The sequence below is a fragment of the Phyllobates terribilis genome, unplaced genomic scaffold (assembly GCF_046119375.1).
Source record: "Phyllobates terribilis strain yellow unplaced genomic scaffold, ASM4611937v1 Scaffold_3__8_contigs__length_932513732, whole genome shotgun sequence".
In the NCBI taxonomy this organism is placed as follows: domain Eukaryota; kingdom Metazoa; phylum Chordata; class Amphibia; order Anura; family Dendrobatidae; genus Phyllobates; species Phyllobates terribilis.
Genome location: NW_027362763.1, coordinates 465,746,419 through 465,890,597, shown reverse-complemented (window position 1 = coordinate 465,890,597; position 144,179 = coordinate 465,746,419). Strand labels below are relative to the sequence as shown.

The 144,179-nt window shown below is 44.4% G+C and overlaps 2 protein-coding genes across 4 annotated transcripts; one reads left to right on the top strand and one right to left on the bottom strand.

The window, feature by feature from the left end:
* Positions 1 to 38,146: 38,146 nt before the first annotated feature.
* Positions 38,147 to 85,409, top strand: BEND3 (BEN domain containing 3). Its single transcript, XM_073675792.1, has 4 exons — positions 38,147 to 38,413; positions 70,131 to 70,187; positions 73,185 to 73,378; positions 75,183 to 85,409. The coding sequence occupies exons 2-4, from the start codon at positions 70,148 to 70,150 to the stop codon at positions 77,412 to 77,414; spliced, it is 2,466 nt and encodes an 821-aa protein (XP_073531893.1). The 5' UTR covers positions 38,147 to 38,413; positions 70,131 to 70,147; the 3' UTR covers positions 77,415 to 85,409.
* MTRES1 (mitochondrial transcription rescue factor 1) lies at positions 84,450 to 115,750 on the bottom strand. Of its 3 annotated transcripts, none has more exons than XM_073675794.1 (4): positions 115,607 to 115,750; positions 100,228 to 100,692; positions 93,688 to 93,760; positions 84,450 to 91,368 (listed from the first exon to the last, which is right to left on the bottom strand). In XM_073675794.1, exons 1-4 carry the CDS (start codon positions 115,726 to 115,728, stop codon positions 91,153 to 91,155), a joined length of 876 nt encoding a protein of 291 aa, XP_073531895.1. In that variant the 5' UTR covers positions 115,729 to 115,750; the 3' UTR covers positions 84,450 to 91,152. The 3 variants fall into 3 exon arrangements, with proteins under 3 accessions (XP_073531895.1, XP_073531896.1, XP_073531894.1); XM_073675795.1 differs by having other exon boundaries at positions 115,619 to 115,743; XM_073675793.1 differs by having other exon boundaries at positions 115,583 to 115,736.
* Positions 115,751 to 144,179: the final 28,429 nt, after the last annotated feature.

Genomic DNA, 144,179 nt, shown 5'->3' with positions numbered 1-144,179 from the left:
CTGATACCTTTGATTCTAGCTGATGAACCCCTGAGATGCTACAATCAAAACGTGAGTGGGTCATATAGCATAAGTGTTTGAGAGCGGGAGGATTCAATTGAGAGTTGCTAATAGGCTGCTATGGCAGCCAGTGGACTTACAATGGCCTCTTGGCTAGTCATGTATGAAACACTGACGGGATAATACATTGCAATAAAGAAGTACCGTAATATATTTTAAAAGTGATTGCATGGTAAAGTCTCACATTGTCCCAAAAAAATAGGTTGGAGCATATATTAGAAAACAAGGCAAAACCCTTTTTTTCCCCATTAAAAACATTTTGGGATCAGTGGGGATCCCAGAGTTCGGACCCTTAGTGATTGGAAAGTTATTGTCACAATTCCACCGCTCACGGTGTCCTAAGGACGCTGTGAGTGACAGCTCAGCCACCCTATGTGATCAAGGGCATGCTGGCAGTCAAGTACTGTGAGTGACAGCCCAGTCATCAAATATGAGGCAGGGGCATGCTGGGCTGTCAATATTGTGAATGACAGCCGAGTTGTTCAATCTGGCTGGTCCTATGGGGTTTCCTCCAGGTGTGTCCCGTTCAGGGTGATTACCTGGCCATTTAGCTAGCTAGCAGTGGTTAGACCATTGCCAGTTATAGCCTTGCTCAGTGGTGTGTTAGCTCCATGTTCTAATTCTCTGTTCTTTGTTACCGGACCTTGGATTTTACTTTTGACTACTCGTTTGTATTACCTGGGAATTTTTAATTAAAGTATATTAGAAAAAAAAATAAGATTATGACATTAAATAGAGATTTAGGATTAAAATAACATTTTGATTCAGACCACCCCTTTAAGTACACCACCATGCAGTATGTGCCACCAGGAGCCCCCCTGATGCGCGTTTGGCATCAGCTTTCTCAGAAGGGGCTTCTGCAGATCACATAGTTATAAAAGTTGAAAAAAGACATAGTTCCATCAGGTTCAACCTTTCTCCATCAGTTACACATTCTCTATTGCTAGATTACTTATAACTAGTGTTGAGCGATACCTTCCGATATCAGGAAATATCAGATCGGATTGGATCGGGCCGATACCCAAAAAGTATCGGATATCGCCGATTCCGATACCGGAAACCAATGCAAGTCAATGGGACACAAATATCGGAATGAAAATAAACCCTTTCTTTCCTTGTAGGTTAATTCTACATGAAGGAAAACAACTAACAATAATGTAGAATGTATTGGGGGAGGTGGTTGCCCAAATCGATGGGAACAGTGCTCACAGTGAAACATGAAAAGCCGGCAATTCAGCAGCGGCATACACCGGTACCCGACAATTTATAACAGAAAGAATAGAGCATCACACATAGATTAGATAGATAGAAACATGTCAGTCACATATATATGAAGTACAGTGACAGTGTTGCTTACTGTACTTGTCATTTAGTGTAAAGGATTTATTAAAAAAAATATTAGTGTTTTCATGCACCGTCTCTTTAAAAAAGCCGGCCGGCAACTCAGCATCTGTACTCGACAATTTAGAATAGAAAGAATAGAGAATCACACATAGATTAGATAGATAGAAACATGTCAGTCACATATATAATAAGTACAGTGACAGTGTTGCTTACTGTACTTGTCATTTAGTGTTAAAGGATTTATTTAAAAAAATATTAGTGTTTTCATGCACCGTCTCTTTAAAAAAAGCCGGCCGGCAATTCAGCATCTGTACCCGACAATTTAGAATAGAAAGAATAGAGAATCACACATAGATTAGCTAGATAGAAACATGTCAGTCACATATATATGAAGTACAGTGACAGTGTTGGTTACTGTACTTGTCATTTAGTGTTAAAATAAAGGATTTATTTTAAAAAAAATTGGCGTGGGGATCCCCGTAATTTTAGTCTCTAGCGGAGGTTAAGCAGACAGCTGGGGCAGATGTTTGAAGCCTGTCAAGGGGGTAATACCCACGGAGCTCCCCAGGCTACTAATATCAGCCCCCAGCTGAATACCTAGCCTTTACTAGCTATTAAAATGGGGGACCCCCCCAAAAAATGACGTGGGGTCCCCCCTATTTTAATAGCTAGCAAAGGCTAGGCAGACAGCTGGGGGCTGATATTAATAGCCCAGGAAGGGTGCCATGAATATTGGCCCCCTCCCAGGCTAGAAACACCAGCCATCAGCCGCCCCAGAAATGGCGCATCCATAGGATGCGCCTATTCTGGCACTTAGCCCCGCTCTTCCCACTGCCCTGTAGCGGTGGCAGTGGGGTAATAGGGCTGGGGTTGATGTCAGCTTATAATGCCAGCTGACATCAAGCCCAGGTTAGTAATGGAGAGGCGTCTATAAGACACCCCCATTACTAACCCCATAGTCAAAGTTAAAAAAAAACACAAACACCCAGAATAAAGTCCTTTAATTGAAATAAAGACACAATTCTTTAATGTTCTAAATTAAACCATACTTACCATCACGCCCATTCCAGCTGAAGCCAACGATCTCCTGCAATAAAAGAAAAATAATAAAGCAACATCATCCTTACCTTCCCATGGTTCCCAGGACAGCTTCAGCTCTGCTACATCGAGATGACAGGCTGGACCGCAGCAGAACGCTGCCATCCAGCCTGTCATCCCGCGGACACTGAGAAGCGCAGGCATGCTTGTGCTCCTCAGTGTCTGGCTGTGACGGCATCCAGATGAGCCGACAATGAACTCAGCTCACCTCATGCACGTCACTGACAGCGTGGGAGAATTCTCCTGCGCATGCGGTGAGCGTGAGAGACTCGGGTCATCTGGATGCCGTCACAGCCTGACACTGAGGAGCGCAAGCATGCCTGCGCTTCTCAGTGTCTGCGGGATGACAGGCTGGATGGCAGCGTTCTGCAGGTCCAGCCTGTCATCTCGATGTAGCAGAGCTGAAACTGTCCTGGGAACCATGGAAAGGTAAGGATGAGGTTGGTTTATTATTTTTCTTTTATTGCAGGAGATCGCTGGCTTCATCTGGAATGGGCGTGATGGTAAGTATGGTTTAATTTAGAACAATAAAGAATTGTGTGTTTATTTCAATTAAATGACTTTATTCTGGGTGTTGTGTTTTTTTTTAAATACTTTACTAGAAATTCATGGCGGTCATGTCTAATATTGGCGTGACCCCATGAATTTCGGGCTTAGGGCCAGCTGATAATGCCAAGCTGGCCCTAACCCCTTTATTACCCAGTGAGCCACCGCACCAGGGCCCTGGATGAGTTGGGTACAGCGCCAGAAGATGGCGCTTCTATAAACGCGCCATTTTCCGGGGTGGCTGCGGACTGCAATTTGCAGCGGGTGGGGCCCAGAAAGCTTGGGCCTCCCTGCGCTGCGGATTCCAGCCCCCAGCTGCCTAGTTGTACCTGGCTGGACACAAAAATAGGGCGAAGCTCCACGTATTTTTTTTTTTAATTATTTCATGAAATTCATTAAATTAAGAAAAAAAGGGCTTCCCTATATTGTTGTGTCCGGCCAGGTACAAATAGGCAGCTGGTGGTTGGGGGCAGCCCGTTCCTGCCTGCTGTACCTGGCTGGACACAAATATAGTGCGAAGCCCCACGTCAATTTTTTTTCAATTATTTCATGAAATAATTAAAAAAAAAAAGGGCTTCCCTATATTGTTGTGTTCGGCCAGGTACAAATAGGCAGTTGGTGGTTGGGGGCAGCCCGTTCCTGCCTGCTGTACCTGGCTGGACACAAATATAGGGCGAAGCCCCACATCAATTTTTTTTAAATTATTTCATGAATTTTCTGAAATAATTAAAAAAAAATTGACGTGGGGCTTCGCACTATATTTGTGCCCAGCCAGGTACAGCAGGCAGGAACGGGCTGCCCCCAACCACCAGCTGCCTATTTGTACCTGGTTGTACACAACAATATAGGGAAGCCCTTTTTTTCTTTATTATTTCATGAAATAATTAAAAAAAAAAATACGTGGGGCTTCTCCCTATTTTTGTGTCCAGCCAGGTACAACTAGGCAGCTGGGGGATGGAATCTGCAGCGCAGGGAGGCCCAAGCTTTCTGGGGCCACCACCGCTGCAAATTGCAGTCCGCAGCCACCCCGGAAAATGGCGCGTTCATAGAAGCGCCATCTTCTGGCGCTGTACCCAACTCATCCAGTGCCCTGGTGCGGTGGCTCACTGGGTAATAAAGGGGTTAGGGCCAGCTTGGTATTATCGCTGGCCCTAAGCCTGAAATTCATGGGGTCACGCCAATATTAGACATGACCGCCATGAATTTCTAGTAAAGTATTGAAAAAAAACACAACACCCAGAATAAAGTCCTTTAATTGAAATAAACACACAATTCTTTATTGTTGTAAATTAAACCATACTTACCATCACGCCCATTCCAGCTGAAGCCAATGATCTCCTGCAATAAAAGAAAAATAATAAAAAACCAACATCATCCTTACCTTCCATGGTTCCCAGGACAGCTCCAGCTCCGCTACATCGAGATGACAGGCTGGATCGCAGCAGAAAGCTGCCATCCAGCCTGTCATCCCGCGGACACTGAGAAGCGCAGGCATGCTTGCGCTCCTCAGTGTCAGGCTGGGCTAATCATGATGGGTTGATGGTCTGGGAGGTGAGGCTGACCTGTGCGGCCATGGGAAAGTTCATGTGAGTTCATGCAGTGCAGTCAAGCATGAACTCACATGAACCCTCTGAGGGCACCGCGGCTACTTCAAATGAACAGCTGATCGGCATCACCTGATACCTCAGCTGTTCATTTGAAATAACCGGCAGGAAAGCGCAGCACAGAACGGGAAAGCCGGCGGTGAAGTCTTTTCACTGCCGGCTTCCCCGCCCGGGTCCTTCGCTCCCCGCTCCTTGCTGCTGTGCTCCCCGCCCGGTCCTAACTTACGATCGGGATGTGAGGTGGCGGGGGGAGCGCAGGATCGGGGTGAGAGGCTGCGGGGAAGCAGTATGGGGCTGTGCGATTGTTTAAAAGCCGGCGGCTTTTTACCGCCCGCCGGCTTTTAAACAATCAGGAGAATTCTTTCAAGCTGGGATGGCGTTCTGATGACAGGCTGGATCGCAGCTGAGCGCTGCCATCCAGCTTGTCATCCTTCAGAGACACTGCAGAGCGCAGGCATTATGGGAACTTCCGATTCCGGTATTCGATATTATAAAAGTATCGGAATTAAGTATCGGAATTCCGATACCGCGAATATCGGCCGATACCCGATATTTCAGTATCGGAATGCTCAACACTAGTTATAACCCACAATGTCATTTGTTGTAAGAAATGCATCTAGCCCTTTTTAAATGCTGTTATATGTGTGGCTACTCCAACTATAAATAAACTTTTAATATGTAGATGTTGGAATCTCCCTTCCTCCTTTCCTATGGCTGATGTTTCCCATGAGTGTGCTGAGACCTAAGTAGATATGTCATGTGACTAGACTCCTTGGTAGTATTAGATCTTTCATTCTCTGGCAGTTCTGTCTGGGATTTATCCACCAATATCTGGGGTTGAGTCTTAAAGGGAATTTGTGAGCAGGTTTTTGCTATGTAATCTAAATACAGCATGAGGTAGGGGTAAAACACAGATTTCAGCTCCGCCTCTCATCAAGCTTGGTGCTTTTGTTTGCTCATAATGATTGTTTTAGCACCATTAGCTTATCATTGCTGTGACTAGCTGGTCTTGTGAGCCTTAGTCCAACACGCCCCCTCTGGTGATAGGCACCTCACTGTCTATTGACATTGTATATACAGAGCCTAGTGTAGACAGGGTTAGCATTCTCAGCTCTGCTTCACTGCTAAATCTAAAAGCTTTGATTGTGTGAGAACGGCTGCACCCAGTAATTTAAGTGTTACATCGTTGGATTCAGCTTTTACTTACCTACATCAGGCTGCTTTCCGATGAGGTAGAAAAAGCCTGCTAATAAATTCCCTTTAACAGCATCCTGACTTCAAATCACAGCTACAACATAAGTAATTTTTTTTTAAAAATCTTCTCTACACAGGCCCAGATGTCCATTTGGACATCTATTCTTGGTTCTCTCTCCACTTTTGGAAGTGCATTGAGCTGTAGGTTGGATTGCTGCTAAAGGGAAAAAAAAAAACCTATTTAAATCTTCTTCCTTAGCGAGTGTGAAAGAGCTGAGTGTGACCGGAGCGTAAGTGTGTGACTTGTGATTCAGTGAAGAGGTATTTGGGAATCCTGCAGAAAATACCTGTGTGAATTGCTGTGAGTTGCTGAATTGTGAACTGCTGAGTGCTGTTCTACCTGTTTAATTTTATTGGACTTTTTAAAACCTATTTTCTCTCTACAGTTTTAGAGTCTCTTATTTTACTACCTGTGTGTTTAAGGGTTAACTACATTGCACTTAAATCCTGAGGTGTAGCTATACTATACAAGCTGTTAATTAAGGGTGAGGGTCATAATTAAGTGTTTATAAGGGGCAGCTGGTTGGGGCTTCCAGTCCTTTGGAAGTGCATTTGTGTCACCCTGGCCTGGATGCCACAAAATGTAATTAAAGCTGTGTCTGAGAGCAAGGGGGAGGTTCTCTAGTCAGGGGAACATTAGCATGCAGTACCTCCTGTCTCAGGCCAGTAGGGGGAGCAGGCTGCCCCTATAAAAGCTGGTGCTGGGGGCAGGGTTAGGGAGAACTTGAAGACCTGTCTCAGGACTGAGACTTGTCCCAGAGCAGAGCAGGGACAGACAGTTGTGTTGCACCTAAGAGGAAGTGTGGCAGGAGGAGAGCCACAAGCCAGAGACAAGAGGCGAAGTGAGCCTGTCTTGGCAGATAAAAGACTTACTTTACCAGACTTTGGTGTCTGAGGCTGGGAGGATTCTACATCCTCCAGCAGATAACCAGTCCGCAAGGGACTGTATATTCCTTAGCCTAAGAAGTCTGGAGGCCCTGCCACAACAGAAGGGACCAGCAGAGCCGTACACGGCTGGGAGCAGAAAGGAACCCACGTCGCAGGCCATACAGGCGAGAATACACGGAAAGCTCGGAAACGTGGGCTGTTACCCTATAACGAGGAGATAGCCAGAACGAGCACAGAAAGCACGGTAGGCCTACACCCTCACCCTGACCAGGGCCAATTTCCCCGTTGCTCTCAGACATCCAGGTCCCCTCCTAGCCGGGACTGTTTGTGGGTCAATTTACCTGTTCTAGTAAAGACCCTGGACTGCAACCTGTTGTCTGCGTGCTCCTTGCTCCTCCAGCACTATCAGCACTGGGACTCTCACTACCATCACTCCCAACATCCACTACACTGCCCTGGGGCCGCACTCTTCCCGTGGGGAGTCACACCATCCCAGCTGCATACATCATCAGCCCCAGTGGTCTGCCTTGCAGCGGCGGTTCCTGATGACCGCAAATCCACGGGTGGCGTAGTCGGACATAATCATCAGCACATAACGGACTACCACTGGCCTGACCACCCTGAGCCACGGAACCGGGTTGCCACTACTCCTCCCATCGTTCCTCTATTGCCCGGATCCGAGTGCCCCACGGCCCAGGGGGCGAGTCAGCTTTGGCGTAGTCGGCAGGATTTCGTGCCCGCAACCACCGGGTACTGCGTGCCTGAAAAAGACTTTTGTAACTTACCTGTGGCGAAGTTTCCCGCCGTTTGGAGTCGTTTCCCGCCATCCGGAGCCGTTTCCCGCCGTCTTCTGCCGTCTTCCCGCCATCCGCAGCTGTTTCCCGCCATCGGACACCATCTTCAGGACGCCGCGCGGGAAGAACAGGGGCGTGGACGTCAAAACCGCGCGAGATCCGAAGCTCCGCCCCACGCACCGACGCTGCGCAAGGTCCTGGAAGGGAGAGAGAGCGACGCTGACGTCATCAGGACGCGACGCCAGGTCCTTGTCCATAGCAGCAGCAGCGGAGCCGCGGCCTACAGAAGTGGATCGTCATAAGGTAGGCCACGCTTAAGTAGGGGGGAGGAAGATGTCAGACACAGAGGCGCCCACTACCACCAACGCAGCTGCAGCAGCGGTGATGCCCTTTTCCCTGCCCTACATCCCTGGAGCGGCCTGGCTGCCCAAATACTCAGGGGAGCCCCATGCCCTAACTGACTTTAAAGAAAGGCTGTACAGTTTGTTCCAGGTTTACCCCCTGACAGAGGAACAGAAGGTCAGCATATTGACAGGGCAGTTAACTGGCGCAGCCCAAAGGGAGGTAAAATCACGGCCCACTGAGGAGAAAAGGACTGTGAAGGGTATTCTGGCCCGGCTGCGGGATACCTTTGACACACGTACCTCCGCTGAAATTAAAATGAGGTTCTATGGATGTAAGCAGCGGGCACAGGACAGCATCAGAGACTATGCCCTAAACTTGCAGGAAGCCTTGAGGGCCATCAAACAAGCTGACCCTGGCAGCGTGAAGGATACGGATAAGCTACTAACAGAACAGTTTATAGAAGGTCTGCTGTCTAGCGCCCACAGGACCCAGCTGCGCCTCATGTTCTTCCAGAACCCTGACCTGACCTTTGCCCAATTCAAGGACAGGGCCATAAGGGTGCTCCGTGAACCTGCAACCAGTGGCGCTATAAACCCCCGACGTCCTGCTCTCACCTACCACCAGGAGGCAGCGCCCTCCCCTATGGATTCTGTGGGGGCTGATGCACAGGCCCTGAACCAAGTCCCGTCGAAAGATCTGCACCACCAAGTCCAGGAGCTGACCAGGAGCGTCGCGGCGTTGACCAGGACCGTCCAGGCAATACAAGTGGACCCGTCAAGACCCATCGAGCTGGCTTCAAGTCCGGAGGATGTCCCGTGGCGTCGACAGAGGAGGATCCCGTCGTTCCGAGGGAGGCCCACAGACCGCTACGCAGAGGAGGGACAGCCCATTTGCCGTCGATGCAACCAGCCCGGACACATTTCCAGGTACTGTAATTTAAACGGGTCCAACCTGGGGCAGAGGGCCAACCCCCAGGCATAAGATCACCAGGCCCTTATAATTGGTGTGATAAGTACGTTGGGGGGCGCCCGGTTTTACCCGTGGTGCTGGACGGTATCCCCATGAGCGCCTTGCTGGATACTGGGTCGCAAGTAACCACTATCCCTTATGTACTTTCTAAGCAGTATTGGACTGATGCTGATATCACACGGTATCCAGACAGTAACTTGAGCATCATCGCCAGTAATGGCTTACCCGTGCCGCAGATGGGGTTCAAGGAGATGACCATTAAAATTGGTAAAGTTGAACTGCCGGCACAGGGAGTAATTATTGTGCACATTGACCGTCGTGAAAGTCACCCTAAAATAACTGTGGGTACTAATGTAATTGAAAATTGTCTTTCAGAGGTAATTGTAATTCTACAACAGGTGGCGGTGAATGCTAGTTCCAGCCAACAGAGAGTCCTCAACAAGGAGATAAAAGCCCTGATGAGACGGCAGCAGGTAGAACTGTCTGGTGGTGAGATCGGTAGCGTAAGACTGAGTGACCCATTCCCCATTTCCATGCCTCCCAAAAGTGAAATGATGATCTGGTGTCGGACTGCAATCGGGTTGAGAGGTAGAGACTACAAAGCCATGGTAGAACCCGTGTACTCAGACAGCAGGCCCACCATTTTGACAGCCCGGGGTGTGGTTGATGTCTGTCATGGGAGGGTGCCCGTCCGCATCCTCAACATTGGGGAGAGGGAAGTACACTTACCCAGGTACGCTACACTCGCCAAACTGTTTATTGTCGAACACCAAGCTATCAGGGCCGTGGAACCCTTGCCTCCATCTCCACAGGCGGAGGGTAATGAATCCCAGAAACAAAAGGAGGACTGGTGCCAGAAACTCCACGTGGGTGCTGACTCCACTCCCCTGCCCCAAAAACAAGGAGTCTACCGGGTGGTACAGGAGTACGAGAGAGTCTTTAGTAAGCACCCGCTAGACTTCGGCAGAGTAAAAGGGATAGAACACCACATCCCCACAGGGAGCCACCCACCAATAAAAGAGAGACACAGACCTGTACCCCCTGCACATTATCAGAACGTCAAGGGCATGCTAAGAGAAATGAAGGAAGCTGGGGTCATTAGAGATAGCTGTAGCCCCTGGGCAGCCCCCTTGGTTCTGGTGAAAAAGAAGGACAGCACCATGAGAATGTGTGTGGACTATAGACAAATCAACCGTATCACCCACAAAGACGCATATCCGCTGCCTAGAATAGAGGAGTCTTTAGCCGCACTAAAATCTGCTAACTTCTTTTCTACTTTGGACCTTACTAGCGGGTACTGGCAGGTTCCTGTGGCAGAGGCTGACAAGGAGAAGACCGCCTTCACCACCCCGATGGGACTGAGCGAATTCAACTGCATGCCTTTCGGGCTCTGCAACGCACCAGGGACCTTCCAGCGGCTGATGGAATGCTGTCTAGGGCACTGAAACTTTGAGACGGTCCTCCTTTACCTGGACGACGTGATCATCTATTCAAAGACCTACGAGGACCATCTAAAGCACCTGGCCGAGGTGTTCGAAGCCCTGGCAGGCTACGGCCTGAAGGTGAAACCATCGAAGTGTCACCTGCTGAAACCGAAGGTCCAGTACCTAGGGCACGTGGTAAGTGCGGAAGGAGTAGCCCCCGACCCTGACAAGGTCACGGCAATCAAGAGCTGGCCAAGCCCCTCGAACATGAAGGAGGTGAGACAGTTTCTCGGGTTGGTAGGCTACTACCGAAGGTTCATCCCCGGGTTCACCAAGATGGCAGCTCCTATGCAGGACCTCCTGATCGGACAGTCTAAGTCCAGGAGTCAAAAGCCACCCTTCAAGTGGGATAAACAGGAAGAGGAGTCCTTCCGCCAGTTGAAGATGGCCCTCACGGGGGATGAGATCCTGGCCTACCCTGATTATGGCCAGCCTTTTATCCTTCACACAGACGCCAGTAATGTGGGACTGGGAGCCGTACTGTCCCAAAACCAACAGGGCAGAGAAAGGGTGATCGCGTACGCCAGCCGGAAGCTGAGACCCACCGAGAGGAACCCGGAGAATTACAGCTCCTTCAAGCTAGAATTCTTGGCGGTGGTGTGGGCCGTGACGGAACGCTTCAAGCATTACCTGGCCTCCGCAAAGTTCACCGTGTACACGGACAACAACCCGTTGACACACCTGGACAATGCAAGACTGGGTGCCCTAGAACAGCAGTGGATGGCCCGTCTCTCCAACTATGACTTCGTGATCAAGTAACGGGCCGGCAAAACCAATGCCAACGCTGACGCCCTATCGAGGATGCCTCACTTACCTGAAGGTGACGAAGACCCAGAAGAGCTGGAGGAGGTAGAACTCCCCGCGTTTCACCGGTATGGAGCCGCTCAATACTCCCACCGCGTGAAGGAGGAGGATCTAAGAACCGTGATGATAAATCCCCTACCTCACCACAGCTGGGCCGAGACCCAAGATAGTGACCCTGCCATCCGCCTGGTGAAAGATCTGCTGACCCAGGAAGATGCCCGCATAGATCCGGATGCTCCAGAGGAAGCCAAGCAGCTATGGAAAGAGAAGAGCAAGCTGTTCCTCTACGAAGGCAAGTTGTGCAGAAGGATTGTCAACCACCGGACGCACGAGCTGACCTGGCAAGTCGTGGTCCCAAGATGGGATGCAGCCATGGTCCTGGGGGCTTACCATGACAGAGCGGGACACTTCGGTTGGAAGAAACTGGAGTTCCTGCTAAGAAGAAGGTTCTTTTGGGTCGGCATGAGAGGAGCCGTAGAAAAATGGTGCAGAGACTGTGGCCCTTGTCACCTAAGGAGGAAGGACCGCACCAGCCAGAAGACACCCTTGAGGCCCATCGTCACCACGCAGCCTCTTGAGCTGGTAGCTCTGGACCATGTCAAATTGGCTCCCAGCCGGTCAGGATACATCTATGCCCTGACAATCGTGGACCACTATTCCTGTTTTCTAGTGGTGGTCCCGGTAAAGGACTTGACAGCCCAAACAGCGGCCAGAGCCTTCCAGCAATACTTCTGCTGTCCACACGGGTATCCGGAACAGGTCCTGACAGACCAGGGTCCAGCGTTCGAAGCTGAAATCTTCCAGGAGTTCTGCAACCTCTATGGCTGTAAGAAGATTCGGACAACGCCTTACCACCCACAAACCAACGGGATGTGTGAGAACATGAACAATATAGTTATTGATCTCCTGAAGACGTTGCCCCTGGAGGAACGCAGCCTGTGGCCAGAAAAACTGCCGGATCTGATAGACTTATACAATCATATCCCGGTGAATGCTACTAACTGCACCCCGGCTTACCTGATGCGAGCCAGACCAGGTAAGCTGCCCATAGACCTGGAGATGGGAGTCCTAACACCTGAGGACACCACCCCGGATGCAGACTGGGATACAGAAAGGCAACTGCAGTACAAGAAGGTACAGGAGAGTGTGGAGAAGAGCCTGGCCCAGGTGAGAGAGAGGCAAGAAAAACTCTTCAACCAACATGCCCCTGCTGGTCCCCTAGAACCTGGTGAGCAAGTCCTGAAGCGGAAGAGAAGGCTACATAAGTTGGACGACCAGTGGGAAAGGGAACCCTACACCGTACTGCAGTCTGATCACGACAACCCGAAGGTGTGCGTGATCACCAAGGACGGAGGAGAAACCACTAGCACCATCTCCAGAGACCACCTCAAAAGATGCCCCGAGCAACTCCGTAGTGCAGAAGAGGATCAGAGTGACCTTGAACCCGCAGAGGACAAGGAAGAAATGATCAGCACCGTTCTCGGAGAGTTCCCTCAGTCCTGGACTCGCATAAATGATGCCATAGTGGTACCCGTCCTGCATTTCCTGCAACCGGCACAGCAACAACCAACACCAGAGCCGGAAGGTGAAGAGGAACAAGCAGTTCCAGAAGCAGAAGAGCCTGTACCAGCAGCCCAGGAGAGTCAACCCTCTGCTGACAGTGAGCCTGCCGTGCCTGTGGTAAGCCAAAGGACCCGTAGACAGCTGCCTGCCCTACCTGTACACCCAGCTGGTAGCTGTACCCCTAACGCTAGTGGGGAAAGCCAAGTCAGTCCACCACCAGACAGTGGGCTACGTAGGTCAACCAGGAGCACAAAAGGGCAGATACCCGCTCGCTGGAAAATATAGAGTGCACTAAGATTGTAAATAACCCTGTTACCAACTGTTGAAATGTTTGCCTAGTTACATGCTTGTTTGGTAATTCTGTGTTTCAGTTTCTTGCAGCTACTGTAAGGACTCAAAGGTTATGGACTTTTTATAACCAGGACCTTGTATGGACTGCGTTCGGAGCCTAACCCAGGAATGAACTAAGACTGTAAAGGACTTGGGGTAGGACAGACCCCCACCTGGTTAAGGCTCCCCGTTGTGCTGGTGATATGGACACCCGGTCACAGACCACACTGTGACCTTAAGAACTCAATCTGTGCGTCGTTTGTCTATTAATGTTTTATAGTCATGTATATTATCCTTGTTTATTGTTTAGTCCCGGAGTACTAAATTTCACTAGGGGGGAATGTGTCACCCTGGCCTGGATGCCACAAAATGTAATTAAAGCTGTGTCTGAGAGCAAGGGGGAGGTTCTCTAGTCAGGGGAACATTAGCATGCAGTACCTCCTGTCTCAGGCCAGTAGGGGGAGCAGGCTGCCCCCATAAAAGCTGGTGCTGGGGGCAGGGTTAGGGAGAACTTGAAGACCTGTCTCAGGACTGAGACTTGTCCCAGAGCAGAGCAGGGACAGACAGTTGTGTTGCACCTAAGAGGAAGTGTGGCAGGAGGAGAGCCACAAGCCAGAGACAAGAGGCGAAGTGAGCCTGTCTTGGCAGATAAAAGACTTACTTTACCAGACTTTGGTGTCTGAGGCTGGGAGGATTCTACATCCTCCAGCAGATAACCAGTCCGCAAGGGACTGTATATTCCTTGGCCTAAGAAGCCTGGAGTCCCTGCCACAACAGAAGGGACCAGCAGAGCCGTACAAGGCTGGGAGCAGAAAGGAACCCACGTCGCAGGCCATACAGGCGAGAATACACGGAAAGCTCGGAAACGTGGGCTGTTACCCTATAACGAGGAGATAGCCAGAACGAGCACAGAAAGCACGGTAGGCCTACACCCTCACCCTGACGAGGGCCAATTTCCCCGTTGCTCTCAGACATCCAGGTCCCCTCCTAGCCGGGACTGTTTGTGGGTCAATTTACCTGTTCTAGTAAAGACCCTGGACTGCAACCTGTTGTCTGCGTGCTCCTTGCTCCTCCAGCACTATCAGCACTGGGACTCTCACTACCATCAATCCCAACATCCACTACACTGCCCTGGGGCCGCACTCTTCCCGTGGGGAGTCACACCATCCCAGCTGCATACATCATCAGCCCCAGCGGTCTGCCTTGCAGCGGCGGTTCCTAATGACCGCAAATCCACGGGTGGCGTAGTCGGACATAATCATCAGCACATAACGGACTACCACTGGCCTGACCACCCTGAGCCACGGAACCGGGTTGCCACTACTACTCCCATCGTTCCCCTATTGCCCGGATCCGAGTGCCCCACGGCCCAGGGGGCGAGTCACATTGAGGTGTAGTTTGTTGGATTGCTGCTAAAGGGGAAAAAAAAAAAAAAACCTGTTTAAATTTTCTTCCTTAGCGAGTGTGACCGGAGGGCAAGTGCAAACGGAAGTAAGTGTGTGACTTGTGATTCAGTAACTTTGGATTTAGGGAGTTTGGAAGGGAGGAAATTTGACTGAATTGCTGTCTGTATTTTATTAATTCTTTACATTTCTTTTTACTTAACATTTCTGTCTAGTGCAATCCCCATTAGGAAATGAGCTCCATTATTGACAATGCTATCCAGTGTACATCTTGCCACATGTATGCAATCCTTGAACAGCAGGTCGTGGGTGCATACTGCTGTGCGAGATGTGTGCACGCTGTGCGTTTGGAAGCCCAGGTACTGGATCTAAATGAGCAGCTGGCAACACTGAGATCCATAGACAATATGGAAAGGAGTCTGCTGCTCACTGGGGTAAATGTGGGAGAGGGTGGTAGTAGGGAGCTGCAGGACAGTGTGGTAACTAGCTGGGTGACAGTTAGAAGGGGATGTAGAGGGACGTGTGCCAGGGAGGCTAGTGCTGATCTGGCACACCCCAATAAGTTTGCAAAGTTGGCAGATGAGGGGGGTGTCAGTACAGGGGTAGCACTGCTGCAGCAAGGCATGTCCTCTGAAAGCCGGAGGAGTGTCAGCTCCAGTAAGGGGGGAAATAGGAGAGCAGGGCAGGCCAGGCAGGTGCTGATAGTGGAGGACTCAATTATTAGGGGAACAGATAGGGCAATCTGTCACAGAGACAGGGATCGTCGAACAATGTGCTGCCTACATGGCGCTCGAGTCCGGCATGTCACTGATCGGGTTGACAGATTACTGAGAGGGACTGGTGAGGACCCAGCGGTCATGGTGCACATTGGCACAAATGACAAAGTTAGAGGTAGGTGGAAGATCCTTAAAGATGATTTCAGGGAATTAGGCTGCAAGCTTAAAGCAAGGACCTCCAAGGTGGTATTCTCTGAAATACTGCCTGTACCACGTGCCATGCCAGAGAGGCAACGGGAGATTAGGGAGATAAATAAGTGGCTCAGGAATTGGTGTAGGAAGGAGGGGTTTGGGTTCCTAGAGAACTGGGCCGACTTCTCAGTTGGCTACAGGTTCTACGCTAGGGACGTGCTGCACCTCAATGGGGAGGGTGCAGCTGTGCTGGGGGAGAAAATGGCTAGAAGGTTGGAGGAGTGTTTAAACTAGGGATTGGGGTGGAGAAGATAGTGCCGATAGTTACCGGGCACAAATAAAGAAATTGGGGGTGGGGTTAGAAAAGCCAATATAGTAAGAAGGAATAGAGGTACAGAGAGATAAATAAAATGCATGTAGACTAATTCCAGAAGCCTCACCAACAAAATGGAGGAAATAAAATTAATTTTGTTGGAAAATTATTATGATATGGTGGGGATATCTGAGACATGGCTGGATAAGAGCCATGACTGGGCAGTTAATTTACAGGGCTATAGTCTGTTCAGAAATGACCGTACAAACAAGCAAGGGGGGTGTGTGTTTATATGTAAAATCATCCTTAAAACCCATCTTGCGTGAAAATATATGTGAATCTAATGAAAATGTAGAGTCCATGTGGGTGGAGATAAGGGGAGGAAGAAAAAATAATAAATTACTGATAGGGGTTTGTTATAAGTCTCCAAAAATAATGGACGAAGAGGAGAATATCCTCATAAAGCAAACAGATGAAACAGCGACTCAAGAAGTCATTATTATGGGGGACTTTAACTACCATGAAATACATTTGGGAACAGAAACCTGTAGTTCCAGCAAAGGTAATAGGTTTTTGACAACTATGAGAGATAATTACCTTTCACAACTGGTTCAGGACCCAACAAGAAGGGGGGCACTGCTAGACCTAATATTAACCGACAGGCCAGACCGCATATCAAATATATAAGTTGGGGGTCACTTGGGTAATAGTGATCACAAAATAATACGTTTTTATGTATCCTTTAATAAGATGTGTAGTAGAGGGGTTGCAAGGACACTAAACTTCAGGAAGGCAAATTTCCAACGGTTGAGAGATGATCTTAGTGCAATAAACTGGGACGAAATCCTGAGACATAAAACTACACAAAGCAAATGGGAGACATTTATTAGCATCCTGAATAGGACCTGTGCACAAAATATACTCTATGGGAATAAACATGCAAGAAATAGGAGGAAACCACTATAGCTAAATAGAGCTGTAAGGGGCGCAATAAGTGACAAAAAGAAAGAATTTAGAGAATTAAAACAATTAGGTAGTGATGAGGCTTTAAATAAATACAGAAAATTAAATAAATTCTGTAAAAAACAAATCAAGGCAGCAAAGATTGAGACAGAGAGACTCATTGCCAGAGAAAGTAAAAATAATCCCAAAATATTCTTTAATTACATAAATAGTAAGAAAGTAAAAAATAATAGTGTTGGCCACCTTAAAAATAGTCTGGGTGAAATGGTGGATGAGGATGAGGAAAAAGCCAAAATGCTAAATGATTTTTTTTCAACAGTATTTACACAAAAAAAACGCATGACAGAAAACATGATCAGTGATAACAAAAATTCTCAATTAAATGTCACTTGCTTAACCCAGCAGGAAGTACGGCGGCGTCTAAAAATCACTAAAGTTGACAAATCCCCAGGCCCGGATGGGATACACCAGCGAGTACTGCAGGAATTAAGTAAAGTCATAGATTGACCACTATTTTTAATCTTTAACCCCTTTAAAGCCCATGACGTATTAATACGCGTCTGTGCCCTGGGACTTAAGAGCCAGACCCGTATTAGTACGTCATCGCGATCGCGCGCACACACAAGCTGTGCGGGCGTGATCGCCGCCGGGTGTCAGCTGATTGTCACAGCTGACACCCGGTACTATGTGCAGGGAGCGGTCCTGCACCGCTCCCAGCACATTAACCCCCGCGATGCTGCGATCGAAGTCGATTGCGGCATTGCGGGGGCAAGGGGAGGTGATCGGCGATACTCACCTCCTCTTCCGGCTTCCAGCGCAGTCTGAAAAGGCTTCCCGGGTGTTGCCATGACGACCCGATGTCGTCATGACAACATCCGGGTCACCAGAGAGCAGGAAGATTGCTTGGACATGCGCAGTGCATCTCCAAGCAATCTTCACACTGTGCACTTCTGACAGCCTTCATGGCATAGGGATGGTGCTCCATTCCTGTGCCATGCAGGCGATCAGAAAAAAAAAAGTGAAAGTCCCAGAGTGGGACAAAGTAATAAAGTGTATAAACTGTGTGAAAATGGAAAAAAAAAAAAAAAAAAAAGTGCAAAAATATTATAAAAAAATAAAAAAAATAATACACCAAAAATAAAAATATAATGTACCCATCAATAAATATTATTATAAAAAAAATAAAAAAAAAACAATAAAAGTACACATATTTGGTATCGCCGCGTCCGGAACAACCTGACCTATAAAACTGTCCCACTAGTTAACCCCTTCAGTGAACACGGTTAAAAAAAAAAAAAACGAAGCAAAAAACAATGCTTTATCACCATACCGCCAAACAAAAAGTGGAATAACACGCGATCAAAAAGACGCATATAAATAAAAATTATACCGCTGAAAACGTCATCTCGTCCCGCAAAAAACAAGCCGCCATACAGCTCCATCAGCCGAAAAATAAAAAAGTTATAGCTCTCAGAATAAAGCGATACTAAAAAATATTTTTTTCTATAAAATAGCTTTTATTGTGTATAAGCGCCAAAACATAGAAAAATGATACAAATGTGGTACCGCTGTAAACGTACTGACCCGAAGAATAAAGCTACCTCATCAATTTTACCACACGCGGAACAGAATAAAAAAAAAACAAAAAAAACAATTCCTGAATTGTTGGTTTTTGTTTATTCTGCCTCCCAAAAATCGGAATAGAAAGCGATCAAAAAATGTCACGTGCCTGAAAATGGCACCAATAACAACGTCAACTCATCCCACAAAAAACGAGCCGTCACATGACTGTCTGCCAAAATCTGGAAAAATTATAGCTCTCAAAATATGGCGATGCAAAAACTAGATTTTACAAAAAATGCGTCTTTTAGTGTGTGACAGCTGTCAGTCATAAAAACCCCATATGATTCTGGCATTGCTGTAATCACATCAACCCGAAGAATAAAGTCGTCTAATCACTTATACCGCACAAGGAACGGCGTCAAAAATAAACTCTTGGGTTAGGATTGGGCTAGGGTTAGGGCTGGGTTTGGGGCTAAGGTTGTGCTGGGGCTAGGGTTGTGCTGGGGCTAGGGTTGTGCTGGGGCTAGGGTTGTGCTAGGGCTAGGGCTGGGGTTGGGATTTTTTTCAAAAGTAAGAAAAAAAGATGACGATATGGCGACTAGTGTTGAGAGCAAGTGCTCGCTACTTGAGTTTGCATCGGGTGCTCTGGTATGCATTGAGTATCGTGGGTATTTGAGTGACATGCTCGAGTCTCTGCCCCATAGGCTTCGCGGCCAAAAAACTTTACGGGGATTGCCTGCCATGCACGAGCGATCCCCGCATGTTTTTTTTTGGGTGTCTAATAACCGTGAAACATGCGGAGCAGGGACTCGAGCATGTCACTCGAGCACACGCTGTACATGGTGCATACCTGAGTACCCGATGCAAACTCAAGTAGCGAGCACTTGCGCTCAAGAATAATGACAACTTATTCAATATGATGACCTAATGTAAACAAATTCTGTGCCGTACCTCTGGGTTCAAAATGTTCACTATACACCTTAATAAAATCCTTGAGGGGTATAGTTTGGACACTTGTGGGGGAGCTCCACTGTTTAGGCACATCACGGGCTCTCCAAACGCGACATGGTGTCCGCTAACAAATTGAATGGAAAATCGGCTCAAATTGTTAGCGGACACCACATTTGCGTTTGGAAAGCCCCTCTGTGCCCAAACTTTGGAGCTCCCCCACAAGTGACCCCATTTTGGAAACTAGACCCCCCAAGGCACCTTTCTAGATGCATAGTGAGCACTTGGAACCCCCAGGTGCTTCACAAATTGATTCGTAATAATGAAAAAGTGAAAAAAAATACACTTTCATTTTTATGAATCAATTTGTGAAGCACCTGGGGTTCCAAGTGCTCACTATGAATCTAGATAGGTGCCTTGGGGGGGTCTAGTTTCCAAAATGGGGTCACTTGTGGGGGAGCTCCAATGTTTGGGCACGCAGGGACTCTCTAAATGCAACATGGTATCCGCTAACAAATTGAATGGAAAATCGGCTCAAATTGTTAGCGGACACCACATAGCGTTTGGAGAGCCCCTCTGTGCCCAAACTTTGGAGCTCCCCCACAAGTGACCCCATTTTGGAAACTAGACCCCCCAAGGCACCTATCTAGATGCATAGTGAGCACTTGGAACCCCCAGGTGCTTCACAAATTGATTCGTAATAATGAAAAAGTGAAAAAAAAAACACTTTTTCATTTTTATGAATCAATTTGTGAAGCACCTGGGGTTCCAAGTGCTCACTATGAATCTAGATAGGTGCCTTGGGGGGTCTAGTTTCCAAAATGGGGTCACTTGTGGGGGAGCTCCAATGTTTGGGCACACAGGGACTCTCCAAATGCAACATGATATCCGCTAACAAATTGTCGGCTCAAATTGTTAGCGGATATCATGTTGCATTTGGAGAGTCCCTGTGTGCCCAAACATTGGAGCTCCCCCACAAGTAAACCCATTTTGGAAATTAGACCCCCCAAGGCACCTATCTAGATGAATAGTGAGCACTTGGATCCCCAGGTGCTTCACAAATTGATTCATAAAAATGAAAAAGTGTTTTTTTTTTCACTTTTTCATTATTACGAATCAATTTGTGAAGCACCTGGGGGTTCCAAGTGCTCACTATGCATCTAGAAAGGTGCCTTGGGGGGTCTAGTTTCCAAAATGGGGTCACTTGTGGGGGAGCTCCAAAGTTTGGGCACAGAGGGGCTCTCCAAACGCAATGTGGTGTCCGCTAACAATTTGAGCCGATTTTCCATTCAATTTGTTAGCGGATACCATGTTGCATTTAGAGAGTCCCAGTGTGCCCAAACATTGGAGCTCCCCCACAAGTGACCCCATTTTGGAAACTAGACCCCCCAAGGCACCTATCTAGATTCATAGTGAGCACTTGGAACCCCTAGGTGCTTCACAAATTGATTCGTAAAAATGAAAAAGTGTTTTTTTTTTCACTTTTTCATTATTACGAATCAATTTGTGAAGCACCTGGGGGTTCCAAGTGCTCACTATGCATCTAGAAAGGTGCCTTGGGGGGTCTAGTTTCCAAAATGGGGTCACTTGTGGGGGAGCTCCAAAGTTTGGGCACAGAGGGGCTTTCCAAACGCAATGTGGTGTCCGCTAACAATTTGAGCCAATTTTCCATTCAATTTGTTAGCGGATACCATGTTGCATTTAGAGAGTCCCTGTGTGCCCAAACATTGGAGCTCCCCCACAAGTGACCCCATTTTGGAAACTAGACCCCCCAAGGCACCTATCTAGATGCATAATGAGCACTTGGAACCCCTAGGTGCTTCAGAAATTGATTCGTAAAAATGAAAAAGTGTTTTTTTTTTCACTTTTTCATTATTACGAATCAATTTGTGAAGCACCTGGGGGTTCCAAGTGCTCACTATGCATCTATAAAGGTGCCTTGGGGGGTCTAGTTTCCAAAATGGGGTCACTTGTGGGGGAGCTCCAAAGTTTGGGCACAGAGGGGCTCTCCAAACGCAATGTGGTGTCCGCTAACAATTTGAGCTGATTTTCCATTCAATTTGTTAGCGGATACCATGTTGCATTTAGAGAGTCCCTGTGTGCCCAAACATTGGAGCTCCCCCACAAGTGACCCTATTTTGGAAACTAGACCCCCCAAGGCACCTATCTAGATTCATAGTGAGCACTTGGAACCCCTAGGTGCTTCACAAATTGATTCGTAAAAATGAAAAAGTGTTTATTTTTTTCACTTTTTCATTATTACGAATCAATTTGTGAAGCACCTGGGGGTTCCAAGTGCTCACTATGCATCTAGAAAGGTGCCTTGGGGGGTCTAGTTTCCAAAATGGGGTCACTTGTGGGGGAGCTCCAAAGTTTGGGCACAGAGGGGCTTTCCAAACGCAATGTGGTGTCCGCTAACAATTTGAGCCGATTTTCCATTCAATTTGTTAGCGGATACCATGTTGCATTTAGAGAGTCCCTGTGTGCCCAAACATTGGAGCTCCCCCACAAGTGACCCCATTTTGGAAACTAGACCCCCCAAGGCACCTATCTAGATGCATAGTGAGCACTTGGAACCCCTAGGTGCTTCACAAATTGATTCGTAAAAATGAAAAAGTGTTTTATTTGTCACTTTTTCATTATTACGAATCAATTTGTGAAGCACCTGGGGGTTCCAAGTGCTCACTATGCATCTATAAAGGTGCCTTGGGGGGTCTAGTTTCCAAAATGGGGTCACTTGTGGGGGAGCTCCAATGTTTGGGCACACAGGGGCTCTCTAAACGCAACATGGTGTCCGCTAATTATTCAAGCAAATTTTACAATCAAAAAGTCAAATGGCGCTCCTTCCCTTCCGAGCCCTACAGTGCGCCCAAACAGTGTTTTTTCCCCAAATATTGGGTATCTGCGTGCCCAGGGGAAATTGCACAACAAATTTTGCGGTCCATTTTTTCTTGTTACCCCTGTGAAACTAAAAAAAATTGGGTCTAAAGTAACATTTTTGTGAAAAAAGTTAAATGTTCATTTTTTTCTTCCACATTCAAAAAATTCCTATGAAGCACCTGAAGGGTTAATAAAGTTCTTGAATGTGGTTTTGAGCACCTTGAGGGGTGCAGTTTTTAGAATGGTGTCACTTTTGGGTATTTTCTGTCACAAAGACCTCTCAAAGTGACTTCAAATGTGATGTGGTCCCTAAAAAAATGGTTTTGTAAATTTTGTTGGAAAAATGAGAAATCGCTGGTCGACTTTTAACCCTTATAGCTCCCTAACAAAAAAAAATTTTGGTTCCAAAATTGTGCTGATGTAAAGTAGACATGTGGGAAATGTTATTTATTAACTCTTTTGTGTGACATATCGCTCTGATTTCAGGGCTTAAAAATTCAAATTTTGAAAATTGCAAAATTTTCAAAATTTTCGCCAAATTTCCGTTTTTTTCACAAATAAACGCAAGTGATATCGAAGAAATTTTTCCACAATCATGAAGTACAATATGTCACGAAAAAACAATCTCAGAATCAGGGGGATCCGTTGAAGCGTTCCAGAGTAATTACCTCATAAAGTGACAGTGGTCAGAATTGTAAAAATTGGCCCGGTCATTAATGTGCAAACCACCCGCGGGGCTTAAGGGGTTAATGGGGATAAATGTAAGCTAATGCACTTCGGCAGAGGAAATAAAATGTATAATTATATGCTTAATTGTAAAACACTGGGCAAAACTGTCACTGAAAAAGACCTGGGTGTATTGGTTGAAGACAAGCTCACGTTTAGTGGCCAGTGTCAGGCAGCTGCTGCAAAGGCAAATAAAATAATGGGATGCATTAAAAGAGGCATAGATGCTCATGAGGAGAACATAATTTTACCTCTATACAAGTCATTAGTGCGACCACACTTAGAATACTGTGTACAGTTTTGGTCTCCGGTGTATAAGAAAGACATAGCTGAACTAGAGAGGGTGCAGAGAAGAGCGACCAAGGTTATTAGAGGACTGGGGGGTCTGCAATACCAAGACAGGTTATTACACTTCGGGTTATTTAGTTTGGAAAAACGAAGGCTTATGGGTGATCTTATTACTATGTACAAATATATGAGGGGACAGTACAAAGACCTTTCTACTGATCTTTTTACTCTGAGGCCAGAGACGGGGACAAGGGGCATCTTCTGCGTCTGGAGGAAAGAAGGTTTAATTATAATCACAGACGCGGATTCTTTACTGTAAGAGCAGTAAGACTATTGAACTCTCTGCTGCATGATGTTGTAATGAGTGATTCACTATTAAAATTTAAGAAGGGCATGGATGCCTTTCTTGAAAAGTATATTACAGGTTATATATACTAGATTCCTTGATAGGGCGTTGATCCAGGGAACTAGTCTGATTGCCGTATGGAGTCAGGAAGAATTTTTTTCCCCACTGTGGAGCTTAGTGTTTGCCACATGTTTTTTTTTGCCTTCCTCTGGATTAACATGTTAGGCTATGGGTTGAACTAGATGGACTTAGTCTTCCTTCAACCTTAAAAACTATGTAAATCAGTAAATTGCTCAAAATCATCACACAGAACCTGGGGCGTGTCACTTGCCTCAACTGTTTCTGTGCCATTCACGTGCAAGGCAGGGACATATGGACGCCATCCAAACCAGGTCAGTGCCCAGTAACACATTGGTAGAGAAAGTGTCTGATAGACCCACTTCAATCAATCTTTTCCCTACTCCCCAGTTCAGATACACACAGGCCATGGACACGGCAGGGCTGACTCCCCCAACTCTTTTTACAGACATGGTCTTTCCTGGTATTACATCTGCAGAGGTCACTATCTCTGAACACGCCAGGGTTACCTCTGCTCCTGTGTCTCTGAGGCCAATGGTATATGAAACAGACATGGCGCACCACACAATGCAAAGACAGTGTAAAGGGTGCTACATTATGTATGGAAACAATGATATGCAAGAACAAGAAAAAAAGGCCAATACATAAGGATGAGCACACCTAATTGAATATAAAAGCAATGTATATATATATATATATATATATACAGTCATATGAAAAAGTTTGGGCACCCCTATTAATCTTAAGCTTAATGTTTTATAAAAATTGGTGTTTTTGCAACAGCTATTTCAGTTTGATATATGTAATAACTGTTGGATACAGTAATGTTTCTGCCTTGAAATGAGGTTTATTGTACTAACAGAAAATGTGCAATCTGCATTCAAACAAAATTTGACAGGTGCATAAGTATGGGCACCTCACCAGAAAAGTGACATTAATATTTAGTAGATCCTCCTTTTGCAAAAATAACAGCCTCTAGTCGCTTCCTGTAGCTTTTAATGAGTTCCTGGATCCTGGATGAAGGTATTTTTGACCATTCCTCTTTACAAAACAATTCCAGTTCAGTTAAGTTTGATGGTCGCCGAGCATGGACAGCCCTCTTCAAATGATCCCACAGATGTTCAATGATATTCAGGTCTGGGGACTGGGATGGCCATTCCAGAACATTGTAATTGTTCCTCTGCATGAATGCCTGAGTAGATTTGGAGCGGTGTTTTGGATCATTGTCTTGCTGAAAGATCCATCCACTGCGTAACTTCAACTTTATCACTGATTCTTGAACACTATTGCCAAGAATCTGCTGATACTGAGTGGAATCCATGTGTCCCTCAACTTTAACAAGATTCCCAGTGCCGGCATTGACCACACAGCCCCAAAGCATGATGGAACCTCCACCAAATTTTACTGTGGGTAGCAAGTGTTTTTCTTGGAATGCTGTGTTTTTTTGCCACCATGCATAACGCCTTTTTGTATGACCAAACAACTCAATCTTGGTTTCATCAGTCCACAGGACCTTCTTCCAAAAAGAAATAGGCTTCTTCAAATGTGCTTTTGCATACCTCAGCCGACTCTGTTTGTGCGTACTTGCAGAAACGGCTTCTTTCGCATCACTCTCCCATACAGCTTCTCCTTGTGCAAAGTGCGTTGTATAGTTGACCGATGCACAGTGACACCATCTGCAGCAAGTTGATGCTGCAGCTCTCTGGAGGTGGTCTGAGGATTGTCCTTGACTGATCTCACCATTCTTCTTCTCTGCCTTTCTGATGTTTTTCTTGTCCTGACACTTCTGGCCTTAACAAGAACTGTCCCTATGTTCTTCCATTTCCTTACTATGTTCCTCACAGTGGAAACTGACAGGTTAAATCTCTGAGACAGCTTTTTGTACCCTTCCCCTGAACAACTATGTTGAATAAGCTTTGTTTTCAGATCATTTGACAGTTGTTTTGAGGAGCCCATGATGCCATTCTTCAGAGGAGATTCAAACAGGAGAACAACTTGCAAGTGGCCACTTTAAGTAGCTTTTCTCATGATTGCATACACCTGGCTATAAAGTTCAAAGCTCAATGAGGTTACAAAACCAAAAAAAGTGCTTTAGTAAGTCAGTAAAAAGTAGGCAGGAGTATTTAAAACAAGAAAATGATAAGGGTGCCCATACTTATGCACCGGTCAAATTTTGTTTGAATGCAGATTGCACATTTTCTGTTAGCACAATAAACCTCATTTCAAGGCAGAAACATTACTGTGTCCAACAGTTATTACATATATCAAACTGAAATAGCTGTTGCAAAAACACCAATTTTTATAAAACATTAAGCTTAAGATTAATAGGGGTGCCCAAACTTTTTCATATGACTGTATATATATATATATATATATATCTTTATTAAACACCATTAACATAGACCATAAAAACATTTAAAACCACATATCAAACATAGTAATGAACACACCTAAGTTTAAAGTAGACAAAAACACCATGGAAAGTACATGAAATAGACCTGTCAGTGTACAATTTGGACAAAAATAATCCTAGGTATTGTTATAACTCAATTCAGGTGCCCACTGAGGTAAAAAAGTCAATTACCCTATATTCATGTGCCGCGCTGCACCATTGTTCCTCTTTCTTACAGCTTATCATGGCTCATGAATGGTACATGAATATAGAATAATTGACTTATTTACCTCTGTGGGCACCTACATTGAGTTATAACAATACCTATGATTATTTTTCTCCAAATTGTACACTGGCAGGTCTATTTGGTGTACTTTGTGTATTAAGATTATTATTGTTCAAATTGTACACTGGCAGGTCTATCTCATGTACTTTCCATGTTTTTTTTGTCTAATTTAGACTCAAGGGTGTTCATTACTATGTTTGATATGTGGTTTTAAATTTTTTTTTATGTTCTATGTTAATGGTGTTTAATAAAGATATATATTGCTTTTATATGCAATTACGTGTGCTCATCCTTATGTATTGGCCTTGTTCTCTTGTTCTGAGGCCAATGGTGACATTATTGCCCAGTTATCATTATTCCTCACTTTGCTGCCAACAACATATTACACATAAGGTGAAGACCCAAACAGCTGAGTGGGCATAGTGGGGATTTTCTTCCTATCAGGACAAGTGACAATAACATTTCACATCTTATTACATGTAAAGCATCAGCGTGTTTCAACAAAAGAATGTCTGGTCCCAGGGCCCTGGAAGAAGTAGATGTGGAATGCTTTGGGGATTGAATGGCTGAAGGGTCCCCAACTGGCTTACTGTACCTGCATTCCAACTAACTCTTGTCTGCTTCCGAGCTTATGACATCTTGTTAGCAGCATAAAACTCTGCAATCTTTGCAGCCACCGTTTTTAAATAATAGAATAAAATATATTACTAAATTTTTAAATAAACTTTTTTTTATATTCGGAATGGGAAACTGTGTGTATTGGGGGGGATTTAAATTTTAGTTTTTTTTGTATCAGAAGTGCAGTAGTAAATTTACTGATCTTACATGCGAAGCATAAGGCCATGTTCACACTAGTCGTTTTTTCAGCTTTTTTATATGCGTTTTTTTATGCAAATTTTCAGCTGCGTTTTACAGTACCAGCAAAGTCTATGAGATTTCAAAAATTTCATGCACACCCATTGGTTTTTGTGACATCAGTATTTTGTGCTTTGCATGTTTTTTGCACAATAGAGCATGTCACTTCTTTCAGCATCTTTTCTGCATTTTTCACCCATTGAAAGTAATGAGTAGTGAAAAACCCACTGAAAAAACGCCTAGTGTGAACATAGCTATCAGGTTTTGCTGCGTTTTAGTGAAAAAAACAAGTACAGCAATATGTGAAACTCCTTTATTTTTGATTTTGTGATTTTACCATCTTGTCTTGGTCATGTGAGATGGCAGTTTGGATTAGGACAGTTTAATTAACCCCTTAAAGACCGAGCCACTTTGTAGGTTAATGACCAGGCCTAATTTTTGAATTCTGACCAGTGTCCCTTTATGGAGTAATAACTCTGGAACGCTTTAACGGATTCCACTGATTCTGAGATTGTTTTTTCGTGACATATTGTACTTCATGATAGTGGTAAAATTTATTCGATATGAATTGCATTTATTTATTTTTTTTAATCGGAAATTTGGCACAAATTTTGGAAACTTAGCAATTTTCAAACTTTGAGTTTTCATGCCCTTAAATCAGAGAGGTATGTCACACAAAATAGATAATAAATAACATTTACCACATGTCTACTTTACATCAGCACAATTTTGGAACCAAATGTTTTTTTTTTGCTAGGAAGTTACAAGGGTTAAAAGTTGACCTGCGATTTCTCATTTTCCAACAAAATTTACAAAACCATTTTTTTAGGGACCACATCACATTTGAAGTAACTTTGAGGGGCCTCTATGACACAAAATACCCAAAAGTGACACCATTCTAAAAACTGAACCCCTCAAGGTGCTCAAAACCACATTCCAGAAGTTTATTAACCCTTTAGGTGCTTCACAGCAATTAATGGAATGTGGAAGAAAACAATGAACATTTAACTTTTTTTAAAAAAATGTCATTTTAGACCCCAATTTTTTTTATTTTTGCAAGAGTAACAGGAAAAAATGGACCCCAAAATTTGTTGTGTAATTTCTCCAGAGCACGCCAATACCCCATATGTGGAGGAAAAACACTGTTTGGACACACGTCAGGGTTCAGAAGGGAAGGAGCAACATTTGACTTGAATGTAAAATGTGCTTGAATAATTAGCGATGCCATGTCGCGTTTGGAGAGCCCTTGATGTGCCTAAACAGTGGAAACCCCCATAAGTGACCCCATTTTGGAAACTAGACACCTCAAGGAATTTATTTAGATATGTAGTGAGCACCTTGAACCCTCATGTGCTTCACAGAAGTTTATGAGGTTGAGCCGAGAAAATAAAAAATCATATTTTTACCACAAAAATTTTTGTTTTAAGCCAAAATTTTACATTTCAGAAAGGAAAAATTAGAAAATGCACTAATTTGTTGTGCAATTTCTCCTAAACACGCCGATACCCCATATGTGGTAGAAGACTACTGTTTGGGTGCACGGCAGGGCTCAGAAGGGAAGGAGCAGCATTTGACTTTTTTGCAATGCAAAATTGGCTGGAAACGGTAGTGGACGCCATGTCATATTTGGAGAGCCCCTGATATGCGTAAACAGTGGAAACACCTCACAAGTGACCCCATTTTGGAAACTACATCCCTCAAAGATTTTATCCAGTGAGGATTTTGAACCCACATGTACTACACACAATGTGATAACATTAGGTCGTCATATAGAAATATTTAAATTCGGCTAAAACAACAGTTTTTTCACTTTATTAAGAGGTAACATGAAAAAATGGACCACTCAGTTTGTTACCGACTTTCTTCTTAGTGTGGTGATACTCCACATGTGGTCAAAAAACACTGGTTGGATAAACGGCAGGACTTGGAACGGAAGAAGCACTATTTGAATTTTGGAACACAAATTTGGCTGAAATAGAATTCTTGACATGCCAAAACAGCAGAAACTCCACAATTGACCCCATTTTCTAAACTACACCCCCTAAATTATTCATATATGAGTGTAATGAGTCTTTTGAGCCCACGTTTTGTTAAAGAATTAGTAAAGTTTGATTGAACGATCGGGCCCAAAAGGGATGGAACACCCTTTGTCTTTTAGGTCATAAAATCATATTTCTGGGGTATAATGTCCCCAGCATGACATTTCCAAGTAAATATGACTATACCGTGCTCACAGAGCATACCACATTTATTTAATTAGAGCTGGAAAAGACAGCATTGAAATGAAAGGTGACGTGTTTCAAAATGGAGGAGTGTAACACTGTTGCAAAGCTAAGCACGTTCACAGGATAAAAGAACATCCAGGGCTACTGTCACTCTTTCACAAAAAGGGACTAGTTGTACAACGTCTCTGTAGCACAATCAGTCCCTATATGAGGGACGGATGTGCCATGTAACACTGGCACACTATAGTAGGTCCCTTCCCGGCAATGTAGGAACCGCCATGTGCGCAGAACAACCCATCCTTTTACAGAGTATATGAGGAGGCAGAATGCCACAGTACATGAGGGCAGTTTTAGCACGTGTAACGGGTTTTATAATACCCAAATAAAATAATAAGAAAGCCCATTCTTTATAGACCAAGAACAGCTCGTGTACTAGCTATCCTCCATGAAAAACCACCATGACTATAACACTAAACAGTAGAAAGGTTCAGAAAGACCGCTTTATATGGCACGGCATAGTCAAACTGGTGGAAAAAAAAATCTATGGTATTTCAGTAAATTCCCCTTACAGTATTCATCTAGGGGTATAGTGAGCATTAACTTTTTATTTTTTTTTTGTACTCCAATTTATTGATGGGCGATGAAGAAATAAAAAGAATAAACAGAAAATGGCAGAAGGTGGCAAGTGTAAAAAAGAAAAAAATAAATCCACTTATTCTAGGGATGTGTGGTAGCGACGGAAACAATCCCTAATGCAGAGGCTAGTCTTATCAGGACAAGTGTCACACTGGTAAATGGATTCCCTTCTAATTCTATCTTTATAACACACCCTGAATCTCTTTTGGGGTCGGCCTTTTTTGGTTGTTGGTGGCACTTGTGAGGGAAAATGCTGCCCAGGGACAATTCTGCTGGCATCGCTAGCTGATTCTCCCCCCACCCTCCCTTGGTCTCCACATATCAAATTTTGAATTACTTTTTCTTGGAACTCAAGGTATTTTCCTTGGTTCCCAGTTTTTCGCTATACTACAAATGAATTATATAGGGCCACTTGAATAAGATGTATGGCAAGTTTTTTATACCATACGCAAGACTTGCGAACGGCGTTGTAGGGCTGCAGCATCTGGTCCGCAAGGTCCACTTCACCCATGAACTTATTGTAGTCCTGTATGCAGACGGGCTTCCGGACAGTAGAACTTGCCCTGCGTACAGAGACTTGGCTGAGTCTGTCAGCAAGTATTGATGACAGCATGAGGACATCTTTTTTGGCACAAAATTTGACAAGAAGCATGTCCTCATTACAGAGCGCCTTAATTTCGCCTTTCCTTAATTTCTGGGTGACAAGTGTCTTGGGCAGAGCTCTTAAATTCCACAGGCCACGTTTTTTTGGCAGACAGGCACCTGAACAGGGGTACACTCGTATATTAGTTATCTACATATAAGTTGTACCCCTTATCAAGAAGGGGATGAACCAGGCCCTAAATAATTTTCCCAGCTATGTTTAGGGAGGGTGGGCATTCGGGAGGAACAATCTAGCTATCTTTCCCCTCATACACCCAGCTCGAGCTCATTGAGGTTGGATAGAGGGCGTTTGTGAAAAGCAGTTTTCAGCTCTTTCCACAGATTCTCGATTGGATTCAGGTCTGGACTTTGACTTGGCCATTCTAACACCTGGATACATTTATTTTTGAACATTTCCATTGCAGATTTTGCTTTATGTTTGGGATCATTGTCTTGTTGGAAGATAAATCTCCGTCCCAGTCTCAGGTCTTTTGCAGACTCCAACAGGTTTTCTTCCAGAATGGTCCTGTATTTGGCTCCGTCCATCTTCCCATCAAATTTAACCATCTTCCCTGTCCCTGCTAAAGAAAAGCAGGCCCAAACCATGATGCTGCCACCACCACGTTTGACAGTGGGGATGGTGTTTTGAGGGTGATGAGCTGTGTTGCTTTTACGCCAAACATATCATTTTGCATTGTGGCCAAAAAGTTTGATTTTGGTTTCATCTGACCAGAGCACCTTATTCCACATGTTTGGTGTGTCTCCCAGGTGGCTTGTGGTAAACTTCAAACGAGACTTTTTATGGATATCTTTGAGAAATTACTTTCTTCTTGCCAGTCTTCCATAAAGGCCAGATTTGTGCAGTGTACAACTGATTGTTGGACTATGGACAGACTCTCCCACCTCAGCTGTAGATCTCTGCAGTTCATCCAGAGTGATCATGGGCCTCTCTGCATCTCTGATCAGTCTTCTCTTTGTTCGAGATGAAAGTTTAGAGGGTCTTAGTAGATTTGCAGTGGTCTGATAATCCTTCCATTTCAATATGATCGCTTGCACAGTGCTCCTTGAGATGTTTAAAACTTGGGAAATCTTTTTGTATCCAAATCCGGCTTTAAACTTCGCCACAATAGTATCTCGGACCTGCCTGGTGTGTTCCTTGGTTTTCATGATGCTCTCTGCACTTGAAACAGAACCCTGAGACTATCACAGAGCAGGTGCATTTATACGGAGACTTGATTACACACAGGTGGATTCTATTTATCATTACCAGTCATTTAGAACAACACTGGATCATTCAGAGATCCTCACTGAACTTCTGGAGTGAGTTTGCTGCACTGAAAGTAAAGGGGCCGAATAATATTGCACGCCCCACTTTTCAATTTTTAATTTGTTAAAAAAGTTTAAAATATCCAATAAATTTCGTACCACTTCACGATTGTGTCCCACTTGTTGTTGATTCTTCCCCAAAAAATTTGAATTTTATATCTTTATGTTTGAGGCCAGAAATGTGGCAAAAGGTAGAAAAGTTCAAGGGGGCCAAATACTTTCACAATGCACTAATATATATATATATATATATATATATATATATATATATACACAGTACAGACCAAAAGTTTGGACACACCGTCTCATTTAAAGATTTTTCTGTATTTTCATGACTATGAAAATTGTACATTCACACTGAAGGCATCAAAACTATGAATTAACACATGTGGAATTATATACTTAACAAAAAAGTGTGAAGCAACTGAAAATATATCTTATATTTAGGTTCTTCAAAGTAGCCACCTTTTGCTTTGTTGACTGCTTTGCACACTCTTGGCATTCTCTTGATGAGCTTCAAGAGGTAGTCACCGGAAATGGCTTTCACTTCACAGGTGTGCCCTGTCAGGTTTAATTAGTGGGATTTCTTGCCTTATAAATGGGGTTGGGACCATCAGTTGTGTTGTGCAGAAGTCTGGTGGATACACAGCTGATAGTCCTACTGAATAGACTGTTAGAATTTGTATTATGACAAGAAAAAAGCAGCTAAGTAAAGAATTACAAGTGGCCATCATTACTTTAAGAAATGAAGGTCAGTCAGTCCGAAAAATTGGGCAAACTTTGAAAGTGTCCCCAAGTGCAGTTGCAAAAACCATCAAGCGCTACAAAGAAACTAGCTCACATGAGGACCGCCCCAGGAAAGGAAGACCAAGAGTCACCTCTGCTTCTGAGGATAAGTTTATCCGAGTCACCAGCCTCAGAAATCGCAGGTTAACAGCAGCTCAGATTAGAGACCAGGTCAATGCCACACAGAGTTCTAGCAGCAGACACATCTCTTCAACAACTGTTAAGAGGAGACTTTGTGCAGCAGGCCTTCATGGTAAAATAGCTGCTAGGAAACCACTGCTAAGGACAGGCAACAAGAAGAAAAGACTTGTTTGGGCTAAAGAACACAAGGAATGGACATTAGACCAGTGGAAATCTGTGCTTTGGTCTGATGAGTCCAAATTTAAGATCTTTGGTTCCAACCACCATGTCTTTGTGCGACGCAGAAAAGGTGAACGAATGGACTTTACATGCCTGGTTCCCACCGTGAAGCATGGAGGAGGAGGTGTGATGGTGTGGGGGTGCTTTTCTGGTGACACTGTTGGGGATTTATTCAAAATTGAAGGCATACTGAACCAGCATGGCTACCACAGCATCTTGCAGCGGTATGCTATTCCATCCGGTTTGCGTTTAGTTGGACCATCATTTATTTTTCAACAGGACAATGACCCCAAACACACCTCCAGGCTGTGTAAGTTCTATTTGACCAAGAAGGAGAGTGATGACCTGAACCCAATCGAGATGGTTTGGGTGAGCTGGACCGCAGAGTGAAGGCAAAAGGGCCAACAAGTGCTAAGCATCTCTGGGAACTCCTTCAAGATTGTTGGAAGATCATTTCCGGTGACTACCTCTTGAAGCTCATCAAGAGAAGGCCAAGAGCGTGCAAAGCAGTCATCAAAGCAAAAGGTGGCTACTTTGAATAACCTAGAATATAAGACATATTTTCAGTTGTTTCACACTTTTTTGTTAAGTATATAATTCCACATGTGTTAATTCATAGTTTTGATGCCTTCAGTGTGAATGTACAATTTTCATAGTCATGAAAATACAGAAAAATCTTTAAATGAGGTGTGTCAAATGCCGCGATTGTGAGCGATCGCGGCATCTTGAGGGTTAATAAGCCAGGGGCAGTGCTCAGCACGTCCCTGGCTATTCCAGCATCGCCCCCGGCTATCACAGTAGCAGCTCGGCCACTTGCAGCGCCGAGCTGCTGCTCTGATCACACAGATGTCTGTGACAGCTGTCGACATGGGACTGTCACTGCCTGTTCACATGCAGTGACAGTTTAAATGCATGACGGACACTGCACGGCAAGGAGCATTAACTTACACCCGCTCATGCCTTGCAGTGTCCGTCACTGGGCGTTATGGGGTTAAATTAATGATGTGTTAAATGTAATCATTGGCTGAGCTAGGTGTGAGATTGAACAATACCTATGGCCCAAGGAGATGTGAAATTGAACAATCCCTGAGCAACTCAATGGCAGAGTATAGTGTGAAAATAATTAGTGTTCTTCAAACTCAATGCACTGCTAGTGTTAAGTAAACTATTCCTGAATAATTCACCTCCCCCCACTGTTACATTTGAAATTCTGGTTAATATGGTTTTACATATGTCTTGCATTGCGACCTGTGTTCATGCTTCTGTGGTGGAAGCAAAGCTGAACTTTGGGATCCTGGAAAACGCACCAAAACCTGTGTTTTTGACGCAGCTTCTTTCCTGGCAAGAGATCAGGTTTTGCTGCAGAAAAAACACCTAGGATGAACATCCCCTAAAGATAACAGCAATGGGGGTCTTCAGTAAGCCCTCGGCAGCCATGGTAACTCATGATTATTTTTAGGAGGTAGGGTGCAACTTTACAGGATTTTCCATTTGTTCAGCGACATTGTCTCTTATTGTTGACAGCATTGCAGGCAATCCGTGAGCTCAGGGTCTCTAAGCAGCTCGGGTAGAGCCGCTGAACTCCATTATTGGTTGCAGCGCTATCGACATTATGTCATGACTACATACAATAACAGTGGGAGCAACAGCAAAGACTCAGCACTGTAACGAGGGAGTTTGTATAAAGGAGTTATTTTTTGTAACACAAACTGCACTCAGGGAACAGGGTTTTTTCAAAACTGGAAAACCCCTTTAACTGGAATTAGCAGCATCTAAGTGTTTAAACAACAGCAATCTGGGCTTGCTCTGATCACTTCAAACCATACATGTCAAACTCTGGCCCGTGCGCCAAAACTAGCCCTCAGGGTGGTTATATTTGGCCCTCGACAACAGAACCACCACCACTATGTGGAGCCACTATTTAGTACCCATAATACTGTACGGAGGACTATGTGGGGCCCATAATTCTGTATACTGGTTGGCCTGCGACGTTGTCGAAGTTTTTCATTTTGGCCCTCTGTGTTTGACATCCCTGCATTAGACGAAAGTACCAGCTGTATAACACATCTGTCACCCACAGTGCATGGAGTAGGCTCAGCTGCTGAGCCCGTTTAAAACACCTTTACCAGACAAAGTTACATTCAAGTACATCATGCATACTGTACTTTGTAGAAGGGATTAAGCTTTGTATTGTTTTTTGTATTTCTGTTTACATCATATCAGAGCCTTCATTTAGAAGACCTCAACTTTCGCCACAGTATAAACTTTAAGGCTACATTCACTCATCCGTGTGGCAAGTCTGTGTGCTATTCAATTTTTCTTTGGACAGCACCTTAACCCATAGTTTCATTGATCCATACATTATACACTGCTCAAAAAAATAGAGGGAACACTCAAATAATACATCCTAGATCTGAATGAATGAAATATTCTCATTGAATACTTTGTCCTGTACAAAGTTGAATGTGCCGACAACAAAATCACACAAAAATCATCAATGGAAATCAAATTTATTAATCAATGGAGGCCTGGATTTGGAGTCACCCCCAAAATTAAAGTGGAAAAACACACTACAGGTGGATCCAACTTTGATGTAATGTCCTTAAAACAAGTCAAAATGAGGCTCAGTATTGTGTGTGGCCTCCACGTGCCTGTATGACCTCCCTACAATGTCTGGGCATGCTCCTGATGAGGTTGCGGATGGTCTCCTGTGGGATCTCCTCCCAGACCTGGACTAAAGCATCCGCCAACTCCTGGACAGTCTGTGGTGCAACGTGACGTTGGTGGATGGAGCGAGACATGATGTCCCAGATGTGCTCAATCGGATTCAGGTCTGGGGAACAGGCGGGCCAGTCCATAGCTTCAATGCCTTCATCTTGCAGGAATTGCTGACACACTCCAGCCACATGAGGTCTGGCATTGTCCTGCATTAGGAGGAACACAGTGCCAACCGCACCAGCATATGGTCTCACAAGGGGTCTGAGGATCTCATCTCGATACTTAATGGCAGTTAGGCTACCTCTGGCATGCACATGGAGGGCTGTGCTGCCCTCCAAAGAAATGCCACCCCACACAGTAACTGACCCACTGCCAAACCGGTCATGCTGAAGGATGTTACAGGCAGCAGATCGCTCTCCACGGCATCTCCAGACTCTGTCACATGTGCTCAGTGTGAACCTGCTTTCATCTGTGAAGAGCACAGGGCAACTTCGCCAATCCTGGAGTTCTAAGGCAAATGGCAAGCGTCCTGCATCGTGTTGGGCTGTGAGCACAACCCCCATCTGTGGACGTCGGGCCCTCATACCACCCTCATGGAGTCGGTTTCTAACCGTTTGTGCAGACACATGCACATTTGTGGCCTGCTGGAGGTCATTTTGCAGGGCTCTGGCAGTGCTCCTCCTGTTTCTCCTTGCACAAAGGCGAAGGTAGCGGTCCTGCTGCTGGGTTGTTGCCATCCTATGGCCCCCTCCATGTCTCCTGGTGTACTGGCCTGTCTCCTGGTAGTTCCTCCAGCCTCTGGACACTACGCTGACAGACACAGCAAACCTTCTTGCCACAGCTCGCATTGATGTGCCATCCTGGATGAGCTGCACTACCTGAGCAATTTCTGTGGGTTGTAGAGTCCGTCTCATGCTACCACGAGTGTGAAAGCACAACCAACATTCAAAAGTGAACAAAACATCAGCCAGAAAGCATTGGTACTGAGATGGGGTCTATGGTCCCCACTTGCAGAACCACTCCTTTATTGAGGGTGTCTTGATAATTGCCAATAATTTCCATCTATTGTCTATTCCATTTGCACAACAGCATGGGAAATTGATTGTCAATCGGTGTTGCTTCCTAAGTGGACAGTTTGATTTCACAGAAGTTTAATTCACTTGGAGTTATATTCTGTTGTTTAAGTGTTCCCTTTATTTTTTTGAGCAGTGTATATATACATATAAAATCAGATTAAGAAAATGATCTATATGAATGGCCCATGAGACTCGCAACATGTCTTATTCTCATCCGCTTTAAGGATCAGACTTTTCCATTAAAGTCTATAGGGATCATCTGTATAGAACGAATGAAATACAGAAGACATGCTTTCAGGGTTGTGGAGTCGGTAAGCCAAACCTCCGACTCCTTTCTATGACATCGACTCCACAACTCCGACTCCCTCATACATGGCTCATGTTTAAATGATAAATTTACTGTAGCAGATTCATCTCAGCTAAAAGTCTAGACCCTTAGATCAGGAATAGGACAGACATTTATAGGACATTTCATAACTTTCCCAAATTCTCATGAAAAAATATTCCCCACAAACTGCATTGAACTACTGTACCCAATTTATTATATACTTTAGGAGTTGGAGTCTGTCCATTTAATACCGACTCCGAAGCCCTGCGTGCGTTGTATTTCAGTGTTTCATCTGTGTACCATCAGTTTTTTAGTAATCCGATGCTAAGAGTCAATGGATAAATAAAAATTTAGACAGTCTATGTCCGTCAGCTTTTAAAAACAGGATGTGAAAAAACAGATGCGACACAGAGGCAATACGAATGATAGAGAAAAACTGCCCATTTTGCACAAATATAAAAAACACGGATGTGTGACTCTAGGTAAAAACTGCAGAACATTAGCCTTTCTGGAAGTTTTAGGTTTGTACTGACACATTGGGTTGTTGGATGTTGAGAAGTGGGAGCCTTGGTTTCTTGAAGGGTATGGGGTAGCTTGCCAAAATGTCTGTGGTAGACTGCACAGCTAGTCAGCTGCCAATCTCCCAACCAGCTGCATTTGCCATTGACTTATATTGTTTATAAAAAAAAGGAAAAGTAGAGTGTGGTACACAGGTACTAGGTCTCCATCCTCAGTTTAGCTACAGAGAGAGGAGAAGGCGGTCATCTAATGGACAGGGTGCCTGAGGGCGCCATGTCCTGCACCTATCCCATCCACAGAGGGGCAGAAGATGTCTGTGGGGTGGGAACGTGTGGCCATGGCTGACGGGAATAATGCGGACAGCACAACTCTGCTTCTGAGAGAAAAGTTTGCAGCGAGTCATGTGAGGGCTGCGTGTAACTACAGAGCTGCTGTTCACCCTCCAGTGGGCAAGATACGCGTGACTGTGTCCTTGAGGAGTGATTGCCCCATCCCCCGCCGTGTCTCGCCTGAGTGGACAGAGGGCAGGGGGCTGTTCCCACCGCAGCCTCGGTCTCTCTGTGTCCTTCTGCGGAAATGACACACGCGGAGTCCCGTCACGTCACGCGAGAGCGCACGGACACGCAGCACACAAAGACACGCCGGGGGGAGGCAGTGGGGAAGAACCCGACAAGAAGCTGAGGCAGCTTCCCCCCTCAGCCTGAGTCTTTATCACCGTGTCCACATCACACACGCAGCTTCACAGCTGACTGCTCTCCATGTGAGGTAAGTGGCAGCGCGACGTGAAACACGGGGGTGACGCGGCTCCACGGGTGGCTAGATGTGTACGCTGATTCTCCTAGCTACAGCCAGACGCAGAAACAAAGCAACCCAGGTAGAAAGCCACAGTGCAGCCCGCCATTGGGTGCAGGGATGAGGAGACAGCGCGTCGTGTGGAGCAGCCGCCGTCACCACCTCACACACTGCCGCTGTGACGTCACAGCCCGCGAGCCGCTGCTGTGGAAACTCCGGCACCGCCTGCTGCTCCGGAGACTTCTCATCATTAGGAACTTTTATAGTCCTGTCATTAGTGAGAGAAAGGTCTGGTCCCCTGACAGAAGATGACTTCTCTGACTCCTGGTGTGGCAAGGGTTACTCCTGAGGTACTCTGTAATGGAAACTTGTGCACGTTTTTAATATAGTTGCCCATGCTAAGAAATCCGAGCTCTCCTTTGGAACATATACCAACAGTGCTGATATTGTCACATCTGTCCCTGTCCCCCTTTCAACTTTCCTTGCTCACACCTCATGGTTCTGTTAAAAATGTTAGAATCTGCTGGGACCCGCCTTCCCTGGGTCCAATGCGGCGTCTCTGCAGCTGCAGTGGTGACATCACGACAACAGCGCTGCAGCCAATCACTGGATTCAGTGGCTTGCGTCATCTACATCGACAGATCCGCTTAGCCCAGGGATTGGCTGCAGCACTGTTGTCATGATGTCATGACTGCAGCTACAGAGACGCACTACTGGACTCAAGGAGGCTGAGAACCTGCTGATTATATAACACTTAAAGGGGATGTCCAGGACTTTAACATTGTTGACCATCAATGTCTGATCGGTGGGGGTGCGATACCTGGCACTCCCGCCAATCAGCGGTGGCCAGAGTTGCACAGCTCTTTTGATGGAATAGTGGCTGCGATCTGGTACTGCACATCCGCCCCCTATTGATTTGAATAGTGGAGGATGTGCAGTACCCAGCCACAACCACTATTCTGTCAATGGAGCTGTGCTGTGCAGTTCCCGCCGACATCAGAAACATCTGATCGGCGAGGGTGCCTAGTGTCGCACCAACACCGATTCAACATTGATGACTTATCTTTAAGATAGGCCATTAATGTTAAAGTCCCAGACAACCCCTTTATCAGAATCGTGACCTGTGAGTAAAGAAAGTTAAAAGGGGGAAAACCCCTTAGACCACGTTCCCAAGTAGAGAAAATGCTGCGTTTCCTCTACTGATTTTTTTTTGTGCTGAAAAATCTGCTGCATTTAACTGTCCAAGTAAATTTATGTGATTTCATGAAACTCCTGCTCACTGCCCATGCTGTTGAGCTGTGTGTTCTTTGTTGCATTTTTATATGTGCTTTTTATACAGTACAGGTTTAATAAAGTTAGTTTTATTCACCAAAACACCGTTTCACCAAATCGCAATAAAACGCAATGAAAAAACCCAAGTAACCTAATATACATAATAGGTGGAGAGAATTCGCAACATCAAAACCTCACCAAATGCTCATCTTGGGAATGTAGCCTAAGATAGCAAACCCACTAGCATAGAGCATTCAGTGATTGACATACCATATAAAGTATAAACCTATAAAAATGAGGAGACTGTCTAAAACATGATGCTTAAATATCAAAGGCAAGTAGTCATTGAGTAGTAAAACTTGTAATGGAACAAAAGTGACGAAAATAGTTACCCTGCAGTGGCTGCATAGGTGTGGAGAGATCACCCATAATGTGCATTTCGTGTTAGCTTTGTTAGAAGGGTTAAGGGCTTAAGCGTTGTCCGAAACCAAAAGGTGAATTTTATGCTAAATGTCGAAGTAATAAATCAAACCACTTTTCTTATGTACTTCAATGATAAATTCCCTACCGTTCCCCCTCAACAACAAATCTTCCGGTCTGTTTTTGACTTCTGATGACGTTTCGTTTGAGTATCCCAGTATGGAGGACCTCATATACTGTCTGGGGCTGCAGTCATCAGTCACATCCTGTTTCAGGGGCTGGGCTAGTCCCTGCTCTAATGAGCATGTGGCAGTTGTCAATTCCGAATATTGCATAGTATGTGCTTAATGTGCTATATTCCTTTTAACCCTGTACCAACACTTGACGTACTGGTACGTCATATGTCAGCTCCCTGCGTCTTTTCCGGCACATGACGGCTGAATTATTCATGTGCCTCTAACAGCCGTGGGTGTAGTGGAACTCTGCCCGCGAACGTTAATTTGTTAAATCCCGTGGTCAATCTTTGACAGCAGCATTTAACACGCGCCGGGGGGTGGGCACATCATTCCACTTGCCCATCAGTGCGCTTGTGACGAGATCGCGGGGTGCCGATGGTTAGCCTTCATCGTCGCAGTGGGGTGTCTGGGGCCCCCAGGAGGAGGCCAGCGTCACAGCCCATCATCTACCTCTCTCCTGCATTCATTGGAAAAGCACGCGGTGGATGCTGGGCTGTGACGCGCGGATAAACCCCACCCACAGCCCATCAATCAGGGGGTGCGCGTCACTGGGTCACGCCCGGCTGCAGACGAAACTTGAAGTGACAACACCCGATGCCAGTTCCGACTGCAGCTGGGGGTCACATGATGTCTGTGAGCGGTCAGCGATGGCGCCGCTTACAGGCAAGACTCACAGCAGAAGGTATTTACAAAAACATCTCCACAATACATTGGGGCATTTTATATAGTAGTGGACAACCTCTTTCATTCTCTTTGGGGCTTCCAGAAAAAAACAAGTGCAGCGCTCGCAGCCACTGAGGGAATTAATGCATCAGTGGTCAAGTCGCACATGCCGCTTCAGTCTAATGGGGATAAAAGCTCCACATTCTGCCGATTGGTGCGGGTCCCAGCAATCAGACCCCCACCAATCAATAAGTTATCACTTATCCTGTGAATAGGTAATTACTTGTCTTCACCAGAGAACCCCTGTAAGTGCATCTTGTTCCAAGTATTTAATAACTAATGGAAATAAAGAATCTTCTAATTAATATCAGAGAGAACAACACAATCCACTATACCAAGACCAGTAATACCACATACAAGGGAGAAATACTGCCACACCATGACTGGACTACATATTACCACCACATAGTGACAGAATAATACAACATACAAGGGAGAAATTCTGCCACAACCAATGTGACAAGACCAGATATTACCAGCATATAGCGACCAAATAATTCCACATACAAGGGAGAAATACCCCCACACCGTGACCAGGCCACATAGTGACTGAATATTACCACATACAAGGGAAAAATACTGCGATACCATGACCGGACCACATATTACCACCACATAGTGATCGAATAATACCACATACAAGGGACAAACACCAGCACAGCATGACCAGACCACATATTACCACCACATAGTGACCGCATAATATCACATACAGGTATAAATACCACAACACCATGACCAGACGACATATTACAACATAATGCTCGAATATTACAATACTGATTATTAATAAAAAACAAACACAATACTAACAACACTGTTATTAGCACCGGTTATATTATACACAGGAGCTCTGTTTATAGTATGCAATGTATAGTGTACATGTAATACAGTGAGTCAACATTGAAAATATAAACAGGAGCTCTGTATATAGTATACTGTGTATAGTGTACAGGTAATACGGAGACTCACCAGTGACATTATACACAGGAGCTCTGTATATAGTGTACAGGGATCACCAGTGACATTATACACAGGAGCTCTGTATATAGTATACAGTATCAGTGTGCTGGTTACACACTGACTTACCAGTGACGTCTCTAGGTGAAGTCCTTCATCTTTGCTTTTCTTCTTCATCTGGCACAGACCACCATCACTTCTTCCAGCCGGGACTGGTCTCAGCCGAAAATAACACACAGTTATCAATAGCTGATCGCTTCCAGAGCACATTCCCCACTTATTCCCCCGACTTGTACACTATGCCAGATGAAGAAAAAAAGCGACAGTGCCGCCCTGTACTGTGACAGGACCTCCCTTTTGTTTCCCCCATGGAAAACAGTATTCTAAAAAGTAAATTATATTACAGCAGTAATACTGTCCCCTAATTGGCCCCGTCAGTAATTATGTCCCTCACTTGCCATCATAAACTAATGTATGTTCCTCATTTTGGCCCCCATACAGTAATTATGTCCTTCAACCTGGCCCCTTTAATTAATAATGTCCCCCATCCTGGGACCATATTTTGCCCCATCTTGGGCCCCTATATTCCCCATCCTGGCCCCTATGTCCACCATCCAGGGATCCCATGTTTCCCCATCTTGGGCCCTCATGTCCCTTGCCCTGGGCCTATTTGTCCCTTGTCCTGGCCCCATGTCCCTTGTGCTGGCCCCGCATCATGCCGCATCTACAGAAAAAAAAAGATTCTTCTTACCTACCTGCGTGCGTTCCTGGAGAAGCATGGCATCCTCTTCTTTCAGATCCAGCGCGGTCGTTTTAAAATGGTCTCCAACCTATCAGAGGCCAGCAGCTAACATCAGTGCGGCATCGCCGGCTTATGAGGTCACTCATGCGCCGCCTACGACTGGAGAACTGACTTCAGCCACCAGCCTCTGATAGGTCGGCGGCCATGTTAACCACAATACATTTCAACTGAATATGCATCCTCGGACGCTCAGTTGAAACCAGCGGGCGACCTCTACATCCTTCTCGGGAGCCCGCCGAGGACCTGGGCCCACAGTAGAATCGTCCAGTGTTCCCGTGCTCCAGTCCGACCCTGGCTGACATGACAGCCGGGGGTTGCTAAAGACCCTCATGCTTGTCATTACGATCCTCCTGTGAAAGCAAGCATTTACCAGACGTTCAAAGAAGATTGGGATTTTCCCTATGCATAGACGATCATAGCTTCAAGTCCCCTAAGGAAACTTATTAAGTGCAGTAAAAAGTAAAAAAAAAAAAAATGTTTTTATGAATAACAAAAAACTAAAGTTCAAATCACCCCCTTTTGCCCCATTAAAAGTACATATATTTGCTATGGCTGCATTCGTAAAAGTTTGATCTATCAAAATGTAAAGTACATTAATCTTATCGGTAAATGGTGTAATGAGAAAAAAAAAATCAAAACTCCAGAATTTTTTTGTCTGCCGTAACATAGCAATAAAATGCAATACGAGGTGATCAAAACATCGTATCTATCCCAAAATGGTATCATTAAAATGTCTGCTCAGGACACAAAAAATAAGCCCTCACACAGCCCCATATGCCTAAAATTGAAAGTGTTATGGGTCTTTGAAAATGGCGACACAGGTTTTTTTTTTTATGAATTTGAAAAAAAAATGTAACCACTTACAAAACATGCATAGTTTTTTTTATTTTTTTTAGCACGTACTCATACTGACCTGGAGAATCATATTGCCATGTCGGTATAACTGTATAGTGAACATGGTAAATAAAACAAAAAACAATTGTGAAATTGCACTTCTTTTGTAATTTCACAAACTTTGAATTTGTTTCTCTCTTTCCAGTGCATCACATGATAAAATGAATGGTGTCATTTAAAAGTACAACTTGTCCTACAAAAACAAGTCCTCATATATCCATATTGACTTAAAAACAAAAAAGGTTGTGGTTCTTGGAAGAAGGGGAGGAAAAAAATGGAAAATGGCCTCAACATGAAGGGGTTAAAGGGACTCTTTGTCAGCACAGAAGGACTGTTCAAACAAAGTACTGTACAGACACTCAGTGCATCATGGTGGGGCCGATCTCTTAAAGAGAATCTGTCAGTAGGATCAACTTTTCTAAACAATCTATATGGGCACGCAGTTCATAGGAAGCTGAATAAAATGACACCTTGATATCTGTGATCTCGTGTCTTATTCCAGAGAAATCCACGTTTTTCTTATATGTAAATGACCTCTTCCAGGCTACGGGGTGGATGTTGCCTGGAAGACCACTCCATCTCTAGAGCTTATTTTAAATAAATGGTGGCATTACCAGTGTGAGACATGTAACTAACAGAACAGGAGAATGAAATTTGTCTTCTTGCAAACTAATTTTTTGCAGCTCTCTGAGCTCTTCTGTATTGCAACAACATTGTAACCTTGTCTGTCTGTGAGATGGAAGCTTAAGTTCTGAGAGGAACCTGCAGATGTGTTAATTATAATCACACACAGCTCTGCAGTGAGATCAGGAGAGCTGAGAGCGGCTACACATCACTCTGGTAACGCCCCCTTATATATAAAATAAGCTCTGGAGGCAGAGTTATCTACCAGGCAACATCCTCCCCAGAACATGGAAGAGGTCATTTATATAAATCGATAAAAGATGATTTCTCAACAAGTCATCTGATATGAGACATGCAGGTGGGACTTTTTCAGCTGTCTATAACCTGTATGCCCATATTAATAGTTTTGATAGGTCAAATGTGGTGACAGACTCCCTTTAAATACACCTTCCCACTTGCTTGTTTTCCATCTATCTCCTCCCTTCCCTGGTTCTATGAAGCCAGATCTGTCAATCAAATAAGGGGGAGCCGAGATAGAGGGACAACAAGCAGGTGGGAAGGTGTATTTAAATGATTAGCTCCGCCATGAAGCACCAAGTGGCGGGACTTCATTTTAACAGTCATTCTCTGACAGTCCCTTTAAATCATACTGACATTGTGCTCCATTGCCAGGTCTAAAGAGAAGTAAAGTGTCGGCACCCTGTTAGTGGCATTGAAAAGGAGAGAACGCGGCGAACAGAGTCACTGGTAACGTCCCATTTCAGGGTGGTGACGGCCATTTCAAGGATTGTGCTGGTCTCTACTCTACTTTTTTGCCTTGTCATCAATTTTGAGGGGCGTCCAATTCTAAGCAATATCACTGTTGTGCCAAATTTAAGCCACTTCTTGATGACCATCTTGACAATGTTCCATGGTATATCTAATGCTTTGGAAATATTTTTGCACCCTTCTCCTGACTGATAACTTTCAGCAATGAGATCCCTTTGCTGTGTTGTAAGCTATTTATGGACCGTGGCTTTTGTTGTAAAATGCAACAAAGAAAATCTGAAAATCCTACTAGAACAGCTAAACTTTTATATGTGGTTAATCAGAATCACTTTAAAGGTAACCTGTAATTTCCAAAATGCTATTGTCTTGCAGATATTAGGTTAATCTGCAGGTTAATGTTGGTCTAAAGATGCTCCGGCAACACACTGAAAGCATGGCTACTGGGTGGAATGAACTTTATTCTTCCCCGCAGCCTCCAGCTTTCAGCAATACTGGTGCTAACGCAGCTTCAGTCACCACTCCGTACACAGTGAGCGGCAACTGTAAGGCTATGTGCACAAGACGCGTTTTTGGTGCTTTTTTTCCGCACAGAAATGGGCCAAAAACGCATTGTAATTCTCATCCCAGCATTTCCTATGAGCATTTGGAAGATCTGTGCACATTATCAGGAATCTTCCTGACAGGATTTCATGTGTGTTTAAATATGCAGCATGTCAATTCTTTGTGCTGATTTGCCAGTGTTTTTCCTATATAATGCATTGGAAAAAACACATGGCGCATACGCAGGCAAAAAAATTAGCGGAATTTCCGCAGCACTTTTGCTGCCAAGAGGTGCAGAACCTTGCAAAAGCACTGCAGAAATTTATGCAAGCAAATATTGATCGTGCGCACATACCCTAAGCACATCCAGGCACTTGGACTGACAGCCGTCTCTGTACTGATATGCTGCAGACAGCTGTCAGTCAGTGTGCCAGGGCATACTTACAGCCACCGCTCACTGTATACTGAGCTGTGACTGAAGCTACACCAGCATGCCTTTATGAATGAAAGCCACAGGCTGCTGTAAAGAATACAGTTTATTTACCCATAATCACGATTGGATTAAAATCTCCTTTTTAGACATGTTATTATAAAGGCACAATATATAGAAACAAAACCTGGTTGTCCACTAGTGGTTCATACTCTTTGTCCTCATTTACAGTGGTGGCCAAAAGTATTGGCACGCCTGCAATTCTGTCAGATAATACTCAGTTTCTTCCTGAAAATGATTGCAATCACAAATTCTTTGGTATTATTATCTTCATTTAATTTGCTTGCAAGGAAAAAACACAAAAGAGAATGAAGCAAAAATCAAATCATTGATCATTTCACACAAAACTCCAAAAATGGGCCAGACAAAAGTATTGGCACCCTCAGCCTAATACTTGGTTGCACAACCTCTAGCCAAAATAACTGCGAACAACCGCTTCCGGTAACCATCAATGAGTTTCTTACAATGCTCTGCTGGAATTGTAGACAATTCTTCTTTGGCAAACTGCTCCAGGTCCCTGATATTTGAAGGGTGCCTTCTCCAAACTGCCATTTTGAGATCTCTCCACAGGTGTTCTATGGGATTCAGGTCTGGACTCATTGCTGGCCACCTTAGAAGTCTCCAGTGCTTTCTCTCAAACCATTTTATAGTGCTTTTGGAAGTGTGTTTTGGGTCATTGTCCTGCTGGAAGACCCATGACCTCTGAGGGAGACCCAGCTTTCTCACACTGGGCCCTACATTATGCTGCAAAATTTGTTGGTAGTCTTCAGACTTCTTAATGCCATGCACACAGTCAAGCAGTCCAGTGCCAGAGGCAGCAAAGCAACCCCAAAACATCAGGGAACCTCTGCCATGTTTGACTGTAGGGACCGTGTTCTTTTCTTTGAATGCCTCTTTTTTTTTTCCTGTACACTCTATGTTGATGCTTTTCCCAAAAAGCTCTACTTTTGTCTCATCTGACCAGAGAACATTCTTCCAAAACGTTTTAGGCTTTCTCAGGTAAGTTTTGGCAAACTACAGCCTGGCTTTTTTATGTCTCGGGGTAAGAAGTGGGGTCTTCCTGGGTATCCTACCATACAGTCCCTTTTCATTCAGACGCCGACGGATAGTACGGGTTGACACTGTTGTACCCTCGGACTGCAGGGCTGCTTGAACTTGTTTGGATGTTAGTCGAGGTTCTTTATCCACCATCCGCACAATCTTGCGTTGAAATCTCTCGTCAATTTTTCTTTTCCGTCCACATCTAGGGAGGTTAGCCACAGTGCCATGGGCTTTAAACTTCTTGATGACACTGCGCACGGAAGACACAGAAACATTCAGGTCTTTGGAGATGGACTTGTAGCATTGAGATTGCTCATGCTTCCTCACAATTTGGTTTCTCAAGTCCTCAAACAGTTCTTTGGTCTTCTTTCTTTTCTCCATGCTCAATGTGGTACACACAAGGACACAGGACAGAGGTTGAGTCAACTTTAATCCATGTTAACTGGCTGCAAGTGTGATTTAGTTATTGCCAACACCTGTTAGGTGCCACAGGTAAGTTACAGGTGCTGTTAATTACACGAATTAGAGAAAGATCACATGATTTTTCAAACAGTGCCAATACTTTTGTCCACCCCCTTTTTTAGGTTTGGTGTGGAATTATATCCAATTTGGCTTTAGGACAATTCTTTTTGTATTTTTGCATTGAAGACAAATTAAATGAAGATAATAATAACAAAGAATTTGTGATTGCAATCATTTTCAGGAAGAAACTGAGTATTATCTGACAGAATTGCAGGGGTGCCAATACTTTTGGCCACCACTGTATATTGGACTATGCCCATATATTTATAATGCTAAAAAATGATCTGCTATGGCAGATGGCAATGAGTATATAAACGGTTTTATAAACTGCAGTGGTACGCATGTGGTTTATGTCATAACTTGTGAAAAATGTAAGATGCAAGACGTTGGGTGCACCACCAGAACGCTGCGAAAATGCATCTCAGAACATGTGTATGATGCACAGAATAAAACCACACGCAGCCTCTCAGGTGCTTCCCAACATTTCTCCTATTATCACAAAGGTGATTTAAGCACCTTTAGAGAATGTGCTTTCAAAAAAGTCCCCCCACCCAAAAGGGGAGGTGATAGATCACGCATTCTAAAACCTAAGGTAGCATTGTGGATCTTAAAATAAAACACAAGAATACCAAATGGTATGAATATTAGAACAGTTGTGAATAAAAAGTATATATTAAGGCGCTGGTAGATGGGCCTATTTAGACCTGCTGCAAAAAGACAGACAACCAACCACAGGTTGACAAATTTGGATAATCCAATGTAAGAGTAAATATAAAGTGTGTCTTGCGCTGGTAAGATTAGGCCGTAGAAGTAAGATGATTAGATTAGATAAATAAATAAATATTAAGAGCATAGGTGTATTTCACATGCAATTTTTATTTTTAAAATAAGTTACATTTAAAAAAAAAAATGTAATAAGAGGATCAGGATTATAAAAAGTGATTCCTGAAGGGTAGAATAGGGCTCTATACGGGATTCTTTTTGCAGTGGGCCCGTGGATTTCTGGGCTGAATGGAGTTAAGCGTTATGGGGATAGTCCAGGGGGTTTCCTGGATTAAAGTAAAAGGGGAAAAAATTAGATTAGTGAGCGGGTTTACTCACCTATGGCCAGAAGAAATAGAGAAAGTGCAGTATACCTGGTTCAGATGTGGATCAGGGTTGGATCCGTAGCGTGAGACAATTTTGATAGTCGTGATAAATGATAGCAAATCCCAGACTGTGGACAGCTCATATGAAGAGCATGGCCTGGAAAATACTGAGTAGGGTAAGTATTTGTATAGGCTTAATTTAGTACATAGATAAATCGAAAATTGAGCACATAAATAACAATGTGAGAAAGGAGGTTCAGTTACCTGTAGGGTGTTTATATATAGATTCAGAGCTATGCAGACTTGAGGTGGTCGCTGGAGAGCTTGTTTCTGCGGTAATTATGCTCTCTTCGTGTGGCAATCGGCGTGGTATTACCTTAGTTGTAACCTAAGGACCTGCGGTGAACCCTGAAGAAAAGAACCGTAGTTCTCAAAACGCGTTGGTTTCTTGGTCTGTTCAGGCCCCCGTACCGGTACGAGTCACGTGTGTCACATCACGTGCACCTACATCACGCAGGTCCTTCTGCTCCTTTGCCAGGCGCTCACCGCAGGTCCTATCCTGCTTCCTGCACGCCGCAAACGGAGGACGCTGAGAACATAGTGGGATAACAGCTGGTCACCGGCCGGGACCCTGATCTACTCCCCTGCTCCCTCATTATCCTACCTTCCAAATGCAGTATTTTGAAGCTAAGAAGCAAGATTCAAAAGACGCCCCAATCTTGCATCGCCGAGGACACTGCACTAGAACACCTCCAGACAAACTCACAACTGTAAGTGACGGAGCAGTGCTCTGATAGTTTGTAGAACTATCCACTACACCGCACTGCATATGTATTGTCTTAACAGTAACGGATCGGCGCACTGTCACCCACAGCGCGCCAGTCACTATTAGCATCCCAGTCCGAGGACAGGTTACAACTAAGGTAATACCACGCCGATTGCCACATGAAGAGAGCATAATTACCGCAGAAACTGTATTTATTTATCTAATCATCTTACTTCTACGGCCTAATCTTACCAGCGCAAGACACACTTTATATTTATGAATATTAGAACAAATTTAATGTATATATGTTAATTTCCCGTTTGGAAACATTATCTAAATAATCATTTTAAAAAATAATTATTTTTTTTGTGTTTTATTCTAATAACCAGTTGTCCACTGATGTTATATCTTGTATAGTCGCTATATAAAACAACCCCAGTGAATGAGGGTACTATGCTATACCATGATTAAGAACATTGAGTTCGAAATGTGCAAGTTTGTGCATGTCCTGATAGACTGAAATTTTTTATAACCATCATGAATTATTTTAAATAATTTTTTAAAATAAAAGGTTGTTTTTAATTAATTGAAATTCACCCTGGAATTGTTGCTGGATACACTACTTGAAACCATATCTTGCCACGTTACCAACTAAAGCTTCACATCCTTGCACTACCGGTGGAACTGAAGGTTTTTCGGGTGAGCTGGATAAATATTTTTTTCTAGTTTATTTACCCAAGTAGTCGGGCTTTCAGTGCTGTGGCCAGGCAACTTTAGAACGCTATTAACCTGCAAGTTAATAGCGTTTGGAGACATGATGGGCTTCTTTATATGATGTTAGCTGTGTACCAACTACTATTTAACGTGAGTTTAAATGTAATTGGCTAATTCTCAACATAACCACATGCCCAATAAGAGGGTGTTCACACTTATATAACCACATTATTTTAGTTTTGTTATTTATAGATTTCAGTTTATTTCTCAATTGATTTGAAAAACTCCAATATAGGAAAATATGCAAGCCATATGAAAAATATATATATTCCTTTATTCATACGAAAATGTCAAAACAGAATATTAAAATGAGATGCAAAATTAGTGAGTATAAAGGCTCGCTCTCACTTGCAGTTAACTTGAACGAATGCAATCCAATAAAAAATCGGATTGCATTCGATCCAGTGTTAATCTATGAGTGTGTGCTCATATGCGTTTTTTTTCAGATCAGATTGCGATCGGACTGAGAAAAAATCGCAGCATGCTGTGATTGCATGCTGAATTCGGATCGCTTGCATCCATATAAGTCTATGGGTGCGTGTGAAACATCGCACTGCACTCAGATATTACCCGAGAGCAGTGCGATTCCCACCGACGCCAGCAACAGAGGAGATGGAGAGTTTAATTTCTCCTTATCCTCTGCAGCTGTGCTGCGATCCTCTCATGCGAAAGGATCGGAGCACAAAGCACTGACACTCTGCTCCTGCTGGCAGCATAGTAGGAGCCAAGTGTCATTAGCATATCGCAACCGATGCTCTCGCCTTGGATGTGATTCGCTAGTGGGACCCCAGCCTAACAGTGGGACACCTGGAAAATGTGTACCAAGAATACCATGCAGCTATTTCAAAACCCTAGCAGATGTAATATAGTAACATATCCGCAGTGTCAGATAACCAAGGATATTAGGCAAGAAGATATTACCTGTAGGATAGAACCAGGGACCCACCGCTCCCAACGCACATTTTGCAAAGAAATGCTTCATCCCTGGACAAAGCATTTCTATATTGGTATTTTTCATAGATTTGATTTATGACCCTGTTACCAGTGCTGTGGAGTCAGAATCTTTGTCCATTTTGGTGGAGTCAGTATAAAATTGACCTACTCCGACTCCTAAAATATATAATAAATTGGGTACAGTAGTTCAATGTAGTATGTACTGAATATTTCTTCATAAGAATTTAGGAAAGTTATGAAATGTTCTTTTAAATTACTGTTCTATTCCTGATATAAGGATCTAAACTTTTAATTGAGCTAAATCTGTGCTGCACTTTATGTAATTGCTCAGTAGTGAAGCTCCTCATCTACAGATCATAGAAAAAAGGCACTGGGAAGCAATGCCTGCACTTAGCTCAGAACTGCTAGAGCGAACAGGACATTTATTTATTTTTTTATTTATTTTACTCCCTTATATAATGCCATTAATTCCACAGCACTTTACAGACATTATTGGCATGGTCCCCATTGGGGCTCACAATCTAAATTCCCTTTCACTATGTCTTTGGAGTGTGGGAGGAAACCGGAGAACCCTGAGGAAACCCACGCAAACAAGGGGAGAACGTACAAACTCCTTGCAGATGCTGTCCTTGGTGGGATTTGAACCCAGGACCCCAGCGCTGCAAGGTTGCAGTGCTATCCACTGAGCCACCGTGCTGCCTGATGGCTTGATTATTTTATCATAATTGTGATGAAAAGCCTGATGTTACCATTTTACTACAGTAAATTTATCACTTAAACATGTGTCATGTATGAGGGAGTCGGAGTCAGGGAAATTTCAGAGTCGGAGGTTTGACTTACCGACTCCACTGCCCTGCCTGTTACATGGATTGTGGCTTTAGGTGTATAAATTGTTACGCTCGTGCTTTGACTGTGAAGTGCGCGCGTGGGTCATGGTCCCACTGTGCCGTGGACCGAGGAGAGCCTGGAGGGGCGTGACTAAGTGCCACACCAAGACCGACCTCAGATGCACGGCAACTGATGGTGCCACGATCCGAGGAGAGCCCCGACACAGTTCAGACTGGACTGATAGTAACGGCTTCAGGAGGGTTCAGGCCTGTGTATTCAGCCCCCAGGGTGGCAGGAACAGCTTCAGGAAGAACTGGGTCTCTGGCAAGGGGGTACTGGACCGCAGGTGCATACAGGCAGGGAACCACAGGTTCCCAGAGGACAGACAGGAGCAGGTTCACATAGAACAGACTGGGCAAGGTACAGACAAATACACACAGGACAGACAGGACCAAGGTCACACAAGACCACTACAAGGACAGGAACACACAGGACAGACAGAGCCAGACTCACACAAAGTACTTACATGAAGTAGCAAGTGTGCACGCAAATCACTAATGTTGCACAGAGGCAACAGATTAGAGATAAGTACTGGTTCAGACACTGCAGGTTTCTGAGATAAGTACAGGTTCACACACAGGAAATTTAGGAAAAGATCCAGACTTGGATACAAGCAGGTTCAGGGATAGGTCCTAATTCAGACAAGGACAGACATGGGTATGGATACTGGCCTGGATATTCAGCCCCCCCGGGGGCAGGAACAGGCAAGATAAAATACAGGTGAAGATTCAGGGTTCAGGCCTGGGTATTCAGCGCCCAGGTTGGCAAGAAACAGGACAGAACCTGGCAACTCAGTAGTTGCACAAACACACGGAAAGAGAATGTTGCTCAGGCACCTCCCAACAGGTGGAGGTGTCTTAAGTACTAAGAGCCTCCTAGCAATAAGCTGGGGACACATTAGGAATGAACACACTGTTTCTTTAAGAATTAGGAAGTTCACGCAAGGCCGCCCTAAGCATGCAGCCAGGAAACATGCACAGCAACCAGAGAACCAGGAGGTCACTGCACGCAGCAAGCAGAGGACAGGGAACTCGCTTCACGGCCTGGAGTGGTGATTCGGTGTCCCTGCATGATGCGGGATGGGAAGCCATGCAGGGACGCAGGCAGTGGTGTTACAGTCCCCCCCATCCCCTTACACCCCTTCTTCTTCAAGCCTGCAAGGATCTTCTGCAGAAGAAGTGAAGCCCAATTCTCCTCAGGATTACGTACAGTCCAGTCCATCAAGACATCCTTAGGACAGAATGAGGCGGGCGTGATACTAGGAACCTTGGATTGCCAAGTTTCCCTCTGCCCAACGAGATTGGCTACCACCATAGAAGATATGGCAACCTTGACTTCTTCTGCCTGATCGGTGGATAGTAGAGACTTGATGGTTTCTGTTATGCACACGCCCGGGCTAAGCGGCGTGTGCGTGTGATTGGTAGTGATTCCACTGGACCGTGCCGGAGAGTGAATGCCTGGAGGGGCGTGACTAAGTATTCACCCGATCCGACCAGGGTCGCACGACGGCATACGACGCCAGTGCACCAAGGAGGAACCGAGCAGAGGGACCAGGTGCTACTCCAGGACAGACCCCGGACATGGCTGTTGACCCACACAGGGGAATACAGGAACAGGCTGGTAGGCTGGCACACAGACTGGTGGGTATAGGCAGGCACGACTGGTATGCAGGCAGGCGGGTATGCAGGCAGGGGGGTAAAGGCAAGCACAGCTAGAGTGCAGACAGGGAGGCACTAGCAGGTAGGAACACAGGCGGGATAGGACCCAGTACACACCGGGACTCAGGAACAATACAGGCAGAGGGTTACAGGCAAGCACAGCTAGAGTGCAGACAAGGCTGAGCAGGGAGGACAGGGCTCTGTTCACACGGAACAGACAGGAAGGGAAAGACAGAGCCAGATACTCACACAGTACTTGCAGAGACAACAAGCAGGAGTTAGGTACGAGTTCAGACTCTGCAGAAAAAGGAAGGGAACGGACATAGAGGCAAAACAGGTAAAGGACAGGAGAGAGTTCAGACTGGAACTGAGTGTACGGAGGAGACCGACACTGCAGAGGGATACAGGAGCGGGTCTGGGAATACGGCCCCCAGAGAGGCGGAACGAACAGGCAAGGAGCGTGTTCAGACAGGACAGACCAGACGCAGGAGCGGGTCTAGGAAATCGGCCACTAGAAGGCGAGAGGAACAGGCTAGGAGCGTGTTCAGACAGGACAGACAAGAGAACACAGAAAGGAGTCAGTTCAGACACGGGAGCTGATACCGCAAAGCAGGAGACATACAGGACTCAGTTCAGACACGGGAGCTGATACCGCAAAGCAGGAGACATACAGGACTCCGTTCAGACACGGGAGCTGATACCGCAAAGCAGGAGACATACAGGACTCAGTTCAGACACGGGAGCTGATACCGCAAAGCAGGAGACATACAGGACTCCGTTCAGACACGGGAGCTGATACCGCAAAGCAGGAGACATACAGGACTCCGTTCAGACACGGGAGCTGATACCGCAAAGCAGGAGACATACAGGACACAGTTCAGACACGGGAGCTGATACCACAAAGCAGGAGACATACAGGACACAGTTCAGACACGGGAGCTGATACCGCAAAGCAGGAGACATACAGGACTCAGTTCAGACACGGGAACTGATACAAAAAGCAGGAGACAAGAGACGGGACCTGGCACCTTCAGAGTGCAAGCACACACTGAAGGAAACACTATGCTCAGGCAGGGATAGAAGGGAGCTGCTGAGCTATATACCAAGTGACAGACAGCAATAGGCTGAGGACGCACAAGGGGTGTGACCCACAGCAGGTACAAAAGGCAGGAAGTGATCGGGCGCCGCCCTTAAGCAGCAGAAACAGACACAAACAGACAGCATGGAGGGAAGCCAGAGAGACATTCTGGACAGGAGATCAAGTGCGCCCTCTTGCACAGTGGGAGATGGACCACCATGCAAGGACGCCGCCAGGTATGTTACAGTACCTCCCCCCTTACGCCCCCTCTTCTTCAGGCCTGCCAGAATCTTCCGCAGGGAATTCGAGGGCCAGTCGTTCACTGGGTTGGAGGGGGACAGAGACTTAAGGGTAATCTCTGCTTCGAGGTACATCTTGTCAAGCTCACAGGAAGAAATAGACGGGTTATCACGTACATAATGAGGAAAAGTCACTGTCTCTTTGTTATCTGGTGGTATCCCGGAGGATTCAGGAAACAACTGGAGGTCCTCCGCCGGGTCAGAAGAGTGCAGAGGCTCAGAGAAAACAACTGCTTCAGAGTACACTAGGTCGGACTCACTGGAGGAAGCAGGCGAGGTATCGGGTACCGAGTATAGGAAAGTCTCTGTCCATTCACCACCAGGTGGCACCCCGAAGGGTTCTGGAGACAGCTGGCGGTCCTCCGCCTGGTCAGAGGGGTGTAGAGACTCACGGGTAACCTCTGCTTCAGAGTACACTAGGTCGGACTCACTGGACGAAGCAAGCGAGGTATCAGATCCAGGATATAGGAAAGTCTCTGTCCATTCACCACCAGGTGGCACCCCGAAGGATTCTGAACACAACTGGAGGTCCTCCGCCTGGTCGGAGGGGTGTAGAGACTCAGGAGTAACCTCTGCTTCGGAGTACACTAGGTTGGACTCACTGGACGAAGCGAGCGAGGTATCAGGTACAGAGTATAGGAGAGTCTCTGTCCTTTCGCTACCAGGTAGCACCCCGAAGGGTTCAGGAGACAACTGGAGATCCTCCGCCTGGTCGGAGGGGTGTAGAGACTCTGAGGTAACTACCACTTTGGGGTACCCATTGTCAGGCTCACAGGACGAAGCGGACAAAGTATTGAGTACCGGGTGTAGAGAAGTCTCTCTCCATTTGTCATCGAGTGGTATCCCGGAGGGTTCAGGAGGCAACAGGGGATCCTCCGCCAGGTAGTAGAGGTGCACAGACACTGAGGTAACCACAGCTTTGGAGCATCCTTGGACATGCACACCGGTTAAAGAGAAAGAAGCATCTGATGCCGGGTGCAGGAAGTTCTCCTGTGTGGAGTCTGGATGGGCAGAAGTCTCTTCGGCCAGGAGAACTGGTGCACTACCCACGCACATTACCCATTGGGGTTTCTCCGGGATACAGGGAGATGAAGCTTCAGTAGGGACTTCAAGGTTGGGGTCAGGAGGTCTCAGGGAGGACAGACCCTGGCGTGACGGCTTGCCTCTAAGTCTAGCACGTCTGGACTGCCTCTTGAGGTTGAGAGAAGTATTCCGGAAAGCGTAGTCACCCTGTGAGGATTCTGGGTGGGCAGTAGTCTCATTGGGCTGGAGGACTATTGCGCTACCCACACACATTACCCGTCGGGGCTGCTCCGGGATATTGGGAAGTGAAGCTTCAGCAGGGGCTTCAGAGTTAGGGTCCTCGAAGACCATACGAAAGGCCACCAGGAAGGCCTGCAGGTCAAGGATGACAGGATCCCATGCTTCCCATAGGGGGGTGACCCATTTCAAGGCATCACCCGCTAGGTAGTCAATCATAAAGGCCACTTTAGCCCAATCGGAAGGAAAATAGAGAGGGTAGGCCTTAAAGTGTAGCATGCATTGCTCCACAAATGCACGACACTGTCTTGGATCCCCATAGTAACGTGGCGGATCCGCAGGAACGAGGGCTGATAGATCCATCTGGACGGGTGCGTAATTCGCCTGGAACTCAGCTAAAGGGGGAAAAAAATTTATTTATTTTATTTTAATGCATGTATTCGCTGGAAAAACTTCTCAAAGAGCGAAGGCCGTGGGGCTCAACGGGAACCATGGCCTGAGCATGCTGTTATGCACACGCCCGGGCTAAGCGGCGTGTGCGTGTGATTGGTAGTGATTCCACTGGACCGTGCCGGAGAGTGAATGCCTGGAGGGGCGTGACTAAGTATTCACCCGATCCGACCAGGGTCGCACGACGGCATACGACGCCAGTGCACCAAGGAGGAACCGAGCAGAGGGACCAGGTGCTACTCCAGGACAGACCCCGGACACGGCTGTTGACCCACACAGGGGAATACAGGAACAGGCTGGTAGGCTGGCACACAGACTGGTGGGTATAGGCAGGCACGACTGGTATGCAGGCAGGCGGGTATGCAGGCAGGGGGGTAAAGGCAAGCACAGCTAGAGTGCAGACAGGGAGGCACTAGCAGGTAGGAACACAGGCGGGATAGGACCCAGTACACACCGGGACTCAGGAACAATACAGGCAGAGGGTTACAGGCAAGCACAGCTAGAGTGCAGACAAGGCTGAGCAGGGAGGACAGGGCTCTGTTCACACGGAACAGACAGGAAGGGAAAGACAGAGCCAGATACTCACACAGTACTTGCAGAGACAACAAGCAGGAGTTAGGTACGAGTTCAGACTCTGCAGAAAAAGGAAGGGAACGGACATAGAGGCAAAACAGGTAAAGGACAGGAGAGAGTTCAGACTGGAACTGAGTGTACGGAGGAGACCGACACTGCAGAGGGATACAGGAGCGGGTCTGGGAATACGGCCCCCAGAGAGGCGGAACGAACAGGCAAGGAGCGTGTTCAGACAGGACAGACCAGACGCAGGAGCGGGTCTAGGAAATCGGCCACTAGAAGGCGAGAGGAACAGGCTAGGAGCGTGTTCAGACAGGACAGACAAGAGAACACAGAAAGGAGTCAGTTCAGACACGGGAGCTGATACCGCAAAGCAGGAGACATACAGGACTCAGTTCAGACACGGGAGCTGATACCGCAAAGCAGGACACATACAGGACTCAGTTCAGACACGGGAGCTGATACCGCAAAGCAGGAGACATACAGGACACAGTTCAGACACGGGAGCTGATACCGCAAAGCAGGAGACATACAGGACACAGTTCAGACACGGGAGCTGATACCGCAAAGCAGGAGACATACAGGACTCAGTTCAGACACGGGAACTGATACAAAAAGCAGGAGACAAGAGACGGGACCTGGCACCTTCAGAGTGCAAGCACACACTGAAGGAAACACTATGCTCAGGCAGGGATAGAAGGGAGCTGCTGAGCTATATACCAAGTGACAGACAGCAATAGGCTGAGGACGCACAAGGGGTGTGACCCACAGCAGGTACAAAAGGCAGGAAGTGATCGGGCGCCGCCCTTAAGCAGCAGAAACAGACACAAACAGACAGCATGGAGGGAAGCCAGAGAGACATTCTGGACAGGAGATCAAGTGCGCCCTCTTGCACAGTGGGAGATGGACCACCATGCAAGGACGCCGCCAGGTATGTTACAGTTTCCACCTTGACATCTTCATCAACCAGCCCCTTTTGAACTGAATGCATCCTCACAGGGTTCATCTTCCACCCTGTGTCCAAAAAAAAAGCATCCTAGAGGCGGGGAGGTTCCTGGGACAATCGTTGGAGATATGTGGAGAAATCTTCACTGCTTCCCTTTCTGTGGAGGTTGCAGCACACCTTGACTCGACGACTAGCAGACCAGTAACGACCTGACTGTTCATGGCTACAATCAAGGTCAAAGGTGGAGAAGGAATACTCTCTCCAAGGTTGGCCTCTCCTACAGACCCAAGGCTCTGGAGCACTTCTTCTTTCTCAGGACAAAGACGTGCACTGTTCTATACAACCACTGCAATCGCTGAATCCCTTGTTATATCGAAGTTCAGAGTGACGCTCAAACAGCCAAACCCGGTCGACTTGCACGGGTTCAGAGCAGGCGGCCGTCCCAGGAAGTTGGGGGAACAAGCAGGCTTTGGAAGGACAGAGCTAGGCGTGACTGTTTCCTCACATGCGTCTCTACTTCGGTCCTCTCCTGGAAGCTTGGAAGGGAAGATGTAGCAGGAAATTCATGACTTGGCTCATCGAAGATCCTTCGAAAGGCCACCAGGAAGGCCTATAGGTCTGAGGTGACAGGATCCCTTCTCTCCCACAAAGGGGGTGAGCCATGGTAGGGCATCTCCTGCTAAGTAGGACATGAGGATTCTTACTTTAACTAATAAAAATAATGAGCAAAAAATTTGTAGTGCTGCATGCACTGCTTCGCATCCCCATAATACCATGGCGGATCCTGCGGGACGGGTTCCACTCTAGGAGCGCAAGTCGCAGGTTGAATAGGCACACCCGCAGGAACCGCGACTTGGGCTAGTGCAGCAAAAGTCATACTGGCAAAACAATAGTTGATATAACTCTGAGAGCGAAGGACCAATGGGGTTCATCGGGGACAATGGCCTGAGCAAACTGTTATGCTTGTGCTCAGACTGTTTAACGCGAGCGTGGGTCGTGATCCCACTGTGCTGTGGACCGAGGAGAGCGCGTGACTAAGTGCCACACCAAGACTGACCTCAGATGCACGGAAAGTGACGGTGCCGCGATCCCAGGAGTGCCCAGGGGGGCGAGACCTGGTGCTACTTCGGAGTAGACCTCGGCCACACGGCAGCTGACTATCAATGAGGTATGCAGACTGACATGGCTGATTCACAGACAGGCTGGTACAGGCAGCCACGGCTGGTATTCAGGCAAGCAAGTGTAGGACCCAGTTCAGACTGGATGGGTAGGAACAGCTTCAGGAAGAACTGGGTCACTGACCTGTAAGACTGGAATACAGTAATGGGTAGGACCCATGTTCAGACTGGACACACAGGAACGACTTTAGGAGGGTTCAGGCCTGTGAATTCAGCCCCCAGGGTGGCAGGAAACCGGTTCAGAGACAGGGCAGGACCTGGCAACTTAGTAGTTGCACAAACACACTGAAAGAGAATGTTGCTCAGGCACCTCCCAACAGGTGGAGGTGCCCTAAGTACCAAGTGCCTCCCAGCAATAGACTTGGGACACATTTAGGAATGAGCGCATTGTTTCTTTAAGAATTAGGAAGTGCATGCACTGCTGCCCTAAGCATGCAGCCAGGAAACCTGCACAGCAGGCAGAGGACCAGGAGCTCACTGAATGGCCTGGAGTGGTGAGTACGTCGGTATCCCTGCATGGTGGAGGATAGGAAGCCATGCAGGGATGCAGGCAGTGGTGTTACATAAATATTTCAATGAATTTGTACAGATAATGGATGACATTAAGGCTATGTTCACACATGTTGGGTTTTTCAGTGTCACAAATCTGCAGCAAAACCTAATCTCTGGCAGGAAATCACCTGCGTCAAAAACACAGGTTTTGCTGCGTTTTTTTCACTGTACTTCTGTCTCTATTTATGCATGTACATTTAAGTTCTGTGAAAAAAAGAACCCCATTCTATTTTGCCATCAAAAACGCTGAAAAACCGCTGATGAAAACTTTGGTGCGTTTTTTTTCACCACCCATTACTTCCTATGGGTGAAAAAACGTTGAAAAAAGCGCTGAAAGAAGTGACATGCTCTATTTTCCAAAAACCCAACTAAGGCACAAAATATACAACAACAAAAAAACATGATGTGTGAATGGAGAATTCTGGCTTCTCATAGACTGATGGTACTGCAAAACGCAGCTGAAAATTTGCATAAAAATCTGCAGCAAAAAACGCTGAAAAACATGTGTGAACATAGCCTAAAGGTGGAAAAAGTTCTGAAATTATTCGTCTTGGTACAACTTTATTACAAAAACCTAGTATTTTAATGGGTGTGTAGACTTTTTATATCCACTATACTATATATTACCTTACAAATGCCTTAGTGTGTCACGTGGCCATCCAACCACATGGTTGTACTATTTTGGTTAAAAAAACAACACAGGACATACTAACACATACGTATATGTAAATATATATATATATATATATATATATATATATATATATATATATATATATATATATATATATATATATATATATATATATGCACACACATACAATTTATATATATTGGTTTGAAATCGATACAGAGGTTTTTGGGTTTCGCCAATTATTACAGAAAATTCATTAAAAATGTTTCTATTATTGTTAAACCACTGACCGATCTCACCAGGAAAGGTGCTAATACGGTTCAGTGGACTACTGAGGCCATTGAAGCGTTTGTGTTTCTAAAGGAAAGGTTCAGCTCTGCCCCCATCCTTATGCAGCCTGATGTGACTAAGCCGTTTTTTGTTGAGGTTGATGCTTCTTCTGTGGGGGTCAGTGCGGTGTTGTCTCAGAAAATCAAGGATGGAGTACATCCCTGTGCCTTTTTTTCAAAAAATTTTTCTGAGACTGAACTTAATTACGATATTGGTAATCTGGAATTGCTGGCTATTAAACTCACATTTGAACACTGGCGTCATCTCTTGGAAGGATTTTCCATTCAGGTTTTCACTGATCATAAAAATCTGATCTATCTTGATGCTGCCAAGCGCTTGAATGCCCGTCAGGCTAGGTGGGCACTTTTTTTTTCGCGGTTTAATTTTTCCGTTACTTTCATCCCGGGTACCAAGAATGTTAAAGCTGATGCGTTGTCTCGCAGCTTTTCTCCCAGCAATGATTGCTGCATTGGACTCCGTTTTGGAGGATGAGATTCTTAAAGCACAGGAGAATGCCCCATCTAACACTCCCCATGGGAGGTTGTTTGTGCCTAGGACCTTTAGGAGAGATTTGTTTTTTGAGTGTCATGAGTCTCGGTTGGCAGGTCATCCAGGAATTTCTGAGACCAAGAGACTTGTGGGTCGCAGTTTTTGGTGGCCTGGATGGCAGAAGGAAGTCATTAAGTGGGTGCGTCAATGTACTGTGTGTGCTAGATCTAAGTCTTCTCATACTCCTGCTGCGGGGTTGCTTTGCCCTCTGGAGGTTCCTAGTGCACCTTGGACACATCTGGCTATGGACTTTATTACTGACCTTCCCTCCTCTGAGGGTTTCACGGTCATCTGGGTGGTCGTGGACCGTTTTAGCAAGATGTGTCACTTGGTTCCCTTCATCAAACTGCCCTGCGCTAAGACACTCGCTAAGACCTTTGTCAAGGAAATTGTCAGACTCCATGGTGTTCCTACTGACATTGTTTCTGACAGGGGACCTCAGTTCGTGGCTCGTTTTTGGCGTGCCTTTTGTGACAGGTTGGGAGTTCATTTGTCGTTTTCATCTGGATATCTTCCTGAGTCTAATGGCCAAACAGAAAGGAAGGATCAGGATGTTGAGCAGTTCTTGCGTTGTTTTGTGGCAGACAATCAAGAGGGGTGGTCTGAGTTTCTGCTTCTTGCTGAATTTGCTCTTAACAACCATACATCCTCTTCTGCTGGCTGTTCGCCTTTTTTTTGTTGTTCTGGGAGACATCCGTCTTTTGGGTCATTCTCCAAATTGGTATCGGCTGTGCCTGAGGAGGAGAGTTTTTCCGGTGATTTGGAGAGAGTTTGGACCGATGTGCGTGGTAATCTTCAGGAGGCTAACAAAAAATCTAAGAGGTACTTTGATGGGAAACGTCAAGAGGTTTTGTTTACGGTTGGTAACATGGTTTGGTTGTCCTTTAAGAATCTGCGGTTGAGGATTCCTTCTAAAAAATTGGGTCCCAAGTTTGTAGGGCCCTTTAAGGTGCTTCAGATAGTTAACCAATCTGCTGTTAGGTTGGAGGTTCCTACCTCCTGGAAGATTAATCCGGTGTTTCATGTTTCTCTATTGAAAAAAGCTGATGTATCAGATAGAGACGCCACTGCCACTGTTCCTCCGGTGGTGGAGGACGGGGAATATGAAATTTCCCGCATCCTTAATTCTAGACAGTATAGAGGGAGTTTGCAGTATCTCGTCGCTTGGAAGGGTTTCGGTCCCGAGGATAACTCATGGGTGAGGGCGGATGATGTTTCTGCTTCCAGACTTGTCAGAGCGTTTCACAAGAGGTTTCCTGATAAGCCTGGGCCTAGGGGATCCGGAGGATCCTCATAGAAGAGGGGGTACTGTTAGAACTCTCCTGTTAGGTTTTTTTCTATTTTGCTGGTCACATGACCTTTTTTGCCTATTTAATCCTGCTCCGCCCTTCTGGCCATGCTGGGCTTCATTGTAATTTCTACTCTTAAGCTAGCCAGGTGCTTTGTAACCTTTCTCAGTCAGTTTTTGCTAGGTCTTTTGACCTTTATGTTGTGTGTTTGTCTTTTTACTGCTACAATTTCTGCTAGGAGGTGTCCATCTTTCTCCCAGTCCCTAGTTCTTGTAGGGATCCCTCCCTCACATCTATAGGTCTTCGTTCAGACTAGCGGAGGACTTTAGCGGGTCTGATCGCAGGATCAGGTTCCCCGTTACATCGTAGGGATCTAGCTTAGTTTTGTTGTAGGGACAGATCTCCTGCCTTTCCTTAGTGCTTGTAGCCTATCATAACAATAAGTTTATCCGAGTCACCAGCCTCAGAAATCGCAGGTTAACAGCAGCTCAGACTAGAGACCAGGTAAATGCCACACAGAGTTCTAGCAGCAGACACATCTCTTCAACAATTGTTAAGAGGAGACTTTGTACAGCAGGCCTTCATGGTAAAATAGCTGCTAGGAAACCACTGCTAAGGACAGGCAACAAGCAGAAGAGACTTGTTTGGGCTAAAGAACTCAAGGAATGGACATTAGACCAGTGGAAATATGTGCTTTGGTCTGATGAGTCCAAATTTGAGATCTTTGATTCCAACTACCGTGTCTTTGTGCGACGCAGAAAAGGTGAACGGATGGACTCTACATGCCTGGTTCCCACCGTGAAGCATGGAGGAGTAGGTTTGATGGTGTGGGGGAGCTTTGCTGGTGACACTGTTGGGGATTTATTAAAATTTGAAGGCATACTGAACCAGCATGGCTACCACAGCATCTTGCAGCGGCATGCTATTCCATCCGGTTTGCATTTAGTTGGACCATCATTTATTTTTCAACAGGACAATGACCCCAAACACACCTCCAGGCTGTGTAAGGGCTATTTGACCAAGAAGGAGAGTGATGTGGTGCTACACCAGATGACCTGGCCTCCACAGTCACCAGACCTGAACCCAATCGAGATGGTTTGGGGTGAGCTGGACCGCAGAGTGAAGGCAAAAGGGCCAACAAGTGCTAAGTATCTCTGGGAACTCCTTCAAGATTGTTGGAAGATCATTTCCGGTGGCTACCTCTTGAAGCTCATCAAGAGAATGCCAAGAGTATGCAAAGCAGTCATCAAAGCAAAAGGTGGCTACTTTGAAGAACCTAGAATATGACATATTTTCAGTTGTTTCACACTTTTTTGTTAAGTATATAATTCCACATGTGTTAATTCATAGTTTTGATGCCTTCAGTGTGAATGTACAATTTTCATAGTCATGAAAATACAGAAAAATCTTTAAATGAGAAGGTGTGTCCAAACTTTTGGTCTGTACTGTATATACACTATGGTTGTGGGGGGAGCGGCAGAGGAGCGGGGCACAGGAGGCAGGAGCGGCCTGCTGCAGCCTACATTGTGCCTTCTACTAAAGAAAATGAATATTCACTGCTCCCCACACCTATGGGCTGGAGGAGAGAGGAGGCGAGTATAATTATTTATTTTTTGTGTGCAGCGTGATGGGGATCAGGGTGCCAAGCATACCAGGAAGAGTGATGAGGGCAACCATACATACCAGGATGAGGGATGAAGGGTGCCATACATACCAGTAAGAAGGATGAGGGGTGCCATACATACCAGGATGAGAGATGGGTGCCATACATACTAGGATGAGGGATGAAGAGTGCCATACATACCAGAATGAGGGATGAGGGGTGCCATACATACCAGGATGAGGGGTGCCATGCCATACATACCAGGATGAGGGATGAGGGGTGCCATACATACCAGGATGAGGGGTGCCATACATACCAGGATGAGGGATGAAGGGTGCCATACATACCAGGATGAGGGATGAAGGGGGCCATACTTACAAGGAAGAGGGATGAAGGTGGCCATACATACCAGGAAGAGAAGGGGGGGTACATACCAGGAAGAAAAGGGGCCCGTACATATCAGGAAGAGGGATGAGGGGAACCATACATATCAGGATGGGGATGAGGGCCACGTATAACAAGAAGAAGGGGGCCATATATACCAGGATGGGGGATATTAACAGAATTGGGGGACATTACCCCTATAACAGTGTCAGCAGCAGACCCCCTCTCCCTTAACAGGGCATCATGACCACATTTTTTGTTTACATTTTTTTTCTATTTTCCTCCTCTAAAACCTAGGTGCGGCTTATGGTCCGGTGCGTCTGATAGTCCGAAAAATACAGATATATGCTATATGCATTAGCATGTCCTGTGTTGTGTTTTTTTTTTTTTTTGTTTATTTTGAAATTTCTTTATTTTTGTTTTATTAATTTACGTAAGAAACAATGAAAACTTGAGGCACTGTGTGCCACATTCGTAGATCACTGCAGTAACTTGGTACAATGTCCATATAGGTGATCCTAAGAAATATAACATAACATCTTGACATTGAGGTAATTAGTCATACTAAAGTATTAGTAATAGTTATACAATAAAACTACCTAATATGAAGTTTCTTTAGAACATCCACTAAATATAAAATGAAGGTCCAAAGAAAAGCAGAAAAAGAGAGAAGAAAAAGAAGAAAGCAGTAGAGAAAGCACAGGGGAAGAAAGACACGGAGGTAAGGGTGTGGGGGTGGAGTTGTTACTCAGACTAAGGGTCCTGTGATTGGTGTTCCTCGAGATATGCCAGGTACTCGGCAGAAAATCTAAACTCGAACCAATAAAAACTAATTTTATAAAAGTAGGAATTGTTAGCTGTAGCGGTTAGTTCCTCCATGAACATCACCTCATTCATTTTAGAAAGCCAAAGGGCGATTTTCGGATCGGTATCTTTTTTCCAGGTAAGGGGGATGCACGCCCGAGCCGTCATAATTAGGTGCCTCAGTATAGAATGCCTGTATGTTTTTAGCGGGATGTCACAGTGATGGAGAAGGACAAGCGCAGGAGTCAGGTCAGTCACAAGATCAGTGAACCTTCGTATCACTGATTGTACTTTGTCCCAAAAAGGAGTGTTTGCATGACCAAAAAATGTGTAGAAGATCCCCTTCCTCATTGCCACATCTCCAACACATGGGACTTGTCTCTGGGAAAATCGAATGTAATCGAGACGGGACTATGTAGTCGAATTTAGTCGAGTTGAGACAACAATTTAGAACTGGCCTCCTGGAAACGAGAGCAAATCGACGCTTTATGCGTTAAAAATTTGCCTCCATTGGTCTTTTGATATAGGCCTAAATCCCCTTCCTGCTGTGTCTGAAACCTGGCAACCGGGAGGTCTGGTGGGTTGATCAGTAGAGAGTATGAAAATGACAAGGTGTGCCTCAGAGCTCCTGCACTTGAGCAAGCTATCTCGAACGTCATTTTCTCACTATTAAAGAAGGCTCTAGGAGGGAGTGACTGAAATAAAATGCAACAATTGACCTACTCTCCTTGCATCTAGAGTGGATGGTGAAGAATATCAAGGAGATGATCCTTTATAGGAGGCCAAAAGTGTCCTCCTCCAAAATGAAAAATTCTGAAATGGCTTTATTTATTCAAGCTTGGAAAATACTATCATCGAGACTCGGGGAAAAAATTGGATTGCCCAAAATAGGAAACATGTAAGAATATTTCGGTATGATGTGGTCACGCACTAAAGAAAGGGAACGGCAAGCCAGAGTAGTCCCAATTGTGGGATGTGTTTTAAGCGCTTTGAGCAAAGAAGAGTCCAACCCGGGGGCCTATATGAGGGGGATATTTGTAAAGCTTTGCTCAATCCTGACCCATGCTTTTCTGGGGCCCTGTGTTGGTTTTTTAATCAAAATAGTACAACCATGTGGTTGAATGGCCACATGACACACGGAGGCAATTATATATGTGGGCCAACACAGGGGGACTTGACACCTAATTGTTTACACTGTAGAGGATGCTGTGGTCCTCACTCACCAGCTGGGGAAGTACAATGCCACGTACAGTGGCGAGTCACTCCTACTACACTCGCAGTCTGTGCTCACATGGAAGCACTGAACAGGAATGTACAGCATGATATGGGCAGTATCAAGCGATAATGGGGAAGGGGGGAGAGATTTTATATATATATTTCAGTTGTTATCCTGAGACAAGAACTCAGCTTAAGAGGATGCATTTTTTATTACAGTTACCGTCCAGGAGTGACTATTTACTAGTGTGTGTTTATAATATATATAGTATTTATTTTACTCGCTTATGTAGCTCCATTCATTTCCAGAGCACTGATTTCTCCATTTGGGCTCACAATATATATTCCTATCAGTATGTATTTATTTATTTTAAGTGTGGAAGGAAATCTGAGTAGCCAAAGGCTACAGTGCTAAGGTGTATGTGTGTTTTTTCTATTCTGTTCATGGTAGATGTAGCTCCATGCCACAGTGCTAAATGCACCCAAGATTGGCACATATAAGACATCTGGTAGCTTCCATCGGCCAGTCAGTCACCTGACATGGATCACATAGAAAATGTCTGAGCTAGGCTTGATTGTGCAGTGAGTGCATTCATGAAAATCTGCTTCTTGTGGAGAACTTTGAGAGTGTTTATGTTCCAAGTTGGCCAACATTCCACAGGTCAAGATGGCAGAACTCATTGATTTCATGCCTGACCAGGTTAAGGCTTTGAAGAAAGCAAGTGGTGGGACAACAGAGTTTAATATGCATATTTGGAATTTGTATCAAGTGGATACTGTGAAATGAAACACCATCTCGGACTTCCACAATAAATATACTCTTGACGTATACTGTTTTTTACTGGATGGCACAAAATTCTATTGAAATGACATCCTGAAAGCTTGCCTAGCCTAACACAATTAAAGAAAAGTTAAATGGGTTTTCCACTTTAAAAAAAAAGCGGTCCTCAAGCTATTGCAGTTATGTAAAATAACAAAATTAGGTTGTGTCCAGCATCCCAGGGTGCAGCTCCGGCTCTCCACCATATCTCCTGTCTCCATGTTTTTGCTGCAGCATTGAGATCATGACGACTATGCACATCACCGATTCAGTTATTTCTTAAATAGCTTCTGAAAATAAAAAAATTACCATCTTTTTATGTAAAAAAAAAAATATATGGCCAATTTTTTTGGGGGTAGAAAGTGTATTTAGGCTACAGTGGGAAAAATATGTGCTAGACTGACGATTTTGGAGAGGTCTGTAATTTTATCATAGGTACACTTCAACTGTGAGAGACAGAATCTAAAAAAAAATCCAGAAAATCACATTGTATGATTTTCACATAATTAATTTGCATTTTATTGCATGAAAGAAGTATTTGATACAATAGAAAAACAGAACTTTAATATTTGGTACAGAAACCTTTGTTTGCAATTACAGATGTCAGACATTTCTTGAAGTTCTAGCACACACTGCAGCAGGGATTTTGGCCCACTCCTCCCTACAGATCTTCTCTGGATTTTTCAGGTTTCTTGGCTGTCGCTGGACAACATTGAGTTTCAGCTCCCTCTAAAGATTTTCTATTGGGTTCAGGTCTGGAGACTGACTAGGCCACTCCAGGACCTGAAAATGCTTCTTATGGAGCCACTCCTTAGTTGCTGACTCTATATTTCGGGTCATTGTCATGCTGGAAGACACAGCCACGACCCATCTTCAGTGCTCTTACTGAGGGAAGGATGTTGCTGGTCAAAATCTCACGATACATGACCCCATTCATCCTACCTTCAATACAGTGCAGTCGTCCTGTCCCCTTTGCAGAAAAGCACCCCAAAAGTATGAGGTTTCCCCCACCATGCCTCACGGTTGGGATGGTGTTCTTGGGGTTGTACTCATCCTTCTTAAAACGGCCTGGAGATGTGCTGGCGGGAGCAGGGGGACCTTGTGTGCCCTGCAGAATTTTAATCCATGATGGTGTAGTGTGTTACTAACTGTAATGTTTGAGACTGTGTTCCCAGCTCTCTTCAGGTCATTGACCAGGTCCTCCTATGTAGTTCTGGGCTGATTCCAGATGTTTCTCAGAATCATCTTTACCCCACGGGGCGAGATCTTGCATGGAGCCCCAGATTGACAGTAATCTTGTGTTTCTTCCATTTTCTAATAATTGCACCAACAGTTGTTGCCTTGTCCATAAGTTGCTTGCCTATTGTCCTGTAGCCAATCCAAGCCTTGTGCAGGTCTATAATCTTGTCCCTGGTGTCCTTAGATAGCTCTTTGGCCATGGTGGAGAGGTTGGAGTATAATTGATTGAATGTGTGGACAAGTGTCTTTTATACAGGTAATGAGCTCAAGCAGGTGCAATTAATACATGTAATGAGTCCAGAGTAGGAGGGCTTCTTAAAGAAAAACTAACAGGTCTGTGAGAGCCAGCATTCTTGCTGGTTGGTAGGTGATCAAATACTTATTTCATGCAATAAAATGAAAATTAATTATATAAAAATCATACAATCTGTTTTTCTAGATTCTTTTTTTAAGATTGTCTCTCACAGTTGAAGTGTACCTACTATAAAAAATTACAGACCTCCATTCTTAGTATCAAATACTTATTTTCCCACTGTATGTTAACACTCAGCATTTTTGCAGCAGCTACAACCTGCTCTCTTGGCAGTAAAAATGCTGCATTCAAAATGCAGGGTTCACTGCATTTTTACTGCTTTTTTTTTGTGCTTTTGCTGCATTTTTTGGGTGACGATTAGATGTGTGATTTATCTACTGTACATGTTTAATAAATTTAGTTTTATTCACCAAAATGCAGCAAAAACACAGCAATATCTGTTTGCTGCGTTTTTTGCAGTGTATTTGCACTTTAATTGTTTTCTATGGGTGAAAACATGCTGCAAAAATGCTGAAAGAATTGATATGCTGTAGATATAAAAAACACTGCAGTTCTCAAATTCAGTCAGGGGAAAGAAAAAAACAGCATGAGATTTCTGATGTTGCATAGCTTTTGATGGTACAAAAAAACACCGCAAAAAAAAAGCTGTAAAAATGAATATACTGTATCTTTAAAGATTTTTATTAAAAAGGATGACATAGTTAATTTACACCTTGTCATGGTGTTAACATATATTTTTTATTTTCTGATACAGGAAAAGTAAAAAGGAAAATGAGTTCAGTTGAATTCCAAGACGAAGATGAAACTGAAGGTTTGTCCATTTTTGCTGTTTTTAGAGCTGAGCTTTGGTTGCCTTGCTGTGAATAACAAAGTTTTTTTTTTAAAAAGTTGGTTTATGATTTGAAGCTGACAGTTACTTGAGAAGACTATTAAGCTGTACAGTATACATTTGGGCAAAATTTCTTATGACCTTGGATAATTCCTCTTGAGGTTCAGTATTGTTTTTTTCTTATAGTATAGTTGCTTCTTTTTAAAAGGATAATTAAAAGGGGTTGTTTCAATGTATTTGAAAATGTTGATAACCTTTAGGGCCAGACCTAATTTGGCTTTAATGTCCACACGCTTTTTTCTTTCGTTTTTACATTCACATTCCGGGAGCTTTCACTTTTTTTTGCGGAATAAGTTGTACTTGTCAGTGGAAACATGGAAACATTTTTGGGTATATGCAGCCTAACACTTTACTTTTATTTAACTATTTTTAGGGGAGAAATAGAAAAAAAACACCTATTCTGTTGTTGTGTTTTTTTTACATTTTATTTCAAATACTACGCTATTCACATGCTGCATAAATAAAGTATTAACTTTAACTTATAGTTAAATATTTAACTTTTGTGTCAGCATGATTACCAATACCAAATTTATGTAGTCTTTTTTTCTTGTTGTTTTGTCTGTTGTTTTATTACTTTTCTACAATAAATACTGTTTTTAAATAAATCATTTGTTTTTTTATCCTCATCTGAGAGTAATACGGTAAGTTTAACATTTTTCCAGCAACTGTATGAGGGTTTTTTCATCACAAGATGTAGTTTTCATTGGTCCCATTTTGGGGTAATTATGCATTTTTTCTAACCCTTTCTTACACTTTTTTGAGTGTATTGATCAGAAAAGCATTAATTCAGCTTTTTTGGGGGATTTATCATACACTACTTACCATTCATATAATTAACATGCCACTTCTCTCTGCAGGTCGTCAATATGATGATGAGAAAAACAAATCTAGTTAGGGTTTTTTATGTTTTAATAATTTTGCTATGAAAAACAAGCCTTTCTGAGAACTGTAAATGTTTTACTTTTCTGTAGACTGAGTTGTCTGAAGGCTTATTTTTGTGGGACAAGTTGTTGTTTTCACTGTTATTATTTTTTGGTACTTCTGACTTTTTGATCAGTTGTTTTTAACAAAAAAAAACTGCAGTTCTTGCATTGTTATTTTTTGCACTCCAGGTTCAGGATAAGTAATTTATAATGTTTTATAGTACGAGTCAATACAATTACAGTGATATCGAGTTTTTCTATGTTTTACAACATTTGCACATGAATATTACTTTAAAAACCTTGTTTTTGCATTTTATTTAGTGTCATAGCTTTCTGATTTTTCAGAACAGAGCTTTATGAGGCTTGTTATTTTTGTGTAATGAACTGTTGTTTTTATTGGTACCTTTTTGAGTTATATATGACTTTTTGGTAATTTTTTTCATTTGATTTTATGTGAGGCAAGCTGAACAAAAATAACAATTCTATTGTAGTCTTCTGTAGCTTGAACCATGCGATCCTTGTGATAGCCATTAGTGTTATACTAAGAGGTAGCCTGATAGGCTTTGATCTATGCCAGACATAAAAGCCATTGTAAAGCCTTAGGCTGTGTGCTCACGATGCATTTTTGGTGCGTATTTGCAGCGCGTAAACACTCCAGAAACGCATTGCATACCTTATCCCATGACTTTCTATGACATTCTGCAAGTTCTGTGCACATGGTCCGTATTTTTTCTGCGCAGATTTTACTCGCAGAAAAAATACGGACATGACCAATTATTGTGTGTTTCTGCATGCGTATTTGCCTATACAATGCATTGGAAAAACGCATAGCAAATACGCGTCAAAATCGCATGTAAAAAACACATGCGTTTTTCTGCCAAGGAGATGCAGAAATGCTCAGGAAAATTTCTGCTTCATTTCTGCATCGTGGGCACTAAGCCTTAGGTTGCCATAGGAATCATCAGCTCCCTGCGTTTGTGCTGCGGGAAGCTGAGGGAGTGCTCTCTCGCTCACTTATGACTATGGCATGTAAAGACTTTATTGAGCTTCTACAAACACTGACCGCACTAAATTTCCTCTGCAATATCTTTGCTATCAGGGAAAATTGAACTCTGATAGGTCCTTGGATCATGATGCTGGGGTGAACATTAACTGTTTTTACATGTCCTAATGTAAATCGGCACATTCTTTAGGACATGAAAAGCCAGTAGGGATGAGGTTAAACACCACGCCAATTCTACGGTTCAGGAAGCTCATGGTTCACTGCAGCACAAAAAGGGAGTACCAGTGTCACCTGACATGTTTGAATGCTGGCTATAAGGCTGGTGCTGGCTGTAAGGCTTATAAGATTCAATTATAGGTTAATCTAGTTTTTTCGCCATTACCGTTGATGCAGAGACAGCCAACCTACTTCAAGCACGTTACTATTCATATGCCGACACAGAGAGGAGAAGCTCCCTTTTTGTGTTATAACAAACCCGGAAGTGAAGCTTCCTGGACCTTGGAACTCCTCTGACATTGAAACAATGGGGCAGCTATCATCATGAAAGTATATTAATAGGTGTAATCAATTAAAAAAAAAATTATCTGATTGGTTATTCCATTTAAAGCTTCACTTTGAAGCCACTTTAAATAGAAAATTTAACCCAACTCAATTGTCTGGCTTTTCATAAAGAAGTGTTAGTAAATGGCATTGGTGTGGCACAACTCAAAGCTCTTTGGTGCCATTCATATATTTACATTTGCACTGATAGGCTGACTGACGTGGCTAAAAGAGTTTGCTCTCATCTCACCCCTTACCTTGGAGTGCTGAGAAGTTGCAGACAACAGATGAGTTACAAGTGGGTATTTATAGAATTGTATTCGAACGCTCCTTACTTAGTGCATGGAGCCTGGTGGTAATTTTGGCCAGCATCTACTGATTTACTTTTACCTGCATTCTATATCTCGGTAATTATATTACATTTTTGATATTGGTGTTTTCTGAACTTTACAGTCAAAGTTGTAAAAGTGGAATTACCGGGTGAAGAGGATCAACTGGTTTGTTCCCGGTCCATTTCTGCACGAAAGTTAGTTCCAGAATCTACTGTTAATTGTCAGTCCAGTAAAAGGAAACAAGCCCTTAATACTTATGAGACTTCAAGCAACGATGTTGAAATTCTTGTAAAGAAAAGAAGACTTGTCCCAGAGGTGATTAAAGATCATTTTTAGTTTCCAAGCAAATCTTGTTTAAATGGGGTTGTCCCCGTTCAGAAAACTTTGGGCTTTAAGTTGCGGCAGTTATAATGAAACACATTGAGTATCAATTATCCCTCCGCATAGGTCCAGCGCTTGCTCTCAGCTGCTGCCCTTCATCTGTCTGAAGCGTTGATGTCACATTGACAGCACTGCAGCCAAGCTGAATTTTAACTATTTAGAATGTCATTGATCCTATAAAAATCACACTGGCATTGTAGCTTTTAATCAGTGAATCAATGTGGTTAAGAGAAAAAGTTTTATTTCATATGTAAATGAGGGGCCTACACTGCACCCTTGGCATGGCCAAGGACTGGTTGCACCATTGTGCTGCCTCAATTACAATAGTCTACCCCTTGCCTCATGGTGATTGGCAGTGCTCTCTTTGGAGCACTGCCTCCTGTAACTTGCCAGCCCTGCACATACTGACACTGGAGCAGCCAAATTCCTGCATACATAGTGTTAGGCTATGTGCCCATGATGCAGAAATGCTCAGGATTTTTTCCTGAGCGTTTCTGCATCTCCCTGGCAGAAAAAAACGCATGCGGATTGTACATGCGTTGTCCTGCCAGGGACATGCGGAAGTGAAGCGTTCTTCACATGCATTTCCGCATGCGGGTTGACAAGCGCTTTCCAAGCGATTTTAGCATCACTTGGAAAGTGCTTGTCAACTTAGTCACACTATATAAATCCATGCAGCTGGCATGGATTTATATAGTGTGACCTGAGAGAATCTCAAAAAATAAAAATATACTTACCTTCCGATGGCCCGCGCTGGCTTGCTTCACCGTCCCGGCTGCCGGCAGCGGTACGCTGAAGGACCTGCCGACGTCAGCGTCGCGTGACCCGTCACATGACTCTGACGTCAGCGCAGGTCCTTCATTCCATTGCGAACTGCTGCAAGGAGGAGCACAGCGCGGGCCGCCAGAAGGTAAGTATAATATTTATTTTTTATTTTATTCTTTTTTTTTACAGTTTTCTATGGTACCCAGGTCCGGAGGAGAGTCTCCTCTCCTCCAGACCCGGGTACCATCCGCACATTAGAACGCATGGAATGCGCATCTACTTATGCAGTGATGCGTAATCCATGCGTTCTAATGAAAGTCAATGGCGGCGAAAACGCAGCGATTCCGTAAAATAATTGGTAGTGCTGCGTTTTTTTCACAGCACATGCGGATTATCATTGGGGAACATGGCAGGCCTTCTTCCATGCGTTTCTTAAGCGTTTCTGCAGCGTTTTTGCTGCTGCGGAAACGCTAAAAAAACGCATAGTGGGCACACAGCCTAAGTGTATGCAGGGGCCGAGTTCTCATCCTCCTCTCCTGTGTATAGCATCCATTTGCTGCACACTGGATTACAGAGGGATGACAAGGAGCACTCAACAGCAGAGCAGCAAATCATTTAGCTTAGCGGCTTTGAAGGGGCCGTTCCATCTACACTGGTAGAGCCGCTTAGCTCACTGACTGGCTGCCGCGCTATCTGTGTGATGTGTTTTTTTAACAAACTGCTGGCGATGCCAAACATTTTCTGAAAGGGAACAACCCTTTTTAAGTCTTGTGTTGTGATGGACATACTGAATGAAGGCACATAAGAGTCTACGTTGTTTGACTTATATCAATATATGTTTTGTGTATAGTATTGAATTGAGCAGGTATCAGACCTCACTTTTTACTTTTATTTTTTTAATAATTTCATCATTTGTAAGCTTTAATTCTAATACTTACTCGCGTATGTTAATTGCATATCTTTTGTATTTTAGACTTTTCTTTCATGTATGAGAAACAGAGACCCTGAGCCTTCAAACTTGGAGTTAAGAAATAATTCTGTGCCCCACAGTGCTTCTTCCGATGAAGGAGACGAAATGTTCAATGAAATTGGCTCCTCTCATAAGAAACCTTTATATGGGATTTCACATAAAATAACGGAGAAAAGAAATCCATTTACTTCGGATCTCGCATCATCTCATGACATTTATGACAGAGGAAATCAGATCAGCACTTCAAATATTCGCGTACTTACTGATTTGCGTAAACGTGATTCTAGCAGCAATGGTATGAGTTCCCAAATGACTGATGACTCAAACATATACTCCTTAATACAAAAAATGTTTTTCACTCTCAACACCCTTAATTCCAATATGACACAGCTCCACAGTAAAGTTGACCTTCTGTCTCTTGAAGTAAATAGAATAAAGAAAAAAGTGAGCCCTCATGAAATGGTGGCAGAATTTCACCCACCACCTGAGTATCAGCTAACTAGCACTGAGCTAAAGCAAGTCTTGGATCAAAGTTCCTCAGCAGGTGATCTCGCATGTCGGCTATTGGTTCAACTGTTTCCTGAACTTTTTGGAAGTAATATATTACCTAAAAACTGTAACACTTGTGGATTCTCCAGTAAAATTAAACTTGAGTCCCTTCATCTCCAGCTCATTAGAAACTATGTAGAAGCATGTTATCCCGCCGTCAAGAACACTACTGTATGGCAAGTTGATGTGTTACCTCAGATAAATGACTTCTTTAATCGATTTTGGGCTGAAAGAGAAATGGAGAGCACACGTGAAATGCAGACCACAAATTTTTTTGAAAGTTCACCAAGTGAAAATGTTCACTTTATTGAAAATAAGGAGCAAGAGGAAAATGAGTGTCAAGAAAGGGCCAATCCTCTTGTCTCCGAGTTTTCAGTCAATTCACAGGACTTAAGCGAGTATTTAGAAGAGGCTTCATCTCCAGGTGAATTTGCTGTGTTTTTGTTTCACAGATTATTTCCTGAAATATTTAACCAAAGAAAATTCGGAGACAGATATTTTGGAGATCCAGAAAGTTTTAATCTAGATCCACACCGGTTGCAAATGATCCGCCAATATACAGAGATCTATTTTCCAGACGTGCAAGAGGAAGAGGTTTGGCTGCAGCAGTGTGTACACAGAATAAATGATGAGCTGGAAAGCATGTTTTTGGATGGGAGTGAATGTGATGATTCTAGAGATGACTGTTTTGAGTCACAGTTGCCTGATGATTTGTCCGGAATAAAGGTAGAAGATGGTTCAGATCCTGAAAAGCTGGGAAGGAGATCTAAAAAAATATGGCTTGTTCCATTTGACTTTGATAAGGTTGACCTTCCGCAACCAGACTTTGAGGTTCCTTTTCCACAATTCCTGCTTAGCAAAGAGCAAATTAAAAATATATATGAGACTAGCTTGTCAATTGGCAATTTTGCTTCACGGCTTCTGGTTCGTTTGTTTCCTGAGCTTTTCACACATGAGAACCTAAGAAAACAATATAACTGCAGTGGATCATTAGGAAAGAAACCACTTGATCCTGTTCGCGTAAAACTTATACGACATTACGTTCAGATACTTTATCCCAGAGCAAAGAATGACAGAGTTTGGACTCTGGAATTTGTAGGAAAGCTGGATGAGCGGTGTCGTAGAAGGGATACCGAGCAAAGGAGATCTTACCAACAGCAGAGAAAGATCTATGTTCCAATGCCTGAGAGGCAAGACTTTGTGTCTTTTGACTTGAACACTGAAAGATACAGAGATCTTATTGAAGGACCACCTCTCCCTCCTGAACGAAGCTCAAAGGACTTTTGCAAAATACCACTAGATAAGATTGTGGTTCCACCTCCAGACTTTCCAGTGCCTTCAGTGTATCTGTTAAGTGACAAAGAAATTAGGGATATTGTTCAGCAGAGTCTTTCTGTTGGAAATTTTGCTGCCAGGTTACTGGTAAGACTTTTTCCAGAGTTATTTACTCCAGAAAATTTAAGACTTCAATACAACCACTCAGGTGCATGCAATAAGAAGCAGCTCGATCCGCTAAGACTGAGGCTAATTCGACATTATGTGGAGGCAGTGTACCCTGTGGACAAGATGGAGGAAGTATGGCATTACGAATGTATTCCTAGTATTGATGAAAGGTGCAGACGCCCAAACAGAAAAAAATGTGACATACTTAAAAAAGCTACAAAAAGTCAAAATAAGAACTGCTGAAGAAAATTGTTAGTAAAATATATATATATTTTTTTGTAATTTTTTTCTAGCGCTGCTTTAACATGTTGTCGTCTTCTGAGTATTACAGTTGTAGGACAATGTTACTAGTACTTTCCAGAATGTGAGACCGATTGCATATTTGCACTCCATTATTATTTTTTCATTTGTTTGTTTTTTTACTTAATTTGATGCTGTTGAGTTTCTTGATATTGTCTTTTTTTTGCATTTTCGTTTTATATCTTGCCGTATTTTAGAAGGTATAATATCTTTGCAGCCAATGTTTCGTGGGCTCTTAGGGTATTAATTGGTTGACTACAACCTTTACAGTTTTGTTTTTCATACATTCCCTTGAAAATTGGTTTTTCCACAGAACAATTCTCAAACCTAGATGGTAATAGTTTCATTTTTTTTGTTTTTAAATGCTTACTAGAAATACTATATATATTTTTTTTTTATTAAAAAGAAGAATGTTGCTGAGAAAAATAAGGTAATATAAAACGTCTACTTGAAAAACAAGATAACAAAAACGTGTCTCATGAGTCCTAAATTTAGATTTTACATATATAGATGGCTTAGGCTTTTACTTGTAATAGACAACATTAGGTAAGAGCTGTTTGATTTGGTGTAAGGAGTGGAGAGTAGTGGGTAGCACTAGGGGCTTGGTTACACAAGCATATTTCAGGTCCTTAATGCCTTAAATATCTAATGTTTCAACAAACACAGGATTGGATTTCAGCAATCTGAAGTAGTTTATCCTATTGGCCCAGTTCTCACTTATGTTTTTATGCTGAGTTATTTTTTTTGTGCAGTGGAGCCTGAAAAAAGAAGTATAATTTATATTTGTATGTATATTTTTTAATCTATTCCCAATGTGTATGCAGGCAAAGTGTGAGATTGCCTGGATCAAAAAATAATTTTTCAAAGATAACTCTCAAGACCCCAAGCGATCACAATGTACAATGTGTAGGAACTTGGTAGTAAGTGTTCAGTTCTTATGCAGCATCGCCAAAGGGTAAACATTTCACATTGTGTGTTTTAAAATCAGTTGGCTATCCATGTAATGCAGCGATGCACACCCGGAAGCCCACAAGCAATGCAGTTCTTTAGGACCCCCAGCCATTGGGACACAAATGTTCTTGTCTGTAGCTTGGTAGTTTGAAAGACAACTAGGTCCTTCTTATGCAGAGAAATGAGTTGCATTATTACATGTTAGCTCCGTTCTGCCTTCCCTGCATAAATCAAAGATTTCAATGCCGATGTTGCTGCTAAAATCTATTTTTCATATCCGCATCATATAAAAGTACAAAAAGGCAAACTGTAGAAGCCTTGGAAATCCATTGGTACCCTGCGATCTCTAGTATCTGCCGCACTATTTGATCAGTGTGTCAGTTGTATATTACAGCACACACTGCTGATGAAAATACTTACATTTCATAAATGTACAAAGGCTTAAAGGCATATACTATTAATGTCATAAAAGTTTCAGATGGGAAATAAAGTGTACCTTTTCAAGTCTTTTTTTTCGTTATATATTGTAAGGGGTTTAAATGTCCTTCAGGTCAGAAAAGGTCAGAGTCCCTTAATCTCTCCTCCACTGATTGCTTAAAAGAGTACGGTATTTGGAAACACTCACCTGCAGAAGTGCTGAGCTTAGGAGACAGAAGTGGTAATCTGCATGAGTGCACACATTTAATAGTGTGGCAGCTCAATAGCAAATCTATGGGTCCATACGCCGCACTATGCACACACTTGAAGTGAGCGCTTCTAAACGTTTTTTTTTTTTTTAAGTATCGTGGGTTGGGGACTCAGGGCCAGAACATCTAAGTCCTTATTACATATAACAAAACTTGTGAAAATATACATGTTGTTATTATTATTGTGGCACTTGGTAGTGATGCAATCTAACAATGTGACTGTCCGACAACAACAGGTGTATCCGCGCTGCAATGGGTTAGCGTGCTTTGTTAGCTGGAGCACGGCTTCCAACTATTTTCCTTTTTCTACTGGAGTCTCACAGGTAATAAAGTAAATAATTTTATAAATTACCTAAAGTGGTCTTCAAGCAAAGCTAACAATAGATTCCACTATACAAACTACACAATTATTAAATATATATCTTAGATCTGATGAGGCTGGTGTATTTACTTTGAAAATCTATGTCAGAATGACTGCATTATCCTTTTTGGAAGTTTTCCACCTCGCTATTAATTGAAGTACAGTTGGGAATATTTATACTGTGTTACATATTTTCAAAAGTTGTCAGGTTTAGTTATGAAATGAGCCATTTCTCAATGATTTTCTCCTCCTGAATTCAAATCTGACAATGAAAATTTTTAGTTGTCTCTTGTTTCTATGATATGAAAGAGTTTTTACATTATTATTTATGCGAATATAAAGATGCACAATATTTTATTATGCCAATTTTCTGATATTTATTTAGAGGAAACTTGGCAACAATCAAAATAACTAGAATATGTCTAAACACTATTACAAATTATAAACAGTTACAGAAATTCCACTACAAAATTTAGTCCTCATTCAGTGACAAATCATTTTTGCTTGTCTCTTGTACTCCTGCATCGGATCATCTCTTACAATTGTCCAGCAGTAATCTGCAAGCGTTGATGGATTCCATTTTCCTTGATATCTTTTCCCCATAGCCACAATATCTTGGTGAAATACATCTTTTCCCCATAGCCACAATATCTTGGTGAAATATCTCACCGTGCTCGTTGCACACTACTCCGCCGTTTGAGGGAGAAAAAGTCTAGATGCAAATGTAATAAATTAATCTTTAAAGGGAATCTGTCATCACATTTGACCTAAACTATTACTATGGGCATACAGGTTACCGACTGCTGAAAAGTCATCCCTGTATGCCTTATATCAGATGCCTTACTGATCAAAAAAAAATATATATATGTCCATATTAATAGTTTAGATAGGTCAAGTGTGGTGACAGATTCCATTTAAGGACATGTTACAGCCAAGATCCTTAGATCTTTTGAGATTTTCCATCAACTCTTCATAGTTTTCTGCTCTTGAGTTTCCCAAAAAAATAGTTACCACTAATGCGAATGCTTCCCATGCAGCCTTTTCCTTGCCCTGCAACAAACAGAGAAAATCCTCATCTTGAAGAAGCTTACGAATCTGAGGCTCAATAAAGACTGCCTCCTTTATCTTTCCCTCACATATCCATGGAAATGTATCAATGAAATACTTGAATGCTTTTGCATTTTTATTCATTGCCTTTACAAAGTTCTTAATTAGGCCAAACTTGATATGCAATGGTGGTAACAAAATCTTATGTGGGTCCACAAGTGCTGGATGTAGGGCATTTTTACTCTCTGGCCGTAGTGAATGTCGGAGAGGTCAGTCTCTTTTTATTGTGGTGATATTCTCTTGCACCACTATCCCAATCACACAGTACTGCTTTCTATGTGTATGCACCCTGGAGACCAAGAAAGAGGGCAACCACCTTTTAAGCCACGACAGAGGGGCCACAAATGTTGGGCATAGTTCCGGCATCTCAAAAGCTGTTTCATGTTGCCAAAGGTTTTTTCATGTGGACTGAATAACCACCTGGAACTGAAGGTAGCGCATTGCCGTTATGAAGCAGGACGGCTTGTAGGCTAGTTTTGGACGAATCAATGAAGAGCCTCCATTCCTCTGGATTATGATTCATCTTCAGCACTCCCATTAACCTGTTGATGTTGTTGCATGCCAAAAGATCGCCCTGCATGAAGAAGTATTGGACAAGATCTTTATCACGGTTGCGGAACAAAGAAATCTGAACATCGCCCGCTAGGAGATTTCACTGCTGTGGTCTGGAATTTAAGAGCTCAGCCTCGGGCAGATCCAAATCTCTAACAAGATCGTTCAGATCACTTTGTGTTATAAGCTGTGGTTCAGTTGAGGTTGCTGACAGAAAGTCTGGGTCGTGAGAGGAAAATGCTTCATGACACCAAGCACCCTCTTCTTCCTCACTTGACTCAATTAAAAATGTTTCTGGTGCTTTTGGAACCAGCAGTTCTTCTGTATGTGGTACTGGGCGTATTGCAGATGGAATGTTTGGATACTGTAAAGTCCACTTCTTCCTTGAAACTCCTTTCCCAATGTAGGGGCACCATGCAGAAATAGCAGTTAGTTGTGTGATAATTTGGCTCTCTCAAGATCATTGGGACTGCAAAAGGCATAGATTGCCTCTTCCCATGCAACCACTGGGTAAGATGTGATGCACATCTATTGTGGAGCCCAACTCTTGTCCTGATCTTTTCTGCAGCCAAAATACAGGTTGTAGGCTTTCCTATCCACTTTGTTAATGCAAAAATGAGGCATATCTAAAAAAACATAGAAACATGTCAATATTCTAAGAAATCCTAGAACTGTAAACCTTGCACAGAGAGCAGTTCTAAAAGTAGATGATGCAACTGTAATTAGAATTACCTCATCGGAGCTGACTTGGCGTTTTTTGATTGGTCTCCCTAAGATGATAGAACGCTCAATAGACTAAATGATGTCATAGACTAGCTACTAACAATGCAATAAGATTACGAAATTATAAAGACCAAATTTTTCTATAAACCTGCATGAAAGGTGTCAAAGGTAATTACAACCGCCTCTGGATCTTGAAAATTAGAGCCAATCAGCAAATTTAAGCATCATATTTGTTTTCAGCACCACAAAATTAGTTGGGTTCAACTGTTTTTTCGTCTCTGAACCAATTTGGCTATAGAACAGTATCTGTCTCTCTGCCTAATAGATGAAGCCATAAATGGTAACTTATTTGAAAATTGGTTTTCTAAACCAGGCAAGAAGAGTTCATCCCAAATAAGTTTTGGGTACAAGTGGTGAAAGTACTTTATCACTGGCAATCTTTTTGTAAGTTCATTATTATAATATAGACAACCACAGCTAGCTGTTAATATGAACGTTTTCTTTAACAGAGTATTCAAGGAGAATCGTGCTAGCAACTTTTTTTTTTTTATAAATGTTCACCTAAACCAGTTTCTAATTCATATCACTTATTCAAAATGTAATAGGTTGTAAACAGTGCTCTTTTTTATTTCTATCCCCCCCCCCCCCATTAAAAGCTACTTTGCAAATTCAACAAAACCAGCTTTTTCTACTCATCTGCAAACCATACCCTTGTTCAAGCACAAGCCCAACTCAAACTATTCCAGGAATAAGAACCACCTTCATGCCTAGCATCATAGGTGAAGTCTTCCTGCCCTGTTCTATTAATATTTTTTATTATGGTCAGGTCTAAACTCAGAGGTTCCTGAAACCAGAAGTGATGCCACTTGATTGACCAATTCTGACCGACGTATGTTATTTTGAACTGAAGAAAATATCAGATACAAAATGCATAACATGTATGACTGAACTTTTAATTTTCATTGTAAGCATGAAATTTCCTTTTGGCTTTGTTTTGTTTTATTTTTCACTGCATCATTGCCTTATCGTCTATGCTGCATGGCAAGGAGAAACTCCAGAAATTAAGACTTGAGTCGAGTTCACCTGTTACGGATTTATGTTGTTTCAGATTCACAGTCAAATACAATCCAATACAATTGATTGGGAGTATGAAAAACCTATACACGTGTTGCAGATCTGTTTTGTTGTGGACTTGGTTATGCTTGCAGCATGTTCTTTTATCTTGGGGTCCAATTGTGGATCTTCAGTAAACTCTCGCAATTCACATCAGTGTATTTTTTAATCCACAAATTTGGATTTAAATTGCAGATGTAATGTGGATCAAATCTGCAACACGAGTTTACCATAGACTATTGTACAGCCCGCTATCTTGATGGTGTGTTGAAATAAAATGCACCAATTCATTGAAGGGTGTAACTCTTCATGAAGTTGGGACATTTTCCAGTTGTCCTGTGTATTCCAGGAAAGTCTCCAGGCAGTAACTGAAGTAGATTTATTTTGTAATTCACGTCACTTTTGTGGCATAATGTATGATAAATCATGGCCCAGCTCCCTGCACTTTCCAAAAAGTTGGCCAAGACCAGTGTAAAAAAGGGCAAAAGTAGAAATATTTTTTTGCATAATTACAAATTGTGCAAAAATGCTGCAACATTTCAGAATTCTGGCCAAAACGATTTTAGGGATCAGTCCCTACGAGTATGTAGTTTCCAAGCTTAAATTAACTAAGGCTGCAAATCTGAGATATCAATTTGTGGATATGATTGTATATTATACCTTTTGCAACGCAGCTCTCCAGTATGTTTTTCCAATGATGTCTGCTGGAGATGACATTTTGGAATCTTTCCCATGGGAGGGCTGTAGCAAGGATGTGAACATACAGTGTGTCAGTTTATCTCTCATACGTGCCAGGAAGACCTCAATTTTGCTACTACAGTTAAGATTTTTTGTAGCAGTTTGGTATAACACAGCAGAATTCCATACAGAAGCATTCAGTAACAAAAAAGTATACGGTGTGATACATATATTTTTTTCTCTTTACCTTGGAACTCATCTCTTAAACATAGCCAGCAGAGGATCCCATTGGTAGAGCGCAGGGTAATAGGATCCTAACGGAAGCTGATACACACGCGTTTGTCTGTAGACATAGGTCTATAAAGGAGCTCTATAGAGATAGCTGCTTCATATATTTTTGGAGGCAAGTAGAAGAGGTAATATTTAAATATGACTTCATAAGTCATATTAAAAATAAATCTGTTTAATATTGTTGCAAGGGAAATATATCACACTATGTCCATTCTGATGAGTGACCAGCTACGTAATACTTGGCTCTCACTTTGGTGGTTCCTCATCTATTCTGCTTGTGTCTCTGATTATTAACTAGAGGTCGAGGATTGCAGAAGGGAATTATTTTGAGATGGATCCACAGCACTGTGATGTCCATTTTCACTTAACAGATTGCATGAAATGGGATTGTCTTCGGGAGACAACTTTAATATCCAAATTTTATTTCGATACATAACCCTTTTCTTTGAATTGCACATTTCTATTGGTTTGTTGATTGACATTTAATAAAAATAAAATCCAAGTTTAAGAATAAAATTGCCAGTAATATCCACTAGTTTATTTTCATATCATAGAAATAATACAGTATTATATTTTAGATGTAGGATACAAATTATATTTCTGGCACAATCTTTTTCAGCCTTATTCCGGCTCCATGCACTTCTGGATTGGTGAGCGGGTTGGTGACGTCATGTCTGTTAATACCGGCTGATTGCAGAGGATAGTAGATATAATGTCACCCAATTAACCGTTCAAGCCAGGGCTGTCGAGTCGGTGTCCATTTTGGTGGAGTCGGTATAAAATGGACCGACTCCAACTCCTAAAATATATAATAAATTGGGTACAGTAGTTCAATGCAGTTTGTGGGGAATATTTTTTGATAAGAATTTGGGAAAGTTATGAAATGTCCTATAAATGTCTGTCCTATTCCTGATCTAAGGGTCTAGACTTTTAGCTGAGATTAATCTGTGCTACAGTAAATTTATCACTTAAACATGAGCCATGAATGAGGGAGTCGAGGAGTCGGAGGTTTGGCTCACTGACTCCACAGCCGTGGTTCAAGCTACATTTTTTTTGTATTTTTCAATCCCCTCAACATCTACCTGAAGGAAGCAGCACAATTTATGCTTGGATGTGGACTGACATTCCTGTTGCTAAGTTTCATTAGTGTGATTTCTACTGAATTACTATAGTGTACAAAGATATTATGAGATGTCATATTTACATCTCTGTAAGAAAGTTTTGTTTTTTTGATAATGTCCATGTCAAATACAGTAGCAGTTGTGATATTTGCACTGAATGCTGTCCTACCTACATCTCAGGTTAGATATTCTATATGCAGACTATTACTTATACATATAGTTTCACAGGTGTCATCTTTTTGTTATCTAACATTTAATATATTTTATGTTGATGGTTTTACTATTAGTAGTAAGTGTAATGCACCAATGTTGGTAACCTATACTAGGGTTAATAAACATTTTTTTTTTACCAAAAGATACTTTTGTTTATTTCATACTAAACAAGGCCTAAGGGGGTTCTTTGGTTTCTACAACCTCTAATGTGAAGTGACCAAACACTAAATGTGTTGCAGCTGTAGAATTTACTTAGTTCTCTGTCCTCGTTCACATGGCCAGTCTACACAATCTGCTTGAGTGGTCATGCTGTATACATACAGGTGGTCAATAGCAAATACTGTATGAAAGGGGACATGGACATAGCCAAACAGCATTGCTGCCCTCTTATCTAAAACTTCGGTACATGAAAGGGGTAAACTAGTACCACTCACTTTCATATTGTGAGTGGAATGGGGCTTTTAACATCACATTGAACAGCAGGTATCACGCACCTTAACAGGACAGGATCGGGAGATGAGTAAAGCCGGATTACCCCCTTAACAAGAAACTGTGGAACTGCAGTAGCACAAATTAAACATTTAAAAAATTGGATTTCCATAGAAGCAATTTCTAGAAACATTGACATGCACCTTTCATTGTGATTCAGTTGAAGAATACAAAACGGCAGAAATAAAGCAATAAGGGCATGCTACAGTTTCAAAGGTTATCACTGCAATGTAAGAATGCGATTTCCAAAGAAAAACGTCATATGTTGAAGTGAAAATCCTGACAAATTCCCACAGTGGGCAAAAATGGAAGCTTGCATGTTGAGGCGGGCTGCGCTGTGGGAATGAAGAGCCTTGGGATTCCAAAACAGTTTTATTAATATCAACGCATTTCTGCGCTGGACCGACGCCTTTCTCAAGGTATAAAAACCAAGTGACCAAATTCCGACCGTTAACATAACAGCATATTCAAAATGCTCTTTACAGTTTAGGTCCTTCACACTACAAGAAATGCAATTAGCACAAAAACAAATAAGTGTTGTGTATCCACTGTAATATTTAAACCTAGAAATGTGACAACTAGCATATTTAAATAAATGTCAGTTTTATTAATCACATACAATATGCTAAAAAATCAGGAAAAATTGTCCTCAACTAGATAAAAAGCAGGCCATGGGTGTATCATAATGTAACGCATATTCATATACATTATAAACTGAACACCAACGAATTACAAAATATCACTTACATAGAGGTTGCTGTAGCATACTGAAATGTAATCTAGTCAAATATATTAAATACAAAAATTCATGTATCTAGATTTTGCTTGCATGCAGGTGTATCACAAAAGTATAAGTCAACATCAAGAGGTAAATATAAAATATTAGCGGTTAATATGGATAGACATTATACTCTGATATATAAATCTCAAACCAAATTGATATTCTTATTAATGGTCATTCAAATAAATATAAACCATGTGGTGTGACCCATATAAAGTGACAAGTGCTTTTGGAAAGCTTGCTGTGTAAAATATGCGTACAGTATATAAAGATCTAAATCAAAGTCAACACTGCTTACACGGAGATAGATGTACTGCATTATAAACAAGAGGTTGACAAGGAGAAGATACTGACCTGTTACTGCCACATGCCCAACGCACGTTTCGCCTACAGCTGTTAAGAGGGAACCCTACAGCAACCTCCATGTAAGTGATGTTTTGAAATCTGTTGGTATTCAGTTTACTTTCTACATTAATGTATGTGAAAATATACGTTTACATTGCGATATTCCCATGGGCTGACAATTTTTACTTTGTTGTTTTTAATATTTATTATGTGATTAATAAAACTACAACATTTATTCAAATATGCTAGTTGTATGTCACATTTATAGTTTTAACTATAAGAAATGCTAAAACTCCTGTAGGTACAAGAAAGCATTCCCCAGTGTGATAAGAATAGAATCAAGACTAAGGTTAGGTTTAGAAATCAAGGAGATTATTGATGATATTAAAGCACTCCCATCAGTTTTTAACCTCTTATTATATATTGCAGCCATCATATTACAAGTGCTTCTCACTAAATTAGAATATCAAAAAGTTAATTTCAGATCTTAAATACAAAAAGTGAAACTCATATTATAGAGTCATTACAAACAGACTGAGCTATTTCAAGTATTTATTTCTGTTAATGTTGATGAATGTCTTACAGCCAATGAACACACAAAAGTCATTATCTCAGTAAATTAGAATTAACAAAAAACACCTGCAAAGGCTTCCTAAGCGTTTAAAAAGGTCCCTTAGTCTGTTTCAGTAGGCTCCACAATCATGGGGAAGACTGCTGACTTGACAAATGTCCAGAAGGAAGTCATTGCTAAAGAAGCTAAGTTCACAGAGTGCTGTATCCAAGCATATTAATGAAAAGTTGAGTAGAAGGAAAAAGTGTGGTAGGAAAAGGTGCACAAGCAGCCGGGATAATTGTAGCCTTGAAAGGGTTAAGAAAAGGCCATTCAAACATTTGGGGGAGGTTCACAAGGAGTGCACTGCTGCTGGAGTCATTGCTTCAAGAGCCACCACACACAGACGTATCCAGGACATGGGCTACAAGTGTCGCTTTCCTTGTTTCAAGCCACTCATGACCAATAGACAATGCCAGAAGCGTCTTACCTGGGCCAAGGAGAAAAAGACCTGGACTGATCCTCAGTGGTCCAAGGTGTTTTCAGATGAAAGTAAATTTTGCATTTTATTTGGAAATCAAGGTCCCAGAGTCTGGAGGAAGAGTGGAGAGGCACACAATTCAAGCTGCTTGAGGTGTAGTGTGAAGTTTCCACAATCAGTGATTGTTTGGGGAGCCATGGCATCTGCTGGTGTAGGTCCACTGTGTTTTATCAAGACCAAAGTCAGCGCAGCCGTCTACCAGGAAATTTTAGAGCGTTTCATGCTTCCCTCTGCCGAAAAGCTTTTTGGAGATGGAAATTTCATTCCCCAGCAGGACTTGGCCCCTGTCCACACTGCCAAAAGTACCAATACCTGGTGTAAAAACAACAGTATCACTGTGCTTGATTGGCTAGCAAACTCGCCTGACCTTGTCAAGAGGAAGATGAGACACCAGACCCAACAATGCAGACGAGCTGAAGGCTGCTATCAAAGCAACCTGAGCTTCCATAACACCTCAGCAGTGCCACAGGCTGATGACCTCCATGCCACGCCACATTGATGCAGTAATTGATGCAAAAGGAGCCCGACCAAGTATTGAGTGCATTTACTAAACATACATTTCAGTAGGCCAACATTTCGGATTTTAAAAACATTTTTCAAGCTGTTATAAAGTATTCTAATTTACTGAGATAATGACTGGTGTTTTCATTGGCTGTAAGCCATAATCATTAACAGAAATAAACGCTTGAAATATATCACTCTGTTTGTAATGACTCTATATAATATGAGCTTCACTTTTTGTATTGAAGAACTGAAATAAATTAACTTTTTGATGATATTCTAATTTAGTGAGAAGCACTTCTATATGGCACTGTATACTTACAATTGCTCATTTGCCTTTCTATCCAGCTAATTCTTCTCTTTTCTCTGCTCTGTGTAGAAACAGGAAGTTTCTTGTCCCTGCAGAAATCAATCCCCTCTTAAACTCCTGACCCAGCTGCTTCCTCCCCCCCCTGCCATTGACTGATGAGTCACAGGGAAAATTGATCTCCAGTTTCTATATTGAGCTTAGAATGATTCAGCTGGTCAGTTTTAAAATCACATGATGTCATGGACCTAATGGGAAAGAGGAATTAAGTGGGTAGAAAGGCAAAATGAGCAATTGTAAGCACACATTGTCATATATGATATGATAACTGCTATATATTAAGAGAATAAAAATTTTGATTGGAGCGCTTCTTTAACTATGTTGAGAACTGTTCAGTGGTTTACCCTCTGGTAGAAGCTATTGTGCATTTATGTAAGAAACAAATTGGCTAAGGCATATTTTTTCTTCCACAACTAAACCGAACACAACTGAGAGCAGTGGTGCGCAGCAGCACTTGTTTTTATTAAGAATAAATGTCTGGTTTGCAGTAAGGGTAATAGTCCATGTGTATTTTTTCACTTTTGTATATTTCCACTTAGCAGTAAATATAACTAATACAGGTAATGTGAGAGCTGCCTTTCCATTCCAACAGCTTCTTTCTGAACATAGCAAAAGGTGGGTACAAGGATAGATTCACATGCAGTTTTTCATGCCTTTCTTTTTTCTTAAACCAAAGACAAGAGATATTCCTCAATAGCTGCGACTCACATTAAATTGAGGTGGTCCCACCCGTTTTTTTGCATTCGTTGAGCCCAAAGTCCTGTCGTAAAGTTTAGACATATTTTGTGAACTTTTACACTAACAATAGTGATCTTATATCTTGTTTAGGTTGAATGCAGGTGAGGCTAAGCAGAGCTGTAATTCGCACCACTGTTATTGAAATCTTAAACTAAAAGTTGGAGTACGTAAAAATATCTTCTAGCAAGAAACGTCAAAATCTATAGCATAGCACCACCATCACCAACTTTGCGCAGCTGCAGACTGCCTGAACTAAACTTTTTGCCATTAGCTCTAGTAAATATCCAAATATCAAGAAGGAGAACAAAGTTTCTATACTTAATATATCACCACAAATAAATATTCTTTCAAATTTGATGATGTGTGATAACCTGAACATCAGTTACAAAAGAACAGTGCTTCTCAATCTTTTTTATTGGTACCTTAATAGCCAAAACATGAGGATGCCTGAGCCACACTAGTGCAAGGAGATATTAAACCTAAACCCAGTAAAAAAAATGTAAAAAGCACAAAAGGATTTAGGATGAGCAACTTTAAAAACTTTACGGCTGGTGCTACATAGCAACTTTGGCCGCGACGCTTGTTCGTGCTACCAAAGTTATCACAGCATAATACAATATAATTGAGTCGCATTGTGACCCCCAAGGGTACTACTTGTCGCTGTTGCAATGTGACCCCATTCATTTGTATTTCGTTGTGATGTAGCCGAGACATTTAGTGAACTTTGGATATGCAACCGTTGCAGCGGCAAAAAGTCGCCGTATAGCCTTATGCACACACCAGCAAAAGCTCCCAGAATATATGCTAAAAGAGTTGTCCAGTGTAAGAAGAAAAGTCTGCAGTCATTATGTGCACACTGTGATGAGCCCCGTATCCTGCATGCGGGTGGGCGGTCACATGATGATAGCATGCATGCGATTTGCTCAATGTTGTAACACAGGAGAGTCCAGTTGGTACATGAGGGCAAGTATGCAAATGCATAAGTACCATCACATCACTGCCTGGCCATTGCACATGGTCACAATTTAACAGTCTAAAGTGACTGCAGACTTTTCTTATAGGACTTATGTACTATTTCTGTAAATTCTATTCACCAGATTAAGGCTCTTGTCTGACCATTGTATACCCGCATATCATTTTTTTTCTCTCAACTATATTACAAGCCGAGCGACTGCTTTTTATACAGAGGGCTCCAAAACCAAAAAGAAACCATTTTGTATTCTTTTCCCATTATAATGGAACGCAAACGGGTGATGGACATCACTGCATGGCAACCATCAAAAGCCACAAGAGGTATACGTGATAAACATGTATGTGTGAGTAATTACATTTGGTGTAATGTGATACATTTACATTAACATACAAGTGAAAAAAAATGTTCTCTCTTTTAAAGGAATTTTTATGAAAACACATGATTTGAACAATATGTGAGAGCCAGAAGGTCACTTCAAAACCCAAAAAACACTCAAAACTCTTTCAGTAGAATATCAATATTTTCTCCCATACACCATGCATATATAGTAAAAATAACATTTTATTGTCTCTCTGTAGAAGCTATATTAAAGAATAAGTGTCACTTGTCTGCATCCGTTCTGTTCATGCCAGTTGTTTTTGAAGCTTCAGAAACTTTTGGAATAGTCAGCTTCTTCCATCGTCTCAGGAGAACTTTGAATTTATCTGTTGATGTTTTTTCCTTTAGCACATTTTTTAAGATTGTTCTCATCACAGTTACAGTCCCTGCATCTCGGTTTTCTTCGACAATTAAGTCCAAAATGTCTCCCACTTTCACCTGAAAATAATTAAAATGTCCTTTTCATATATTAGCTAATCAAATATATTATGCCAGTTTCAGAACAGCGTCATAGATCTATAGCTCTATTACACAAATAGTGGTTGTAATACACATACAAGAATGTGCCTATATTATTTATGCAAGGAATAAGTAGCGTTTATATATTACCAAAGGTTATCTACAAACTGCGGGAAAAAAACTGGCACAGATTAGAAATTGATCTGCAGTGTTCAATGGGAAAGTCAAAATCTGCAACAAAGTACATTTGTTGCAGATTACTCACAAACTTTAAAATAGATTATACTCGCCTATACTCTAACAGTTTTGTACCTTCCTTGCCTGGTCTACCAGTCTCTATATAACTTGGCCTCCTGTGATCATGCCATGTCCCATGTGAAATTATTTTAGGAGGTTGGGTTGTACTCAGACTGCCAAAGAACCAGACAGGGAAGACACAGGAGGTAAAAAAAAAAAAAAAAGTACAGCGGGGTTTTTTGTTTTTATAGATTACCAGTAAAAAGTGTATAGTGAAACACTGAAGAATCTACAGACCTCGATTTAGTTTGTGCCTTTTTTTTGTTAAAAAACAAAAACACAGATTTCTATGGGCATGCTGTTTGAAAGGGCCATAAAAAAACAGCATTGAAAATGATTGAAACTCTTGGGCCCGCATTCATCAAGACCGTCGATTTTTCTCGCCGGTCTTGATGAGGGGGCTGGAGCAACTGACGAGTGTCGTGTGCCACAGAAGAAATCTTACTGTACTCATGGACTGGAGTGAGATTTCTGGTGTACGGAACACCAGTTTGTCATAAATTAGGCGAGCTGTGGCCCCTTCCAACCCATTTCAGTGGAGTTGGGAGAAACTGGCGTGAAAATGCCAAAAGTCCCAAAATTGTTGCACAACTGTGAGTTACACCAAAATTGTGACTTTTCAAAGTGTTTATGCAACTTTTTTTTTTTTCCACACTAAAATAAAAACAAAAAAAAAAATGGTTTATACATTTTGACTAGCATATTTTCATGGTTACAGACTTCAAGAAGAATCTCAGGGCTATTGACCAAGATGCTTTTTGTTCTTGCTGCGCTAAAGCAATAAGAAAATGGTTGAGAACAGCCTTTAACTACTTTCGGACGGCCTATAGAGCAGTCATCTGATCACTGTGTACAGCAGGGATGTCAAACTCAAAACACAGAGGGCCAAAATAAAAAACTTGGGACAAAGTCGCAGGCCAACCAGTATACAGTACAATGGACCCCACACAGTCCTCCATACAGTATAATGGGCCCACATAGGGGGTGGTGGTTCTGGTGTCGTGGGCCAAATATAATCACCCTGCGGGCCAGATTTGGCCCACGGATCAGAGTTTGACACGTATGGTGTACAGTGAGGGAGCAGGAGCTGCTGGGCCATAGGATACATAGACAGCTCTGCTATACAGCCACCAGGCTACATTTCCTTATAACTGGGTCAATTATACCAGCCACAATTACAAGGAAAATGGGATGAAAATAAAAATATATTTCAATATTTAAATGATCCCAAAGGGTCTTTTGAGACCTTATGGGTGCAACATTGCGTTAAATAAATGAAAAATGTATTAAAAACAGCTTTTTTTTTTTACTGCCAAGGCACGTCTTGGCTGCAGAAAAAAACTCAGCAAAAAGAGCAATGTTTGAACATAGCATAAAACCACATCTGCAAACGGCCACTGCAGTTTTTACAATGATTCTTTAAAGGGAACCTGTCACCAGAGGTTAATCTGCAGGTTAATAGTGTTATAATGCTGGCCAAGGGTGGCGCCGGTTCAGTCACCGCTCTAACTACACAGAGCGGTGGTTGTAACCGCGCCCCCAGCCCTGCTGTCAACCAGCCACAATGCAGAGCAAGAGTCAGTCAGGGCCGGAGGCACGGTTACATCTACCACTGTGTATTCTCAGAGTGGTGACTGACCCGGCGCCACCTCTGTGACTGAAATCGCGGCCCTGACTGACAGCTGGCCCTAATGCTGGGGGCGCGCTTACAGTCGGCACTCTCAAATACTCAGCAGTGACTGAATCGGCGCTGCCTGGGAGAATAAAGTTAATTTTGACCCCGCAGCGATCGGCACGTGCAGGCGCCAACCAGCATTATAACACTATCAACCTGCAGATTAACAGCGGTTTTTCTGGTGACAGGTTCCCTTTAAGCAGCACATGATTTTGTCAGTAAACCGATATCTCACCTACAAAACTGCAGGGCCCACAATAGTGTCGTCTCGTCTGTCCGTACCCTCATAAAAGTATAATTCACAACAGTTCACAATCATTACCTACCGCTCTGCTCTTCTTCCATAGCTTCTCTCCATTAAGTCGTAGCTTGCCATCATAAAATGCTTCTTCAACTTTGCTGCAATAAAGACAACAGAATAGCACCACAGAACAAAAAACAAAAGATTACAAGTGTCCTAGATTATCTTAATTATTTTTACTAATCATTGATTATGCTGTATGAGGAGGAAAAACACTAAGGCTCTGATTCATCAAGACAAGCGATTTTCTTTCCAATCTTGATGAGGCGGCGTGGTAGCGTCACACACTTCTGATTCATGAAGACGCACACGCCTCCTAATAGAAACTGGAACATCTAACGAGTGACATGCACCTCACCAGAAATCTTACTTCAGTCAGGGACTGGAGTGAGATTTTTGGAGTAGGAAATGCCACAGTTCGTGATGAATTAGATGTGAGTTGACGTCACTCCTTTGTTCCAAGCCAGCTACACCCATTTTGGTGATGGGTGTAGCTGGGACAAACTGGAGTGAAAACGCCAAAAGTTGCAAAATTTACACAGAGTTCTGCCACAATTGTGACTTTTTGAAGTTTGTATGCCACTTTTTGTCCGTAAAAGCTTTGATGAATCGGGCCCATGTCTTAAAGATATGATGACTGAGAAATCATTTAGCATGGTCAAGAAAATCTGTCCATAAGATTAGGCTGCTACTATCTCAAAACGACATGATACTGTGAACAAAGGCATGCAAAACCTACATGTACCCAAGAGCTAGATGTTATTACAAAGGGGTTGTCTCATGACTACCTTGACATCATAGAAGGGAATCTCTTATTTAAGTTGACACCGAATAATTCTACATTTCCCCTCTAACAGCTACTGCAGAGAAAGTGTGTAACTGACTGGCTCCATCCCCCCGGGGCAGGACCCTGGCACCATTTTGAAGGCCGTCTCTGATGTGTCGTATAATGTACAGGTATTTCTCACAAAATTAGAATATCATCAAAAAGTGAATTTCAGTTCTTCAATACAAAAAGTGAAACTCATATTTAGCATCATTACAAACAGAGTGATCCATTTCAAGTGTTTATGGCTTACAGCCAATGAAAACACAAAAATTATTATTTCAGGGAATTAGAATACTTTATAACACGAGCTTGAAAAATGTTTTTAAAATCCGAAATGTTGGCCTACTGAAATGTATGTTCAGTAAATGCACTCAATACTTGGTCGGGCTCCCTTTGCATCAATTACTGCATCAATGCGGCGTGGCATGGAGGCGATCAGCCTGTGGCACTGCTGAGGTGTTATGGAAGCCCAGGTTGCTTTGATAGCAGCCTTCAGCTCGTCTGCATTGTTGGGTCTGGTGTCTCTCATCTTCCTCTTGACAATACCCCATAGATTCTCTATGGGGTTAAGGTCAGGTGAGTTTGCTGGCCAATCAAGCACAGTGATACTGTTGTTTGTAAACCAGGTATTGGTACTTTTGGCAGTGTGGACAGGTGCCAAGTCCTGCTGGAGAATTAAATTTCCGTCTCCAAAAAGCTTGTCGGCAGAGGGAAGCATGAAGTGCTCTAAAATTTCCTGGTAGATGGCTGTGCTGACTTTGGTCTTGATAAAACACAGTGGACCTACACCATGGCATGACATGACATGGCTCCCCAAACCATCACTGATTGTGGAAACTTCACACTAGACCTCAAGCAGCTTGGATTGTGTGCCTCTCCACTCCAGACTCTGGGACCTAGATTTCCAAATGAAATGCAAAATTTACTTTCATCTGAAAACACCTTGGACCACTGAGCAACAGGCCAGGTCTTTTTCTCCTTGGCCCAGGTAAGACGATTCTGGCGTTGTCTATTGGTCATGAGTGGGTTGACACAAGGAATGCAAAACTTGTAGCCCATGACGTCTGTGTGTGGTGGCTCTTGAAGCAATGACTTCAGCAGCAGTCCACTCCTTGTGAATCTCCTCCAAATTTTTGAAAGGCTCTTTCTTATTAATCCTGTCAAGGCTGCGGTTATCCCGGTTGCTTGTGCACCTTTTCCTAGCACACTTTTTTCTTCCACCCAACTTTCCATTAATATGCTTGGATACAGCACTCTGAACAGCCAGCTTTTTTATCAATGACAGTTTGTGGCTTACTCTTCTTGTGGAGTACGTCAATGACTGCCTTCTAGACATCTGCCAAGTCAGCAGTCTTCCCCATGATTGTGGAGCCTACTGAAACAGACTAAGGGTCCCTTTTTAAACGTTTAGGAAGCCTTTGCAGGTGTTTTTTGTTGATTATTCTAATTTACTGAGATAATGAGGTTTGTGTTTTCATTGGCTGTAAGCCATAATCATCAACATTAAGGGTATGTGCACACGATGCAGAAATGAAGCAGAAAATTTCTGCATCATTTCTGCATCTCCCTGGCAGAAAAAACGCATGCAGATTGTGCATGCGTTTTTCCTGCAGAATACATGCGGATCCACATGCAGATTCACATGCGTTTCCGCATGCAGATTGACAAGCGCTTTCCAGGCGATTTTAGCATCACCTGGAAAGTGCTTGATAACTAGGTCACACTATATAAATCCATGCAAACAGCATGGATTTATACAGTGTGAACCGAGAGAGTGTATATACTTACCTCTGATGGCCCGCGCTGTCCTGCTCACTCCGTTCTCCCGGCTGCTGGCAACTTTGAATTGAAAGACCTGCCGACGTCAGCGTCACGTGACCCGTCACATGACTCTGACGGCACCGCAGGTCCTACAACTCACTGCAAGTGCCGGGAACCAAGCGGGAGCGCTGTGCGGGCCGACAGAAGGTAAGAATACATTTATTTTTTATTTTATTCTTCTTTTTACAGCTTTTTTAATGGTACCTGGGTGTGGATGAGACTCTCCTCTCCTCCACACCCGGGTACCATCCGCACATTAGAACGCACCAATTACGCAAGTACAAATGCTGTCTTGCGGAATTGGCGCGTTCTAATGCAAGTCAATGGCGGCGAAATCGCCGCGTTTCCGCAAAATTAATTGATATGCTGCGGATTTTTGACCGCAGCGTTAACGCTGCGGAAAAATCCGCATCATGGGCACAGCACATGCGGATTTCCATTGGGGAACATGGCTGCCCTTCTACCATGCGTTTTTCATGCGTTTCCGCGGCGTTTACGCAACTGCAAAAACGCCGCGGAAACGCATGAAATACGCATCGTGTGAACACAGCCTTACAGAAATAAACACTAGAAATAGATCACTGTTTGTAATGACTATATAATATGAGTTTCACTTTTTGTATTGAAGAACTGAAACAAATTAACTTTTTGATGATATTCTAATTTTGTAAGAAGCACCTGTATATGAATAAGGAATGTATGAGCAAAAAAAGATATTTAAAATCTAGCCACTTTTCTTATGTCATCCTTCATATGTACATGTTCATTACAGTAGAAAAGTCTTAAAGGGGTTGTCCAGTGAAAAGAGGATATCAGCTATTCGGAATAGATAGGTGAAAAACTTGTTGATCAGTGGTAGGCTGACCACTTGGACATGCACCGATCGCCAGAACGGGAAACTTTTATTTCCGTTATAATGGAGCTAAAGTGCGCATGCTTGACCTGCGCTCTATGCAATCCATATAGAATTGCAAGGCGCTGCACTTTGCTTTTTTCAGCAACTTCATATAGAATGAATGAAGCGGTGGTCAGGCGTCTGACCTGCAGCTCTACTTTGCAACTAGGATAAAAGTTCCTTGCTAGGGATAAAAATTGACCGCTCTTCCAATTACTCCTGCTGATCTCTAGTGTTGAGCAAATGTGCTGGAATAACGTGCTATCCGAGCAGAGTGTTATTCCGAGTACCTTTGGCATGCTCTGCTAATATGTTTGCAGTGTGAGGCGCAACACATGCGGGGATTGCCTAAAAAACAGGGAAACCCCGCATGTGTTGCATCTGTCTACCGCTGCAAAACATGTTTGCCTCCCTAGCAGAGCATACCAAATACACTTGAACAACACTTGAGCATGCTCGGATAACACATTTGCTCAACACTACTGGTCTCGACTGGTACTTGACTGGTTTCACATTAGCGCTTGTTGGATGGCTTTTACACACTTTTTTTTTTTTAAATCAAAAACAAAGTGTGTTTACGAAGTACCCTATGTTATTTATACAATGGAGAAAATTAAGTATTTGATACACTGCCGATTTTGCAAGTTTTCCCACCTACAAATAATGGAGAGGTCTGTAATTTTTATCGTAGGTACACTTCAACTGTGAGAGACACAGTATCTTAAAAAAAATATATATATCCAGAAAATCACATTGTATGGTTTTTACATAATTAATTTGCATTTTATTGCATGAAATAAGTATTTGATACAATAGAAAAACAAAACTTAATATTTGGTACAGAAACCATTGTTTGCAATTACAGAGGTCAGACGTTTCCTGCAGTTCTTGACCAAGTTTGCACACACTGCAGCAGGGATTTTGTCCCACTCCTCTGTACAGATCTTCTCCAGATCTTTCAGGTTTCGGGGCTGTCGCTGGGCAACACTGAGTTTCAGCTCCTTCCAAAGATTTTCTATTGGGTTTAGGTCTGGAGACTGACGGTCACCCCAGGACCTTGAAATGCTTCTTACGGAGCCACTCCTTAGTTGCCCTGGCTGTGTGTTTCAGGTCATTGTCATGCTGGATGACCCAGCCACGACTCATCTTTAATGCTCTTGCTGAGGGAAGGAGGTTGTTGGCCAAAATCTCGCAATAGGTGACGTGTCTTTAACACAGGTAATGAGTGCAGAGTAGTTTTTCTATAAGAAGCCCTCCTAACAGGTCTGAGTCAGATTTCTTGCTGGTTGGAAGGTGATCAAATACTTATTTCATGCAATAAAATGCAATTAAATTAATTATTTAAAAATCATACACCGATATTCTGGTTTTAATTTTTAGATTCAGTCTCTCACTGTAAAAGTGTACTTATGGCAAAAATTACAGACCTCTCCATTGTTTGTAGGTGGGAAAACTTGCAAAAATCGACAGTGTATCAAATACATATTTTCCCAATGTATGCACTATGGCTTTTTACTTACTTATAGCAGGGTATATGTTTATTTTATTTCTTAGATTTTTTGTTTAATGGCCAGTGTGAACATGCCATTACACATTGCATGTATACCAATTTACACTCCAGTTCATTTCTTTTGGTTTTGCTTAAGGTTTCTGCATTTAATGCACACAAGGGTGTGGCCTTCCTTTCTTTGAGCAGGACATTAGGTTTATATAGCTTTCCATTGCTGCATGTCCATAGTTGGGTCCCGGTCCTGCTCAGCACATTGAGGTTATTTTCGACACATGGTAAGGTTTTAATACTTGAGGTTAGTACCATCCTGAATGTGTACAGCTTGGCGTTAGTGGGAGGGATTTTAACACCTTTTTTTTTTTTTTTTTATCAAAAACAGTGTTTACTAAATACCCTGTGTTATGTATATGCACTATTGCTTTTTACTTACTTATAGCAGGATATGTGTTTACTTTGTTTCTCTCTTAGGCTGTTTGTTTAACGGCCAAAGTGAACATGCTCTTACAGTTTACATGTATACCAATTTATACTCCAGTTCATTTCTTTCTGTTTTGCTGAGTAGTGGGACTCCACAGCAGATAGGTGATACTCGCTCATCACTAGTTATGTTCGGTTAACCCTTTCGCCGAGTATACTTGGCCGAGCACCGAGTATTTATAGAATGCTCGGGCTTTAAGTTTTCGTTGCTCCGTGAACATGATTTGCGACTGTCTGATAGATTTAATACATTTGAGGAATGCCTGTTTTTCCAGTATTCCTCACATGTATTAAATCTGTCAAACAGTCGCAAATCATGTTCACGGAGAGACAAAAACTTAAAGCCTGAGCATTCTATAAATACTCGGTGCTCGGCCGAGTATACTCGGCGAAAGGGTTAACCGAACATAACTAGTGATGAGCGAGTATCACCTATCTGCTGTGGAGTCCCACTACTCCACAAATGTCATTTCTGAGGCAAAGCCAACAAATGCCAAAAAATTGTAGAATGTAGTCAAAGCATCCTGGGCTGGAATAACAGTTGACAGAAGTTGGTTGACTCTATGCAACATAGATGTGAAGCAGTTCTAAAAAACTGTGGGTATACAACTAAATATTAGGTTAGTGATTCACAGGAATGCTAAATCCCCCCCAAAAAGTACATATTGTGAGTTTGTAAAGACAAATGCAGACACTGCTATATTTTAGAACAGCCCAATGTTCATTTTTTGTTATTTTCTGTAAAGTATTTAAAAATTATATACATTTCTCTTCATGTTTTGAATTAGAAAACAGTGTGCAATGTCCGCAATGCATGGAAATAAAAACTAGTATAAAGATTTTGTGCTCAACTCATGTTTTTAAACACTACTGTATAACAATACATGTGCGTTCTCAGAAACAAGAGTCTGATCAGAAGTGCAGAACTATATGTCAGAAAGAGAGAATATTTGCTGTGTGTACAGTACAACAATGCCACCATTTAGGAAACTACGGACTTTCTGATACAGTGATGAGGCATTGGAACACTTACTTCCGAGACGTGTCTAATCCAGCAGTGAGTATCACATCAAAACGAAATGACTGCACAGCTTTTTCTACGTCTTTATAGTCTTTAGGTATGCTGGGGTCTTCAACATGCTCATCTTCATAATCACTTATATCTTCTGGATCCACCTCTTCTTCATCATCCTCTTCTTCTTGAGATGCATGGGTCTTGTTCTGCTTTTGACTTTTCTTACCTTTATGCCGCACAGCATATAAAAATGGTTTCATGAGAGAAGTATTCAAAAATCCATTGGAGTTCGTGTGCAGTAAAGCGGTGATCGGCTGTCTGTAGTCAGCACAGTTTGACAGCTGACTACAATGTGTCCACCACCTGATGCATTGTGCAGAGCTGTATGTGAGTGATCGTGGCCTCTGACATGAGCTTGAATAAAAGTGCACATTTCTGAAGGCTCTGATGGACAGTCTGATCACAGTCATTTCATAACCTGTCCTGTAGAATAAAACATATCAAGAAATGCTTTATATGGTTACGTGTCCCAAATAAGAAATACGTACCTTTCATTTTGCTCAGATCATCACTTATTCAGCTGTACACCGAGATGCTACACTACAAAGACATTATAGTGGCAGGCGGTGCAAGTATTTTACACCCCCTTAACCCATGAACTATTAGCACTCCTGTGTCCCTTCCACCAGTTCAGTTTTGCAGCTTCAGCAAAAACGCCAGTGGTCATTTTCCTGAGGCGGCTTCACCGGCTCTCATTCTTGCAGTGGCTTGCACTATTCTTGGAAGCCACCTGAAGAAGGAGCATGTCACTTCTTTTAACCTAGTGTTTCCCAAACTCCAGTCCTCACAGCTCCCAACACATTATGTCTTCAGGATTTCCCTAGTATTGCACAGGTGAGTTTTTTTTACCTCAGTATTTGTAAGCCAAAATCAGGAGTGGAACAGTCAGAGGGAAAGTATAATAGAAACACGTCACCACTTCTGTATTTATCACCCACTGCTGGTTTTGGCTTATAGATACTGAGGTAAAAAAGTCACCATATACTCCACGTGTGAACGTGGCCTAAAAACTTGAAAGCAGCTCTTAATAATGAATTAAGATAGTAATGAATCATATGCAATGCACTGTCTACATTCATTAACTGCTCGTCATCTGTTATCTCGGTCTCTGCTTATTAGTGTTGAGAGAGTATGTTCTGTTAACCGTTTCGGCGAGTATGCTCGGGCCGAGCTCCGAGTATTTACAGCTGCTCGGTGATATGGTTGAATCGCTCCCGTGTGCATGATTTGCGACTGTTTGACAGCTTTATTACATGGGAGGAATGTCTATTTCTTACACATTCCTCACATGTAATAAAGCTGTCAAACAGTTGCAAATCATGCACACGGGAGCGATTCAACCTGATCACCGAGCAGCTGTAAATACTCGGAGCTCGGCCCGAGCATAAGGACAGAACATACTCGCTCAACACTACTGCTTATGCAATCGAGGTGAGCTTGTCATTAGTTGCTGCACTATACGCAGCAGCCAAGAAAACAAAGCTCACTTCATTTTACTGAGATTTGCAATTTTGGTCACTACCTATGCAGAGAGCAGCAGTCAATGACAAACTCAGCTTGCCTGCTGCACTCTGTATAAGCAGCACCAGGCAGGCAGAAATTCACTCCTAGAAAATGCAGCAGTTGCGTGCAAAGATCATTTATAATATATAAATAATAATAATTTGACATTAGGGTCAGCATGGGGGTTGAAAATTTGCGCTGCCAAAGAATTTATCAACTGTCTGAATGCTATGCCACAGCATGGAGCACACTGCTTTTTGTTTAAGGCTCTGTCAACATTACTACATTTACTATGCTATATAATCACTTGTGTTGTATGCTGGCAAATACGGGCCAGACAGACAGAAGGCTGCACTGGAAAAAGGGCCAGACAGATAGAGGGCTGCACTGGACATTAAAAAAGTAGTCATTAGACCCACCGATAATAGGGTTTCCAGGAGTCCCTCCTGACAGCACCATCAGGAGAATACCAGAGCATACATTTTAGGGTGGGACCACTGCCTGAAGGACCTTCCTTCCGAAGGCCATCTTTTGGCCTGATAGAATGTCCAATTTATAGTGTTTACAGAAGGTGTTCAGATTTGTCCAAGTTGCCGCTCTGCAGATCTGGTCCACAGATGCCCCTGCTCTTTCTGCCCATGATGCGGACATAGCCCTGGTAGAATGGGCTCTAATATTTTCTGGAGGGGACTTCCCCTCAGCTAAATAAGCTAGACTAATTACTGATCTGACCCATCTTGCTAATGTAGATTTTGTTGCTTTTTTCCCCTTATTTTTTACCCCAAACTGTATGAATAGGTTGGAGTCTATGCGCCAGTCTTTCGTGACCTCTAAGTATTGTAGAACTACTCTCCTGACATCAAGTGAGTGGAAGGCTAGTTCCTGATCATTCTTATAATCCTAACAAAAAGAGGGTAGGCCCACCTCCTGATTCATATGGAAAAGGGTAACTACTTTTGGTAAAAAAGCTGGGTCTAATACAATCGTCTAGGCATTTCAGGTATGGGTCTCTGATTGAGAATGCTTGAATCTCCCCTATCCTTCTCGCTGTGGTTATTGCGACTAGGAACACTGACTTAAGTGAGAGGAATTTTGTGTTAGATTCTATGAGAGGCTCGAAGGGCTTGTTGCATAGGCTCTTTAGGACATGTTTAAGTCCCATGGTGGGATGTAGGATTTAATTGTTGGTCTTAACCTTGTTGTAGCCTTAACGAATTTTTCTACCCATGGATGGTGGGCTAGCAGATACTGTAATCCATGAAAGCGCTCAATGCAGCAACCTGTACTTTTAATGTGCTGGGTCTTAGACCTTTTTCAAACCCTGTCTGTAAGAACTCTAGTATTTTAGGGAAGTCGGGAACGGAACTCTCAGATGCTGGTTGATACTGCGAACAGAATGTCTTCCAGATTTTTGTATAGATGGCCGATGTTACAGGTTTCCTACTATTTTGCATGGTTGAGACTACTGCATCTGATAGGCCCCTAGATCTCAGGATATGCCTTTCAGGGTCCATGCCGAAAGCTGGAGAAACTTCATATCGGGATGGAATATCGGGCCCGGAAACAGCAAGTCCTGCCTCTCCGGAAGGATTATTGGATCCTCCAGGGACATTTTCTTCAGTAAGGGGAACTAACTTCTCTTGGGCCAGAAAGGTAGGATTATTATCACCCTGGCTCAGTCTTCCTGAATCTTCTTTAGTACCCACGGTATCAAGGGTAAAGGAGGGAATGCATATGCTAGATTCATGTTCCATCTTTGAGATAAAGCATCTATCCCTTCTGGTCTGTCTTCTGGATTGAGGGAGAAGAATTTTTCCGCCTTTGCGTTTTTCTGTGTGGCGAAGAGATCCCAAAGGGGAATGCCCCATCGATGTGTTACCTGACGAAACACCTCCCAGTTCAACTCCCATTCAGACTGTAGGACAGTTTCTCGACTGAGGAAGTCTGCTACTGTATTGTGAGAACCTTTTAGATGCACTGCAGATATTGAAATATTGAAAGGGCCGATCTTTCTGCCCACTGGAAGATCCCCCCCCAAGGATTGTAGAAGGTGGTGACATGGACCTCCCTGATGTTTGAGGAAAGCCACTGACGTCATGTTGTCCGTTAATACTCTGACATGTTCACCTTTTAGATGTTCTTGACACCTTTTCAATGCCTCCCAGACGGCCTGAAGCTCTCTCAGATTTGATGATCTGGGACGATCCTGCGTCCGCCAGGTACCTTGTAGGTATTGACTGTTTACGTGAGCCCCCCAGCCTCTGCTGCTCGCATCGGTAGTGAGAGTCACGAATGGGGTTAATTTCCGCATGACTCCTTCCTGTAGGTTGGCCTTGGAGGTCCACCAAGTCAATGATCTTTTGGTTACCTTCGATAAGGAAACCCTTTTGTCAAGATCGACCATTTTCCGATTCCAGGTTGATAGAATTTGTTGCTGCAATTGTCTCGAATGGAATTGGCTCCACCTGACTCCCGGTATGGAAGCTGTCATGAGACCCAGGATTTTCATACATTCTCGAATGATAACTTTCGTCCTCCTCCTGAATTTCTTGATCTTGGCCCTGAGCTCTGTCTGTTTCTTTTCCGACAGAAATACATTTGTTGTTCTGAGTCTAGAAGGATTCCCCCCCCCAAAAAAGTCTTTCTTCTTTCTGGAACAAGATGTGATTTTCCCAGTTTATAATCCCTCCTAAATTTCCTAGGGTCAGGATGGTTGATGTTAGGTTGTTTTTTAGCTGCTGTGGAGAGTCTGCCAATACCAGGAAGTCGTCTAGATATTGAATGATTAATATTCCTTGTTCCATGAGGAACGCCATAACTTCGGCCATCAGTTTGGTAAAGATACGTGGAGCTGAAGATAGGCCAAACGGAAGACAAGTGAACTGGTAATGTAGAATGGTGTCTCCTTTTAGTGCAAACCGTATTAGTTTTTGACGGTGAATTGGGACATGATAATAGGCCTCTTTGAGATCTATTGTACACATCACCATGTTGTGTCCGATTAAGGGAATTGTCGACCTGATTGATTCCATTTTGAATTTTTTGTAAACGACTGATTTATTTAGACTCTTCAGATTTATTATGGTGCGATAATCGCCCCCGGGTTTCTTTATTGAAAAAAAGACCTGAGTAAAAGCCCAGGAACTGTTCTGCTTCTGCTACTGGTATCACTGCTCCTGAGTTTATCAGTTTTCTCACGTCTGTTAGCAGTCTTTTGGAGACCTGGGCGGATTGGGTTGTTGTCAGGTGAAACCTTCCCTGCGGGATCTGTCTGAATTCTATCTTGAAGCCCTGAGCGATAGATTGGAGAATCCATGGGCTGTTGGTAATCTTCATAAATGCTCCGTGTAAAAGTTGGAGTCTTCCTCCTACGTGTGTTAGCACTTGTAGTGGGAAGGGATTCCTCAAGATACCTCCCTTCTGGTAGCTCCATCTACCTGACTTCCCTTTCCGGAATATTCTGGCTTTTGCTGGTAACGAGGTTTCCGAAAGGAGACACCTTCTTAGGTTTCTCCTCCGGAAATCCCTTTTTTCCCCTTCTCCCATGACAGCACCACCTGAGAGAGGGTATCCGCCCACCAAGGACAGGAACCTACTGAATAAAAAGGCGGTACCTCTCTTCCGCATCAGTTTTTGGTTCCTGTCCCTGATGGGAGCCTCACCAGGTGGTACCTCACGTACCTGGATTATGGACGGTGCGGCCTGGAGGCCGTGGAAGCAGCAGATGGTCCCTGTTCCCAGCCCGTCTGGCTGCTGCCCGGGTCTGCGTGTGGGGAGGAGGTGCTGTTTTCCTTCGGATGCCTCCCCGCGTGCGCCGGGGCCTGCGGCCGGGTCTGCGCCTCGCAAAGATGAACTGAGCGCGCCGGCCGGCAGGTCTTCCAGGCTGCGCACGTGGGGGTCGCGTCGCACCCTCTGACGGAGCGCGCCGGAAGTCCGGGCTGCGCACGCGCGGGGTGCTGACGCACCCTATCATGGAGTGCGCCGGAAACCGGGTCTGCGCATGCGCGGGTGGGAAGCTGTCATCCCGCTGCAAGCGCGCCGGGTGCCGCTGGGCTGCGCACGCGCAGAGGCAGGTGGATCTGCGGGTAGCACGCCAGCTGGCTAAAATTTAAAAAAAAAAAAAAAAAAAGGGAAAAAAAAGAGAGAGATGAGCACGCTGCCGGAAGGGGAGGAGCCTAAAGGAGGTGGAGCCCTACTGCTTTTAAGGATGGGAAGCAATCAGGATGGCGGTGTCTGCATCCCCGCCATGATGAATGAGGAACCGCAGTCACCTGGGCAGCAGCTGTCACCGCCACAGGAAGTACAGCAGCAGCCACAGCCATCAAAGCAGCGCAAGCAGCTCAAACAAATGGAACGGGAATCTTCCCATCGACAAAGTCACAGCAGTGAGGGGCGTACGAGTTCCGGCAAGACTGGTCAGAAAAGACTTAGTCAGTCCACCTCCGCCAGATGGGAGCCCTCATGTGAACGGCAACCACCGCCTCCGGTACCCTAGTCTGAACGGCAGTGTGGTGAGTGATCTTCGTGAAAGTCTCACCTTGAATAATGTGCTCTTCTCTCTCTCTCTCTCGCTCTCTTTTCCTCCTTCTTCTCCTTTTATTTCTTGGGGCAGGAGGCGAAGAAGTGTAGTGCTAAAAATAAAAACAGGGAGTGTGCTTTATGCAAAATCGGTCTTCCCACCTCCTATGCCAAAAACCTATGCTCAGACTGTATTCAGAAAACCATTGCAGAGGAGTCCCCCAGGTTTTCTTTAGAATTAAAGGATCTAATCCAGACAGAGGTCAGAGAGTCTTTAAGAGGCTTAACCTCACTCAAAAAGAAGAAGCGAAAACTAGTTTCTTCAGAATCAGAGGAATCAGTGGAGTCCCGTTTTACGAGAGAACTGCCTTCCTCCTCTAATCACTCCTCATCGGAGTCTTCGGATGATAATGGGGGGGGGGCAGACCTTGTTTTTCGGTTGATAATACTGAGAGACTAGTTAAAGCCGTCAGAGGGACTATGGGTATTACCGATACCAAAGTGCCCAGAACAGTCCAGGATGTTATGTTCGGGGGCTTAGACCAAAGGAGGAGACGCTCATTCCCGGTCAATGACAGGATTAAATCTCTGATAGAAAGGGAATGGAAGAAACCGGAGAGGAAGGGTCAGCTGCCGTCATCCTCCAAGCGGAGGTACCCCTTTGAGGATGAGGATGCGGCTAAATGGGACAAAACCCCTAAGATTGACGTGGCCATTTCAAAATCTTCAAAAAAATCCACTCTGCCCTTTGAGGATTTAGGAGCCTTAAAAGACCCGCTGGATAAAAAAGCGGAGTCCTTCCTTAAGCAAACCTGGGAGTCGTCAGCAGGGGCCCTTAAACCGGCAGTAGCAGCGACCTGCACTGCTAGATCTATGATGATCTGGCTTCAACAATTGGAAGACCAGATCAGGGGGAATGTGTCCAGGGAGAAAATTCTATCAGACCTTCCTCTTATGCAGGGAGCGGCTGCATTCCTGGCAGATGCATCGGCAGATTCAGTTAGGCTGGCTGCCCGGTCTGCAAACCTCTCTAATGCAGCCCGTAGGGCGCTATGGCTCAAGAGCTGGCCAGGAGATGTGCAGTCAAAGTCTAAACTGTGCTCAATCCCTTGTGAGGGGGACTTCTTGTTCGGCAAAGGTCTAGATGACATCCTAGATAAAGCCGCAGACAAAAAACATGGATTTCCCATGGTGTCTGGTTCCCGATTTAACAGTTCCTTTCGGAAGAGAAAATACAGCCGCAGTAAAGCTCCCAGAGACCAAGGTAGCTGGAAAGACCGAAAGCCGTATAGCAGAGGCTTCATGTTTGGGGGTCCCTCCTCCGAGAATAAGAAAGCCCCTAAGTGACAGTTCCCCCCAGGTGGGAGGAAGATTGTCCCACTTCCTGCCTGCCTGGAAGAAAATTTTCATCCAATTCTTGGATCTTAGGGATAATCAGGAGGGGGCTCACACTAGAGTTCAAGAGCAGGCCCAAGAACACTGTCAAAATATCAGCCCCCAGAGGTTTAGTGGAACAGATAGCCTTACAGCAGGAAGTTCTCTCTCTGCTCAGGAAAGGAGTTCTGGTGGAAACACCTGCACCCGAGCAAGGAAGAGGATTCTATTCGACCCTCTTCCTAATAAAGAAGCAGGACGGCTCCTTCAGGACCATTGCGAACTTAAAGAGACTGAACGACCATTTAATCTACAGGCCTTTCAAGATGGAAACAATAAAATCAGCCATAAAGATGTTATTTCCGGACTGTTTTATGTGCGTCCTCGATCTGAAGGACGCCTACTACCACGTCCCGATTTTGCCAGATCATCAACAGTTTCTAAGAGTAGCTGTACAATTCGGCAGGCACGTAAGGCATTTTCAGTTCGCAGCTCTTCCCTTTGGCATTTCCATGGCGCCGAGAGTCTTCACAAAAATCATTCTGGAGGTCACAGCGCACTTGAGGGAAAGAGATATTTTAGTCATCCCTTATCTGGACGATTTCTTAGTAGTGGGCAGATCAAGTCAACTCTGTGCTCTAGCCCTGGCGGACGTCATGGCCAGTCTAAGACGCCTAGGTTGGCTGTTAAATCTGGAGAAGTCAAGGCTGGAACCAAAGAGGGTTCAGTCTTTCCTGGGTCTCATTCTGGACTCGGAAAACCAAACCTGTCTTCTGCCAGAGGAAAAGAAACTGAAGATCAGATCCCTAACATCTCAGATTGTCAGCAATCCGACCATCACCCTGAGGAGTGCAATGTCTCTGTTGGGTACAATGACGTCTTGCATTCCGGCGGTTCAGTGGGCCCAGCACCATTCCAGATGTCTTCAACAGGAGATTCTGGCAGCGAACAGGCGGCTCAAAGGTCGCCTGAATGGGAAAATCTCTTCCAGATGTTGTGATCAACTCCCTGGACTGGTGGACATCTCCGGTCAACCTATCTTTGGGGGTTCCTTGGACCTTCCAGGTGTCGGATACAATTACAACAGGCGCAAGTGCGGAAGGTTGGGGAGCTCACCTAAGGGATCGTTCTGTACAAGGCCTCTGGTCGGACAGCGAGACAAGCCTCTCTTCCAACATGAAAGAGCTGTTGGCAGCCAGAAACGCGCTAAAAGAATTCAGTTCTGTTCTTCAGGGTCCTCACGTCAGGATAATGTCAGACAACAGATCAACAGTCGCCTACATCAATCATCAGGGGGGTACCAGGTCTCTCCCTCTGATGTTAATAGCGGATCAGATCTTCAGGTTTGCCGAGAGTCGGCTGGTTACGCTCTCGGCACTGCATATTAAAGGGGAAGAGAACATAAAGGCCGATTTCTTGAGTCGTCACATCTTGAAACAAGGAGAGTGGGAGTTGAATCCAGCCGTTTTTCAGCAGATTGTGGATCGGTGGGGACAGCCCCAGATAGATCTGTTTGCAAACAGACACAATCGGAAGACCGAAACCTTTTGCTCCCTGAATCCAAAAGAGGGGGCGTTTGCGGTGGACGCGCTGCAGATTCAGTGGGATTTCACTCTAGCTTATGCCTTTTCCCCTTTAGTACTGATCCCTACTATCCTGAGGAAGATCCGAGAGGAACGGGCGAGGGTTATATTGATCGCCCCGTTCTGGCCCAAGAGACCATGGTTCACTTGGATGAAGAGAATGTCCCAAGCAGATCCATGGGTTCTTCCAGACATCCCGGATCTCCTCAGGCAGGGCCCAGTCTGTCATCCCCAAAGAGCTGGCCTGCATTTGACGGCTTGGATTTTGAGAGGTCGCTATTGACGCAAAGGGGGTTTTCTCCAGATCTTGTTACTACCCTTCTAGCAAGTAGAAAGCCGATAACAACTAGAATCTATGGTAGAACCTGGGCTAAGTTCTCGTCTACCTCGGGTCAGTCTGCCAAAGGGAGGGTTCCTATTGAGGCCATACTAGAATTCCTCCAGAAGGGGTTAAACATGGGACTAGCTACCAGTACTCTTAAGGTACAGGTATCTGCTCTGGGGGCACTGTATAATTATGACTTGGCAGCAAATAGATGGATCATTAGATTTATTAAAGCCTGTCATAGATCCAGACCTATTCCTGTTCCAAGAATGCCTCCTTGGGACCTTAATTTAGTTCTGGAAGCATTAACCAAACCTCCCTTCGAGCCCTTAGAGAAGGTTTCAGAAAAAATCTTAACTTTAAAGACTGCGCTATTGGTGGCCCTGACATCAGCTCGTAGAGTCAGTGACTTACACGCACTATCCATTAACCATCCATTCACTCAAGTATGTATGGATAGAGTAATCTTAAGACCAGACCCAGCCTATCTTCCAAAGGTAGCCTCCAAGTTCCATAGGACGCAAGTAATCACTCTCCCTTCCTTCTATCCTAATCCTAGGGATTCTGAGGAATATAAGCTTCACACCTTAGATGTTAGGAGGGTGTTAGTCCAGTATTTGGAAGTGACAAAAGCCTGGAGAAAGAGTGACGCTTTATTTATATCCTTTCAGGGGGCTAGGAAAGGACTTAAGGTTACAAGGGGGACCATAGCTAGATGGGTCAGGGATACTATTACCTTAGCCTACTCTTCTAGCAATCTGCCGGTTCCTGAGAACCTGAAGGCCCATTCCACCAGAGCGGTAGCCGCTTCCTGGGCTGAGAAGGCGGATGTGCCCATCGACATTATATGTAAGGCGGCAACTTGGTCATCCCCTGCTACATTTTACAAACATTACCGTCTTGACCTTTCCTCTTCTACTGATCTGTCCTTTGGTAGAAGGGTGTTGCAAGCGGTGATCCCTCCCTCTGGTATTTAATCTCTATAAATCTCTCAGGTGGTGCTGTCATGGGAGAAGGGGAAAAGATCCTAGTTACTTACCGGTAACGGGATTTTACAGAGCCCATGACAGCACCCTATTAATTCCCTCCCCTTTATCACTGTGGTGTGCACTTTTTTTTAAGGTGTTTAGTACATATGTTGAGGTGGTGGTTATGTATTAACCTGTCTTCGGAGGCCCTCTCATGCTCTGAAACAAAAAACTGATGCGGAGGAGAGGTACCGCCTTTTTATTCAGTAGGTTCCTGTCCTTGGTGGGCGGATACCCTCTCTCAGGTGGTGCTGTCATGGGCTCTGTAAAATCCCGTTACCGGTAAGTAACTAGGATCTTTTTTCCATCTGAGCCGTTCTCCAGTATTTCATCCAATACTGGACCAAACACCCGGAGACCTGAAAAGGGAATGGCACACAATTTACTTTTAGAATGACTGTCTCCTGACCAGGTTTTTAGCCATATTGCTTTTCTGGATGCAGTAGAAAGGGCCCCATTCTGAGCAGCAAATCTTATTGATTATGCCGAGGCGTCGGCGACAAACCCTGTTGCCATCTTAAGTAGAGGAATTGAGTCGAGGATCTCATCTCTGGATGTCTTCCAGTTGTTCCAGCCATATACTCATGGATCTTGCTACTGAAGTGGATGCGATATTGGCTTTTATTATCGCCGCAGATGTTTCCCAAGTCTTTTTAAGAAGACTGTCTCTGCCTTCCTATCCATTGCATCTTTTAGGTTATGTGCCCACGATGCAGAAATGCTGCATATTTTTTCCGCTTCTCCCTGGCAGGAAAAACAAATGCGGATTTTACATGCGTTTTTCCCGCTAGGTAGAAGCATTTGTCAAGCGTTTTTGCATGCAGGTTATCAAGCGCTTTTCTAAGCGATTTTAGCATCACTTGGAAAAGTGCTTGACAACTTCGTCACACAATATAAATCCATGCAACCGGCATGGATTTATATAGTGTGACAAAGTAATAGTTAAAAAAAAAAAAAAAGAAAAGAATAAGAATGGTGAAAAATAAAAAATAAAGATTATACTTACCTTCCCTTGGCCCGCGGTCTTCTCCGATACGTCCGGTCTCCCCGGAGTCTCGCGGTTGTGTAAAAGGACCTGCCATGACGTCATTGAGTCATGTGACAGGTCAGCGGTCGCGTGACCTGTCACATGACTCAATGATGTCATGTCAGGTCCTCACACCACCGCAAGCTGTACAAGAGACCGGGTGCATCGCAGAGGAGGCCGGGGGCCATCAGAAGGCAAGTATAATCTTTATTTTTTATTTTAAACTTTTTTTTTTTTTTTTTTTTTTTTTTTTTTTACAGGTACCATGGTACCCGGGTCTGGATGAGAGTCTCCTCTTCTCCAGGCCTGGGTACCATCCGCACATTGAATCGCTTCATATCTGCGTGTGCACATGTAGTGATGCGGATATTAAGCGTTTCAATGCAAGTCAATGGCAGCAATTACGATGCGTGTCCGCAAAATTAATGGACATGTAGCGTATTTTTCCGCAATGATAATCCGCAGCAGAAATTTCCGCAGCATGTGCACAGCACATGCGGATTATCATTGGGGACCATGGGACACGTATTACCAAGCGTTTTCGCTGCGGAAATTCCGCGGCAAAAACGCTTGAAAAACGCAGCCTTGGATGGATGTTTTTTTCGCTACCCTGGCAATCGGGATATCAATTTTTGGGGTTTCAGCCCATAATTTTATATCTTCTGGTTCAAATGGTAGGCGAGTTCTGAAGCTTCTGGGAATTACTAGCTTCTTCTCTGCGTCCTCCCACTCTTCCAGGATCATTGCATTAATGTGATTATTCACGGGAAAAACCTTGTTCCTGCGGGTTCTCAACCCCCCAAACATCTCATCCTGCACTGATGATGGTTGGTAAGTGTCTATCTGCATAGTGTTTCTTACTGCAGTTAACAGTGTAACGGTATCTTCCCAGGAGAAGAGATATTTTTTCATCTCTTCTGGGGGGTTAATGAGAGTCTTCCCTGTCCTGATTGGGAGCAGAAAAATCCGACAAATCTTCTTCCCCAGAACTGAACTCTAGCTCCTGACGTGTCCTCTTGAGACGGGGCGCACCCTGAGGAGCGACTAAATCTGTGACAGTACTCTGCACTTCCTCTCTTACTATGGCTTTTAAGTCTGACATGAAGGAGGAATGTTCTTCTTTGACAACTTTTGCAATACAGGTAGAGCATAACTGTTTCCCGTATGTGTCCTGTAGTTTCTTGTTACAGATGGCGCATCTCCTTTTCTTAGGAGCTGATGTCATCGAGTCTTTTTAGGTGTCTCCTTGTCCTAAAATGACAAGGAGCACAAGACTTTTTACTACCGTATACAAATGGGAATGTGGTGAGAAGAGGGGCAGTACTCCGTAAACTTACTTGAACTGGAGGTTCAGTCGGAGTATCAGAACAACCAGTGGTTTGATCTGCCACTACTGGTGTGCTGGTTTCTCACCTGTCTTCCATCTGCATCGTCAGAAAAAAAGGCGTATCTCCTTTAATTTTCAGTTTGGCGCCATTTTTTTTCAAATTTTCCGAAAGTGCATTCCACTGTGGAACGAACGCCGGCTACTAGAGGTTTGCGTATCGCTCCCTCTGTAACCGGAAGTGCTGTCTCCGCCATCTTGTGGCGCACGCTGGAGCTGTGCGCAGGGCTGCTGCCGCCGGAACCCAGAGCCCCCTTTGCGGGGGAGACGGTTCCACTCCTACCAGAAAAAGGCTGAGGGACCCCTGGTTTCAGTGGGGTGTTGGCCTCTGGACCCAGGCAGGAGTGAGAGGAGGAGTACGAGGACCCCGGCCTGATCCTCCTGAGCCCGGCTTCAGGAACTCCTGCTCCCGGTACATAATCCTCTTCTGTGTCCGTCCCTGATAGGATATGAAGGACGACCTCCTGATGGTGCTGTCAGGAGGGACGTCCTGGAAAAAGGTAATGCTACAGTTTCCAAACAAGAAATAATCCATTGCATACCAAGTATTGCTCCATGGTATTACACCTTACAACTAATTTACTATATACAAACCTCCTGAAATAACTAGACACATGTAGTAATATCTATGTATTCAGTAATTCTTGTGAATACCGTATTCCCAGGATATGCACTCATACTCACAGAAGGTGTATCCCTCCTAAGACACATAGGTAAATACCCTAAAGTACGAGGGTACACCTTTTAGGTGGAACAAGCTAACATTCAGAGGAGGAAGGAGGAAGCTACTGAAGTAATGAGTACAGCTGTTACAGACTACTCTCAGGGCTGCACATTTATTAATGTGACAACTGACACTCAAGAAGAAATAGGTCACAGAAGCTAAAAGAACAGGTCCACCAAGTACTGAAGCGTATTCCTAATTACCAAAGGTAATGTCAACAAAAATGTTTGTATGTGACCATCCTTGTTCTATGATATTCAAAAATATCACATTTAATAGGGTAGGCGGGGCAATTTAATTGTTTTCTTCTTGGCTTAAGAACTTATAGGCAGGTAGTTGCTAGCGACCTGCCTCTTGCGCCCGGTGCCGATCTCTGCCAGCTCAGAGCAGTCATGGACCACTCATGTTGGCAATTCTGCAGCTTCTTGTGACATCACGTCAACAGAGCAGCTGCTTCCGTTCCACTCTGCTCTGCTGACAGAGGGTGACTGCCGGCGTCATGCTGATTGACAGCTTGCTAGCTGCTGCCTAACTGCAGGGAGCCAGCTGTCAAGCAGCCGCAGAAAAGGAAGAGTTTCTCTGTTGACATGAAGCAGCAAAATCGCAGTCAAAAGTGGTCTGTGATCGCTCTGAGCCGGGCAGAACAAGCAGGTAGTTAGCAACAACCTGCCTGGATGTTCTTAGCCCCATGAGAAAAAAAATTCAAATAGTCCCAGAAAACCCTTTTAAAAGGAATTGGTCACCTCCAGAAATGATATTTATCTGCAGATATAGGGGAATCTCTAGGTAAATAGCATTTAAACTCCGTGTAGTCAGCTTACTGAAGCAGTGGTTACATGGAGAAAACTAAGGCTATGTGCCCACGATGCAGAAATGCTCCGGATTTTTCCTGAGCGTTTCTGCATCTCCCTGGCAGAAAAAACACATGCGGATTTTACATGCATTTTTCCTGCCAGGGACAAGCGGATGTCCCGCATTTTTCACATGCAATTTAGTTACGCCCCTAATGCATTAAGTTACGTGCGCCTTGTAATGAATTACGTGCATCATATGCCTCCTGCATGCCAATCATTCAGACTGTCGTACGAAAAGCCAGTCTTAATAGATCGATCCTGGAGAGTTAAAACAAATGGCTGCATTCAAAACTACGACTCGTCTTGCAAAAAAACAAGCCCTCATACAGGTATGTCAAAAAAAGAGAAAAAAAAATTACAGCTCTTAAAAGAAAAGGATTAAAAAAAATAAACAAACAAAAAAAAACACAGAAGCGGAAAAATATCCAGCTCTTTAGGGTGTTAAAGGGGCTTTCCGGGATAAGAATAAAAGTACAGTCCTATAAAAGTGACCAGTACATGGCGTGCATGCCAGTGGGGAGATGCAAGTACAGGATCGGCTGCAGCGCTTGCCTCGTCAAACAACGATCACATAGTTATGGCGAGGAGGGCGCAAACCAATCTTTGTAGTCCGCCAGCTATGCCCACCATCTCCGCCATGCAGAAGCACAGGGGGCAGCTGGGGATCGGACATCACCAGACATGTCTGATGGCGTCTTATCTCCTGTGGAAACCGAGGATATTGAAATCCAAAGTGCTGGATTTCTCGTTACCCCAATATCTGCATTAGATATCAGCCGGTAACTGGCATTATAAGTCACTATAATATACAGAGTCTGCCTGGTTATACTACACAGAAACCTGAGGAGGCTCATCCAGCTCCCATGTGATGCAGCAATAAATAGCCCTGTGCAATGCAGCCTCTGCTGACTGCCATAGGAGGAGAGAAGGCCAGCACCATGCGCATATCACAGGCTGCCGAGCTGCTCCACACTACTGCGCACTCACACTCACCTGAGGAGCCACATACACACTTGCCTGAGTGCTGACCTCCCTGCAGCGCTGCATCCCAAGCCTCCTTCTCGATCCTCTTCCTGTTCCGCTCTCCAACTTCTACTCCTCGGATGTGTGCGTGTGCGCCACCTGCTGGACTCTCGCATCACTACACGCGAGGACTTCCCCACCCAGAGTGCCCGACCTGTCACACAACAGCCGCAAGTGGCAATCAGTAAACACCGGTTATACCGCGGTGTCCGTCAGTTTATTCTATCAATTGTGACCGAAACTGCAGATATGGAGAAAGTAGTTTGCTTTTAGTGTAGGATTTATATGTAGACAAATCCCTGAAGCACTAGGTTTTATATTTGCTCCTTGTAGTGTCACTGTCAGTCTGATTTTGCCTGTATAAATGTATGTGCTGCAGTTAACATAGTGTCCGGTAGATGGCAGTGTGACTGCACTGTAATCCACAGTGACCAGCTTGAGAAGTAGAGGTCCCTTATACCAGGGTTCCCCAACTCCAGTCCTCAAGGCCCACCAACAGGTCATGTTTTCAGGATTTCCTTAGTATTGCACAGGTGATAATTCCATCACCTGCACAGGCAATAATTCCATCACCTGTGCAATGCTAAGGAAATCCTGAAAACATGACCTGTTGGTGGGCCTTGAGGACTGGAGTTGGGGAACCCTGCCTTATACAATAGAAGTTCCCTTGTGTTATAATAAAGTGCCATTGTACTGAAATGTTATCACTTGATGCCAAACCCAAGGGGCCAGGATACTCCAAGACATTCAGATTTATCTGCCCACTCAAATCATCCCAAACATTCGGTAAATAATCCAGGGGTGTTTTCAGGGCCGGCTCCAGGTTTTTCTGGGCCCCGGGCGAAAGAGTCTCAGTGGGCCCCTTTAACACATACCACGATTCATGATGCAGAGATACGGCGGAGAAATATATATACATAGTACAATGCAAGGATTTCACTTCTTACATTACATGAGTGATATCTATTGTAAATTCCACAATAGCTCAGAAACCGGTGAATCGCTCCACACAGTATACTGGCCCCCATAAAATGCTCCATACAGGATACTGGCCCCCATATAACGCTCCATACAGGATACTGGCCCCCATATAAGGCTCCATACGGAATACTGGCCCCCATATAAGGCCCCATACGGAATACTGGCCCCCATATAAGGCCCCATACAGAATACTGGCCCCCATATAAGGCTCCATACGGAATACTGGCCCCCATATAAGGCTCCATACGGAATACTGGCCCCCATATAAGGCTCCATACGGAATACTGGCCCCCATATAAGGCTCCATACGGAATACTGGCCCCCATATAAGGCTCCATACGGAATACTGGCCCCCATATAAGGCTCCATACAGGATACTGGTCCCCTTATAAAGCTTCATACAGGATACTGGCCCCCCCATATAACGCTCCATACAGGATACTGGTCCCCTTATAAAACTCCATACAGGATACTGGCCCCCATATAACGCTCCATACAGGATACCGGTCCCCTTATAACGCTCCATACAGGATACTGGCCCCCATATAATGCTACATGCAGGCTGTTACCCCCCACATAATGCCCCATACAGGCTGTCCCCCCCTTATAATGCTCCATGCAGGCTGTTACCTCCCACATAATGCCCCATACAGCCCCCCCCTTTTAATGCTCCATGCAGGCTGTTACCCCCCACATAATGCCCCATACAGGCTGCCCCCCCCTTATAATGCTCCATGCAGGCTGTTCCCCCCCACATAATGCACTATGCAGGCTGCCCCCCCTTTATAATGCCCCATGCAGGCTGTTCCCCACCTTATAATGCCCTATGCAGGATGTCACCCCCCCCCTCTTTATAATGCCCCATGCAGGATGCCCCCCCTCTCTTTATAATGCCCCATGCAGGATGCCCCCCCCTCTCTTTATAATGCTCCATAGAGGATGCCATCCCCCCCCCCCTTCTCTTTATAATGCCCCATGCCTCCATACATTAAAAAAAAAAAATCAAATACTCACCTCCCTTCTCCTCACCTGCTACCTGCTGCCCGCTGCTCGGGTCCGAACTCCAGCGTTGTCGGCGTCTTCCCGCTCAGCGCTCCCTGTGACGGCTCAGGGGAGGGCGCGGTCTAAAGACGTCACCGCGCCCTCTGACCTGAGACGTCACAGGGAGCGCAGAGCAGGAAGACAGCGGATCTGCGGAGGCACGGGGAGAGGTAAGTATCCAGCTGCCGGGGCCCTGAGCAAGCGGCGGAGAAGAGCGGGCGCTGACACCGCTCTCCTCCGCCCATAGCCCAGCGGGGTGCGCAACCGCCAGTGGGCCCCTCTGCCTGCTCAGGGCCCCGGCATTTGCCCGGGTGCGCCGGGTGCTGACGCCGGCCCTGGGTGTTTTTACAGATGTCTCATTTGCATCAGGGTCCTGTTTGTTAAGGTAAATTTCCACAGTGAAAAAAACACTATATTTTCCACTGCATATTGCATTTTACAGTTCCCACATTATGCATGAGACTATAAAGAGGGCCTTTTGCCAAATTTTTCACGTTTTACTGAACACAATGTCAGGGCTCGCTCACACTGGCGCATGTTCTCTCATACGAGAGAATCGGGCCGATTATGCTAATGACACTCGGCTCAAACTCTGTCAGAGTTTGATCCGGGTGTGATCCCATTCTCTTGCATGAGAGAGTCGTATCACAGGTGATTAACTTAATTTCTCCGTCTTCTCCATTCTGTGCGTATATCAGACTGTACTCTGATGACATCCGAGTGCAGTCCAATGTTTCACACACACCCATAGACTTGTATGGGTGCGTGTGATCTGATTATCGGACGCATGAGAAAAAATCGTAGATGTGCACTGCCCCATAGTTTAACATTGGGTTGAGTGACATCCCATAAAACATCGCATTGCATTTGTCCGAATTATACGCCAGTGTGAGCGAGCCCTAATAGTGGCTGCAAAGTGGACTAAAACTTTTTTTATTTCACCTCCCCATTGAAGAGATATTGGTAAAGTATTTGGCACCTAATGAGTTATTTTTTTAAGTCCAAATGGGTGTTCTTAGATATTTTTCACTGAGAGCATCTACTTCCCCCTGTATAATGCTGACTAATCATAAGCAGGCAGCCCAACAGAAAGGAAAGAAGAACACGCACCCACCATAGCTTAGAGCTGATGTCTCAGTGTGTGAGATGTAATGATACAGTCTGATTTTCTGGTTTAACCTCCTGCATGGGTCAGTGTGGGGGAGGGGCATTGCAGCTGAGTTTAGCTCAGTCACATTACAAACCCTTCAATCAGCTCTCCTGATCACAGAGTGTGTCAGTAATCACAATTATGTCTCCTGTGCTGTAATCCCTGTGCAGTGAGATCAGGGTCTCACACAGAAGCAACCTGTCTTTTCTGGAGTACTCCTGTGTGAGATGTAATGAGAGCCTGCTCTATTCTCACTGCAGACCAAATGCTAGTTGAGCACAACAGACATAAGTATGATACTAGCACTTTGAGCTCTCATCTATGCACAGGCAGTGTGGGGCGAGGAGCAGTACAACAGAGATGACAGTGCTAGGAGAGTAGAATAGCTGATAGAAGGGTTTGTAATGTGACACAGCTAAACTAAGCTGTGCTGCCCCTTCTCCCACACTGATTCATGCAGGAGGCTAGACCAGCAGATCAGGCTGTTTGACATTATACATCTCACACACAGAGAAGCTTGCTCTAAGCTATAGTGGGGGTGTGATCTTTCCTTTGAGTGTTGCTGCCTGCTTATGATTGGTCAGCATCATACAGGGAGAAGAAGTACACTCCTCCAGTGAAAAACTCAGAAAACACCCACTTGGACTTATAAAGGCTTTTCCCACGAACATAGTTCATTTTAATCAATAGATCTTGGAATAATAATAACTTCCACAATTGGATGTGTTATAAAATGTTCCTGTGCTGTGACAATCTTATAAATTTGCCCCTGCTGTGTACTGTGCAATGGCTATGTCTGACCGTACAGGGACATGGTCTGATCATATCACATGTATATATTGTGACAGAGTCACTGGTGATATATGTGAGTGGTGATATGTTTCACTGCGGCTGTTAGCTTCAGTGAACTGAACCTTGAAATTTTCTCCAGCATGTTATGTACTGGGGGGGTTAAACCACTATTTTAAAAGGGCTTGGTTTTTTTGTGAATGACTATAGAGCATAGTCAGCAGCAACATCACTAACAGCACCTGCAGCAGCTACAGCAGCACTGGGAGCTACAGCAGCAACAGATCCTGCAGCAGCAGCAAGATCAGCAGGAAACATCCAAGCTGTTGCTACAACAGGTCCAGTTGCAGCAGAAAGCGCAGCACCAGCAGGAGCAGCAGCAGCAGATACAGCTTATGGCGGACGCAATCCTGGACAGACCGACCGCCCCACCCTCAGGTCCGGCTGATAACTCACGCGTCAGAAGGCGGTAAGACGGGCCATCCAGAAGATGACCCCGGGGGATGATGTGGAGGCCTTTCTGACAGTCTTTGAGAGGGTGGCTGATCGGGAGAGACTTCCACCAGAACAATGGGCAGAGGTTCTGGCACCATATTTGTCGGGTGAACCCCAAAAGGCATGTTATGACTTAGCACTGCAGGATGCCAAGGAATATGCCAAACTAAAGGCAGAGATCTTGCCACGCCTGGGAGTGAATATGGCGGTGAGAGCCCAACAAGTCCACCACTCAGCGTATGCCAGCGACAAACTCCCTAGTTCGCAGATGTTTGACTTACTGCATCTGGTCCAAAAGTTGTTTGTAGCCAGAGTCTTCCACTCCTGCCCAGATGGTCGAGCAGGTGGTGATTGACAGATTCATCCCTTCCCAGGTCGGTAAAGACTTTGATTGCCCAGGGCAATCCTCAGAACGCGGACAACCTTGTCGGCCTAGTAGTGAGGTACCAGGTGGTCGAGAAATCCCTCGGGAAACCGGACATAGTCACTTCCTCGTACCGGAATACCCAAAGGTGGGCTGGTTCACCATGGAGGGGGTCTAGAGCCACAACTAGGGGGCCTGCAAAGACTGTCATTAATGATGTGGTCTGTTGGCGTCACAATCCTGGACACGTAGCCACCCGGTGTCATATGTCCCCTGAGCCAATGGACTGAAGCCTAGGCCGGGGTTGTTCCTATTACACTTATCCGGCCTGCAGTGTGGACCGTCAACTCGGCGAGAGGCCACAGGCGTGTGCCGTGTCCATTAATGGAGTGGGGGTGCTTGGACTATTGGACTCTGGGAGTCTGGTGACCCTAATCTGTGCTACCCTTCCCCACCAGCTGGTCCCTTCCAAAACCGTGGGCGTTTGTTGCATACAGTACAGACCAAAAGTTTGGACACAACTTCTCATTTAAAGATTTTTCTGTATTTTCATGACTGAAAATTCTGCATTCACACTGAAGGCATCAAAACTATGAATTAACACATGTAGAATTATATACTTAACAAAAAAGTGTGAAACAACTGAAAATATGTCTTATATTCTAGGTTCTTCAAAGTAGCCACCTTTTGCTTTGATGACTGCTTTGCACACTCTTGGCATTCTCTTGATGAGCTTCAAGAGGTAGTCACCGCAAATGGTCTTCCAACAATCTTGAAGGAGTTCCCAGAGATGCTTAGCACTTGTTGGCCCTTTTGCCTTCACTCTGTGGTACAGCTCACCCCAAACCATCTAGATTGGGTTCAGGTCTGGTGACTGTGGAGGCCAGGTCATCTGGCGCAGCACCCCATCACTCTCCTTCTTGGTCATATAGCCCTTACACAGCCTGGAGGTGTATTTAGGGACATTGTCCTGTTGAAAAATAAATGATGGTCCAACTAAACGCAAACCGGATGGAATAGCATGCCGCTGCAAGATGCTGTGGTAGCCATGCTGGTTCAGTATGCCTTCAATTTTGAATAAATCCCCAACAGTATCACCAGCAAAGCACCTCCACACCATCACACCTCCTCCTCCATGCTTCATGGTGGGAACCAGGCATGTAGAGTCCATCCATTCACCTTTTCTGCGTCGCACAAAGACACAGTGGTTGGAACCAAAGATCTCAAATTTGGACTCATCAGACCAAAGCACAGATTTCCACTGGTCTAATGTCCATTCCTTGTGTTCTTTAGCCCAAACAAGTCTCTTCTGCTTGTTGCCTGTCCTTAGCAGTGGTTTCCTAGCATCTATGGGCCTGTTGTACAAAGTCTCCTCTTAACAGTTGTTGAAGAGATGTGTCTGCTGCTAGAACTCTGTGTGGCATTGACCTGGTCTCTAATCTGAGCTGCTGTTAACCTGTGATTTCTGAGGCTGGTGACTCGGATAAACTTATCCTCAGAAGCAGAGGTGACTCTTGGTCTTCCTTTCCTGGGGCGGTCCTCATGTGAGCCAGTTTCTTTGCAACGCTTGATGGTTTTTGCAACTGCACTTGGGGACACTTTCAAAGTTTTCCCAATTTTTCGGACTGACTGACCTTCATTTCTTAAAGTAATGATGGCCACTCGTTTTTCTTTACTTAGCTGCTTTTTTCTTGCCATAATACAAATTCTAACAGTCTATTCAGTAGGGCTATCAGCTGTGTATCTACCATACTTATGCACAACACAACTGATGGTCCCAACCCCATTTATAAGGAAAGAAACCCCACTTATTAAACCTGACAGGGCACACCTGTGAAGTGAAAACCATTTCCGGTGACTACCTCTTGAAGCTCATCAAGAAAATGCCAAGAGTGTTCAAAGCAGTCATCAAAGCAAAAGGTGGCTACTTTGAAGAACCTAGAATATCAGACATATTTTCAGTTGTTTCACACTTTTTTGTTAAGTATATAATTCCAAATGTGTTAATTCATAGTTTTGATGCCTTCAGTGTGAATGTACAATTTTCATAGTCATGAAAATACAGAAAAATCTTTAAATGAGAAGGTGTGTCCAAACTTTTGGTCTGTACTGTACATGGGGACGCCAAGGACTACCCTGTGGCCAGAGTGACCGTGGGAACAGACTGTGGTGCCCAGTCCCACGAGGTCGGGGTGGTCAAGGACCTGATACATCCCGTCATATTGGGGTGCGATCTTTCCTTGTTTTGGGACTTGTGGGAAAAGGGAACCATATTGAGTCCCTAGAGAAGAACCCCCATTGAAATCTCAAGTGGATGAGTTCCCACTGTGTGTCCTTGCCGGCAAAGAGTGTGAAGCGGTGACCGAGGAGGCCGACCTCACTGAGTTAGAGGTGTCCGGAGAGAACTTTGGGACTGCTGAAGCTCGGGACCTGACCTTAAAGGGGGTGTTTGACCAGGTTACTGTCTGTAGCAGCATTGCTCAAGAGCCAGGAGCGGGCACCAGGTTCCCCCACTTTGCAGTTCAGGGGGAGTTATTGTATCGGGTGACCAAACTAAGGGGTGGTGAGATAGTGGAATAGCTGTTAGTTCCAGGGCCATACTGACGGAGGGTCAGATCTAACCCATTCACATGTTCTAGGGGGACACCTGAGGGTCAAGAAAACTCAGGAGAGGATAATGAGGAGGTTTTATTGGCTAGGGTGTTACCGGAAGATCCTAAACTATTGTAGGTCCTGCCCCACCTGCCAGATAACCGCTCCCACTTCAGTAGTCCTCTAATCCCACTACCTTTGATAGAGATCCCCTTTGAGAGGATTGCCATGGATCTAGTGAGGCCCTTAGTTAAAGCGGCACGGGGCCTCCAATAGATCCTGGTGGTCATGGACTATACGAACCGGTACCCAGAAGCGGTACCACTAAGGAACTCATCGAGAAGGAGCATAGCCCGGGAACGTGTTCATATATTTGCCAGGACTGGACTGCCGAAGGAGGTATTAACCAACCAAGGAACCTCATTCATGAGCAAGGTAATGAAGGAGCTGTGTAAGGTCCTCCAGATTGCCTAGCTGCGAACCTCAGTTTACCATCTGCAGATGGATGGCCTAGTGGAGCGCTTTAATAAAACCTTAAAGGCGATGCTCAAAAAGGTCGTGGAGAAGGATGGTCGTGACTGGGACTACCTGCTGCCATTCCTGCTCTTCTTGGTAAGGGAGGTTCCGCAGGCCTCTACTGGATTCTCACCGTTTGATCTACTGTATGACCGACATCCACGAGGGCTCCTGGATATTGCCAAAGAAACCTGGGAAGCCGAGGTTACGCCCCACCAGAGCATCATAGAACATGTCGCCCAGATGCAGGTGAAAGTGATGCCTATTGTGAAGGCGCATCTCCTCCAGGCACAGGAGGCCCAGGCAAGGGTGTATAACCGATCAGCGAAGCAGAAGTAGTTTCAGCAGGAGGACCATGTTCTGGTTCTAATCTGCACAGTTGAGAGCAAGTTCCTGGCGAAGTGTCAAGGCCCATATGAGGTGAGGTAGTGGAAAAACTCAGCGAAGTTAATTATAAAGTCCACCAGCCAGACCGAAGAAAGCTGCACGAGATATATCATAGAATCATAGAATCATAGAATCATAGAATGGTAGAGTTGGAAGGGACCTCCTGGGTCATCTGGTCCAACCCCCTGCTCAAAGCAGGATTCACTAGATCATCTCAGACAGATGTCTGTCCAGCCTCTGTTTGAAGACGTCCATTGAAGGGGAACTCACCACCTCTCGTGGCAGCCTGTTCCACTCATTAATCACCCTAACTGTCAAAAAGTTTTTTCTAATATCTAATCTGTGTCTCCTCCCATTTAGTTTCATCCCATTGCTTCTAGTCTTTCCTTGTGCAAATGAGAATAAAGATGATCCTTCTACAATGTGACAGCCCTTGACATATTTGTAGACAGCTATTAAGTCTCCTCTCAGTCTTCTTTTTAGTAAGCTAAACATTCCCAAATCCTGCAACCGTTCCTCATAGGACATGGTTTGCAGACCAGTCACCATTCTGGTCGCTCTTCTCTGAACTTGCTCCAGTTTGTCTATGTCTTTTTTAAAATGTGGTGCCCAAAACTGTACACAGTATTCCAGATGAGGTCTGACCAAAGAGGAGTAAAGACCGATAATGACTTCACGTGATCTAGACTGTATGCTTCTGTTAATACATCCCAGAATTGTATTTGCCTTTTTTGCTGCTGCATCACACTGTTGACTCATGTTAAGTCTATGATCTATTAGTATACCTAAGTCTTTTTCACATGTACTGTTGCTTAGCTCTATTCCTCCCATTCTGTATATGCTTTTTTCATTTTTATTGCCCAGATGTAGTACTTTGCATTTTTCCCTGTTAAAAACCATTCTGTTGGTTGCTGCCCACTGCTCCAGTTTATTTAGGTCTTTTTGAATCCTCTCTCTCTCTTCTCTAGTATTAGCTATCCCTCCTAGCTTTGTGTCATCAGCAAATTTAATCAGTTTACCCTCAATTCCTTCATCTAAATCATTGATAAAGATGTTGAACAATACAGGTCCCAGGACGGAGCCCTGTGGTACCCCACTTGAGACATTCATCCAGCTGGATGTGAAGCCATTTACAACCACCCTTTGAGTCCGATCACTAAGCCAGTTATGAATCCACCTAACAGTTGCCTGGTCCATTGCATACTTGGCCATTTTTTCAATAAGGATGGTGTGAGATACTTTGTCAAATGCTTTGCTGAAGTCAAGATATACTATATCTACAGCATTTCCCTGATCCACCCAGTCAGTGATTCTGTCATAGAAGGAAATTAAGTTAGTCTGACATGACTTGTTAGTTACAAACCCATGCTGACTCTGGTTAATCACTTCATTCTTATCCATGTACTTACATACATGTTGTTTAATAATTTGTTCAAAGATCTTTCCTGGTATAGAAGTCAGACTCACCGGCCTATAGTTCCTTGGGTCCACCTTCTTCCCCTTTTTGAAGATAGGAACAACATTTGCTCTTCTCCAGTCTTCTGGGACTTCTCCTGTTCTCCAAGAATTTTCAAAGATTATGGAGAGTGGTTCTAAAATTTCTTCTACGATCTCCTTCAGTACTCTGGGGTGTAATTCATCTGGACCTGGAGACTTGAACTCATTTAAAAGGACAGTGAAGATCAGTTGATGTTACATTTTCTTTCTGAGAGAAAACAGATGCAAAATAGGAATTAAAAAGTTCGGCCTTCTCAACATCCTCTCTTACCATTTCTCCATTTTCATCCTGTAAAAATCCTATAGCATCTTTGACTTTTCTTTTACTTTTGACATACCCCCAAAATCCTTTTTTATTGCTTTTGACATCTCTTGCAAGCCTTAATTCATTGTCAGCTTTAGCTAACCTGATACGTGCCCTACAGGATCTGCAGACTGCATTATAATCTTCTTTAGATATGCCTCCCTCTTTCCATTTAATAAACATTTCTTTCTTTCTTTTTAGCATGTGTTTAAGTTCTGTGTTCATCCATCCTGGTTTCCTTAAATGCTTCCCATTCTTCCTACTTTTCGGGATTGTTAACGATTGTGCTTTGAGAATCTCATTTTTAAAAATTTCCCATCCTTCCTGGACATTTTTGTCCTTAAGGACATCCAGCCATTGGATCCCTCCTATTCTCTTTCTGAGTCTCTTAAAATCTGCCTTTCTAAAATCTAACCTTGAAGTTTGAGTCTTCACATGTCTTCCTCCTCTAGTTATCCAAAATTCTATAATAGCATGATCGCTGCCTCCTAGGGTCCCAGCCACCTTTACCTCCTCAACCATTTCCTCCCTGTTTGTAAGGATTAGATCCAAAGTAGCAGATCGCCTTGTTTTCTCCCCTACCTTTTGGAAGATAAAGTTGTCAGCAAGAGAGGATAAGAATTTGCTTGACCTGTTAGTTTTACTTGAGAGAGATTCCCAACAAATGTCTGGATAGTTGAAATCTCCCATGACCACTACGTCGTATTTTTTGGAGAACTTGGTCATTTGATACATAAAGAGTTCATCCATATCTTCAGATTGCCCAGGTGGCCTGTAGTAAATGCCTACAATGGTGTCCTTTCCGTTGTTCTCTCCTTGTATTCTTACCCAAACAGTTTCCACAGAACTCCCAGTCTCTGAAGCTTCAATGTCTGTGCAGATATACGCTTTTCTAACATACAATGCAACACCTCCTCCTCGTTTATCAAGTCTGTTTCTTGCAAATAAGTTGTATCCTTTTAGCCTTTTATTCCAATCATGTGTATCGTCCCACCAAGTTTCAGTGATTCCAATGACATCATATTCCTTTTCCTGCATTAGTAGTTCCAATTCTCCTTGTTTGTTGCCCATGCTTTGTGCATTTGTATAAAAACATTTTAGTTTGTGATTGGTTTCTCTTCCTCCCATATTTTTATTATTTAAATTGTTTTGTCTTTGTTCTTCCTTTCCACTTCCAGTAGCAGAGATCTCAATAGTATTTGTCAGCTGTATTGCTTTTTCTGGCCTTTTGCTTCCCTTCCCACATTGTTCTAGTTTAAAGCTCTTCTGATGAGTGTAGCAAGGCGACTTCCAAATACATATTTTCCAGTCTTCGTAAGGTGCACCCCATCTCTAGCAAGTAGTCCATCGTATAGGTAATTCATTCCGTGATCCAGAAATCCAAATCCTTGTTGACGGCACCATCGACGTAGCCAGTTGTTCACCTGTAGAATCTTATTCCACCTCATTGTTCCATGGCCATCCACTGGGAGGATGGATGAGAAGACCACCTGCGCTCCCAATTCTTTCACTTTCTTGCCTAAGTCTTCAAAGTCACTGCAGATGGTTTCCAGGTCCTTTCTTGCGGTGTCATTTGTCCCCACATGTATTAGCAGGAATGGGTAGTGATCTGTAGGTCTGAAGAGTCTTGATATCCTGTCAGACACATCTTTAATTTTTGCTCCTGGAAGACAGCACATTTCTCTTGAGGTTATGTCTGGTCTGCAGATAGCGGCCTCTGTTCCTCTTAACAGGGAATCCCCCATGACCACCACTCTCCGTTTTTTCTTCACAACATTCTTCTTTCTCCATCCAGGAGGATTCTGAGGGCTTACAAGGTTATTCATTGCTGGCAAAGTCTTATTTTGCTGTATTTCTTCATGGTTCTCCTGCGTGAGAGCCTGGTACTGGTTCCTGAGCAGTATGGGTGCTGACTGCCTCTCGATCCTCCTGCTTCTGTGGGTCACATGCTTCCATTCCTCTGTTTCGTCAGGTGCAGTTCGAATTTCTTCTCTTTCTGAATCATGAAGAGATAATTCTGCTCTGTCTAAGAACTCTTCACCTTCCTTAATGATTTTCAAGGTAGTTAACCTCTCTTCTGGATTTCGCAACTTTTCCTCCAACAGGGACACAAGCTTGCATTTCTGGCATGTGAAGTTTGGCTTTTCCACTGGCAAGTCTGTGAACATGTAGCAGGATATGCTGCTCACCAAATGGCTCCTGGACTCTTCCATGTTCTTATTGTTAATGTTCTGAAAACAGTGAAAAAAGCTTAAAAAAAAGCTTCAAAATGCGCGCGCCTGTAGGCGCGCGGTTTACCGATGCCCTCTTTTCAGCTCCAACAGCCAAAATCCAGTGTTCTTTGAGCTCGCGGAGACTCTTCACTTACCCCAAAATGCAGTGGGAATATGCAAATTATCTCCTCAGGACTCCTCCCCTGGTTTACCGATGTCCTATTTTCAGCTCCAACAGCCAAAATCCAGTGTTCTTTGAGCTCGCGGAGACTCTTCACTTACCCCAAAATGCAGTGGGAATATGCAAATGATCTCCTCAGGACTCCTCCCCTGGTTTACCGATGTCCTCTTTTCAGCTCCAACAGCCAAAATCCAGTGTTCTTTGAGCTCGCGGAGACTCTTCACTTACCCCAAAATGCAGTGGGAATATGCAAATTATCTCCTCAGGACTCCTCCCCTGGTTTACCGATGTCCTATTTTCAGCTCCAACAGCCAAAATCCAGTGTTCTTTGAGCTCGCGGAGACTCTTCACTTACCCCAAAATGCAGTGGGAATATGCAAATTATCTCCTCAGGACTCCTCCCCTGGTTTACCGATGTCCTCTTTTCAGCTCCAACAGCCAAAATCCAGTGTTCTTTGAGCTCGCGGAGACTCTTCACTTACCCCAAAATGCAGTGGGAATATGCAAATTATCTCCTCAGGACTCCTCCCCTGGTTTACCGATGTCCTATTTTCAGCTCCAACAGCCAAAATCCAGTGTTCTTTGAGCTCGCGGAGACTCTTCACTTACCCCAAAATGCAGTGGGAATATGCAAATTATCTCCTCAGGACTCCTCCTCCTCATGTGAAGTTGTTTAAGCCATGGCGAGATCAGGAACCCATGGGAGCTCCTTGCCTGGGAGCTGGTCCTGAAGCCAAGGTGGAGGATGTCACGATAGCGGAGACTCTATTGCCGGCCCAGAAGCAACAGTGTTAAGAACTGCTGCAGCAGAATTGTGACCTGTTCTCGGAGTTGCCGGGGCATATACAGGTGGTAGAGCACGATGTGTTGACAGAGCCGCATATAAGGGTGAACCTTAAAGTGGTATTCCCATCTCAAAGATCCTATCCCAATATGTAGTAGGTGTGATAATAGTAATATTAGCAAATACCTCCAATTATCAAATCAGAAAAACTATACTACATTTCTATGTCTCTTTCCTCATGTGCAGGCATTGCAGGACCTTAGGTATCCATGGTTACGACCACTAGCAACTAGTTAACTAACTTTCACTATATCAGTGGTCGTAACCATGGATACCTAAGGTCCTGCAATGCCCTGCACATGAGGAAAGAGACATAGCGAATCAGAAAAACTATACTACATTTCTAGTTGGAGGTATGTGCTAATATTATTATTACTACACATACTACATATTGCGATAGGATCTTGGAGTTGGGAATACTCCTTTAAGCCCTATAGGATTCCTGAAGCACGCCATGAGGTGATATCAACCAAGGTGAAGAAGATGCTAGACCTCGGCGTGATAGAGGAATCAAACAGCGGATGGTCGAGTCCCATCGTTTTCGTGCCAAAGCCCGATGGGGAATGGAGATTTTGCAGCGACAGGTTGAATGAAGTATCCAAGTGTGCTGCATACCCGATGCTCCGTGACGATTAGCTCTTTGAGAGGCTTGGACCTGCGAGGTACATTAACACCCTCGACCTGACAAAGGGCTACTGTGTGCCAGAGGGCCAAGGAGAAAACGGCTTTCTCGACACCTGATGGGTGTTTCCAATATACTAGAATGCCTTTTGGACTGCAGGGGGCCCCAGCCACCTTACAGGGGGCCATGGATCGGATCCTAGCCCCACATAAGAAGTATGCCGCAGCCTACCTTGATGACATTGTAGTCTTTAGCCCAGACTGAGTAAGTGACCTACCAAAGGAATAGGTGATTCTGGATGCTCTGAGGAAGGTGGGAATTACTATAAATCCAAAAAAATGTGCTATTAGGAAGGAAGAGGCCAAATACTTAGGCTATGTTGTTGGGAGAGGCGAAATTAAGCAACAAGTAAATAAGGTCGAGGCAATCCAGAACTGGCCACAACGGCTCTCCAAGAAGCAAGTGAGAGTGTATCTTAGAATTGTGGGATATTACCGGCGGTTTATACCAAATTTTGCCCTGATGGCTGCACCACTTACGGATCTTCTCAAAGGCACCAAATCAAGGATGACCAAATGGATGGATAAAACTGACGGCGTTCCAACAGCTGAAGCTGGCACTGTGTAAGCAGCCGGTCCTGGTCGCACTGGACTTTAATAAAGAATTCTTGGTCCAGACAGACGCTTCAGAAATTGACTTAGGAGCCGTGCTGTCCCAATATATAAATAGGGAAGAACATCCCATCCAGTATCTGAGCCGGAAGCTTTCATCCTGCGAGAAAAACTACTGACGCGCCCCCCTATATACTGTATATATATACAGTACAGACCAAAAGTTTGGACACACCTCATTTAAAGATTTTTCTGTATTTTCATGACTATGAAAATTGTACATTCACACTGAAGGCATCAAAACTATGAATTAACACATGTGGAATTATAAACTTAACAAAAAAGTGTGAAACAGCTGAAAATATGTCTTATATTCTAGGTTCTTCAAAGTAGCCACCTTTTGCTTTGATGACTGCTTTGTACACTCTTGGCATTCTCTTGATGAGCTTCAAGAGGTAGTCACCGGAAATGGTCTTCCAACAATCTTGAAGGAGTTCCCAGAGATGCTTAGCACTTGTTGGCCCTTTTGCCTTCACTCTGCGGTCCAGCTCACCCCATACCATCTCGATTGGGTTCAGGTCTGGTGACTGTGGAGGCCAGGTCACCTGGCGTAGCACCCCATCACTTTCCTTCTTGGTCAAATAGCCCTTGCACAGCCTGGAGGTGTGTTTGGGGTCATTGTCCTGTTGAAAAATAAATGATGGTCCAACTAAACGCAAACCGGATGGAATAGCATGCCGCTGCAAGATGCTGTGGTAGCCATGCTGGTTCAGTATGCCTTCAATTTTGAAGAAATCCCCAACAGTGTCACCAGCAAAGCACCCTCACACCATCACACCTCCTCCTCCATGCTTCAAGGTGGGAACCAGGCACGTAGAGTCCATCCGTTCACCTTTTCTGCATCGCACAAAGACACGGTGGTTGGAACCAAAGATCTCAAATTTGGACTCATCAGACCAAAGCACAGATTTCCACTGGTCTAATGTCCATTCCTTGTGTTCTTTAGCCCAAACAAGTCTCTTCTGCTTGTTGACTGTCCTTAGCAGTGGTTTCCTAGCAGCTATTTTACCATGAAGGCCAGCTGCACAAAGTCTCCTCTTAACAGTTGTTGAAGAGATGTGTCTGCTGCTAGAACTCTGTGTGGCATTGACCTGGTCTCTAATCTGAGCTGCTGTTAACCTGCGATTTCTGAGGCTGGTGACTCGGATAAACTTATCCTCAGAAGCAGAGGTGACTCTTGGTCTTCCTTTCCTGGGGTGGTCTTCATGTGAGCCAGTTTCTTTGTAGCACTTGATGGTTTTTGCAACTGCACTTGGGGACACATTCAAAGTTTGCCCAATTTTTCGGACTGACTGACCTTCATGTCTCAAAGTAATGATGGCCACTCGTTTTTCTTTACTTAGCTGCTTTTTTCTTGCCATAATACAAATTCTAACAGTCTATTCAGTAGGACTATCAGCTGTGTATCCACCTGACTTCTACACAACACAACTGATGGTCCCAACCCAATTTATAAGGCAAGAAATCCCACTTATTAAAACTTACAGGGCACACCTGTGAAGTGAAAACCATTTCCGGTGACTACCTCTTGAAGTTCATCAAAAAAATGCCAAGAGTATGCAAAGCAGTCATCAAAGCAAAAGGTGGCTTCTTTGAAGAACCTAGAATATAAGACATATTTTCAGTTGTTTCACACTTTTTTGTTAAGTATATAATTCCACATGTGTTAATTCATAGTTTTGATGCCTTCAGTGTGAATGTACAATTTTCAAAGTCATGTAATTTTCAGAGGTGACTGGTTCTGTGTACAGCTCCGTGTGCTCATCTACATAGCAGACGAGCGCAGGAACTGTCTGTTGTTGACATTCACTAGATCTAACCAAAATAGTGAATACTGTCATTTTTTTTCCATGCAGACCATTGGTCTGTGTGTAAAATTGGCTATGTGGACTGGCACACTAATTATAATGGGTGTGTGTGTTATTCATGTGTGGTCTGGGGCATACACATCCGTATAATACGCTTGTCATAGTGGCCACCATTCAGTTGAGGTGGTACTGTAAAACAACACTTTTACCGCTAATTGCTGCCGTTTTCAATTACCTCTTCACATTAGTGCAGTTTTATTTGTTTCCAAACAGGAACATATCTATTTGTTTTACTTAAATTGATAAAAAGATCAGCCATAAATTATGACTATCATTTTTGGTTGATTCTAATCGATTGTGCATACCTTCACTTTGCTGTCTTTGGTGCTGAAATGCGGATGCCAATGTGAGGGTAAAATTGGAAGGGCTACATCTGCACTACATTCTCTTTTTTTCTGAAGCCTGGCATACACTTTAGATGGCTGTACTGCATCAACAGGAAATTTTACTTGAACCAGGATGGAAGAGAGAGGATGTTTTATTACTTTAACTGAATTACTTTGGCACTGTCTTATTTGGGTATTGTATATTGGTATTTCTGTATATGGTTGGTATTATTGTTCTGGTATTATTTGGGCACTGTATGTTGCCATTTTTTGGTATGTAATACTTGGGCACTGTAAATTGATATTATTTGGGGATTGCATATTAGTATTATTTGTCCATTCTATGTTGGTATTTTTTTTTTGTTGTTGGTATTATATGGACACTATGGTATTATATGGTGGCCAGGGTTGCATCGGGATGTGATTGAACACATATCTGCTTGTAGTATTTGAGCGCATTCTAAGGTTTCGAATACACTTCCTTCTGGTACTCTTCTTCAGCTACCTATCCCTAGTAGGCCATGGACACACTTGTCCATGGATTTTATTACTGACCTACCGGTTTCTGCAGGCAAAATGGTGATTTTGGTGGTTGTAGATAGGTTCAGTAAAATGGTTCACTTCGTCGCATTACCTGCACTTCCAAATGCCAAAACTGTTGCTCAGGTGTTCATAAATGAGATCGTGAAGCTTCATGGGGTTCCCTCCGATGTGGTGTCAGGTCGGGGGACCCAGTTTGTTTCCAAGTTTTGGAAGGCATTCTGTTCTCGACTGGGGGTGCAGCTCTGCCTTCCACCTTCAGTCGAATGGACAGACCGAGTAGTCAATCAAAATTTGGAGACCTACCTCAGGTGTTTTGTCTCCGAAAATCAAGAGGATTGGGCATCCTACTTACCGCTGGCAGAATTTGCCATTAATAATCATCGGCAAGAATCCATTGGCAGGTCACTTTTCGTTGGTGCATACGGTTACCATCCACAGTTTGGTACCTTTAGTACCTTTGTTGCCCTCCTCGTTGTGGCAGGGGGTTCTGAGTAATTTAAAGATTATGGGAGACGGGTATAAACCTATGGCTGACAGAAAACGTTTGCCAGGTCCGGACCTGAATGTGAATGACTTTGTGTGGTTGTCTACCAGGAATATAAGATTGAAAATTCCTTCTTGGAAGTTCAGCCCAGCAGCGTTTCATCTTGATCTTCCTCAGGCCCTTAAGGTCCACAATGTTTTCCATAGGTCCTTACTCAAGAAGTATGTGGAACCTCTTGAGTCCTCACCTCTACCGCCACCCCCAGTAATGGTTGATGGTATTCTGGAGTTTCAGATTTCAAGTATTGTAGATTCTCGTCTACAACGTTGTTCTCTACAATACTTGGTGCACTGGAAGGGTTATGGTCCAGAGGAGAGGATGTGGGTTTCAGCATCAGAGGTGAACACGCCCAGGTTGGTTCGTTCATTTCACACCTCTTATCCTGAGAAACCTAGTAACGAGTGTCAGGAGGACACTCGTAGAATGGCGGGGGGTACTGTCACGGGTGAGTCAGATGTGACAGACATTCGCCCTGCAGTTGGTTGCAGAAGATCTCTTTGTTTGGCATTACAGACACCTTCTTAGCTGTTTCACTCTAGGACCCACTCGGGATTAACGGGAAAAACAAAAAGATAAGGTATGACGGAGTCCAATAGTAAGCGAGACTCTGCCCGCTGCAGGTAGCACAGTGAAGTATTAAGCAACACCAGTCCTCCAGTGTTGCTCTCTGGTTTCACCCAAACAAAGCCTGTAGACTTCACTCTCCAGACCACACACTCCACAGAAGCAAAGCTGACTGACCATTTAACCCTGCTCGGCCACACCCTCAGAGGAAGTAGGGGAATGGCTTCCCTCCCATCTCTATGTCATTCCCATAAAAACACACCCTTTAAAAGAGTTAACCCCCAGCATATAACATGCTGGCAGAAAGTTTATTGGTTTTAGTTCACACAGGCTAGCAACCTGCATGACACATACCTCCCCTCATATATTATACCAGTGATTCTGTCACATATTATCCCCCTCTGCCCAAAGCTGGGGGTTTGGGCACCTTCCGATACCAGACAGGGAATTCTAGACAGGGCATCAGCGTTCCCGTATAACTTCCCAGGCCTATGCTCTACGTGAATGTTGAAGTCCTGAAGAGCTAGGAACCATCTAGTTACCCTGGCATTCTTACCCCTCTTTTCCCTCAACCATCTCAACGGGGCATGATCTAACACCAACTTAAACTTCTGGTCTAGTAGGTAGTATCTTAGTATATCTATGGCCCACTTTATGGCTAGACACTCCACTCTCCGTTGGGTTTTGGCACAAGGACGATTGGGCTTGACCACCCATTCTTTGACTCCTCTATCACCCCGAGGTCTAACATCCTCTTCACCTCGGCCGAGATCACCTCCCGACGTGCTTCCGGAATCAGGTACGGCTTCAGATTCACTCTTACATGTGGCTCTGTTAGCATGTCATGCTCTACCACCTGAGTATGCCCCGGCAACTCTGAGAACAGCTCCCGATTCTGTTGCAGCAGTTCTCGACACTGTTGCTTCTGGGCCTGCGATAGAGTTTCTGCTATAGTGACCTTCTCCACCTTGCCTTCGGGAGCAGCTCCCAAGCAAGGAGTTTCCACCGCTTCCCAGTACCGCCACGGCTTGAGCAAGTTCACATGCTATATTTGGTGCGGCTTTCTTCAGCCAGACTGGTGGACTTTATAATTAACCTCGCTGACTTTTTCCACCACCCGTACGGACCTTGTCATTTGGCCAGGAACTTGCTCTCAACTGTAGGGATTATCACCAAAACACGGTCCCCGGGCTGAAACTGCCTCAGCCTCGTCGCTCGGTTATAGACCCTTGCCTGTGCTTCCTGCGCCTGGAGGAGATGCAGTTTCACTATCAGCATCCCTCTCGCTATTCTTTCCTGCATCTGGGCGACATGTTCAATGACGCTCCAGTGTGGCATAACCTCGGCTTCCCAGGTTTCCTTAGCGATGTCCAGGAGCCCTCGCGGATCTCATCCATACAGAAACTCAAATACAGAAAAGCCGGTAGAGGCTTGTGGAACCTCCCTTAACGAGAAGAGCAGGAATGGCAGCAGGTAGTCCCAGTCACGTCCATCCTTCTCTACGACTTTCCTGAGCATCGCTTTCAGGGTCTTATTAAAGCGCTCTACTAAGACGCCTGTCTGCAGATTGTAAACAGATGTTCGCAGCTGGGTAATCTGGAGGACCTTGCACAGCTCCTTCATTACCTTGCTCATGAACGGGGTCCCTTGATCCGTTAGGATTTCCTTCGGCACCCCAGTCCTGGCAAATATATGAACCAGTTCCGTGGCTATGCATTTGCTCAAAGAGTATTGGTGGCCTATTGGTGGCCTCGGGCTGATTTGACTAAAGGCCCTACTAGGTCCATAGCAATCCACTCAAAGGGGACCTCTATCACTGGGACTGGAACTAGCGGACTACGGAAGTGGGAGGAGGGAGCGGTTATTTGGCAGGTGGGACAGGACCTACAATAGTTCAGAATTTCCCGGTAACATCCTGGCCAATATAACCTTCTTAATATCCTCTCCTGAGTTTTCTCGACCCCAAGGTGTCCCCCCAGAACATTGAATGGACCATATCTAGCACCCTCCGTCTATATGGCCCTGGGACCAGCAGCTGTTCCACTCTCTCACCGCCCCTTAGTTGGCCACCTGATATAACAACTCCCCCTGAACTGCAAAGTGGGGGAACCTGGTGTCAGCCCTCGGCTCTTGGGCAACCCCATTACATACAGTAACCTGGTTAAACGCCCCCTTTAAGGTCAGGTCCCGAACTTGAGCAGTCCCAAAGTTCTCTCCGAACACATCTAACTCAGGGAGGTCGGCCTACTTGGTCACCGTCTTGCCTTCATCGCCGGCAAGGACGCACAGTGGGAACTCATCCATTTGAGACTTTGTTGGGGGTTCTTCTCCAGGGACCTGGCTTTTGCTCACGCTACTTAGTCCATTTCCCTGCCCCCACAAGTCCCAAAACAAAGAAAAATGTTTGATGTATGATGGGATGTATCAGGTCCTTAACTACCCCCACCTCGTGGGACTGGGCACCACAGTCTGTTCCCACTACTGTCACTGTGGGCACGGTGTAGTCCTTGGCATCCCCATGGATGCATCGAATGCCCACACTTTTGGAAGGGGCCAACTAGTGGGGAAGGGTAGCTCTGATTAAAGTCACCAGACTTCCAGAGTCTAACAGCCCAAGCACTTTCACTCCATTTATGGACACGGCACACGCCTGTGGCCCCCCGCCTGGTCGACAGTCCACACTACAGGCTGGATACGCATAATAGGAACTTCGTCTGCCTAGGCTGCAGTTCATGGGTTCAGGGGACATCTGACACCGGGCGGCTACGTGTCCAGGGTTGTGACACCGCCAACAGACTATATCCTTAACAACAGTCCTTGCGGAACATTCAGTGGAAGTGGGATGCCCCCCAGTGGTGGCTCTAAACCCCTTCCGCAGTGAACCCTCCCCCTTTTGGGTATCCCAGTATGGAGCAGTGATTATATCCAATTTCCCAAGGGATTTCTCAACCACCTGATACCTTTCTATCAGGCCAATGAAGTCATCTGCTTTCTGGGGATCGCCCTGGGCAACCCAAGTCTGTACCGATTTGGGAAGGGAGTGCATGAATCTATCAATCACCCCCCGCTCGACCATCTGGGCCGGAGTGGAGAACTCTGGCTACAACCACTTCTGGAGAAGATGCAGTAGGTCAAACATCTGCGAGCGAGGGGGGTTTGTCGCTGGCGTATGCCCAGTGATAGACTCGTTGGGCCCTCACCGCTATATTCACTCCCAGGTGTGTTAAGATCTCTGTCTTTAGCTTGGCATATTCCTTGGCATCCTGCAGTGCCAAGTCGTAATATGCCTTTTGGGGTTCACCCGACAAGTATGGCGTCAGAACCTCTGCCCACTGTTCTGGTGGAAGTCTCTACCGATCAGCCACCCTCTCAAAGACTGTCAGAAAGGCTTCTACGTCATCTCCGGGGGTCATCTTCTGCATGGCCCGTCTTACCGCCTTCCTGATGCGTGAGTCATTAGTCGGCCATGGGGGTGGGGCAGTCGCTCTGCCCTGGATGGCGTCCGCCATAAGCTGTATCTGATGTTGCTGCTCCTGCTGGTGTTGCTGCTGCGCCTTTCGCTGCAACTGGCTCTGTTTTAGTAACAGTTTAGTCGTCTCTTGTTGAGCTTGCTGATGCTGCAGGATCTGCTTCTGCTGTAGCTCCCAGTGTCGCTGTAATTGTTGCAGGTGCTGCTGATGTTGCTGCTGCTGGCTCTGGACTAAATGCTTAATAAGCTCCTCCATGTTGCCGGACATCTCTGGCTGGCTGACGGCCTTCACCCAGGACATCCACCGTTCTCTGTGGCACGTACACATGTTCCTGGTTCTTTGCCAGCACTCTCACACCAACTGTGGTAAAGCGACTTGCTCGGCTCTCTAGAAGCAGACACAAGACACACCGTTTGGGTTAACTTCCTGCTGGTTTATTCAGCGGCATAAACTTCAGCAATGTTCCATAAAAAAAAACAGTCCCTCTCGGGGTTAACGGAAAAAACAAGAAGATAAGGTATGACAGAGTCCAATAGTAAGCGAGGCTCTGCCCGCTGCAGGTAGCACAGTGAAGTCTTCAGCAACACCAGTCCTCCGGTGTTGCTCTCTGGTTTCACCCAAACACAGCCATCACTTCAGAGACTTCACTTTCCAAACCACGCACTCCACAAAAAAAAAGCTGACTGATTATTTAACCCTGCTCAGCCACACCCTGAGGGGAGGTAGGGGAATGACTTCCCTCCCATCTCTACGTCATTCCCATAATACCACACCCTTTAAAAAGAGTTGACCCCCAACATATAACATGCTGGCAGAAAGTTTATTGGTTTTAGTTTGCACAGGCTAGCAACCTGCATGACACATACAGTACAGACCAAAAGTTTGGACACACCTTCTCATTTAAAGATTTTTCTGTATTTTCATGACTATGAAAATTGTATATTCTCACTGAAGGCATCAAAACTATGAATTAACACATGTGGAATTATATACTTAACAAAAAAGTGTGAAACAACTGAAAATATGTCTTATATTCTAGGTTCTTCAAAGTAGCCACCTTTTGCTTTGATGACTGCTTTGCACACTCTTGCCATTCTCCTGATGAGCTTCAAGAGGTAGTCACCTGAAATGGTCTTCCAACAATCTTGAAGGAGTTCCCAGAGATGCTTAGCACTTGCTGGCCCTTTTGCCTTCACTCTGCGGTCCAGATCACCCCAAACCATCTCGATTGGGTTCAGGTCTGGTGACTGTGGAGGCCAGATCATCTGGCGTAGCACCCCATCACTCTCCATCTTGGTCAAATAGTCCTTACACAGCCTGGAGGTGTGTTTGGGGTCATTGTCCTGTTGGAAAATAAATAATGGTCCATCTAAACGCAAACCGGATGGAATAGCTTGCCGCTGCAAGATGCTGTGGTAGCCATGCTGGTTCAGTATGCCTTCAATTTTGAAGAAATCCCCAACAGTGTCACCAGCAAAGCACCCCCACACCATCACACCTCCTCCTCCATGCTTCACGGTGGGAACCAGGCATGTAGAGTTCATCCGTTCACCTTTTCTGCGTCGCACAAAAACACGGTGGTTGGAACCAAAAATCTCAAATTTGGACTCATCAGACCAAAGCACAGATTTCCACTGGTCTAATGTCCATTCCTTGTGTTTTTTTAGCACAAACAAGTCTCTTCTGCTTGTTGCCTGTCCTTAGCAGTGGTTTCCTAGCAGCTATTTTACCATGAAGGCCTGCTGCACAAAGTCTCCTCTTAACAGTTGTTGAAGAGATGTGTCTGCTGCTTGAACTCTGTGTGGCATTGACCTGATCTCTAATCTGAGCTGCTGTTAACCTGCGATTTCTGAGGCTGGTGACTCGGATAAACTTATCCTCAGAAGCAGAGGTGATTCTTGGTCTTCCTTTCCTGGGGCGGTCCTCATGTGAGCCAGTTTCTTTGTAGCGCTTGATGGTTTTTGCAACTGCACTTGGGGACACTTTCAAAGTTTGCCCAATTTTTCGGACTGACTGACCTTCATTTCTTAAAGTAATGATGGCCATTCGTTTTTCTTTACTTAGCTGCTTTTTGCTTGCCATAATACAAATTCTAACAGTCTATTCAGTAGGACTATCAGCTGTGTATCCACCAGACTTCTGCACAACACAACTGATGGTCCCAATCCCATTTTTAAGGTAAGAAATCCCACTTATTAAACCTGACAATGCAGACCTGTGAAGTGAAAAATATTTCTGGTGACTACCTCTTCAAGCTCATCAAGAGAATGCCAAGAGTATGCAAAGCAGTCACCAAAGCAAAAGATGGCTACTTTGAAGAACCTAGAATATAAGACATATTTTCAGTTGTTTCACACTTTTTTGTTAAGTATATAATTCCACATGTTAATTCATAGTTTTGATGCCTTCAGTGTGAATGTACAATTTTCATAGTCTTGAAAAACAGAAAAATCTTTAAATGAGAAGGTGTGTCCAAACTTTTGGTCTGTACTGTACCTCCCCTCATATATTATATCAGTGACTTTGTCACAAGAGGTAGAAAGCAAGCATCCAAGGGGCAAGACCAGGAAGGCATACCTAAAGATCAAAGAGATAAGACGAAAGTTTCAACCAAGAAAGTGCAAGAGGAACAAACTAACTGAGCCAGAACAGATCAAGGAAAGATAGAGAGAGTACACGAAGCACCTCTACAAGAACGACTCAGTGACATAGGAAGAAACAGACTGGAAATGCTAGAGAGTCGAGCATCCTGAAAGACTAAGTTGTTGCTACTATTAAGCTTCTGTCAAACAGCAAAGAGCCTGGATATGACAGTATTCTAATAGATGTAATAAAATCGTCTGAACAAAAAAAGCATATAAGAAAAAATGTGCAAAGAGAACACAGCAATGAAAAAATATCAAACATTTATTAATGATTAAAAACATGAACAATATTAGCAAAGAGTCTGCCAAAAGATGGCATCACAGCACAGCAGGAGGGAATATAAATGATGCTAAGACTGGAAATGTGAAACTGGATCAGAGATAAAACAACCAAAGGACAGAACTGTGCTTAAATCATGCTGTAGAAATATAAACACCAAGTGGTGGGACAGAATAATCAACTACACTGCTCAAAAAAATAAAGGGAACACTTAAACAACAGAATATAACTCCAAGTAAATCAACCTTCTGTGAAATCAAACTGTCCACTTAGGAAGCAACACTGATTGACAATCAATTTCACATGCTGTTGTGCAAATGGAATAGACAATAGGTGGAAATTATTGGCAATTATCAAGACACCCTCAATAAAGGAGTGGTTCTGCAGGTGGGGACCACAGATCACATCTCAGTAACAATGCTTTCTGGCTGATGTTTTGGTCACTTTTGAATGTTGGTTGTGCTTTCACACTCGTGGTAGCATGAGACGGACTCTACAACCCACAAAAATTGCTCAGATAGTGCAGCTGATCCAGGATGGCAAATCAATGCGAGCTGTGGCAAGAAGGTTTGATGTGTCTGTCAATGTAGTGTCCAGACGCTGGAGGCGCTACCAGGAGACAGGCTAGTACACCAGGAGACATGGAGGGGGCCGTAGGAGGGCAACAACCCAGCAGTAGGACCGCTACCTTCGCCTTTGTGCAAGGAGGAACAGGAGGAGCACTGCCAGAGCCCTGCAAAATGACCTACAGCAGGCCACAAATGTGCATGTGTCTGCACAAACGGTTAGAAACCGACTCCATGAGGGTGGTATTAAAGCCGAACGTCCACAGATGGGGGTTGTGCTCACAGCCCAACACCGTGCAGGACGCTTGGCATTTGCCACAGAACACCAGGATTGGCAAAGTCGCCACTGGCGCACTGTGCTCTACACAGATGAAAGCAGGTTCACACTGAGCACATGTGACAGAGTCTGGAGACGCCGTGGAGAGTGATCTGCTGCCTGCAACATCCTTCAGTATGACCAGTTTGGCAGTGGGTCAGTAATGGTGTGGGGTGGCATTTCTTTGGAGGGCCGCACAGCCCTCCATGTGCTTGCCAGAGGTAACCTGACTGCCATTAGGTACAGAGATGAGATCCTCAGACCCCTTGTGAGACCATAAGCTGGTGCAGTTGGCCCTGGGTTCCTCCTAATGCAGGACAATGCCAGACCTCATGTGGCTGGAGTGTGTCAGAAGTTCCTGCAAGATGAAGGCATTGAAGTTATGGACTGGCCCGTCCGTTCCCCAGACGTGAATCTGATTGAGCACATCTGTGACATCATGTCTCGCTCCTTCCACCAGGTCTGGGAGGAGATCCCACAGGAGACCATCCGCATACAGGCACATGGAGGCCACACACAATACTGAGCCTTATTTTGACTTTGTAACATACCTGGTGGCGGGCTTGCATAGTGCACCATCTCCCACTATGCAAGATCACAAACTTGATCTTCAGTCCAGTCTGCTAGCCTGGCTTCTATTCATGCTGTCTGTTTGTCTCTGTTCTGACTGCTTAGGGCGGCGGCCCGGTTACTTCCTGTTTCTTGTAGCTGCTGTAGGCACATGTAGCACCCCGAGGGCTCGGCTGCTACAGGGGTATTGCACCTCAAACCAGAGGTGTGATATTCCACTCCCGGGTAAGGATGGATTGTGGACCAGGACTCGGTAGGCTGCATGCACCACACACACCCCATTTTCGAGGGACAGCTCAACGGTGCTCCTACTAGACAGAAGTGCAGGCACGACAGCGTCTGTCCCTGGCTGGAGTGAGGAGGGGGAGGAAAACCCAGTGGTGTAGGAGCAGATAGGGGTGGGTCTCTGGGCAAAGGTAGGAGCCCATTGGTTGCTAGCCACCTGGGCTCACACATAGAGGGAGGTATATAAGGTGGGCACCATCTTAGAACAGTGTTCAGTCCGGGGAGTCTGTTCAGAGAGGAGTTCAGCCAGAGAGGGCTGACAGGGAGCTGTGGCTCAGTCTGGGCCCAGCTCCACGAGGCAGGCCTGGAGTGGAGGCCAGAAACAGCAGAGAGAACAGGAACAGAAGAGAAAGGAAACAAGGAACAGCACATTAAGAGAGGCCCAGAGACACGAGAGAAGAAGGAACCCCATAGGCCCAGGAGATTGCGGGTGACGGGTTGGCAGAACAGGGTACCAGATCCCAAATTGGTGGAGGCGACTAATCCTCAGCCAAAGACCGGCGGTCGTGACAATATCTCGGTGCGACCCCTCACTACACCTACCAGGAAGGCACACCACATAGGGTCAGGGACGCAGAGATCAGCGTACCAAGAGAAGGCCCGAGGCAGCCGGACAAACGTAGAGTCACTGGTGGGGCACGGTCAGAGAAGGGAAGAGAAGGGAGCCCTGTGCCACGCTCTGGAATTGCCTGGGAGTTGGTCGAGCCCCTTGCCTGGTGGACGCAGCACGGCTTGGGCAGTCACCGCTGGTACCGAGGTGACTAGGACCAGTAAAGAACTGTGAGTAAAGCATTGGAAACTGCAACCACACGTCTCTGTGCTTCTTCGCCGCACCAGCACTACCAGTGCTGGGACGCTCGTGCACCATCACTCCCATCATCCACACTAACTGCCCTGAGGCTATACTTCTCCCGTGGGGAGTCATTCCATTCTTAGCTGCACACATAACACCGGCCTCAGCGGTCTGCCTTGCAGCGGCGGCCCCCGCTGACCGCAATCCACGGGTGGCGTAGTCGGACTATTATCTCACTAATAAGACTGCCACTGAATTGACCACCCTGGGCACGGACCGGGTCATCGCCACGGAGACTACAACCCCCAGCGATCCGGCTCCGGGTATTCCCCGCACACACGTGCACGCACAACACAGGCCCAGGGGGCGCGTCACACACCCCTAATGCGTCCTCAGCCTATTGCTGTCTGTCACTGGATATTTAAACCAGCTCCACCTGGAAGCTGGTGCCTGAGCTACTCTATCATTCAGTGTGCTCCTTGACTCTGAATGTGCCAGGTCCTGTTCTGTTTCTCCTGCCTGTCTGCCTTCCTGGAGGCTGTATTCCCAGGCCTGTCTGAACACGCTCCTAGCCTGTTCGTCCCGCCTTCTGGCGGCTGCATACCCAGACCCGCTCCTGTATCTCGCTGCAGTGTTAGTTTCTGTCTGAACACTCAGTTCCTGTCTGAACACTCTCCTAGTCTGTTACCTGTTTTTCTCTATGTCCGTACCTTCCCTTTTTCTGCAGAGTCTGAACCTGCACCTAACTCCTACTCGTTGTCGCTGTACTTCCGTTTGTGAGTTTAGAGTCCACTTGCTACTTCATTGCAAGTATCTTGTGTGTATCTGGTTCTGCCTTTCCCTTCCAGTCTGTTCTGTGTGAACAGAGCCCTGTCCCCTCTGCTCTGCCTTGCTCACCGCTCCGGCAGTTCCTGCCTGCTCTGCCTTGCTCACCGCTCTGGCGGTTCCTGCCTGCTCTGCCTTGCTCACCGCTCCGGCGGTTCCTGCCTGCTCCGCCTTGCTCAGCGCTCCGGCGGTTCCTGCCTGCTCTGCCTTGCTCACCGCTCCGGCGGTTCCTGCCTGCTCTGCCTTGCTGTACTGGACCCTATCAGGCCTGTGCTCCAACCTGCTAGTACCTCCCCGTCTGCATGCCAGCCATACTTGTCAGTAC

Bases quoted from the DNA above. Each gene is read 5' to 3' on its own strand.
- BEND3 (XM_073675792.1), top strand. From the start codon at position 70,148: ATGAGTTCAGTTGAATTCCAAGACGAAGATGAAACTGAAG. The intron at 70,188-73,184 runs GTTTGTCCATTT...TGAACTTTACAG, and splicing joins AGACGAAGATGAAACTGAAG to TCAAAGTTGTAAAAGTGGAA. The intron at 73,379-75,182 runs GTGATTAAAGAT...TTTGTATTTTAG, and splicing joins AAAGAAGACTTGTCCCAGAG to ACTTTTCTTTCATGTATGAG.
- MTRES1 (XM_073675793.1), bottom strand. From the start codon at position 115,728: ATGCGAGAGTCCAGCAGGTGGCGCACACGCACACATCCGAGGAGTAGA. The intron at 93,761-100,227 runs GTAAGTGTTCCA...TCTTTATTGCAG, and splicing joins GGATTAGACACGTCTCGGAA to CAAAGTTGAAGAAGCATTTT. The intron at 91,369-93,687 runs GTAGGTAATGAT...AATTATTTTCAG, and splicing joins TATGGAAGAAGAGCAGAGCG to GTGAAAGTGGGAGACATTTT.